Here is a 144,179-nt window from a genome sequence, read left to right on the forward strand (position 1 = left end):
AGTCCTATAGTCGAATTGTAGATGGTATATTGCTCTACACTTTTGCTGCAGAGCTCGACATGTGTTGACATTAGAAATTAAGAGATAATGATGCTCCAAGTTCGGCTGACAGACTGTCTGATGGGGTCTCGCCATGGTACAGTAGACCGAGTGGATCAGAATGCCAGCGTAGCTTGCTCGCCGCCGGTGACCCCCCCCTGCGCGAAGATTCACGCCGCCGCCGTTAGGATTCGCGTTCGCGGCTCGTGGATAACCTCTCGGGGTAAAAGATCTTCGCCACCGTTGAGCTGGATGCCACCTCGGCCCGCCGTAGTCCATTCCCCCTTGCTCACCGATCCTTCGGATAAGGATTTCACCGCCGTTGAGCCATTACCGGCGTCCGCCGCGTGGCTCTGTCTTTACACCGTGCCGTCGTGACTCCTCTAAGCCATCCCATCGTCGACGGGGAGCTCGCCACGCCATTTGCCACGAATTCACCGCACCCAGGTTCTTCTTCACCTCCGGCCGCCAACACGGCTCGGCCAAATTGAGCACCACCGCCTGCGGGCTCTATAAATTGAGCGTACCCCAGCTCCGCCATGCATCCAAGCACCTACTGCACCCACCTGCATCCCGAAACCCCCACCAGTAAACGCGAATTTGGGACTTCCCCCAAACCGGTTCAAGAACACCGTGAAGAGCAACCTCACCGCGGCCAGCCCTTTCTAGGTCCGTCCATCCCTAACTCTCTCTTGTTTGAGCACTCTGGCCACCCTGCGATGCTTACTGAACCTCTAATTCGAACCAAGAGACTACCACTCGCCGGGAACACGATGATCTTGCCACGCTGCTCGCGGTCACCGTGGCCAGTGAGTTTTAGTGTCCAATTGGTGAAATTAAGTTAGGGGAAACATCAATTAAGGTACGAATTCGGTGTTAGTCGACGGAGAGCGCTAGTCATAGCCCCTATCGGCCGGTCTACGCGCTCGCCGGAGCCTCTCCGTGCGCTGCCGTGGTCGGGGACCTTCCCCTGCGAAGAAACAGAAACCCGAGGGTTTTTCTGTGATTTGTCAGTGACTTGCGAAAACAGTAAGCGACCCTGTTCTGGTTTAGTCAAAACGCCGAGGGCCTCTGCGCAAAACCTCCCTCGCGGGCGCGGGCGCGTCCCGTTTTCTCTGAGGCTTGGGCCGTCTGGGCCAGAATCGGCCCAGTTCTGTTTATCCCTTTTCTTTTTCTTTTTCAGGAAAACTTTATAAATGTGTAGAAAAATATAGAAAAATGCTAAAATTGTGAAACTAATTTTCCTAGGTTTGTTATTTTCCATAGTATTTAATAAAAATAAATTGGTGATTTTTAGTGAAAGTAAGAAATTTTAGGGTATTTAAAATGGTTAAAAATGTTGATTATGGATTTTTAGAAAATAATTGATAAGTCCTAAAATGCTCAAAATTTTTATATGAGTGTTATATAATATTTAGAGACCTTGGGTAGAGTTTGAATTGATTTGGACCTTGTTTGATCACCAAACCCCAAAACACCCCCCCTGCTCCATGAACTCCTTTACCGACTCCGGAAACCCTAAGTTCCCGGAACTCCGTGAAGGCAAGTTGTATTCAAGACATAAATAATAAGTTTATGTTGTCTTTGCATCCTCATGAGCATCCCATGGCATCCATTCTTATACTTATGTATGGTTATGAGTAGAACGTGAAGAAGAGGTAGAAGTCCCCGAAGAGCAAGTGCAACCACCTTTGGACACTCAGGCCGGGAATAGTTTCTACTTCGACATTTGTGGATCCGAGCCTGAATCACCTGCAAACGAAGGCAAGCCCCGGTGCATTTGCCACCTCCCTTGATGTTTTTAAAATCTTTCTCACTTGCTTGCTGCATTAAGTTATAGGAGTTGATTGTAAACAATTCCTGCATTACCTTCCTTGATTTTGATTACCCCCCTTGAAATCCTGTTTTTACAAAAGGTTTTACTATGCTTAGTATTGCTTTAGAAAAACAAAAGGATTTGTTTTACAAAAGATGTTTGGCAAAAGTGGTCGGGATGTTTTCAAAAACAAAACTTGATGGTGGATCCATCATGGCCATGATGGGTCCAACATCGGAAAAGATGTACCTCTGTCAGGTACCAAGTTTTTGGGTTAAAAAGATTAAGCTGAGACCGGGCGGGTGACTTGCACGAGAAAGAGAGTCTCGGTGTAGTGTCTCCGTCTGAGTCGATTAAGGACCGTCTCGATGTAGGCCTGCTGACCGAGGACCCTTTAACTGGTCACATGCCTCGTCATGGGTAAGCCTTGCCTCGGGCAGACTAAGGCCGGAATAAGACAACACGAGATGGGCGTGGAGCGGTGGCGAGAGTAGCGTGTACCCTCCGTGGCAAGAGGCTGGACGGTGGTGTATCTGTGCTCTCGGTCTGCGTGAACCTGATCCGGTCTTAAGAACCCCGGTGGCGGGTTGACATATGCAAGGGTTAAGTGCTACATATGTCGTGTGATTGGAGATCCTCAGCTGAGTATAATCGATTCGGATCACCGTACCTCCGCGGTTATGGAGACTTGGCCACTGACTTACACGTAGCATTCCACTAAAGATGATGGGCTCTTGTTAAGAAATTGGCTAGTGCAGGACCAGTGATTGAACTAGGGTAGAAAGAACTCTAGTACATGTAATTTTACTTAACTTGACAAATTAAAACTGGATTTTTAAGGATCCACTTTAGTAAGCATTTCTGCAAAACAGAGTCTTTGAATATTGAAAAGCCTTACCTTGACTCCCACATAACTAGCATACCCTTGAGAGTCTTTTCTTTAGTCGGGTAAGACTTGCTGAGTATTCCATACTCAGGGTTTATCCCTTTGTTGTTTTTAGGTGAGGAAGTAGCAGACTTTTGCTACTTCTGTGCCAAGGTGGTTCCAAAAGAAGAAAATCAAGACTGAAGTGCGGGAGGACTCGGTCCTCCACCTAGGATCTTTTGCTTTTGTCTTCTCGGGAGGAGTTTTTGCCTCCCTGGTTTGTATAATATTACTTCTATGCACTCACTTTTAGGCTGGTCTGTAATAATATAACTCAAGCTTACTTTTAAAACAAATGTAAAGTTTATGTAATTCGCTTCCGCATTTCTTTATCTCCGATGTTCTGTAATGTCTACAAGATGGGTGAGACGTTCCTGGTGAGGTAAGGAAGGATACCGAACTTGTCAAGTAGTTCAGGGGCACCTACAGGGTTGTCTGATGTCCGTTGGACAAGGACAACTGTAGGTGGGCCTAATTACTTGGGAGGTTCCGTCACAGCTGGTATCGGAGCGTAGCCCTTCTTGGCATATATTATGAAGCATCTTCAAAAGGATTTTTAAGAGTCTTACCTAAAAATTCTTTTCTCTTCTTACCTAAGTATTCTGAAGAAGTCTATCTCAAAGACCAGATAGGAAGAGTGCAACATATAGAAGGTTGAATCGACTAAGGTTGATTCTGTAATTATACATGCATCATGCTAAGAATCTTACTAATAACATTTCCCCCCTTAGAAAAGATGCCGCCACGTACCAGGCTAACGGCACGCAAGTCCACGGGACCTATTGGGGTGCCTCGGCATCAATTGGCTCCCCGACATGAAAGTAGCAGCAGTGGAAGCAACGACCCGATCGGAGACCTTGAAGCTCGTGTGAGTCGACTTCAAGCAGCACTTCAACATAGGACTGATGCATGGGTCGCTGATGGTGATAGAATTAACGAACTACGAAGGGACATCCGACATCTGCAGGATCAACTCGCTGATCGAGACTTAGCTCTTGACTGGGCCGTCCAGTCTCGTTTGCTAATGTGTGCTAAGGAAGCAAGGGCTCAGGCCCGAGTTAAAGAACTTAGCTCGACTGTTGATAACCTGTAGGTTTACTGCAACACTTTGCACGAGGAAGTCCATATATTATACTCACAACTACACCCAAGTGAGCCTGCACCACCTGCTGAGGCAGAAGCTGGACCATCTCACGTTGCGGGACGTGTGCTGGGTGGGGAGTTAGACCTTTTTGAGCCTCCTCCTTCCTTGAGGTTGGTAGATGTCTGGACTCCCACACCTGACGATGAAGCCGCCAAGACTGATGGCAAGCAGGAATAAGGGTGTAATAGAAGTAAAGTAGGGTATTGTAGGGTGTACTGTTGTATAATGGGTATTGTATCCTATTAATAGGTTCAACTTTTGTAAAATGGGTAATGTATCCTGCTGTATAATATTGAGTCTGTATCATTACTCTTCATAGTAATGTAAAACGGAAGGTTTCCTTGGGCATATGATGTTTATTCAAATGTTTTTGCCTCAGATGCCGACCAGGACTCGTGCACAGGATGCAGCCGGAACATCCGGGGGTCGGGACGTTACCCCGAATCCGCCTCCCGTTCCACCCACGCTTGCCGAGGCAATTGCTGCCTTGGTGAACGCCACAGCCGACAACACCCGCTTCCTGAGGGAGATGGCGGGTCAGCAACAGCTTCAACAACAAGCAGGAAGAGGATTCCAACAAGGTCCCCGTGAGACCACTTATCTAGATTTCTCTGAGACTCGTCCGCCTCTCTTCATCAAAGCAGAAGACCCGCTCGAGGCCGACGAATGGATACGGGTCATAGAGCAGAAGTTTGGCCTTCTACGCTGTTCGGAAGTACAGAAGCCACTGTTTGCAGCACAGCAACTCCGAGGACCCGCCAGTACTTGGTGGGGGAACTTTGTGGCCATCCAGCCGGACAACCATCAAATTACATGGAACGAGTTCAAAGCAGCATTCCGCGAGCATTACATTCCTGAGGGAGTGCTACACATGAAACAAGAAGAGTTTATGAAACTGAAGCAAGGCGGAGATACCGTCACTCAATACCTCAACAAGTTCAATCACCTGTCACAGTACGCAATTGATCAGGTGAATACAGATTTGAAAAAGAAGAATTGTTTTATGAGAGGACTGAACGACCGGATGCAGCAAAAAATGGCTGCATGTATTGATCTTACTTATGGAAAGGCTGTCAGCACAGCCTTATCTGTGGAGGCCAAATATGCAAATTCTGGAAAGACTAAGGGATTCGGTGGTGAGCGGCCAAATCAGGGCCAGGCGAAGAAACCACGGTTTGTGATTCGACCCTCAAACCAAAATCGCCCTTTTTCTCGTCCACCTTCATTTCCCTTCAAGCAGCCTATTATTATCCGCCCCAACAATGCCCCCACTACCCCAAAACAGCCGGGTGCCTCAGGCACTCGATTCCCTGCACTGCCAAGTTCTTCAACTGGATGTTTTAACTGTGGCAAATCTGGGCATTTTATTAAAGATTGTCCCTATCCAAGGCAAAATCAGGCTAATAATCAGCAAGGATCGGGAAATTCAGCTCCAGGCAAGGGAAGTACTTCGGGCAAGAATACCAAGAAAACGGGGCGAGTATATTATACGCAAGTGGCTACCACACCGGAGGGAGAGCCGGTGATGATGGGTACGTTCCCTGTGGCCAGTCACCCTGCAATAATTCTTTTTGATTCTGGTGCGTCACATACATTTATTAGCAAGAAGTTTGTGGAACAACATCATATTGCATACCATGAATCAAAGGAGGGATTTAAAATTCATTCACCTGGGGGACACATTTATACTAAAGAAGTGGCCTATGGAGTGCCAGTAACAATGGCCGGACGGAACTTTCCTGCTAACATGATTATTCTGAAGGGCCAGGATATAGATGTAATCTTGGGTATGAATTGGTTAACTCAACACAAGGCAATTCTCAACACTGAATTCAGAACCGTCAGGTTGAGTTATAATCAAGAAGAAATTCTCTTGACTCTCCCCAAAACCAATCCAGCCAAAGCTTCTGGTAGAGTCTATGAAGCCATTGTACCGGAGATCAAGAACATTCCGGTAGTGTGTGAGTTTCCAGATGTATTTCCGGAAGATTTGCCTGGACTACCCCCTGAAAGAGATGTAGAATTTGTGATTGAGCTAAAGCCCGGTACGGCTCCGATTTCTCGAAGATCGTACCGTATGCCCCCTAATGAATTGGCAGAATTGAAGATTCAATTACAAGACCTGCTGAATAAGGGATTTATCCGGCCAAGCTCGTCTCCGTGGGGTTGTCCCGCCATCTTTGTGAAGAAGAAGGACCAAACCTTGCGCATGTGCGTGGACTATCGGCCCCTGAATGAGGTCACTATCAAGAATAAGTACCCTCTTCCAAGGATCGACATCTTATTTGATCAACTAACTGGGGCGAGGGTATTTTCTAAAATTGATCTCAGGTCGGGCTATCATCAGATCCGTATTCGGCCCGAGGATATACCGAAGACCGCATTCACTACGCGGTATGGATTGTTTGAATACTTGGTAATGTCTTTCGGGCTCACAAATGCTCCTGCCCATTTCACTTATTTAATGAACTCGGTGTTCATGCCCGAGTTGGACAAATTCGTGGTAGTCTTCATCGACGATATCTTAATATATTCTAAGAATGAAGAAGACCATGCTCAGCATTTACGGATTGTATTGACGCGCCTAAGGGAACACCAGCTATATGCCAAGTTCAGCAAGTGCGCGTTCTGGCTGGAAGAAATTCAATTTTTGGGGCACGTATTATCAGCTAAAGGAATTGCGGTAGATCCTAGCAAGGTCAAAGATATTCTGGAATGGAAACCCCCAACAACTGTTCACCAAGTCCGGAGTTTTCTTGGACTAGCTGGGTACTATCGCAGATTCATACCAGATTTTTCTAAGCTTGTGAAGCCAATCACAAGTTTGTTGAAGAATGACATTAAGTTCAATTGGTCTTCTAAGTGCAATGAAGCCTTTGAGCAACTGAAGACACTATTGACCACTGCTCCGGTATTAGCTCAACCGGACATCACTAAACCTTTTGACGTATATTGTGATGCATCTGGCAGTGGGCTCGGCTGTGTACTGATGCAAGAGGGCCGAGTGATTGCGTATGCTTCAAGGCAGTTGCGCCGACATGAGGAGCACTATCCAACTCATGATCTGGAGTTAGCTGCTGTGGTTCATGCCCTAAAGATTTGGCGTCACTATCTGCTGGGTAATATCTGTCACATATATACAGATCATAAAAGTTTGAAGTACATCTTCACCCAGTCAGAGTTAAATATGAGGCAAAGACGATGGCTTGAGCTCATCAAAGACTATGAACTGGAGATCCATTATCACCCAGGCAAGGCCAATGTGGTGGCAGATGCATTGAGTCGCAAGACTTCCTGCCACTGTCTTATGGCAAAGATCTACGAGAACACTTTGTGTCAGGAAATGGAAAAGCTAAACCTGGGGATCATTCAACAAGGGACTCTAAATCAGTTAAAGCTTGAGTCAATCATTTTGCAAAGAATAATTGATGCTCAAAAGGATAATCTGGGTATGAAGCACATACGAGAAAAGATAAGGGCTGGAACAGCCAAGTGTTTCAAAGAAGACGATCAAGGTGTGTTATGGTTTAAAAACCGCATAGTTGTGCCAAAGAACGAAGAGCTCCGCCAGCAAATTCTGGATGAGGCACATCTTAGTCGTTATTCTATTCATCCCGGAAGTACTAAGATGTATCAAGACTTAAAGCAACATTACTGGTGGACAAAAATGAAGATTGAAATTGCACGCTATGTGGCTAAATGCGACACCTGCAGACGTGTCAAGGCCATACACATGAAAACTGCCGGTCCATTGCAGTCATTATCAATACCAACATGGAAATGGGAAGATATAAGCATGGACTTCATTGTGGGATTGCCCAGGACCGCAAAAGGATATGACTCTATCTGGGTGATTGTTGATCGACTTACAAAGATTGCTCACTTTCTGCCGGTCAAGACAAATTCCCCGGTTACTGTCTACGCCCAATTGTACATTGCCCGTATTCTCAGCTTGCATGGTGTTCCAAAGACCATAGTGTCGGATCGTGGACCTCAATTCGTATCCAAGTTTTGGGAAGAACTTCATAAATCCCTGGGTACTAAACTGCTCCACAGTTCGGCCTATCATCCTCAAACCGGTGGACAAACTGAGAGAGTGAACCAAATACTTGAAGATATGCTACGGGCATGTGTCCTGGATTTCTCACTAAAATGGGATGAATGTTTACCTCTGGCGGAGTTTTCATACAATAACAGTTATCAAGAAAGTATCAAGATGGCACCCTTTGAAGCCTTATATGGACGACGGTGTCGGACTCCGCTAAATTGGTCTGAACCTGGAGAAAGATACTTCTTTAGACCTGATATGGTGAAAGAGGTTGAAGAAAAGGTTCAGAGAATTATCCATAATATGAAGAAAGCTCAAGCACGTCAAAAGAGTTACGCAGACAAACGGCGAATGCCCTTATATTTTCTTGAAGGAGACTATGTCTACTTGAAGGTCTCACCAATGAAGGGTGTATCGCGTTTCGGAGTTAAAGGAAAACTTGCACCACGATATATTGGTCCTTTTCTTATTCTGGAAAGATATGGGCCAGTGGCGTATCGACTTCAGCTCCCCGAAACATTGTCTGCTGTGCATAATGTGTTCCACGTGTCACAATTGAAGAAGTGTCTTCGGGTTCCTGATCGAACCGTTGAAGTGACTGATGTTGTCCTGGAACCAGACTTAACATACTCGGAACATCCTCTTCGAGTTCTGGATCAAAAGGACAGGGTCACCCGAAGAAAGACTCTCAAATTCTACAAGATACAGTGGAACCAGCATTCGGAAGATGAGGCTACATGGGAAACCCAAGACTTTTTAGATAAGAATTTCCCAGGCTTTCTAGCCTCATGTAAATTGTAAAGCCTGTATAGCTGTTGTAATAAAGAAGTAACCCCCACATCACCCCTGTCTTGTACCAAAAATAAGGAAATAAAAATGTGATGCGTTTCCTTTACCATTACTTACCCTAGGATTTTTAATCTCGGGACGAGATTCTTTTATGGGGGGAAGGATGTAACACCCCTGGTGTTACTATAACTAAAATTTGAGCATGGCATCATGAGCACTGGCATTGCATATGTTTGACACACCTAGAGTGCATTCACTAGGCAAAAATTTCAAACAAGTTGTATTGTTTTAAGTGTTTTGCAACTAGAACCCTAGTTAAGGAACTTAACCCTAAATGGGGATTATAGGGGTAAAACTTTACCCAAGTTAAGAAAACCTAAATACTTTAGGGTAAAAGTCATAAAATGACCCTAAGAATAAACTTGAATCACTTTTGTACCCCTGGGATACCAGAAACCCTAATTGAAACCCTGGGGAAACCCTAAAACCAAACCCTAAGGGCTTATATGCAAAATTAGTCCACTTTTGGACTAAAGTGCAAAAACCAAGCCAAATAAGTATCTTAAGTCCTTTGGTTCACAAATATGTGAATTTATAAGCCAAACCCTAAGTTTTGGACCTAAATGCAAGATGGACCTCATTTGAGTTTATTCTAAGTCTGAAAAATTAGTGAATGGGCTCAACTTTGGGACTTTGTAACTTACAAAGTATAGGGTTTTTGCCCTAGGTCACCACATCAAAGTTGAAGACCAATTATAGGAGAACAACTTTGCTAAAGAGTGCAAGCATAGTTGTTATGAGAAATTTAGAGAAAAACCCCATCAAAGTTCGACTGTCAGGTTGTTTTGAACTGAAATTCTGTTTAGCAGTGAACTGACATCAACTTCTAGCTCAGATTCAAGCATGATCCAGTGCTCAAATATGTTCAAGTCCTATAGTCGAATTGTAGATGGTATATTGCTCTACACTTTTGCTGCAGAGCTCGACATGTGTTGACATTAGAAATTAAGAGATAATGATGCTCCAAGTTCGGCTGACAGACTGTCTGATGGGGTCTCGCCATGGTACAGTAGACCGAGTGGATCAGAATGCCAGCGTAGCTTGCTCGCCGCCGGTGACCCCCCCCCCCCTGCGCGAAGATTCACGCCGCCGCCGTTAGGATTCGCGTTCGCGGCTCGTGGATAACCTCTCGGGGTAAAAGATCTTCGCCACCGTTGAGCTGGATGCCACCTCGGCCCGCCGTAGTCCATTCCCCCTTGCTCACCGATCCTTCGGATAAGGATTTCACCGCCGTTGAGCCATTACCGGCGTCCGCCGCGTGGCTCTGTCTTTACACCGTGCCGTCGTGACTCCTCTAAGCCATCCCATCGTCGACGGGGAGCTCGCCACGCCATTTGCCACGAATTCACCGCACCCAGGTTCTTCTTCACCTCCGGCCGCCAACACGGCTCGGCCAAATTGAGCACCACCGCCTGCGGGCTCTATAAATTGAGCGTACCCCCAGCTCCGCCATGCATCCAAGCACCTACTGCACCCACCTGCATCCCGAAACCCCCACCAGTAAACGCGAATTTGGGACTTCCCCCAAACCGGTTCAAGAACACCGTGAAGAGCAACCTCACCGCGGCCAGCCCTTTCTAGGTCCGTCCATCCCTAACTCTCTCTTGTTTGAGCACTCTGGCCACCCTGCGATGCTTACTGAACCTCTAATTCGAACCAAGAGACTACCACTCGCCGGGAACACGATGATCTTGCCACGCTGCTCGCGGTCACCGTGGCCAGTGAGTTTTAGTGTCCAATTGGTGAAATTAAGTTAGGGGAAACATCAATTAAGGTACGAATTCGGTGTTAGTCGACGGAGAGCGCTAGTCATAGCCCCTATCGGCCGGTCTACGCGCTCGCCGGAGCCTCTCCGTGCGCTGCCGTGGTCGGGGACCTTCCCCTGCGAAGAAACAGAAACCCGAGGGTTTTTCTGTGATTTGTCAGTGACTTGCGAAAACAGTAAGCGACCCTGTTCTGGTTTAGTCAAAACGCCGAGGGCCTCTGCGCAAAACCTCCCTCGCGGGCGCGGGCGCGTCCCGTTTTCTCTGAGGCTTGGGCCGTCTGGGCCAGAATCGGCCCAGTTCTGTTTATCCCTTTTCTTTTTCTTTTTCAGGAAAACTTTATAAATGTGTAGAAAAATATAGAAAAATGCTAAAATTGTGAAACTAATTTTCCTAGGTTTGTTATTTTCCATAGTATTTAATAAAAATAAATTGGTGATTTTTAGTGAAAGTAAGAAATTTTAGGGTATTTAAAATGGTTAAAAATGTTGATTATGGATTTTTAGAAAATAATTGATAAGTCCTAAAATGCTCAAAATTTTTATATGAGTGTTATATACTATTTAGAGACCTTGGGTAGAGTTTGAATTGATTTGGACCTTGTTTGATCACCAAACCCCAAACCACCCCCCCCTGCTCCATGAACTCCTTTACCGACTCCGGAAACCCTAAGTTCCCGGAACTCCGTGAAGGCAAGTTGTATTCAAGACATAAATAATAAGTTTATGTTGTCTTTGCATCCTCATGAGCATCCCATGGCATCCATTCTTATACTTATGTATGGTTATGAGTAGAACGTGAAGAAGAGGTAGAAGTCCCCGAAGAGCAAGTGCAACCACCTTTGGACACTCAGGCCGGGAATAGTTTCTACTTCGACATTTGTGGATCCGAGCCTGAATCACCTGCAAACGAAGGCAAGCCCCGGTGCATTTGCCACCTCCCTTGATGTTTTTAAAATCTTTCTCACTTGCTTGCTGCATTAAGTTATAGGAGTTGATTGTAAACAATTCCTGCATTACCTTCCTTGATTTTGATTACCCCCCTTGAAATCCTGTTTTTACAAAAGGTTTTACTATGCTTAGTATTGCTTTAGAAAAACAAAAGGATTTGTTTTACAAAAGATGTTTGGCAAAAGTGGTCGGGATGTTTTCAAAAACAAAACTTGATGGTGGATCCATCATGGCCATGATGGGTCCAACATCGGAAAAGATGTACCTCTGTCAGGTACCAAGTTTTTGGGTTAAAAAGATTAAGCTAAGACCGGGCGGGTGACTTGCACGAGAAAGAGAGTCTCGGTGTAGTGTCTCCGTCTGAGTCGATTAAGGACCGTCTCGATGTAGGCCTGCTGACCGAGGACCCTTTAACTGGTCACATGCCTCGTCATGGGTAAGCCTTGCCTCGGGCAGACTAAGGCCGGAATAAGACAACACGAGATGGGCGTGGAGCGGTGGCGAGAGTAGCGTGTACCCTCCGTGGCAAGAGGCTGGACGGTGGTGTATCTGTGCTCTCGGTCTGCGTGAACCTGATCCGGTCTTAAGAACCCCGGTGGCGGGTTGACATATGCAAGGGTTAAGTGCTACATATGTCGTGTGATTGGAGATCCTCAGCTGAGTATAATCGATTCGGATCGCCGTACCTCCGCGGTTATGGAGACTTGGCCACTGACTTACACGTAGCATTCCACTAAAGATGATGGGCTCTTGTTAAGAAATTGGCTAGTGCAGGACCAGTGATTGAACTAGGGTAGAAAGAACTCTAGTACAGGTAATTTTACTTAACTTGACAAATTAAAACTGGATTTTTAAGGATCCACTTTAGTAAGCATTTCTGCAAAACAGAGTCTTTGAATATTGAAAAGCCTTACCTTGACTCCCACATAACCAGCATACCCTTGAGAGTCTTTTCTTTAGTCGGGTAAGACTTGCTGAGTATTCCATACTCAGGGTTTATCCCTTTGTTGTTTTTAGGTGAGGAAGTAGCAGACTTTTGCTACTTCTGTGCCAAGGTGGTTCCAAAAGAAGAAAATCAAGACTGAAGTGCGGGAGGACTCGGTCCTCCACCTAGGATCTTTTGCTTTTGTCTTCTCGGGAGGAGTTTTTGCCTCCCTGGTTTGTATAATATTACTTCTATGCACTCACTTTTAGGCTGGTCTGTAATAATATAACTCAAGCTTACTTTTAAAATAAATGTAAAGTTTATGTAATTCGCTTCCGCATTTCTTTATCTCCGATGTTCTGTAATGTCTACAAGATGGGTGAGACGTTCCTGGTGAGGTAAGGAAGGATACCGAACTTGTCAAGTAGTTCAGGGGCACCTACAGGGTTGTCTGATGTCCGTTGGACAAGGACAACTGTAGGTGGGCCTAATTACTTGGGAGGTTCCGTCACAAGCCCAAGCCGAAATTGTCAGATTAAACAGTGAACTCTCCCTGAAATCAGAAAATTTCAAGCAAGAAAAGAAGAATCTAGATACGAAGCTTAAATTCGATGTCGAAAAGAGTTCAAATTTGCAAAAATCATTGAAGGAACTTCAGGATAAATGTCTAGACTTCGGCACCCGATGCGTGCAACGGGTGAAGCAGGTCTTCAACTCAGTTGGAGCCAGCTCTAAGAAATTTGAACCTTTAGTTGAAGACCTACCAGGCACCTTCGAACATATTGAGGGCGAAGTTGATGCACTTGACAAAGTTATAGCTGGGTATGGTGACTTCTGTGCTCTTCTAGCTTCTCGGGGCACATCTGTTGCTTTCATGAAAACTGGTTGCACGCATGGGAAAATCGTCAATAGGCCTAACTTCAGCTTGTCACCAGCAGATTTAACCGACATCCCCAGCCTGGCCCGAAGCATAGGAAATAGATTCATAACGCAAATCTGGACGAAGGGTGGGCGAAGCTTAGCTGGTGACGAAGCTCGAAGTCACCTCAAACTGGTAATAAGCTCATACCTGGTGCTTACCTTCTCCTTGAAACTTGAGTTTACCTTATAACGCTTTGTTATGTACAGAATGACGAAGCTGAAGAGCAATGATCCGAAGCTTGGGTGATAATGATGAAGTAATGAAGCTGAAGACACTGTTGTGAAAAAGCATAGAGAGATTTTTGAATTAACCTTGTAAAAAGTACTGTAATTTAGGAATCAAATACTACTCTGTAAATTTGTCCATACCTTGTAATATATTTTTACCTTTCCATCTGTGTATGAATTGCTTGGATGTGGACGAAACTTGTACTTTTTTGAGCCGAAGGCGAAAAACACCTTCCCTTCTTTTCATACACAACGAAGCATAAATCTGCTTCTTTTTGCTCTCGCCGAAGTCTTGTCATTAGAGCCTGAAAGGGAAATAGGGTCAACCCTTTTCCTAAATGATTTTGGTGGTTGAATTGCCCAACACAAATAATTGGACTAACTAGTTTGCTCTAGTTTATAAGTTCTACAGGTGCCAAAGGTTCAACACAAACCAATAAAAAGTCCAAAATAGGGTTTAAAAGAAAGGAGCAAAAGACAACCGAAGGCTGCCCTGGTCTGGCGCACCGGACTGTCCGGTGAGCCACCGGACAGTGTCCGGTGCACCAGGGAGAACCACTCTGAACTGCTCAACTTTGGGTTTCTGGAAATGTCACTCCGCTATAATTCACCGGACTGTCTGGTGTAGCACCGGACTGTCCAGTGTGCCATGCGGAGTAACGGCTACAGCGCCAACGGTCATCTGCAAAAGTGAACAGTGAACGCTACAGCGCGCGGACATCGCGCGCATAGTCAGAGCAGGCGCAGAAGGCGCACCGGACAGTGCACAGTGACTGTCCGGTGCACCACCGGGCTGTCCGGTGGCCCCACTTGTCAGAGCTCGAACGGTCGAACCCTAACGGTTGGGTGACGTGGCTGGCGCACCGGACTGTCCGGTGCGCCCATCGACAGCAGCCCCTCCCAAAGGCCACTTTGGTGGTTGGGGCTATAAATACCCCCCAACCACCACACTTCAAGGCATCCAAGTTTTCAGCCAACACATTCAATACAAGAGCTAGTGCATTCAATACAAGACACAATTAGATTGAATCAAAGCCTCTCCAAGTCCCAATTCCAATCAAAGCAATTAGTGACTAGAAAAGAGAGTTTTGACCGTGTTCTTTGAGCTCTTGCGCTTGGATCGCTTTTCTTCTTCCCCATTTCTTGTTCTCAACATCTTTGTAATCAAAGCAAGAGACACCAATTGTGTGGTGGTCCTTGTGGGGACTAAGTGTCCCAATTGATTGAGGAGAAAAGCTCACTCGGTCTAAGTGACCGTTTGAGAGAGGGAAAGGGTTGAAAGAGACCCGGTCTTTGTGACCACCTCAACTGGGAGTAGGTTTGCAAGAACCGAACCTCAGTAAAACAAATCACCGTGTCACACTCTTCATTTGCTTGTGATTTGTTTTACCCTCTCTTTTGGACTCGACTTTATTTCTAACGCTAACCCTGGCTTGTAGTTGTGCTTAAAGTTTATAAATTTCAGATTTGCCTATTCACCCCCTCTAGGCGACTTTCAATTGGTATCAGAGTCCGGTACTTCATTATAGCCTAACCGCTCGAAGTGATGTCGGGAGATCACGCCAAGAAGGAGATGGTGACCGGCGAGAAGGCCGCCACAAGCCACGGGAAGGCTCCATCGGAGGAGTCCGATAACAAGGTGAAGGGATCCCCTTCACACAACAAGCCACAACGGAGCGGTGAGAAGAAAAAGAAGATAAAGAAAGTGGTCTACTACGAGACCGACTCTTTGTCGCCATCCACCTCCGGCTCCAACACGCCGTCCTTTACTTCTAAGCGCCATGAGTGCAAGAAGTTTAGTAAGATCCCCCTATGCTACCCTCGCATTTCTAAACGTACTCCATTACTTTCCGTCCCATTAGGCAAACCATCGGTTTTTGACAGTGAAGATTATTGTATGTGGAGTGATAAAATGAGGCATCATCTAACCTCACTCCACACTAGTATTTGGGATGTTGTTGAGTTTGGAGCACAAGTACCATCCATAGGGGATGAAGGATATGATTCGGACGAAGTTGCCCAAATCCAGCACTTCAACTCCCAAGCCACAACTATACTCCTCGCCTCTCTAAGTCGAGAGGAGTATAATAAGGTGCAAGGGTTGAAGAGTGCCAAAGAGATTTGGGACGTGCTCAAGACCGCGCATGAAGGAGATGAGGTGACCAAAATCACCAAGCGGGAAACGATCGAGGGGGAGCTCGGTCGATTTATGCTCAACCAAGGAGAGGAGCCATAAGCTATGTACAACTGGCTCAAGACCTTGGTGAACCAAGTGCGCAACCTCGGGAGCACAAAATGGGATGACCATGAAATGGTCAAGGTTATTCTAAGATCACTTGTTTTTCTTAATCCTACACAAGTACAATTAATTCGTGGTGATCCTAGATATAAGCTAATGTCTTCCGAGGAAGTTATAGGAAAGTTTGTAAGCTTTGAATTGATGATCAAAGGCTCCAAACAAATCATCGAGCGAGGCGCCACCTCCACACCCGAGGTGCAACCCGTCGCATTCAAAGCGACGGAGGAGAAGAAAGAAGAGTCTACATCAAGTAGGCTCCCCATCGACGCCTCCAAGCTCGACAACGAGGAGATGGTGCTCATCATTTAGAGCTTCCGCCAAATCCTCAAGCAAAGGAGGGGGAAGGATTACAAGCCCCGCTCCAAGAAAGTTTGCTACAAGTGTGGTAAGCTCGGTCATTTCATTGCAAAATGTCCATTATCAAGTGATAGTGACAGGGGCGACGACAAGAAGGGAAAGAGGAAGGAAAAGAAGAGATACTACAAGAAGAAGGGTGGCGATGCCCACATGTGTCGGGAATGAGACTCAGATGAGAGCTCCACTGACTCCTCATCCGACGAGTACACCACCAACATCGCCGTCAACAAGGGTCTCGTCTTCCCCAATGTCGGCCACAAGTGCCTCATGGCAAAGGACGGCAAAAAGAAGAAGGTAAAATCTAGAGATTCTACTAAATATGCAACATCTAGTGATGAGGCTAGCTCTAGTGATGATGAGGATGATTTGCTCACACTTTTTGCCAACCTAAACATGCAACAAAAGGAAAAATTAAATAAATTAATTAGTGCTATTCATGAGAAGGATGAACTCTTGGATAGCCAAGAGGACTTCCTTATTAAGGAAAACAAGAAGCATGTTAAGGTTAAAAATGCTTATGCTCAGGAAGTAGAAAAATCTGAAAATGTAACTAGTGAGCTAAACACTTGCCATGATACTATTTCCAACCTTAGATTTGAGAATGCTAAATTGATTGATAAGGTTGATAAATTAAATGTTAGTGATGATTCTCTTGTCAACCTTAAAAATGATAATGCTAGTTTAATTGCTAAGATTGACAAGTTGAATTAATCACTTTCTAGCCTTAAGATTGAGAATGACAAATTAATGTCTAAGGCTAAAGATTTAAATGTTTGCAATGCTTCTATTTCCAATCTTAGAAATGAGAATGCCATGTTACATGCTAAGATTGATAAATTAAATGTTTGCAAACCCTCTACATCTAGCGTTGATCATGTTACTATTTGTACTAGATGTAGAGACATTAATGTTGATGCTATCCATGATCACCTAGCTTTAATTAAACAACAAAATGATCACATAGCTCAACTTAGTGCTAAAATTAATGAGCATGAGATATAAAATGAAAAATTTAAATTTGCTAGAAGCATGCTCTATAATGGGAGACGCCCTGGCATTAAGGATGACATTGGCTTCCAACAGGGAGACAATGTCAAGCTTAATGCCCCTAAGAAATTGTCTAATTTTGTTAAGGGCAAAGCTCCCATGGTTTAGGATAACGAGGGCTATATTTTATATCCTGCTGGTTATCCCGAACATAAGATTAGGAGAATTCATTCTAGGAAGTCTCACTCTGGCTCTCATCATGCTTTTATGTATAAGAGTGAGGCATCTAGTTCTAGGCAATCCACTCATGTTAAATTGCCTAAAAAGAAAACTATTGCTGCATCAAATGAGCCTATTATTTCATTTAAGACTTTTGATGCTTCATATGTTTTAGCTAACAAATCAGGCAAAGTAGTTGCCAAATATGTTGGGGGCAAATACAAGGGCTCAAAAACTTTCCGGGGGCTCAAGTTGGATAATTGATAGCGGGTGCACAAACCACATGACAGGGGAGAAAAGGATGTTCTCCTCCTATGAGAAAAACCATGACCCCCAAAGAGCTATCACATTCGGGGATGGAAATCAAGGTTTGGTCAAAGGACTTGGTAAAATTGCTATATCATCTGACCATTATATTTCCAATGTTTTTCTTGTAGATTCCTTTGATTATAACTTGCTTTCAGTTTCTAAATTATGCAAAATGGGCTACAATTGTCTTTTTACGGATATAGGTGTTACTATCTTTAGAAGAAGTGATGATTCAATAGCATTTAAGGGAGTACTCGAGGGTCAGCTATACTTATTTGATTTTAATAGAGCTGAACTCGATACTTGCTTAATTGCTAAGACTAATATGGGTTGGCTCTAGCACCGCCGACTAGCCCACGTTGGGATGAAGAATCTTCACAAGCTTCTAAAGGGAGAGCACATTTTGGGACTAACAAATGTTCATTTTGAGAAAGACACGGTTTGTAGCGCATGTCAAGCAGGGAAGCAAGTTGGTGTTCATCATCCACACAAGAACATCATGACGACTAACAGGCCACTTGAGCTACTCCACATGGATCTATTCGGCCCGATAGCTTACATAAGCATCGGCGGGAGTAAGTACTGTCTAGTTATTGTGAATGATTATTCTCGCTTCACTTGGGTATTCTTTTTGCAGGAAAAATCTCAAACCCAAGAGACCTTAAAGGGATTCTTGAGACGGGCTCAAAATGAGTTTGGCTTAGGGATCAAAAAGATTAGAAGCGACAATGGGACAGAGTTCAAGAACTCTCAAATTGAAGGCTTTCTTGAGGACGAGGGCACCAAGCATGAGTTCTCTTCTCCCTACACGCCATAATAAAATGGTGTAGTGGAGAGGAAGAATAGAACTCTACTTGATATGGCAAAGACTATGCTTGATGAGTACAAGACTTCGGACCGGTTTTGGGCGGAAGCAATCAACACCGCTTGCTACGCCATCAACCGTCTCTACCTTCACCGAATCCTCAAGAAGACATCATATGAACTCCTCACTAGTAAAAAGCCCAATGTTTCATATTTTAGAGTCTTTGGTAGCAAATGTTTTATTCTTGTTAAAAGAGGTAGAAAATCTAAATTTGCTCCTAAGGCTGTAGAAGGCTTTTTACTAGGATATGATTCAAACACAAGGGCATATAGAGTCTTTAACAAGTCCACTAGACTAGTTGAAGTTTCTTGTGACATTGTGTTTGATGAGACTAATGGCTCCCAAGTGGAGCAAGTTGATCTTGATGAGCTAGATGATGAAGAGGCTCCATGCGTCGCGCTAAGGAACATGTTCATTGGGGATGTGTGTCCTAAGGAATCCGAAGAGCCTTCACAAGAACAAGATCAACCTTCATCTTCCATGCAAGCATCTCCACCAACCCAAGATGAGGATCAAGCTCAAAATGATGAGAATGAGGATCAAGAAGATGAGCCACCTCAAGAGGAGGGCAATGATCAAGGGGGAGATAACAATGATCAAGACAAGGAAGATGAACAAGATCCAAGACCGCCAGACCCAAGAGTTCACCAAGCAATACAACGAGATCACCCCGTGAACTCCATCCTCGGTGATATTCATAAGGGGGTAACCACTCGATCTCGTGTCGCTCATTTTTGTGAACATTACTCCTTTGTGTCTTCTATTGAGCCATACAGGGTGGAAGACGCATTAAGGGATTCAGATTGGGTGTTGGCAATGCAAGAGGAACTCAACAACTTCACGAGGAATGAGGTATGGCAACTTGTTCCACGTCCTAATCAAAATGTTGTAGGAACCAAGTGGGTCTTCCGCAACAAGCAAGATGAGCATGGTGTGGTGACAAGGAACAAAGCCTGACTTGTAGCCAAGGGATATTCACAAGTCAAAGGTTTGGATTTCGGTGAAACCTATGCACCTCTAGCTAGGCTTGAGTCAATTCGTATATTACTTGCCTATGCTACTTACCATGGCTTTAAGCTCTATCAAATGGATGTGAAAAGTGCCTTCCTCAATGGACCAATCAAGGAGGAGGTCTATGTTGAGCAACCTCCCGGCTTTGAAGATAGTGAGTACCCTAACCATGTGTATAAACTCTCTAAGGCGCTTTATGGGCTCAAGCAAGCCCCAAGAGCATGGTATGAATGCCTAAGAGATTTCCTTATCACTAATGGCTTCAAAGTCGGCAAAGCCGATCCTACACTCTTTACTAAAACCATTGCAAATGATCTGTTTGTATGCCAAATTTATGTTGATGATATCATATTTGGGTCTACTAACAAATCTACATGTGAAGAGTTTAGTAGCATCATGGTTCAAAAATTCGAGATGTCAATGATGGGGGAGTTGAAGTATTTTCTAGGATTTCAAGTCAAGCAACTCCAAGAGGGCACCTTCATTAGCCAAACGAAGTACATTCAAGACATACTCACCAAGTTTGGAATGAAGGATGCCAAGCCCATCAAGACACCCATGGGAACCAATGGGCATCTCGACCTCGACACGGGAGGTAAATCCGTAGATCAAAAGGTATACCAGTCGATGATAGGATCTTTACTCTATTTATGTGCATCTCGACCGGATATTATGCTTTCCATATGCATGTGTGCAAGATTCCAAGCCGATCCTAAGGAAGTTCACCTTAGGGCCATGAAACGAATCTTGAGATATTTAGTTCATACACCTAAGTTTGGTCTTTGGTACCCCAAGGGATCCACTTTTGATTTAATAGGTTATTCAGATGCTGATTGGGCAGGGTGTAAAATTGATAGAAAGAGCATATCAGGGACTTGTCAGTTCTTGGGAAGATCCTTGGTGTCTTGGGCTTCAAAGAAACAAAATTCAGTAGCTCTTTCTACCGCCGAAGCCGAGTACATTGTCGTAGGCCATTGTTGCGCACAATTGCTTTGGATGAGGCAAACCCTTAGGGACTATGGCTACAAATTAACCAAAGTCCCTCTCCTATGTGATAATGAGAGTGCAATCCGCATGGCAGATAATCCCGTTGAGCACAACCGCACTAAGCACATAGCCATTCGGTATCACTTTCTGAGGGATCACCATCAAAGGGGGATATCGAGATTGCTTATGTTAGCACCAAAGAACAATTAGCCGATATCTTTAGCAAACCACTAGATGAGAAAACTTTTACCAAACTTAGGCATGAGCTAAACATTCTTGATTCTAGAAACTTTTATTGATACTTTGCACACATAGCTCATCTATATACCTTTGATCATATCTCTTTCATTGCTATGACTAATGTGTTTTTCGAGTGTATTTCATGCTAAGTCGTAGATTGAAAGGGAAATGGAGTCTTCGGCGAAGACAAGGCTTCCACTCCATTCTACCGGTATTATTTACCCTTCGCCGTTACTCCGCATCACTCTCCACATTGGTATAATCCTTCACTCATATATTATTTGCCAAAGGGGGAGAGAATTTAAAAAGGGCTCTAAAGACTCTGTTTTTGGCGATTAATGCCAAAGGGGGAGAGAGTATTAGCCCAGAGCAAAAGGACCGCACCACCACGCCAATTTCAATTTTTTTCAAAACAAGTCTAAGTTTTAAATGTTGTTCTCAATTGGTATCTTTAGTCCTCTAAGAAATTCTATATCTTAAGGAGGAGTTTTTCAAAACTGGTATCTAAAATATTTTGATCTTCTTTCAATTTGAAAAACCCTCTTGAACACTAAGAGGAAGAATTTCATTTAGGGGGAGTTTTGTTAAGTCAAAGGAAAAGCATTTGAAACAGGGGGAGAAAATTTCAAATCTTGAAAATGCTTCTCGAAATCTTATTCATATACCTTTGGCTATTTGCAAAAAGACTTTGAAAAGAATTTCCAAAAACATTTGCAAAAACAAAACAAGTGGTGCAAGTATGGTCCAAAATGTTAAAATGAAGAAAGTAATCCATGCATATCTTATGAAAATGTAAATTGGTTTAATTCCAAGCTACCTTTGCACTTACCTTATGCAAACTAGTTCAATTCTACACTTATATATTTGCTTTGGTTTGTGTTGGCATCAATCACCAAAAAGGGGGAGATTGAAAAAGAAATAGGGTCAACCCTTTTCCTAAATGATTTTGGTGGTTGAATTGCCCAACACAAATAATTGGACTAACTAGTTTGCTCTAGTTTATAAGTTCTACAGGTGCCAAAGGTTCAACACAAACCAATAAAAAGTCCAAAATAGGGTTTAAAAGAAAGGAGCAAAAGACAACCAAAGGATGCCCTGGTCTGGCGCACCGGACTGTCCGGTGAGCCACCGAACAGTGTCCGGTGCACCAGGGAGAACAACTCTGAACTGCTCAGCTTCGGGTTTCTCGAAATGCCACTCTGCTATAATTCACTGGACTGTCCGGTGTGCCATGCGAAGTAACGGCTACAACACCAATGGTCGTCTGCAAAAGTGAACAGTGAACGCTACAGTGCGCGGACAGCGCGCGCAGAGTCAGAGCAGGCACAGAAGGCGCACCGGACAGTGCACAGTGACTGTCCGGTGCACCACCGGACTGTCCGGTGGCCCCACTTGTCGAAGCTCGAACGGTCGAACCCTAACGGTTGGGTGACGTGGCTGGCACACCGGACAGTGTCCGGTGGTGCACCGGACTATCCGGTGCGCCCATCGACAGCAGCCCCTCCCAACGGCCACTTTGGTGGTTGGGGCTATAAATACCCCCCAACCACCACACTTCAAGGCATCCAAGTTTTCAGCCAACTCATTCAATACAAGATCTAGTGCATTCAATACAAGACACAATTAGATTGAATCAAAGCCTCTCCAAGTCCCAATTCCAATCAAAGCAATTATTGACTAGAAAAGAGAGTTTTGACCATGTTCTTTGAGCTCTTGCACTTGGATCGCTTTTCTTCTTCCCCATTTCTTGTTCTCAACATCTTTGTAATCAAAGCAAGAGACACCAATTGTGTGGTAGTCCTTGTGGGGACTAAGTGTCCCAATTGATTGAGGAGAAAAGCTCACTCGGTCTAAGTGACCGTTTGAGAGAGGGAAATGGTTAAAAGAGACCCGGTCTTTGTGACCACCTCAACGGGGAGTAGGTTTGCAAGAACCGAACCTCGGTAAAACAAATCACCGTGTCACACTCTTCATTTGCTTGTGATTTGTTTTCGCCCTCTCTTTCGGACTCGACTTTATTTCTAACGCTAACCCCGACTTGTAGTTGTGCTTAAAGTTTATAAATTTCAGATTTGCCTATTCACCCCCCTCTAGGCGACTTTCAGAGCCAAAGCAACTGTTTGTACTTCTATGACATGATAATGATGATCCTACGAATGTCTAAATGAATGTATATGAATGCAATGAGAGATGTGATGTATTGTGCAAATGAATGTCCATACACACGCTTACGAAGCCACATCCAGACTCTTCATTCCCTTAGGAACGACTGAAATCTCTTTGTCGTTTATTTTTCGGCTTCACCGCTTATTTTTTGGTGTAAGTTCTGCATCCCCTTAGGAACGTCTTTTAAACTTCTTCGCCTTCTATTTCAGCGGTATAAGTTTTGCATCCCCTTAGGAACGTCTTTTGAACTTCTTCGCCTTATATTTCGGTGGTATTTGGCTCTGCATTCCCTTAGGAACGACTTTTGAGCAGAAAACTTATGTTGCGCACCCTTAGGGATGACTTTTGAGCTTCTCCCTGGTTTTTTTCTGCACTCGATGGTGCGTGCTCAGATGTTACATTTTACATTCTTTTGGGGGATTTTGCTCTCGTAGAACTGAATAAGAAAAGAAAAATTACAAGCTATGGCCCCATTAAAAACCTTTCCCCCCTTTGGAAAGGAAAAGGGTGCCCTAGGAAAAAATGAAAAAAGATTACATCATATTACACATAATATCTGTGACACCCCAGTGTCACCTAGGGTTTCTATCAAATGCCAAACCAACAACCATTATTTTATGTGAGCCAAAGTAAGCATGAGCATCAAAATAACTTAAGTAATAAAGAATTCACCAAGTACATGCTTAAAAAGTATCATGATCAAACAATTGAGACTTTTAAAAGATAAGAATGTGCAACCCTAATTAAAAACCCTAAGTGAGCCCTATGAGCAAAATTCAAGAAAATAAGAAAAAGGGTATGAGAAGTTTAAAATTATGAATTGGGCCAATTATAAAAATTGAAGTATATTTAATGGGCAACAAGAAATGTTGAGAAAACTTAGCCAAAATAACTCAAATAAAACCCCAAATCAAGCTTCTCATGTGGGGACTTAATGGGATTTCTAAATTTCAGAATTCTGAAATTCAGACCTTGAGCCAAAGATCAGGGATGTTCACCTTGATCCCTAACTCGAATCCTAATGGCCTCATTGACAAAATTGTGTCTAACTAACCCCTCTGTCGTGTGCCAGAAGATAGCATTGGGACGCGAGCCCTAGACACGACAAAACCTTGGATTTGCCTCGGGTTTGGGCAGGGAGACAGACCAGATTTCCTGGCTCCATATCTCTGCAACCAGTAGGCAAAATCCTATGACCCCCACACAAGAATGGTAGCTTGTAGGGAGGAGAAGAGGTTTTGTGCACTGACCAAGGCGAGAGCAGGCTCGGACGAGCGACCACACGCGCTAGAACTTGGGCAGAACGCTCGGGCACACGTGTTCGACCTTGGTCGGCACGCCAGAGCTCGCCCAACCCGCGCGCGCGCTCACCCCGGCGTTCGGTCAAGTCCGCCGCGCGCCCACGCCCTCGGCCGTGCCCGCCCGCGCCTATAAAGCCTCACCGGGCGCACCTCTCTTCGCCCCGCACTCACCCTCGCCGGCCAGCCACCTTTCCTTAGCTTCGGCGAGCTCAATTCCGCCCGCCATTGCCGCCAGAGCTTCGGCCACCGTGGCCAGCCCACTCCAGCCACCCCCAAGCCAAGCCAGTGCTTCGGCTAGCTCCGCCAGTAGCCCGTGAAGCTCGCCAAGCCCTCGGACACGACCAGACTTCACCGGAGGCCCGAGATCGACCTCACCGGACTTCGGTCTTCCGCCGCCTCGCGTGGACCGAGCTATCCAGTGAGTCCCCGCCCAATTCCTTGTGCTCATGTCTTCTCTGGCATCCCGTGGACCTCCTTGACCTATTTGATTGAACTATCTCGCCGTGACCAGGCCGGTCTCCTCGCCGCCGACGAGCATCCCCACCTGCGCGCGTGGACCGACCAACTCCGGCCATCTCCGACGGCGTTCCGCACACCGTTGTGATCCCCGAGACCTCCCCTTCGTCCTCGACCACTTCATCGGAGCAATCTCGCCGCCGGTAAGCCCCTCCGCCCTTTCTTCCGCCGCGGTTACTGTTTGAGGTAGAAGGACCTCGGGTTAGGATTTGTAGAACCCGAGGGGTTTTCTGTAATGTCAATGACTCATGTGAATAGTAGCCTAAGGACTGATTCGCGAAGAAAACTTAGAAAACCCGCCAGGGACCCCAGTGCAAAGTGGATTTCCATTTAAACCAATTCTGTTATTCTTTTAAAATGACCAGAGAACTTAGAAAATCCATAGCTTGATGAAATCTTAATAAAAAGTTGTCAAACCAATTTTGCTAGCTCCTGTATATTATAATCTATCATTTAAAAATACTAGACCCTAAACTTTCTGTTCAAAATTTTAGAGTTTAAAATTAAAAACAGAAACCCACTAAACCTTGTTTAATTAAGGAAAATTAGTTTTTCTTCTGTGCTGAACTTAAGAAAATTTGTTGGTGTTTAAACCTCATTTAGACTTTGTTTAAAAATAATGGGAACCCCAGCATTGAAAAATATGATATAGTTTCTCATTTAAAGCTATTTTGCCCAAAACTTAGAGAAAATCAGAAAGGCATTGGAAATTATTGAACAGTTATTAAGATTATTTTTCCTAATTTACTTATGTAACAGAGAACCTAGGAAAAATACAGAGACCATTAATTTGGACCAGTTTTAAATTAAAATGATTTATTTAGCCTTATTTAGACTGAAAATCAATTATTAGAGAGGCAAAACTATAACCAAAATGCTTAATAAAAATCCAGTGGACTTACAACCACCAGAACCCCACTACAAAAATACAGAGCACCTCAGCCCAACTTTTTAAGTAAGGAAAATAAATACAAAGTGATAATAAGGCATTTTCCAACTAAATCATGAACAACCCCAAATAATGTGATAATGGGCAACCAAAAATTAGCTAAGTCCATGATGAGATAAACTACCAGAGAAAAATGCAAACCCATGAAAAGGGAGCAAACTCATACCATTTGCTAGTGATTTAAGAGAAAGGCCACTTAATTCAAATAATGCATACCACCACTTCCCTTAAGCAAAAAGAGGCCAAACTTCAGAATGATTGCTCTTGCACAAAATAATAACCAAGAAAAATAAGAACTCTGTTGTTTGATGTTTTTCAAATATAGTGGTAGTAGAAAGCACCCATTTGGCTAGAAACTTGAGAAAACCATAGGAAAATAATTAAAAGGTATTAATGACTAGAAATTTGTATCAAGTCATGTTATAACACCTAAAAGCCAGCAAAAATGAGTTTTAGAGAATTACCCACTGTTAAATAATAGTTGTAGTTCAAAGCACCCCTTCTGCCCTAAAATTTAATAATTTTATCCAGAGACCACTATTCACTTTCTGATCCCCAAATTTTGAGACAGAGAAACACACACCAGTAACCAGCCACTATAATTTTTGCAGAATTTTTGGAATTTTATAAAGGCAACTTGTAGTTCAAACCTACTCCAAACCTTAAGAGAATAAAAGAAAAGAGAAGAAGAAATAAACCTCACCCCAATAAGTCTAACTTGAGAACTTAATCAACTCTCACCAAGACTTAAAAGAATTCAGTGGAACCCCAAAAATTTATTCTACTTACCTTAGCTAAGTCTAACCCAATTTACCAAGTATACCACTAAGGGTCTTACATAAGTAAAGTTAACTTGTTTAAACTCAAAAGATCATACACCTTTAAAGTTGTAATTTCTAAAAGCACATATCATATCATGCATATATCTTACACATTGCATTCATTAGATTGTAATCTTGCCGACGGAGAGTACGTGCTCATCCCCGAGCAAGGACCTGTCCAAGAGGAGGACCAGGAGCAGGCTTCAGAGGCTACTATTGAGGATCTCCCCGCAGCCCCAGCAATTGAAGGCAAGCCCCGGTTTTATGCATAACCTGTTAATTATGCTATTTTACTACACTTAATGCTTGTAGGATTGCAATGTGCACTTAAGTGTAGGAGTTGCTTGAAACCTCTAGTTGCATGAACTTAGGATTCCTTTTTGAGATGAATACTAGTATGCTAGGTCGAGTAGCTGCTTGCTAATCAGGATCTCGGTAGAAGTCGAGTGATTTTTCTAGCACTCGCGCGAGGTCAGGAATTGATTGTATTCATCTTGATAACGGGATCTATGTTGGTCTATGGATTTGGATCCAGGGAGGATGCCTTGTCCATGAGACGGGAAAAATGAATTAAGGATTAATGTGTGGATACCTGAGTCAAGCTTTTGAACGTACTAAGCACATGCCGGGAAAAATGGTAACCGGTAAACCTAGTACCTGAGTGAAGCCGGGCGCGAACTTTATCCCTCATGCGACCTGAGACTGGGTCTCCCATGCTAGCTATGGTGGGTACAAGTGCGGTCACTGCACGGCGGCAGCCGGGGTCAGTGGAGCATTGTATGCCAAGGCGGTGAGACCTGGACGCGAACGGGGAATCGATGGGGACGGTTGTCATGTGTGGGGTCGGAGTACCCTGACGTGCCGTGTGTTTAGGTTTACCTTGCAAGGTTAAAACTCGATTCGAATCGTCTGCTTCTCGCAGCTAATGAGACTGCTTGATTCCTTGTACTGCATCGAGTAAGAAGTGAAATGTGGTTATATGAGATAACTTGTTGATTGAACTAATTGATTGTTACTATGAATGCTTAGAAGGAGCAAATCTAGCTAAGTTAATGATGGTAGAATTTGAAAAGCTAAAAATTGATTTTAGAAACAGCTAGTGCTTTTGGCAAACCAAACCCCTCAGCCAAACAACTGCATAGTCTAGAGGTAGAGGAGTAGACTCCTCACACCGGTTAAGTCTAGCTGAGTATTAGTATACTCAGCCTTGCTTGTGGCACCATTTTTGCAGGTCCCATTTAGGAAATGGTTGATGGTGTGACTTGGCCTACCACCCTGCCACCGGGTTGGACGGTCGAGTGGGATGTTGCTCCGGCAGGAGAGGAGCATGAGGAGTAGTGGGCTAGGCCTTGCCCATTTCCTCATTACCGACGACATCGATTATCCGCTGCACTTTATTTTGTGAACTTTATTTGCTACTCAAAAACTCCGATTTATGTAATAATTCCGCACTTAATTTGAGGTTTCCTGTTTTATTGTATTTCTTCTGTGACTCGCCTTCGAGTGAGATTGTGGAATTTGATCCTGGTTAAGTGGCTCTATCAGACTAGATCTGAAGGACTGACGGGTTATTCCGATTTAAGTGTGTTACAGCCCCTGAGGCGTGACTTAGGCACTTAAGCTGGAATAATTCGGGTGGTTCTGCCACAGCTGGTATCGGAGCAAATTCCACCACAGAGAAGGACAATAAACCATGAATACCAATTTTTAAAATCTAAAACTTGCCTAGAAACTACTACAGATCGTCAGGACTAGACCGCTAGACCTAGGACGAAAGGCCTTAGGCATAGAGGGAGAAATAGGTGGCTAACTAATTAGGCCCTGTGGGCCAATACTTATATTTTAAGGATGCCCTAAAAAGGCACCCTATCTTTCTCTTGAGAGGCAACGTTTCTTCCAGCATGCATGCATTATAAAACACCAAGAAAAATTAAAATTTGAGCTAACCCCCTTTCTTTAAAACCATCCGGGCTCTCTTTTTCTTTTTCCTTCCACCATAATCTTTACCTTTGATTCCCTTCCGCAGATGAATTCACCCACCCCCGCCAGTGGAGGAGACTCTCGTTTCAGTTCTGACTTCCTTTCTCGTGGTGGCTTTCCTTCCATCTTGTGGGAAGTGCTTAACTCCGCCGGTTACCCTACGCCCCCTTTGTACATGGTGCAGTTGTATGAGGAGCATCGGGTACCTCGTTGTCGGGTCTGGCTGGCTTTGGAGGCTCATCCCCTTCAGCCGGGTTGGCGTTTTCTTGACTCTGAGACGATTGGACTCAGGACGGACGACACCGTTGAGGCAGCAGCCATGAAGACTCTGACGACTTTTTGTGGCTACCATCCCCTGGAGATGGTGATGCACCCTTTGGGACTCTTCCCTGCTGAGAAGAAGGATGATCCCATGTGGTGTAACCGCGTGAGCCATGTGAAGGATGTGTGGGCAATGTATCCTGACTTGGTTGGGAGGGTCACTGTTCAGTGCATGAGTGCGCTGTACCGCCTTTAGGCCCTTCAGAGCGATGCTATGACACTTCTTGCTAACACCACTCAGACTGCCAAGCTCACTCTCGACAGTCGGGAAGATTTTGTAGTCGACCTATCCACAGAGTTGGTGGAGAAGGATCTGCAGGTGGAGAGGCTGAGCCAGCGTATCACCACCCTGGAGCAGCAAGTGGAGATCCCGAGACAACACTATCGATGTCTTGGAGAACCAGCTTCACGATGTGCAGAGGGAACTCGAGGAAGCAAATGACCACTTGGACATGCACCACCTGGAGATGGAGGCCAATGAAGCAGGAAGCGAGGGAGAAGAGGCTCCCGAGGAGCTAGGACCAGCCCCTGGTGCCAATGGGACTACCTCCGCGATGCCTCCTTCACCCGTATCCAGTGTCGCTTCCACCGCTCAGGGTTAAGCAGTCGCTTTGACATTTTTAGGCGGATAGAAACCTATGCGAGCTTAGTAATATCACATTTTGGACTAGGCTTATGGGTACTTTCCCCTGATTGATGTAACCCTGTAACTTTTGAAATCTGTGGGATATTTGTCACCATGTTACCTTCATTTCGAACCCAATATTATGATTATGGCATTTTCCTTCCATATGAGATGATATCTTGCCGTTCGAAACTGTGAGTTGGGATAACAATGGCGACAATCTCTGTTTTCAGATGGCAGCTAGGCAGCGTCGCGGGCAGAACGAGCAAGCTCCCCCGCCACCTCCTCCAGCTCCCACAGTGCAGGAGCTGATGGCCCAGCAGAATGAGATTCTGCGACAGCTCTTGCAGCGCCAGCCCCACCAACATCAGCATGGTGGAGGCCAGCATCAGCGACCTCCGGCTATGGCAACTTACCAGGAGTTTCTGAGCACGCAGCCGCCTTTGTTCACCAAGGCAGAGGATCCGTTGGACGCCGACGTGTGGCTTCGCGTCGTCGAGTCCAAGTTTCCCCTCCTCACAGGAGACTGCCCTGATGAGGCCAAGGCTCGTTTCGCCGCACAGCAGCTTCGCGGCCCTGCTCGGACTTGGTGGGACCACTTCCGTGCTATGCTCCCCGATGATCGTGCAGTATCTTGGGAGGAATTCAAGACTGCCTTCAGAGGACAACACATCCCAGCTGGCATTCTTGATCGGAAGTTGAATGAATTTCTGGCCCTTAATCAAGGAACCCGCACGGTACTGCAGTATGCACAAGCCTTCAACGACTTATGCCAGTATGCAGGGTATCATGCTGATTCTGATGAAAAGAAGAGGGATCGCTTCCGCAGGGGTCTCAATACCAAGCTGCGGGAACGACTCAACACTGTCCGGGCTGATAGCTTCAATGAGTTGGTCAACATGGCCATCTCCCAGGAGGATTGCATTGTTGCTCACCGGGCAGAGAAGAAGAGAAAGGCACCAATGGCAGCACCATCCGCTCAGGCTCAGAGGTTCCGGATTGTTTCTCACAATCAGAGCAGGGGTTTTCAGCAGCAGGCAGGCAGATGGGTGATCAGGCCACCTCAGCAACAGCGGCAGCCGGCACCCAACCGCTATCCAGCTCCCGCCCCAAGGAACAATCAGCCTCCGCAGCAGCAGCAGTTCCGCCAGGGCAATGGGAACAAGTGTTTCACTTGTGGCAATGTGGGCCACTATGCCAAGAATTGTCCCAGGAACCAGCAGAGGCAGATGCCAGCACCAAATCAAGACAAGGGAAGAAAGCAGAAGGTGCAAGTCAGGCAAGGGAAGCTCAACTTCACTGCTCTAGAGGAGGTACCAGAAGGAGCTCCTATCATGACCGGTACCTTTTCAGTTTATAATCAACCTGCTTTAATTCTGTTTGATTCTGGTGCATCTCATAGTTTCATTAGCCAAAAGTTCAGTGCTAAATGCAAACTGCCATTCTCTCACTCAAAAGGGTCATTCATGATAGTCACACCTGGGGGTAAAATTGCAACTAATCAATTAAACCAAAGTGTGCCTATTCAGCTGGGAAGCCACATTATCAAAACCACTCTTCTTGTGTTGGGATTGGAAAATGTGGACATTATTCTAGGGGCAAATTGGATGACCTTGCACCAAGTTGTGCTCGATGTAGCCAGTCGTACCGTGGAAGTTAATTCTCCGTTCTGCGGGAATTTCACTTTAATTCTGCCTAGTCAGGGTTCTTCTCAGTCATGTGCTTTCTCTATGACGGAGTTACCCCTGAAGAAGATCCCAGTGGTCTGTGAGTATGCAGACGTCTTTCCTGATGAATTGCCAGGAATGCCACCGGACCGGGATATTGAATTCGCCATCGAGTTGCAACCGGGAACGGCCCCAATTTCCAAGAGGCCCTACCGAATGCCACCCGCTGAGTTGGCAGAGTTGAAGAAGCAGTTGCAAGAGTTGCTGGATAAGGGTTTTATTCGCCCAAGCACTTCGCCTTGGGGATGTCCAGCACTGTTTGTGAAGAAGAAGGATGAAAGCTTGAGGCTGTGTATAGATTACCGCCCTCTTAATGCGGTAACTATCAAGAACAAGTATCCTTTGCCTCGTATTGATGTTCTCTTTGACCAGTTGGTCGGGGCCAAGGTGTTTTCCAAGATAGACCTTCGCTCTGGCTACCATCAGATCAAAATACGAGCAAGTGATATTCCGAAGACGACATTCTCAACCAGATATGGGCTATATGAATTCTTGGTGATGTCATTCGGGCTGACAAATGCACCAGCATATTTCATGTATCTGATGAATTCTGTTTTTATGCCGGAATTGGACAAGTTCGTGGTGGTTTTCATCGATGATATTCTGGTGTACTCCAAGAACGAAGAAGAACATGCTGGACATTTGCATGTAGTGCTTCAACGTCTGCGAGAGCACCACCTTTATGCCAAGTTATCCAAGTGTGATTTTTGGCTAAAGGAAATCAAATTCTTGGGTCACACTATCTCTCAGGCTGGAATAGCTGTTGATCCTGATAAAGTGCAAGAGGTGATGAACTGGAGGCCACCAACAACTGTTCGCCAGATTCAGAGTTTTCTGGGATTAGCTGGTTATTACCGAAGATTTATTCCGGACTTCTCTCGAATTGCGAAGCCTATCACTGAGTTGCTGAAGAAAGAAGTCAAGTTTGTGTGGAGTCAGAAGTGCGAAGATGCCTTCCATGCATTAAGGCAGCATCTGACCACAGCACCAGTATTGGCGCAACCCGACAGCAACAAGCCTTTTGATGTGTATTGCGATGCCTCGGGCACCGGGCTAGGTTGTGTCTTGATGCAAGACAACCGAGTCATTGCTTATGCCTCAAGAGCACTCAGGCCTCATGAGCAAAACTATCCCACTCATGACCTTGAGTTAGCAACAGTGGTTCATGCATTGAAGATGTGGAGGCACTATCTAATGGGAACCCACTGCAACATCTTCACTGATCATAAGAGCCTTAAGTACATTTTTACTCAGGCTGATCTCAACATGAGGCAGAGAAGATGGCTAGAGCTGATCAAGGATTATGACCTGGAGGTACACTATCACCCAGGAAAAGCTAATGTGGTAGCAGATGCCTTGAGTCGGAAGTTGCAATGCAACTGTATTCTGATGGATTCTCGCATTAACACCTTGTGTGATGAGTTGAGCAAGATGCAAATTGAAGTGATTCCTTCTGGTTCTTTGTCTCACATTTCTGTTGAGCCAGCTTTGCAAGACCAGATTATCATGGCCCAGCTCAGAGACAAGGGAGTGCAGATTATCAAGAAGAATCTCCATCAGAAGGTTGAGAAGTATAATTGTTTCCGCCAGGATGAGAAAGGTGTGTTATGGTTCAAAAGCAGATTGGTAATTCCTAAAGACCAGGAGCTCAAGAGGAAAATTTTGGATGAGGCTCATCTCTCCAAATTCTCTATGCATCTGGGAAGCACCAAGATGTACCATGATTTGAAGCTTTTGTACTGGTGGACCAGAATGAAGAGGGAGATAGCCCAGTATGTATAAGAGTGTGACACCTGTCAGAGGATAAAGGCAAGCCACTTGAAGTCAGCTGGAGCTTTGCAACCACTATCCGTACCTTCGTGGAAGTGGGATGACATCAGCATGGATTTCATTGTGGGTCTGCCCAACACCTCTCGTCATCATGATTCAATTTGGGTTATTATGGACCGATTGACGAAAGTGGCACATTTTCTTCCTGTGCACACCACTGATAAGGCTCAGAAATATGCAGAATTGTATATTGACCGGATCGTGTGTTTGCACGGATTACCTCTGACCGAGGAGCCCAATTTGTTGCCAGATTTTGGGAACAATTGCAGGAGTCTTTGGGAACCAAGCTAATCCGGAGTTCAGCTTACCACCCACAGACTGATGGTCAGACGGAAAGGGTAAACCAAATCCTGGAGGATATGCTGAGAGCTTGTGCGATCGATTGTGGCAAGAACTGGGATAAGCACCTCTCCTTGGCAGAGTTTGCTTATAACAATAGTTATCAATCTAGCCTAAAGATGGCACCTTTTGAAGCTCTCTATGGAAGAAGGTGCAGGACACCACTCAATTGGTCTCAACCTGGTGAAAGAGAAGTTTTTGGACCTGATTTAGTGACGGAAGCCGAAAGGAAGGTCACGCTAATCAGGAAGAATCTAGAAGCTGCTCAAGCCAGGCAGAAGAGCTATCATGATAAAAGAAGGAAACCTCTCCAGTTCGAGGTGGGAAGTTTTGTATACCTCAAGGTATCACCCACCAAGGGAGTGCAGAGGTTTGGGATCAAAGGCAAGCTAGCCCCTCGTTACATTGGACCTTATGAGATCGTAGAAGCATGTGGACCCGTGGCATACAAGCTGAAGTTACCTTCAAAGATGTCTGCCATTCACAGTGTTTTCCATGTATCTCAGCTGAAGAAGTGTGTTCGATTGCCGACCGAGATCATAGCAGAGCCAGAATTGGATATAGAGCCAGATCTATCGTACCAAGAGTACCCCTCCAAGATTCTGGATTGCAAAGAAAGATCAACTCGGGCTAAATCGATCAAGATGTTCAAGGTCCAGTGGAGTAATCACTCAGAGGAGGAAGCTACTTGGGAAACCGAGGAATTCCTGAGATCCAACTTCCCCGATTGCCTACCTAAGGAAGCTGGTACGTAATCACCCCCAACCCCTCCTCCTGCCCTTCGAATCTAATTTTCAAAAATATGATCTTAATTCAGAATGAAGAAACTATAAAGTAAAACTTAAAAGGACTTCCTTCTGAAATTGCAAAGAGAATGACATTCGAAGAGCAGTTTTACCCTAATAATAACAATAATCACCCTTTTCCTATCAGTCTCACCCTTCGCTTCACCGTGGGAGGACTCTGGCCCGAATCTCGGGACGAGATTCCTTTAAGGGGGGGAAGGCTGTGACACCCCAGTGTCACCTAGGGTTTCTCTCAAATGCCAAACCAAGAACCATTATTTTATGTGAGCCAAAGTAAGCATGAGCATCAAAATAACTTAAGTAATAAAGAATTCACCAAGTACATGCTTAAAAAGTATCATGATCAAACAATTGAGACTTTTAAAAGATAAGAATGTGCAACCCTAATTAAAAACCCTAAGTGAGCCCTATGAGCAAAATTCAAGAAAATAAGAAAAAGGGTATGAGAAGTTTAAAATTATGAATTGGGCCAATTATAAAAATTGAAGTATATTTAATGGGCAACAAGAAATGTTGAGAAAACTTAGCCAAAATAACTCAAATAAAACCCCAAATCAAGCTTCTCATGTGGGGACTTAATAAGATTTCTGAATTTCAGAATTCTGAAATTCAGACCTTGAGCCAAAGATCAGGGATGTTCACCTTGATCCCTAACTCGAATCCTAATGGCCCCATTGACAAAATTGTGTCTAACTAACCCCTCTGTCGTGTGCCAGAAGATGGCATTGGGACGCGAGCCCTAGACACGACAAAACCTTGGATTTGCCTCGGGTTTGGGCAGGGAGACATACCAGATTTCCTGGCTCCATATCTCTGCAACCAGTAGGCAAAATCCTATGACCCCCACACAAGAATGGTAGCTTGTAGGGAGGAGAACAGGTTTTGTGCACTGACCAAGGCGAGAGCAGGCTCGGACGAGCGACCACACGCGCCAGAACTTGGGCAGAACGCTCGGGCACACGTGTTCGACCCTGGTCGGCACGCCAGAGCTCGCCCAACCCGCACGCGCGCTCACCCCGGCGTCCGGTCAAGTCCGCCACGCGCCCACGCCCTCGGCCGTGCCCGCCCGCGCCTATAAAGCCTCCCCGGGCGCACCTCTCTTCGCCCCGCACTCACCCTCGCCGGCCAGCCACCTTTCCTTAGCTCCGGCGAGCTCAATTCCGCCCGCCATTGCCGCCAGAGCTTCGGCCACCGTGGCCAGCCCACTCCAGCCACCCCCAAGCCAAGCCAGTGCTTCGGCTAGCTCCGCCAGTAGCCCGTGAAGCTCGCCAAGCCCTCGGACACGACCAGACTTCACCGGAGGCCCGAGATCGACCTCACCGGACTTCGGTCTTCCGCCGCCGCGCGTGGACCGAGCTATCCAGTGAGTCCCCGCCCAATTCCTTGCGCTCATGTCTTCTCTGGCATCCCGTGGACCTCCCTGACCTATTTGATTGAACTATCTCGCCGTGACCAGGCCGGTCTCCTCGCCGCCGACGAGCATCCCCGCCTGCGCGCGTGGACCGACCAACTCCGGCTATCTCCGACGGCGTTCCGCACACCGTTGTGATCCCCGAGACCTCCCCTTCGTCCTCGGCCACTTCACCGGAGCAATCTCGCCGCCGATAAGCCCCTCCGCCCTTTCTTCCGCCGCGGTTACTGTTTGAGGTAGAAGAAGGACCTCGGGTTAGGATTTGTAGAACCCGAGGGGTTTTCTGTAACGTCAGTGACTCATGTGAATAGTAGCCTAAGGACTGATTCGCGAAGAAAACTTAGAAAACCCGCCAGGGACCCCAGTGCAAAGTGGATTTCTATTTAAACCAATTCTGTTATTCTTTTAAAATGACCAGAGAACTTAGAAAATCCATAACTTGATGAAATCTTAATAAAAAGTTGTCAAACCAATTTTGCTAGCTCCTGTATATTATAATCTATCATTTAAAAATACTAGACCCTAAACTTTCTGTTCAAAATTTTAGAGTTTAAAATTAAAAACAGAAACCCACTAAACCTTGTTTAATTGAAAATTAGTTTTTCTTCTGTGCTGAACTTAAAAAAATTTGTAGGTGTTTAAACCTCATTTAGACACTGTTTAAAAATAATGGGAACCCCAACATTGAAAAATATGATATAGTTTCTCATTTAAAGCTATTTTGCCCAAAACTTAGAGAAAATCAGAAAGGCATTGGAAATTATTGAACAGTGATTAAGATTATTTTTCCTAATTTACTTATGTAACAGAGAACCTAAAAAAATATAGAGACCATTAATTTGGAGCAGTTTTAAATTAAAATGATTTATTTAGCCTTATTTAGACTGAAAATCAATTATTAAAGAGACAAAACTATAACCAAAATGCTTAATAAAAATCCAGTGGACTTACAACCACCAGAACCCCACTACAAAAATACAGAGCACCTCAGCCCAACTTTTTAAGTAAGGAAAATAAATACAAAGTGATAATAAGGCATTTTCCAACTAAATCATGAACAACCCCAAATAATGTGATAATGGGCAACCAAAAATTAGCTAAGTCCATGATGAGATAAACTACCAGAGAAAAATGCAAACCCATGAAAAGGGAGCAAACTCATACCATTTGCTAGTGATTTAAGAGAAAAGCCACTTAATTCAAATAATGCATACCACCACTTCCCTTAAGCAAAAAGAGGCCAAACTTCAGAACGATTGCTCTTGCACAAAATAATAACCAAGAAAAATAAGAACTCTGTTGTTTGATGTTTTTCAAATATAGTGGTAGTAGAAAACACCCATTTGGCTAGAAACTTGAGAAAACCATAGGAAAATAATTAAAAGGTATTAATGACTAGAAATTTGTATCAAGTCATGTTATAACACCTAAAAGCCAGCAAAAATGAGTTTTAGAGAATTACCCACTGTTAAATAATAGTTGTAGTTCAAAGCACCCCTTCTGCCCTAAAATTTAATAATTTTATCCAGAGAAAACTATTCACTTTCTGATCCCCAAATTTTGAGACAGAGAAACACACACCAGTAACCAGCCACTATAATTTTTGCAGAATTTTTGGAATTTTATAAAGGCAACTTGTAGTTCAAACCTACTCCAAACCTTAAGAGAATAAAAGAAAAGAGAAGAAGAAATAAACCTCACCCCAATAAGTCTAACTTGAGAACTTAATCAACTATCACCAAGACTTAAAAGAATTCAGTGGAACCCCAAAAATTTAATCTACTTACCTTAGCTAAGTCTAACCCAATTTACCAAGTATACCACTAAGGGTCTTACATAAGTAAAGTTAACTTGTTTAAACTCAAAAGATCATACACCTTTAAAGTTGTAATTTCTAAAAGCACATATCATATCATGCATATATCTTACGCATTGCATTCATTAGATTGTAATCTTGCTGACGGAGAGTACGTGCTCATCCCCGAGCAAGGACCTGTCCAAGAGGAGGACCAGGAGCAGGCTTCAGAGGCTGCTATTGAGGATCTCCCCGCAGCCCCAGCAATTGAAGGCAAGCCCCGGTTTTATGCATAACCTGTTAATTATGCTATTTTACTACACTTAATGCTTGTAGGATTGCAATGTGCACTTAAGTGTAGGAGTTGCTTGAAACCTCTAGTTGCATGAACTTAGGATTCCTTTTTGAGATGAATACTAGTATGCTAGGTCGAGTAGCTGCTTGCTAATCAGGATCTCAGTAGAAGTCGAGTGATTTTTCTAGCACTCGCGCGAGGTCAGGAATTGATTGTATTCATCTTGATAACGGGATCTATGTTGGTCTATGGATTTGGATCCAGGGAGGATGCCTTGTCCATGAGACGGGAAAAATGAATTAAGGATTAATGTGTGGATACCTGAGTCAAGCTTTTGAACGTACTAAGCACATGCCGGGAAAAATGGTAACCGGTAAACCTAGTACCTGAGTGAAGCCGGGCGCGGACTTTATCCCTCATGCGACCTGAGACTGGGTCTCCCATGCTAGCTATGGTGGGTACAAGTGTGGTCACTGCACGGCGGCAGCCGGGGTCAGTGGAGCATTGTATGCCAAGGCGGTGAGGCCTGGACGCGAACGGGGAATCGATGGGGACGGTTGTCATGTGTGGGGTCGGAGTACCCTGACGTGCCGTGTGTTTAGGTTTACCTTGCAAGGTTAAAACTCGATTCGAATCGTCTGCTTCTCGCAGCTAATGAGACTGCTTGATTCCTTGTACTGCATCGAGTAAGAAGTGAAATGTTGTTATATGAGATAACTTGTTGATTGAACTAATTGATTGTTACCATGAATGCTTAGAAGGAGCAAATCTAGCTAAGTTAATGATGGTAGAATTTAAAAAGCTAAAAATTGATTTTAGAAACAGCTAGTGCTTTTGGCAAACCAAACCCCTCAGCCAAACAGCTGCATAGTCTAGAGGTAGAGGAGTAGACTCCTCACACCGGTTAAGTCTAGCTGAGTATTAGTATACTCAGCCTTGCTTGTGGCACCATTTTTGCAGGTCCCATTCAAGAAATGGTTGATGGTGTGACTTGGCCTACCACCCTGCCACCGGGTTGGACGGTCGAGTGGGATGTTGCTCCGGCAGGAGAGGAGCATGAGGAGTAGTGGGCTAGGCCTTGCCCATTTCCTCATTACCGACGACATCGATTATCCGCTGCACTTTATTTTGTGAACTTTATTTGCTACTCAAAAACTCCGATTTATGTAATAATTCCGCACTTAATTTGAGGTTTCCTGTTTTATTGTATTTCTTCTATGACTCGCCTTCGAGTGAGATTGTGGAATTTGATCCTGGTTAAGTGGCTCTATCAGACTAGATCTGAAGGACTGACGGGTTATTCCGATTTAAGTGTGTTACAGCCCCTGAGGCGTGAATTAGGCACTTAAGCTAGAATAATTCGGGTGGTTCTGCCACAATATCGTTGAAGCTCATCCGCATTCCAAGATCTAGGAATGTTGTTGCCGTCCATATCCTTCAACCTGTAAGAACCGGACCTTTACGAAGATACCACCAGAAAAGGTCCTTCCCACTTCAGCTGTAGTTTGCCTACTGTGTCCGGATTAGCCACTCTCCGAAGCACCAAATGCCCTGGCTTGATATTTTTCAACCGGACTTTTCTGTCGCGCCATTTTATTGTTTTGGCTTGATATTTATTGATATTTTCCACAGCCTGAAGTCTGGTCCCTTCTATAGTATCTTTTGCCACGTGATAATCAGCTTCGTCTCCTACCGAAGCTGCTGTTCTTATTGACCCCGCTTTAGCTTCTTCTGGGTTATACCTTTTCACCAAATAATAACTTAAATGGCGTAAAACCTGTTGATCTTGATATGGTTGTATTGTGGCTCCACACCACTTTAATCAACTCATTTGGCCACTTTCCTCTGGGCTGATTGAAGATTAGCTTCATTATTCCCGTCATTATAATGCCATTTGCTCTTTTGACAAGTCCATTTGACTCTGGATGTCTGACTGATGCAAAATGAATCTTCGTGCCAATTTGATCACATAATTCTTTGAAAGCTTCGACATCAAACTGTGTTCCATTGTCCATAGTTATAGCCTTCGGCACGCCGAAGCGACAAACAATGTTTTGCCCGAAGAATTTCTGGACTGTGACAGAAGTTATTGTGGCCAAAGGCTTCGCTTCAGTCCACTTAGAAAAATATTCTACAACCACCACAACATATCTTAAATTGCCTTGTGCTGGTGGAAGTGGGCCTAGCAAATCGAGGCCCCATCTTTGCAATGGCCAGGTGGGCTGTATTAACTGAGTGAGTGATGAAGGTTGTTTCTGGTCTCTTGCACATTTTTGACAATTTTCACATTTTTGGACTAACTCTACTGCATCTGAAGCTGCCTTCGGCCAGTAAAATCCTTGTCGAAACACCTTTCCCAGCAAGGGCCTAGCCCTAATGTGAGATCCACAGAGACCTGCGTGTATCTCCTTCATTAATTCAATACCTTCAGCTCTTGATAGACACTTGAGAAGTGGAGAACATACTCCATGTTTATATAATTCCCCTTCTATTATCACATATGGTCTTGTCCTTGCCTCCATTCTCTTATTATAAGCTTTGTCATCAGAAAGACAATTACCTTGGAGAAAAGATATAATTTCAGTCCTCCAATCTTCACTATGTACCAGAGAAATAGTAAGCACTGCTCTCTCCATGAGTTCAACCGAAGGTGCCTTTATTGTTTCGAAAAATACTTCCGAAGGTAGAGGGAGCCCCTGGGCAGCCGATTTGGCTAGTGAATCTGCATGCTCATTTTAACCTCTTGGAATATTCTTGATAGAAAAACCTTCGAAAGAAGCCTCCAACCTTCGAACTGTATCCAGATAACTTTCAAGCTTCGGATCCCTTGCCTTGCTACTTTTGTCCACATGGCCAGAAATAACTTGAGAATCAGTTTTCAGGATGGCCCTTCTTATTCCCATTGCCCTTAACTTCCGAAGCCCCAACAGAAGTGCTTCGTACTCAACAATATTATTTGTGCAACTGAAATCAAGTTTGGCTGCATAACATGTTTTGACTTTTGAAGGTGCCACTAGGACCACAGCCTCCTGCACCGAAGGTTCCCCAAGAACCATCGCAGAACACTATCCAAGCTTCAGTATCTTTATTTACTTCTTCTTCGTGCGCCCCTGGCGTCCAATCAGCGATGAAGTCTGTTAACACTTGGGACTGAATTGAGGATCTATGCACATAATCAATGGTGAATTCATTAAGTTCTGCAGCTCATTTCCCAATCCTTCCAGTAGCTTCTCTATTCCTCATAATGTCCTTCAATGGCTGTGACGAAGGAATATATATGTGATATGCTTGAAAATAATGCCGAAGCTTTCTGGAGGCCATTAACACAGCATATAGAACCTTTTCCAATTCTGTGTAATTTTTCTTTGACGGACTCAAAACTTCGGAGATGAAGTACACTGGAGCTTGCTTTTTGACTTGGTCATCTAGCTTCTCCTGTACAAGTGCCGCACTCACTGCAGAATGTGAAGTTGCAACATATAAGAGCAATGGAGCCCCTAGCAAAGGTGGAGTTAATGTTGTTAAATCCATCAAATATTGCTTCAACTCTTCGAAGGCCTTTTGCTGAGCCGGACCCCATTGAAAGACTTCGGCTGACTTTAGTATTTCAAAGAATAACATATTTCTTTCTGCTGATCTGGATATAAATCTGTTCAATGATGCTAATCTACCTGCCAGCCGTTGAGCTCCTTTCTTTGTGCTTGGCGGTTCCATACGAAGGATAACTTCAATCTTGCTTGGGTTAGCTTCAATTCCCTTCGTTGATACTAGACAGCCAAGGAACTTGCCCTTCTTTACCCCCAAAACACATTTTTCTGGATTTAACTTCAAACCAGCTTGCCTGAAGTTGGCAGATGTCTCTTGCAAATTAGCAATGTGATTTTCTTGATTCGTGCTTTTAACTATGATGTCATCAACATAAGTCAGCACATTCCTGCCTATTTGAGAATGAAGGACTCTGGCTGTCATTCTGCTGAAGCTTCCTCCAGCATTTTTAAGCCCCTCAGGCATCTGAAGATAGCAATATGTGCCACTGGGGGTTATGAAGCTAGTCTTCGGCTCATCTTCCTTCTTCATCCAGATTTGGTGGTGAAAGGGAAATGTGCCCTTGGGCCATTTCTAGTATATTTTGGTGATTAAGTGCTCAACACATATTGAGTGAGTAATTATGTGCCAAATGATGAATGAAGTGCAAATCAACAAGAAGGTATGATTCTAGACTTAGTACATTGGTTTTTGTGTACTAATATATTTGTCTAAGTGCTAGAATCAGAGAAAAGAGAAAAAGGAAAAGACTTGGCTGGAGCAGCCAAGACTCAGCGCAGTCTGGCACACCGGACTGTCCGGTGGTGCACCGGACAGTGTCCGGTGCGCCAGGCTGGTTTCTGGCGAACTGGCCACTCTCGGGAATTCGTCGGCGGCGTACGACTATAATTCACCGGACTGTCCGGTGGTGCACCGGACTGTCCGGTGAGCCAACGGCCGCCAGCGCAACGGTCGGCCGCCAAATCCGCGGGCGACGCATGGCTCACTCCAACGGTCGGCAGGAGGCACCGGACTGTCTGATGTGCACCAGACAGTGCCCGGTGCGCCAACGGCTACAACTCTGCAATGGTCGGCTGTGCCATTTTAGGAAGGCGATCTGCACCGGACCATGAACAGTACCTGTCCGGTGGTGCACCGGACTATCCGGTGCGCCACCCGACAGAAGGCAAGAATTGCCTTCCCAGATTGCCTCCAACGACTCCTAGCTGCCTTGGGGCTATAAAAGAGGCCCCTAGGCGCATGGAGGAGACACACAAGCATTCCTTGATCATTTCTAAGCACCAAGACTCCATTCTCGCGCATTCGATTCTTTGAGATAGTGAGTTGAGCCCCATTTGAGTAGAGAACTCCTCGAGTTGTGTTGTGAGCTCAAGTTGTGGCTTTGTGTGTGTGATTGTGCTCTTGTTTTGAGTCTTGTGTGTGTTGCTCTCCCCTCCCTTACTTCTATGCTTCTTTGTGATCATCAATTGTAAGGGCGAGAGGCTCCAAGTTGTGATGATTCCTCGCAAACGGGAGAAAGTATAAGAAAGGAAAACACCATGGTATTCAAGCTGATCATTGGATCACTTGAAAGGGGTTGAGTGCAACCCTCGTCCATTGGGACGCCACAACATGGAGTAGGCAAGTGTTATACTTGGCCGAACCACGGGATAAATCACTGTGTCTTTTGTGTTGTTTTTATCTGTGATCATTGTGTTTCACAAAAGCTCGGCCCTTAGCCACTTGGTCCAATTGCACTAACTTTTAACCAAGTTTTGTGGCTACAAGTATTTGATTTTTACAGGATCACCTATTCACCCCCCTCTAGGTGCTCTCAATTGGTATCGGAGTCGTTCTCTTCACGCAAGGGACTAATCGCCCAAAGAGATGGATCCTAAGGGAAAGGGGATGGTGGTCAACGACAAGACAAAGGAGTCCATCGTCAACGAGCCAAGAGATGATAAGCCCTCGGACTCTGGCTCGAGTCATAAGAAAAGAGACGGGAAGAAGAAGAGGCGCATCAAGAAGATCGTCTACTATGACAACGACGAGTCTTCTTCTTCCCCAAGAGACGACGACGACGAGAAAAAGAAACCGGTTAACTCAAAATTTTCATTTGATTATTCTCGTATTCTGTTTAACTCCAATGCTCACTTACTTTCAATTCCACTTGGGAAACCTCCGCACTTTGATGGAGAAGACTACTCATTTTGGAGTCACAAAATGCGTAGTCACCTGTTCTCTCTCCATCCAAGTATTTAGGAGATTGTTGAAAACGGAATGCTTTTTGATAGTACTGACAACTCCGTTTTCATTAATGAGCAAATCCATAAAAATGCACAAGCTACCACTGTTTTGTTAGCATCCTTGTGCAGGGACGAGTACAACAAGGTGAGCGGCTTGGATAATGCCAAGCAAATTTGGGATAACCTCAAGATTTCTCATGAGGGGAACGTCGCCACCATGATCGCCAAGATGGAGTTGGTGGAAGGCGAACTGGGAAGGTTCACAATGATCAGGGGAGAGAAGCCAACGCAAACATACAACAGGCTCAAGACCCTGGTCAACAAGATCAGGAGCTATGGAAGCACGAGATGGACAGACCACGACGTCGTCCGACTTATGCTCAGGTCCTTCACTGTTCTTGATCCTCATCTTGTGAACTCAATTCGTGAGAATCCTAGGTACACAAAGATGATGCCCGAGGAAATACTCGGAAAGTTTGTAAGCGGGCGTATGATGATCAAGGAAGCAAGATACGTTGATGAGGCATTGAATGGCCCAATGCCCATCTACGAGCCTCAAACCGTTGCTCTCAAAGCAACAAGCAGCAGGGAGGCGCTACCTAGCAAGGTGGCACAAGTTGAGGCGGCCGGGCTAAACGAGGATGAGATGGCCCTAATCATAAAGCGCTTCAAGACCGCATTGAAAGGACGCAAGGAGTACTCAAACAAGAACAAGGCAAAGGGAAAGCGCTCCTGCTTCAAGTGCGGTAAGACTGGTCATTTTATAGCAAATTGTCCCGATAACTCTAGTGACCAGGAACAAGGAAAGGGCGGGAAGAAAGAGAAGCAAAAGAGCTATAGGAAGGCAAAGGGCGAGGCACACATCGGAAAGGAATGGGACTCAGACTGCTCATCTTCTGATTCCGACGACGAAGGACTCGCTGCCTCAGCCTTCAACAAGTCTTTTCTCTTCCCCAACGAACGCCACACCTGCCTCATGGCAAAGGAGAAAAAGGTAAGCGTTTGTGAAACTCCTAAGTATACTACTTCAAGCGATGATGAATCTAGTGATGATGAAGTAGACTATACTGAATTATTTAAGGGTTTAGATAGATCAAAAGTAGATAAAATTAATGAATTGATTGATGCCTTAAATGAGAAAGATAGACTACTAGAGAGGCAAGAAGACATTCTGTATGAGGAACATGACAAGTTTGTTAGTGTTCAAAAGTCTCTTGCCTTAGAATTAAAGAGAAATGAATTACTATCTTCTGAGTTATCTACTTGCAATGAAACTATGGCTAGCTTGAAGAGTATTAATGATGATTTGAATGCCAAGCTAGAAGTAGTTAACAAATCTAGTTCTTGTGTAAAGAAGGTTGTAATTTACAATAAATGCAAGGATTTTAATGTTGATGCTTGTGATGAACATTTAATTTCCATTTCTAAATTAAATGATGAAGTAGCAAGTCTTAATGCTCAACTTAAGACTTGCAAAAGTGACTTTGATAAATTAAAATTTGCTAGGGATGCCTACACTATTGGTAGACACCCCTCAATTAAGGATGGGCTTGGCTTTCGGAAGGAAGCCAAGAACTTAACAAGCCAATGGGCTCCCATTCTCAATAAGGGGAAAGGGGAGGCCCCTATGGCTAGTAGCATTCAAAAGAATCATGCGTTCATTTATGATAGAACAATTTCTAGGAATGCTCATTATAATAGGAGTTATGCTGCTTATGATTCACATGCTATGATTGCTTCAAGTCCTACTTTTGTGCATGGTAGAAGTAGGCCTAGGAAGGGAAATGTTATTCATCATGTGCCTAATAAAATGCATAATGAATCTGCTACTGTTTTTATGCCTGCAACACTGATTTTGTACTTTCATGTAAAAATAAGAAAGTGGTTGCTAGGAAGTTGGGGGCCAAATGCAAGGGAGACAAGACTTGCATTTGGGTCCCAAAGGATATTGTAACTAACCTTGTAGGACCCAACAAGAGTTGGCTACCTAAGACCCAAGCCTAATTTGCCTTGCAGGTTTATGCATCCGGGGGCTCAAGCTGGATTATCGACAGCGGATGCACAAACCACATGACGGGGGAGAAGATGTTCACCTCCTACGTCAAGAGCAAAGATTCCCAAGATTCGATCATCTTTGGAGATGGGAACCAAGGCAAGGTTAAAGGTCTAGGAAAGATAGCTATTTCATCCGAGCATTCCATATCTAATGTGTTCTTAGTTGAATCACTAGGATACAACTTATTGTCTGTTAGTCAACTATGTAATATGGGATATAATTGTATGTTTACCAATATAGATGTGTCTGTCTTTAGAAGGAGTGATGGTTCACTAGCTTTTAAGGGTGTACTAGATGACAAACTCTATTTAGTTGATTTTTCGAAGGAGGAGGCCGATCAAGATGCATGCTTAATTGCTAAGACCAGCATGGGCTGGTTGTGGCATCGGCGTTTAGCACATGTTGGAATGAAGAACCTTCAAAAAATTCTAAAGGGAGAACACATGTTAGGTCTAACCAATGTATCTTTCAAAAAAGATAGACCTTGTGCAGCTTGTCAAGCAGGTAAACAGGTGGGAAGTACTCATCACAGCAAGAATGTGATGACCACGTCAAGACCTCTAGATCTACTTCATATGGACCTCTTCGGACCCGTCGCCTACCTTAGCATCGGGGGAAATAAGTATGGTCTTGTTATTGTTGATGATTTTTCCCGCTTCACTTGGGTATTCTTTTTGCAGGATAAAACAGAAACCCAAGGGACCCTAAAGCACTTTCTAAGGAGAGCTCAAAATGAATTTGAGCTCAAGGTGAAAAAGATAAGGAGCAACAACGGGTCCGAGTTCAAGAATCTTCAAGTGGAGGAGTACCTTGAGGAGGAAGGAATCAAGCACGAGTTCTCCGCTCCCTACACACCACAACAAAACGGTGTGGTAGAGAGGAAGAACAGGACGCTTATAGACATGGCAAGGACGATGCTTGGAGAATTCAAGACGCCTGAGCGATTTTGGTTGGAAGCTGTGAACACAGCTTGCCACGCCATAAACCGGGTCTACCTTCATCGCCTCCTCAAGAAGACCTCGTATGAACTTCTAACCGGCGTATAGAGTCATCAACAAATCATCGGGTTTTGTTGAAGTCTCTAGCGACGTTGTATTTGATGAGACTAATGGCTCTCCAAGAGAGCAAGTTGATCTTGATGATGTAGATGAAGATGATGTTCCAACGAACGCAATTCACACCATGGCGATTGGAGATGTGCGACCACAGGAACACCAAGTGCAGGATCAACCTTCTTTCTCAACAATGGTGCACCAACACCCACCAACTCAAGATGATGAACATGTTCTTCAAGAGGCAGCGTGTGATCAAGGGGGAGCACACGAAGATCAAGTTATGGAGGAAGAAGCACCACAGGCCCCTCCAACTCAAGTTCGAGCGCCGATTCAAAAGAATCATCCCATCGACCAGATTCTGGGTGACATAAGCAAGGGAGTAACCACTCGCTCAAGACTAGCTAACTTTTGTGAGCATTACTCTTTTGTCTCTTCTATTGAGCCTTTCAGGGTGGAAGAGGCCTTGCTAGATCCGGACTGGGTGTTGGCCATGCAAGAAGAGCTCAACAACTTCAAGCGAAATGAAGTTTCGACACTGGTGCCTCGTCCCAAGCAAAACATTGTGGGAACCAAGTGGGTGTTTCACAACAAGCAAGACGAGCACGGGGTGGTGACATGAAACAAGGCTCGACTTGTGGCAAAAGGTTATGCCAAAGTTGCATGTTTGGATTTCGAGGAGACTTTTGCTCCTGTGGCTAGGCTAGAGTCTATTCGCATTCTATTAGCCTATGCCGCTCACCACACTTTCAGGTTGTTCCAAATGGATGTGAAGAGCGCTTTCCTCAATAGGCCAATCAAGGAGGAAGTGTACGTGGAGCAACCCCCTGGCTTTGAGGATGAACGGTACCCCGACCACTTGTGTAAGCTCTCTAAGGCGCTCTATGGACTTAAGCAAGCCCCAAGAGCATGGTATGAATGCCTTAGAGATTTTCTAATTGCTAATGCTTTCAAGGTTGGGAAAGTCAATCCAACTCTTTTCACTAAGACTTGTGATGGTGACCTATTTGTGTGCCAAATTTATGTCGATGACATAATATTTGGTTCTACTAACCAAAAGTCTTGTGAAGAGTTTAGCAGGGTGATGACATAGAAATTCGAGATGTCTATGATGGGCGAGTTGAACTACTTCCTTGGGTTCTAAGTGAAGCAACTCAAGGACGGTACCTTCATCTCTCAAACGAAGTACACGCAAGACTTGCTCAAGCGGTTTGGGATGAACGACGCCAAGACCGCAAAGACTCCAATGGGAACCGACGGACATGTCGACCTCAACAAAGGAGGTAAGTCCGTTGATCAAAAGGCATACCGGTCTATGATAGGGTCTTTACTTTATTTATGTGCTAGTAGACTGGATATTATGCTTAGTGTATGCATGTGTGCTAGATTTCAATCCGACCCAAGGGAGTGTCACCTTGTGGCCGTTAAGCGAATTCTTAGATATTTAGTTGCTACGCCTTGCTTCGGAATCTGGTATCCAAAGGGCTCTACATTTGACTTGATTGGATACTCAGACTCCGATTATGCTGGATGCAAGGTTGATAGGAAGAGTACATCAGGGACATGCCAATTCCTAGGAAGGTCCCTGATGTCTTGGAGTTCTAAGAAACAAACTTCCGTTGCCCTATCCACCACTAAGGCCGAGTATGTTGCCGCAGGACAGTGTTGCGCGTAACTACTTTGGATGAGGCAAACCCTCCGGGACTTTGGCTACAATCTGAGCAAAGTCCCACTCCTATGTGACAATGAGAGTGCAATCCGCATGGCGGATAATCCTGTTGAACACAGCCGCACTAAGCACATAGACATCCGGCATCACTTTTTGAGAGACCACCAGCAAAAGGGAGATACCGAAGTGTTTTACGTTAGCACCGAGAACCAGCTAGCTGATATCTTTTCCAAGCCTTTAGATGAGAAGACCTTTTGCAGGCTGCGTAGTGAGCTAAATGTCTTAGATTCGCGTAACTTGGATTGATCTATAGCATACATGTGTTTTATGCCTTTGATCATGTTACCTTATGCATTTATATGATTTATTGCTTATTTATGGTGCTCAAGTTGTGCAAGAAATCTCCGGACCTCACAAGTCCATGTGTGAGTGATGCACATATTTAGGGGGAGATGTGCTACAACTTGACCCCTTGAGACTAACCATGTGTTTGAGTTTACTTGATTTAGTCTCAAGAGTGAATTGAAAGGGAAAGGTGAACTTGGACCATGCAAGACTTCCACTGCACTCTGATGTGAGGGTAATTCACTCCAAGTTCATATCTATGCTCTTATTGTCGTTTTGCTCTTAATTGACAATTTTGGTGAGGCAATGGGGTTAAAGGGCCAATAATGATCCTGTTTTGGTGCTTAATGCCAAAGGGGGAGAAATTAAGGCCAAAGCAAATGGATCAGCTACCACTTGAGAACTTTGAAAATAGTAGAGTTAGAGTTAGAACTTTTGATTTGTCAAAATACTCTTAATGTGCAAAATTTGGTCTCTTGTGGGGAGAATATTTGATTATGGGAAAAAGGGGGAGTTTTTGGCTCTTGATCAATTTTATCTTGGAATACCTCTCTTTATGCCTAAACAAGTATGTTTAACTTAGAGATAGGAAAATGAGTTTGATTTCAAAAACAAACCAAGTGGTGGCAAAGAATGATCCAAATATGCCAAATTTGAATCAAAACAATCTTTGTTCTCAAGTATATTGATGTTGCACTTCTACTGGTTGCTTTTTGATGTGTTGGCATAAATCACCAAAAAGGGGGAGATTGAAAGGGAAATGTGCCCTTGGGCCATTTCTAGTATATTTTGGTGATTAAGTGCTCAACACATATTGAGTGAGTAATTATGTGCCTAATGATGAATGAAGTGCAAATCAACAAGAAGGTATGATTCTAGACTTAGTACATTGGTTTTTGTGTACTAATATATTTGTCTAAGTGATAGAATCAGAGAAAAGAGAAAAAGGAAAAGACTTGGCTCGAGCAGCCAAGACTCAGCGCAGTCTGGCACACCGGACTGTCCGGTGGTGCACCGGATAGTGTTCGGTGCGCCAGGCTGGTTTCTGGCGAACTGGCCACTCTCGGGAATTCGTCGGCGACGTACGGCTATTATTCATCGGACTGTCCGGTGGTGCACCGGACTGTCCGGTGAGCCAACGGCCGCCAGCGCAACGGTCGGCCGCCAAATCCGCGGGCGACGCGTGGCTCGCTCCAACGGTCGGCAGGAGGCACCGGACTGTCCGGTGTGCACTAGACAGTGTCCGGTGCGCCAACGGCTACAACTCTGCAATGGTCGGCTGTGCCATTTTAGGAAGGCGATCTACACCGGACCATGAATAGTACCTGTCCGGTGGTACACCGGACTGTCCGGTGCGCCACTCGACAGAAGGCAAGAACTGCCTTCCCAGATTGCCTCCAACGGCTCCTAGCTGCCTTGGGGCTATAAAAGAGGCCCCTAGGCGCATGGAGGAGACACACAAGCATTCCTTGATCATTTCTAAGCACCAAGACTCCATTCTCGCGCATTCGATTCTTTGAGATAGTGACTTGAGCCCCATTTGAGTAGAGAACTCCTCGAGTTGTGTTGTGAGCTCAAGTTGTGGCTTTGTGTGCGTGATTGTGCTCTTGTTTTGAGTCTTGTGTGTGTTGCTCTCCCCTCCCTTACTTCTGTGCTTCTTTGTGATCATCAATTGTAAGGGCGAGAGGCTCCAAGTTGTGGAGATTCCTCGCAAACGGGAGAAAGTATAAGAAAGGAAAACACCGTGGTATTCAAGCTGATCATTGGATCACTTGAAAGGGGTTGAGTGCAACCCTCGTCCATTGGGACGCCACAACGTGGAGTAGGCAAGTGTTATACTTGGCCAAATCACGGGATAAATCACCGTGTCTTTTGTGTTGTTTTTCTCTGTGATCATTGTGTTTCACAAAAGCTCGGTCCTTAGCCACTTGGTCCTATTGCACTAACTCTTAACAAAGTTTTGTGGCTACAAGTATTTGATTTTTACAGGATCACCTATTCACCCCAATCTAGGTGCTCTCATGTGGTAGCCTGAGTAACAATCTAGTAGACTCATGAGCTCTGACGAAGCTGCTGCATCAACTAGAGAATCTATTCTTGGCAATGAGAACTCATCCTTTGGACAAGCCTTGTTAAGATCTGTAAAATCAATGCACATTCTCCATTTACCATTGACCTTCTTCACCATAACAGTATAAGCTAGCCACTCTGGGTATTTGACCTCTCTGATAACTCCAGCGCTAAGAAGCCTCTTCACTTCATTCTGAGCACCTTCAGCTTTGTCATCAGACATTTTCCGAAGCCTTTGTTTTCTTGGCCTAAAAGATGGATCCACATTGAGTGAATGCTCAATGACATCTCTGTTGACACTGCAAAGATCATTGGCTGACCAAGCAAAGACATCTTTGTTGTTGAATAGAAATCTTAGCAAATTCTTTTCCTGCTCTTCAGATAACTGAGACACAGCATTACCTTTTGTTCTGCTATATCTTCACATAGAAGCATAGGCTTCGGTTGATCTGCCGAAGCAGCCTTCTCTCTTTTGTATCGATACTGCTCACAGGCTTCGGCTCCATCTATGTTATGGATTGCCTTTGAATCTGTCCAGTTTCCTTCGGCCTTCCTGGCAGCTTCTTGACTGCCATGAACAGCAATGGGCCCTTGTTCCGAAGGTATCTTCATGCATAGATATGCTGGATGAAGTATTGCTTCGAAAGCATTAAGTGTCCCACGACCAATGATTGCATTGTAGGGGTACTCCATGTCAACAATGTCAAACACAACCTATTCAGTCCTTGTATTATGAACAAAGCCGAAGGTTACTGGCATTGTGATTTTGCCAAGTGCTACAATTTGCCTTCCTCCGAAGCCACATAAAGGATGTGTAGCATCATGAATCTTATCCTCTGGTTCTTGCATCTGTCTGAAGGCATTAGCAAATATGATATCCGTTGCACTGCATGTATCAACCAGAACATTATGGACAAGAAATCCCTTAATGACACAAGATATGACCATAGCATCATTATGAGGGTAATCTTTGAGCTGAAGGTCCTCCTGGGAGAAGGTGATTGGGATGTGGGATCATTTTGACTTGATGAAGGGTCCCTGCACCCCAACATGTTGCACCCTTCTCTGTGCTTCCTTCTTCTGCTTTTTGTTAGCCGGCTCTGAACCTGAGTCGCCTGTTATTGGAAACACCAGCTTCGTAGCCGAAGATGCTTCGGCCTGGTTGCTGAACAAAGCCATCAGCTCAAAAGTGGGAGTGAGTTCACCGGAGGTGGGCGCCAATATTGGAGACTTGTTCTCAAATGCTATGAATTAAGAACAAGGCAACACAAAATGTTAAAGGTTAAAGCCCTTCGTCCTTCGAAGCATTATTTCCCTTAGGATATAATGATCTTTAGACGAAGGTCATGAAGGACATACCTTCATTATCGCAGTATACGTTAATGAAAGAAGAAGCATGTGAAATATAAAATACAACATGAATATGTAACATTATTAACTCATCTTTTATTATATTATCATGAATAAACATAAATAATACAGAATTACATTTGTACCTTTGGCTTGACAGAAGGAGACAATACAAGCGTGATGCACGAGCGAGTACAAATCAGTGTGAACAGTACAGGGGTACTGTTCACCTATTTATAGGCACAGGGCGCAGCTTATGTAAGTTTATATTTATACCCTTTACAATTGATTACAATCATGACACAAACTATCATGGGTCAGTCTGTCTTTTCATCTTTAAGTCGGTGCAACCCTTCATTCCCTGGAAGGCAACTTCGGCGTTATTTCTGTTCTGATCTTCCGAAGGTGTTTCTTCTTACAGGAACTTCGGCTACGAAGCAGACCCCCAACAAGTTTCTACGCCTTGCTTCGGGATCTAGTATCCAAAGGGATCTACCTTTGACTTAATCGTATACTCAGATTCTGACTATGTCGGGTGCAAGGTTGATAGGAAGAGCACATCAGGGACTTGTCAGTTTCTGGGAAGGTTCCTGGTATCTTGGAGCTCTAAGAAACAAACATTCGTTGCCCTATCTACCGCTGAGGCCGAGTATTGTAACACCCCAGGAGTTACCCAAGGTCCTAATTCAATACATGCACCTATGGCCTATTATCACATGTGTTTAAGTGGGGAGAAGGGGCACCAAAACTTTAGAAACCATGGATTAATTAAGTAGTGATCATGATAGAAGGAATACCCTAGCTTTTCATGTATCTTCACCTTGGAAAAAGATGCTCAAACCCTAGACCCCCCTCTTGACCCATTAGACCCCCAAGCATTGGATTAGTGGGAAACTATACAAATGACCAATTCATGACTTAAACATTTTACCAAAGTTGAAGTACATTTATATATCTACAAGAAATATTAATGGTGTTATTCCAAAAAGGTCCCACAAAACCCCCAAATTCAGCCCCCAAGTGGAGAGCACTATAGAGCAACCCAAATTTTCTCTAAGTAAAAAATCAGCCCTCTTCTAAAGATTAGAGATGTTCACTTAGTTGATGGTGCCAAATCCACAAGGTATAATTGACAAAAAGGAGCCAAATTAACCAAGGCACACCCCTAAAAAATTTGAAACCAAACCAGAACTGTTTGACACATGTCAGCGTTTTGGATCCGGGGGGTCCCTGGACCGACCAGTAAATTTGTCGCTGCGTGCCCCTGCCCAGATGGGTTGGCGCAAGATGGAACACAAGGGGGAATGCGGCTTGTATTACCTAGCACCAGGGGTGTGCTCGTAGTAGGGGTTACAAGCGTCGCGCGCGCGCGCGCGCGAGAGAGAGAGAGAGAGAGAGCCTGTTCGTTAGCTCGTTCCCCCACGCGACCCCCCCCCCCCCCGCAGGAAGGCCCTGTACCTCCCTTTTATACATGCAAGGAGAAGGTCCAGATGTACAATGGGGGTGTAGCTATATGCTAATGTGTCTGGCAGAGGAGTGCCTGAGCCCTGTGTACATGCCAACGTGGCTGTCGGAGAAGTGCTTGAGCCCTGTGTACGCGATAACGTGACCGTCGAAGAAGTGCCTGAGCCCTGTAGAAGCACAACTGTCGATGCTGCTGGGATCCTGCTGACGTCTCCTTGCTTCCATAGGGGGTGAGAACCACTGACGTCATGGTCGCACTCGGGGAACCATCATTACCTGTTACCGGGGCGAGCCAGATGGGACGCCGGTCTTGTTCCTGTAACACCTCAGGTGTTACCATGGCTAGAGCACATCTTGGTACTAAGGACTGTGATCACATGTGGTAGAAACTCAAGGAGAACATAAGAACCTTGGAGACCCTGTGTTAATCAAGATTTGTTAATGACCTAAGAGCATCACTCAAGCTTTTGTGCACTCACTACCTTGGACCAGAGGAGAGTAAACCCTAGACCCCTCTTGTTGGGGACTTGTTCTCAAATGCTATGAATTAAGAACAAGGCAACATAAAATGTTAAATATCAATGCCCTTCGTCCGCCGAAACATTATCTCCACAAGGATTTAATGAACTTAGGACAAAGGTCACGAACATAATATTACGAAGGTTTTACCTTCGTAATTAAACATATAAAGATAATACAAAGTGAAGTTAGAACATGAAACATTAAAGGTAAATATATTAAAAACAAATAACCTCATTCGCATATTTTATTATGTGAATTTAAGATACTCGAATACAACGTTTAAGTACATTTATACCTTTGCCTTGACAAATAATTCCCGAGTGATACGTTAGCAATTACAGGAATGTGTGAACGGTAAAGGAATACTGTTCACTATTTATAGGCACAGGACACAGCTCATGAGGAATTACAATTATGCCCCTCATAAAAGTTTACAACAATGACTCAGACCTTTGAAGGCTAAAAGGTCATTTTATCTTTAAGTCGGTTCGACCCTTCGTCTTCGGATATGCTGTAGTTCCGAAGCTTCGTGAACGGTGTCTTCGGCATCATGTTCAAGCAGCTTCAGTTGAAGCTGTTTCTTTTCGCAGGACCTTCGGCGACGAAGCATGGTCCCAACAGTAGCCCCTTCGCGGTGCTAGATCGTTTTTCGTAACGAGCTTGATCCGTGAAAAAAGTCTCTTAGGCTTCAGGAAGCCGAAGGTCCGAAAAACACCTTCCCTGAGCTCGTTGTCGAGAAACGATACAGCTTTCGAGCGTGTAGCGGTCCCACCATGCAGGTTCACTGTTCTGATTTTTGCGGCCCACCATTCAGCGGGTGCGAGCAACTGTTTGCCTGGTGTAAAAATCCTGACGATTCACCTTCTTACCTGCAGCACTATATAAACAGACGGGTAGGTGTGAAGTTACCACAGCATTCATTGCTATTGCACTGTTTTGCTACCAAAATTTTTAACCATTATCAAAGCTTGATTTTCGCATTCAAACGAAGCTCCAATTTGGTGTTTGCTTCGTCAGAAGAATAGCTTCGGAAGAGAAGATTATTATTTTCCAAGAAATTTTTCAAGAAATTCAAAATTAAATGGCCAGAGTGCGCTCTACTGCTAGAGTTGAGCGCGAGGGAGACGAAGCCGAAGGTGCGGAAACTGTTCCTATCTCTGAAGCAATGAAGCGATCTGGATTGATGACATCAGAAGACACCCCTGCTGCTGAAGCAGAACAAGCAGATATTGAGGAGGCTGGTACTGACGATGATTACAATATCACAGTACCGAGCAAGCCTAGTCATCTGGACTTCGGGAAGTCGACTATCTCGAAGGCTGATTTCCCAAAGATGGTGAAGTCGGGCTACTTCAGCGAAGATGAGAAAAAGATGATTCGCTTTGGTGGAGAAGAGATTACCCCGAAGCCACAAAAAGATGAAATAGTGATTTTTAAGAGTTTCCTCAAAGCTGGTTTGAGATTTCCTTTGAATAGGATGATTGCCGATGTGCTGAAAAAATTTGGGATCTATTTTCACCAACTAACTCCTAACGCTATTGTTAGGCTTAGTGTTTATATTTGGGCTCTCCAAAGCCAAGCAGTGGAGCCATTTGCCAAAGGTTTCTGCCGAGTACACGAGCTACACTACCAAACTAAGGCCAGAAAGGATGGGCTACATGAAAATTTTGGTTGTTACAACTTTGCATATCGGAAAACTACAAAATTTTCTGAGATCAGCTATCGAAGCAAGTGGCCGACAGGCTGGAAATCGGAATGGTTCTACATCAAAGTTGATGACGACAAGGAGAAGCTTGTACAGAGTCCGCTTGAACTAATCTTCGGAGAAACCCGACCTCAGTGCAATATGACACCAGAAGGTCCAACCCAAACGGCGTTGGCTGAATTCAGAATTATTGCAGAGCACATTGGCACTAGGGATTTGGTGCATGAATTTCTGGCTTTCAAAGTATTTCCAACTATGAAGGAATGGGCTATGCCGAAGCTTAAAGGAGAGAAGAAAGAGGGGGAGCTTGTCCGACTACCCTATCATTATAAATTCAAGAAATATTTTAAGGCACCCTGCCAAGAATGGCTCGATACAATCGAAATAATGAGTACTGAAATTCTTGGAAATTATTCTAAAAAAGAGGATCAATTGATGACAGCAGCCTTCGGCACCCGGCCGAAACGAAGGCTAAACAGAGTACTTGATGCTATAGGCTTTGAATATCCTGACTATGGGCGACTGGGCGGAGATGCTGGCGGCCCGAAGAGAAAAAGAATTGCCAGTGCCGTTGACGAAGAGAGCACCAAAGTGACAAAAAAGAAAAAGGAGATTTCTGAAAAGCTGAGTCCTGAAAAGTTGAACCCTGAGCCGAAGGTGGTCGCTGCAAGAAAAAGGAAAACTGCATCTCCAGAACCAAAAACATCGGTTCGAGAAGAAGACACTCCTGCAACGCCTTCTGCTGCCGAAGTAGAAGAGATTATGAAGGTAATGACTGAACCCTTGCCTGTCGAGCTAAGTCTGCTGGCGCCGGAACTGACGAAGTTTTTTCAGAAGGACAAAGCAGCTTCGGCAGAAGAAAGTCCTGCACTGCCGAAAAAACGAAGAATTATTCAAATAGCAGATGTGATTCATCAGACGCCGCCACCGGTGACAGTGTCAAAAATTGCTTTTGCAGAGACCGCTGAAGCCGAAGGCGCCGTAGCCGAAGCTTCCAGAGTGGAAACCACCGAAGCTGAAACCGGCGACGCCGAAGCTGCTGGGGCCGAAGCTGGGACCACGGAAGGTTCGAATCTGGAAACCACCCTTGAAGTTATTGACAATATTCTCCTGAAAATGGCTGAGGAAGAAGCTGCTGTGGCTGCGGTAACCACGACAACTGAAAAGGGAAAGGAGCAGATCGATGACACTTTAGAAGAAAAAAGTTTTAACTTTCAAGATTTGCTTGGACAAGAGCTAACAGGCGCCGAAAAAGAAGAGTTGAAAAAATATGCCATATCTTGCGGGTATAAGCCAGGGGCTACGCTATTTGGTGGGGTCAACGAAGGGAAGCTAAGATGCCTTCGGAACCGCACTGAGGCCAAAGTTGTTAGAACCCTCTCCAAAAGCGTTGGCCTACCGAAACTAGAAGCTGACCTCTGCAGATATCAACGACACCATATCGCCGGAAGCCTGCTCTATGCTAATTTTAAGGTAACAAATTTTATTATTATTATTTTATTTATTTTTTAGGTCATTTACTGACGAAGATTGTTTTGGCAGAGTATACTATTGAGTAAGGTTCTAAAAATGCAACAAGATCTCGAAGAAGAGAAGAACAAAACTATCATCAAAGATTTGGAAGAAAAAGTTGAAAATTACGAAGCTATTCTGAAAAAGAAGGACTTCACCATCCAGGACCTTGAAATCATGACTAAAGAACACGAAGGTGCATTAGAAAAGAAAGACTTTGTTATTCAGTCTATGGAAGGCTCCTTGGCTGAGGTCCAAGCCGAGAATAACAGTTTAAAGAATGAATTGCTCAAACAACTAGAAAAATCTGAGCAGGAGAAGAAACACCTTGAAGCAAGTCTTAAAACTGAGATGGAAAAGAATTCAAATTTGCAAAAATCCTTGAAGGAGCTTCAAGAGAAATGCCTAAGCTTCGGCAGCCGATGCGTGCAGCGGCTGAAGGATGTGTTTCATTCTATTGGAGCCAGTTCTGAAAAATTTACACCTTCAGCTGAAAACTTGCCCAGCACATTAGAATATATTGAAGGTGAGGTTGATGCTCTTGATGAAGTTATTGGTGGCCATGCTGACTTCTGCGCCCTGGTAGCTTCTCGGGGCACAGCTACCGCTTTTCTGAAGGCTGGCTGCACGCATAGAAAAATTGTTAATAGGCCCAACTTCAGCTTATCATCATCAGATCTGATAGATATTCCAAGCCTAGCACGAAGTATCGGGAATAGATTTATGACCCAGATTTGGGTAAATGGCGGGAGGAAAATGGCGAGTGACGAAGCTCGAAGTCATCTTAAGCCGGTAAGAAGCTTATATTTGTTACTTTTACCTTCTCCTTAAAATTTGCACCTTTCTTATTCTGTTCTTTAATATTCGTAGGATGACGAAGCTGAAGTATAACAAAGCTGAAGTATGACAAAGCTGAAGTATGACGAAGCTGAAGCTTGACAGTTGCTACAATATTCTTTCCTGCAAAAATTCTGGTGAGACTTTTGTAATATTATTATGGAAAAACTCATGTAAATTTGTACATACCTTGTAATATATTTTGTTTCCGCTATCTGTGTACAATCTGCTTTGTTGTGGACGAAACTTCTTTTTTGAGTCGAAGGCGAAAAACACCTTCCCTTCTTTTCGTACATAACGAAGCATAAAAAATTTTCCTTTTTTGAAGTCTTTCCTCATTGCCAAAGCGCCTATCTTTTTTGTGTGATATGATGATGATTCTATATATGTCTAAATGAATGTTTATGAATACAAATGATATGATGAAATGTATTGTGGAGATGAATATTGGGAATGATTCAAATCTTTTCACTTTTTAGCTTCATCGTTTACTTTTCAGTGTATCAGCGTTGACTTTTCGCTGTAAGCCTCCCTTAGGAGCTTCTTCGCCTTTTACTTTCAGCGGAATCAGCGTTGACTTTTCGCTGTAAGCCTCCCTTAAGAGCTTCTTCGCCTTTTACTTTCAGCGGAATCAGCGTTGACTTTTCGCTATAAGCCTCCCTTAGGAGCTTCTTCGCCTTTTACTTTCAGCAGAATCAGCGTTGACTTTTCGCTGTAAGCTCTGCATTCCCTTAGGAACAACTTTTGAGCTTCTCCCTGTTTTCTTTTCTTTTCCCTTGGCATTTACATTTACATTTTTTGGGGGATATCACTTTTAGAGAATTGAAATAAAGAAAGAAAAATTACATGTTGTGGCCCATTAAAAACCTTTCTCCCTCTTTGGAAAGGAAAAGGGTGCCACAAAAAAGAATAGAAAAAATTACATCAAATTAAACATAATATCGCCGAAGCTCATCCGCATTCCATGACCTAGGGATGTCGTTGCCGTCTATATCCTTCAATCTATAGGAACCGGGTCTTGACGAAGATACTACCAAAAAAGGTCCTTCCCACTTCAGCTGTAATTTGCCCACTGTCTCAGGGTTAGCTACTCTTCGAAGCACCAGATGTCCTGGTTCAATGTTCTTCAGCTTAACCTTTCTGTCACGCCATTTTATTGTTTCAGCTTGATATTTATTGATGTTTTCCACAGCCTGAAGTCTGATCCCTTCTATAGCATCTTTTTCCACAGAGCAATCAGCTTCGTCTTCACCTTCTGTCGAAGTTATCGTTCTTATTGATCCTGCTTTGGCCTCTTCCGGGGTTATTGCTTCATCCCCAAACAATAGTTTGAAAGGCGTAAAGCCTGTTGAACTTGACATGGTTGTGTTATGGCTCCACACCACTTTGATTAACTCGTCTAGCCACTTTCCCCTGGGCTGATTGAAGATTGACTTCATTATTCCTGTCATTATGATCCCGTTAGCTCGTTCGACAAGTCCGTTTGGCTCCGGATGTCGAACTGATGCAAAATGGACCTTCGTGCCAATTTGATCACAAAATTCTCTGAAAGCTTCAGAATCAAACTGTGTCCCATTATCCACAGTAATGGCCTTCGGCACTCCGAAGCGACAAACAATATTTTGCCAGAAAAACTTTTGAATAGTAACCGAAGTTATTGTGGCTAGCGGCTTTGCCTCAATCCACTTGGAAAAATATTCCACTGCCACTACAACATATCTTAAGTTTCCCTGTGCTGGTGGTAATGGACCTAGTAAATCAAGGCCCCACCTTTGCAACGGCCAAGTGGGTTGTATTAATTGAGTTAAAGACGAAGGTTGTTTTTGATCTCTTGCGCATTTCTGACAACCTTCGCACTTTTGGACTAAATCCGCTGCATCCGAAGCTGCCTTTGGCCAATAAAATCCTTGACGAAAAACTTTCCCAAGCAAATGCCTAGATCCAATGTGAGATCCACATAGGCCTGCGTGTATTTCCTTCATTAATTCTATACCTTCAGATCTGGATAAACACTTGAGCAACGGGGAGCAGACCCCACGCTTGTACAGCTCCCCTTCTATTATGATATATGGTCGAGCTCTTGCTTCTATTCTTTTGTTGTAAGCTTCGTCATCTGAAAGAAAATTACCCTGAAGGAAAGAGATGATTTCAGTTCTCCAATCTTCACTATAGACAGGGGATATATTGAGGACCGCTCTTTCAAGAAGCTCGACCGAAGGTGCTTTTATTGTTTCGAAAAATACTTTCGAAGGTAAAGGCAGCCCCTGTGGTGCTGACTTGGCCAATAGATCAGCATATTCATTTTCTCCACGAGGAATATTTTTAACAGAGAATCCTTCAAAGGAAGCCTCGATCCTTCGGACTGTATCTAGATATTTTTCAAGCTTCGGATCTCTTGCTTTATAGCTCTTGTCAACATGACCAGAAATAACTTGGGAATCAGTTTTAAGAATGGCCCTTCTGATCCCCATTGCCTTTAACTTCCGAAGACCCAAGAGCAGAGCTTCGTATTCAGCAATATTGTTTGTACAACTGAAATCAAGTCTTGCCGCATAACAAGTTTTAACTTTGGAAGGTGAAACCAACACAGCAGCTGCTCCTGCTCCGAAGGTTCCCCAAGACCCATCGCAAAACACTGTCCATGCTTCGGCATCTTTATTCGTTTCTTCCTCCTGAGCCCCTGGCGTCTAGTCAGCAATAAAGTCTGCCAATGCTTGGGACTGAATCGAAGATCTGTGGACATAATCAATACAAAATTCATTGAGCTCTGCAGCCCATTTTCCAATCCTTCCAGTAGCTTCTCGGTTTCTCATAATATCCTTCAAAGGTTGTGAAGAAGGAACAATTATGTTGTAAGCTTGAAAATAATGCCGAAGCTTCCTGGAGGCCATCAAAACAGCATACAGTACTTTCTCCAATTCTGTATAATTTTTCTTTGATAAACTAAGAACTTCAGATACAAAATATATTGGGGCCTGCTTCTTGACTTGGCCTTCAAGCTTCTCCTGGACAAGTGCTGCACTTACCGCTGAGTGCGAAGCTGCCACATATAATAACAAAGGAGCCCCTGACGTTGGTGGAGTTAGTGTTGTTAGATCTATCAAATATTGCTTCAGTTCTTCGAAGGCTCTCTGCTGGACTGGTCCCCATTGAAAAACTTCGGCTGACTTCAGCACTTCGAAAAATGGTAAATTTCTCTCTGCTGATCTAGATATGAATCTGTTGAGGGATGCCAGCCTCCCTGTCAATCTTTGAGCCCCCTTTTTTGTACTTGGTGGTTCCATTCGAAGTATAGCTTCGATTTTGCTTGGATTAGCCTCAATTCCCTTTGTTGAAACTAGGCAACCAAGAAATTTCCCCTTCTTCACTCCGAAGACACATTTTTCTGGATTCAGCTTTAAACCAGCCTGTCTAAAATTAGCGAAGGTCTCCTGCAGATCAGCAATGTGATTATCTTGCTTCGTGCTTTTTACAATGATATCATCAACATAAGTTAGCACATTCCTGCCTATCTAAGAATGGAGGACCTTCGTTGTCATTCTGCTGAAACTTCCTCCGGCATTCTTAAGCCCCTCAGGCATCCGAAGGTAACAATATGTTCCACTAGGGGTTATGAAGCTGGTTTTCGGTTCATCCTCCTTCTTCATCCAGATTTGGTGATAGCCTGAATAGCAATCCAGCAGACTCATAAGCTCTGATGAAGCTGCTGCATCGACTAAGGAATCTATCCTTGGCAATGGAAACTCGTCCTTTGGACAGGCCTTGTTGAGATCAGTAAAATTGATACACATTCTCCATTTACCATTGGCCTTCTTTACCATAACAGTGTTAGCCAACCATTCTGGATATTTTACTTCTCTGATAACTCCGGCACTGAGGAGTCTTTTCACTTCGTTCCGAGCACCTTCGGCCTTGTCATCAGACATCTTCCGAAGCCTTTGCTTTCTTGGTCTGAAGGATGGATCAACATTGAGCGAGTGCTCAATAACATCCCTGTTAACTCCGCAAAGATCATTAGCTGACCAAGCAAAAACATCTTTGTTGTTGAACAAAAACCTTATCAAGGTTTTCTCCTGTTCTTCGGACAATTGAGATCCCAATAGCACCTTCTGCTCTGCTATGTCCTCACATAAGAGCATGGGCTTCGGCTGATCAGCCGAAGCAGCTTTTTCCCTTCTGAACTTGTATTGCTCACAAGCTTCAGCTCCATCTATATTATGGATTGCTTTTGAGTCTGTCCAATTTCCTTCGGCCCTTCTGGCAGCTTCCTGACTTCCATGAATAGCAATGGGCCCTTGGTCCGAAGGTATCTTCATGCAAAGATAAGCTGGATGAAGAATTGCTTCGAAGGCATTGAGAGTGCCTCGACCAATGATTGCATTCTAAGGGTATTCCATGTCAACAATATCAAACACAACTTGTTCAGTCCTTGTATTGTTGATAAATCCGAAGGTCACTGGCATTGTGATTTTGCCGAGTGCTACAATCTGCCTTCCTCCGAAGCCACAAAGGGGATGCGTGGCATCATGAATTTTGTCTTCGGGCTCTTGCATTTGTCTGAAGGCCTTAGCAAATATAATATCAGCTGCGCTGCCTGTATCAACCAAAACATTATGGACCAGGAATCCTTTGATCACACAAGAGATAACCATAGCATCGTTGTGTGGGTAATCCTTGAGTTGAAGATCCTCTTGAGAGAAGGTAATTGGAATGTGAGACCATCTTGACTTGATGAAGGGTCCCTGCACCCCGACATGTTGTACCCTTCTCTGTGCCTCCTTCTTCTATTTCTTGTTGGCTGGCTCTGAGCATGAACCGCCTGTTATCGGGAGTACCAGCTTTGGAGCCGAAGCAGCTCCAGCTTGAATGTTGAACGAAGCCATCAGCTCAAAAAAGTGGAAGTGAGTTCACCGGAGGTGGGCGCCAATGTTGGGGACTTGTTCTCAAATGCTATGAATTAAGAACAAGGCAACATAAAATGTTAAATATCAATGCCCTTCGTCCGCCGAAACATTATCTCCACAAGGATTTAATGAACTTCGGACAAAGGTCACGAACATAATATTACGAAGGTTTTACCTTCGTAATTAAACATATAAAGATAATACAAAGTGAAGTTAGAACATGAAACATTAAAGGTAAATATATTAAAAACAAATAACCTCATTCGCATATTTTATTATGTGAATTTAAGATACTCGAATACAACGTTTAAGTACATTTATACCTTTGCCTTGACAAATAATTCCCGAGTGATACGTTAGCAATTACAGGAATGTGTGAACAGTAAAGAAATATTGTTCACTATTTATAGGCACAGGACACAGCTCATGAGGAATTACAATTATGCCCCTCATAAAAGTTTACAACAATGACTCAGACCTTTGAAGGCTAAAAGGTCATTTTATCTTTAAGTCGGTTTGACCCTTCGTCTTCGGATATGCTGTAGTTCCGAAGCTTCGTGAACGGTGTCTTCGGCATCATGTTCAAGCAGCTTCAGTTGAAGCTGTTTCTTTTCGCAGGACCTTCGGCGACGAAGCATGGTCCCAACACCTCTTGAACCCTATCTCCCAAAGCCATGGTTGAGAGGGGGGAGAGAATAAGCAAATGTGCAAACCATGAGTTAATCTTTAACCAAACTTTAAGTAACTTTATAACCAGCAATTGTGGGAAGGAAATATTGCAAAAAGACCCCTGGAGAAACCCCAAATCCATTCCCTAAGTAGAGAGAGAGCTAGAGCTCTCTAATTCTCTCTAAGTCAAAAACTACACCTACACTAAAGATCAACCATGTTCACCTTGAAGATGGCACCAAAACCACTTATGTTCTATACCAAAAATGTGGCATACCACCTGGGGCACCCACTGGAAAAAGTTGAGCCCGAGACCCTGACGTTTGACATGCCTTGGCATGGCTTTTGTCACGAGGTGGGCAGAGTGACATACCTGATTTGGCGACCAGAGATCTCCCTACCTAGGCCATATCTGCCATGGCGACTCACGGATGAGAGACAACCCTAGGTGCCAGGAAAAGACTCGCGCCGGATTTTTTGCCAAGATTCGCACGTTTGTGACTTGGGCGAGTTGTGGAACACGGGCAGAAGAAAAGCTACACGTGTTCGACGCGCTTTGTGCACGCCAGAGCACGCTCGCGCGCGCCCCGCGTCACGCCAAAGGCCAGCCGACGCCATGGCCCGCGCCCGCGCCTATAAAGCCCACTTAGGCGTCGACCACACTTCTCCGCGCACGCTCAAACCTCACCGGAGCTCAACTCACCGTCGTTTGCCCGTGCACGGCGTGTCCGCGGCCACCCGAGCCCCTGCCGCCGTAGACCGGCCAGCCCAACCTTTCCCAACCCCGTCCAACCCTCGGAGACGAGTGAGCACACCTCGGTGAAGCTCCCCGAGCGAGGAATCGAAGTCTGCTTCGCCGAAGAGGCCAGTCCACGGTCGCCGGAGTTCACAACCCCACCGGAGTGCGTGGACCGGGTAATTCACTGAACCATTTTCCGATTCCTTGTGCACACAGTCTCTACGTCACCCCGTGGAGCTCACCGTGCCATTGGATTGAACCAGATCGCCGTGATTTGGCCGGCACACCCGCCGCCGACGAGGACACCCGTCTGCGCACGTGGACCAAGCGATTCCGGCCATCCCCGCCGTCGAGCCATACATCGCTGTGACCGCCAGAGCCTCCCCGAGCCAACCCCGCCCCTCGCCGGACCTATCTCGCCGCCGGTAAGCCACGCCACCCTTTTCTTTCTTGCGGGTACTGTTTAAACCTAGGGAAGGACCACGGGGGAGAAGGAAAGAAGTCTGGGGGGTTTTGTGAAATGTCAGAGACTCAAATGAATAGTAACGCGGGGGTATAACTGAGGGAGTTAGTTTGGAAATAACCCAGGGTCCTCGGTGTAAACTGCTTTTCCAGAAAACCTTTATTAAATCTGATTTTAAATTTGAACAGAAACTTTAATAATTCATAACTTCTGTTTAGTTCATCCAAATTTGGTCAAACCAATTTTGTCAGACTTTAAATAATATAAACTGCTTAGAAAAATATAAAACCCTTAAGTACTACAGAAAGCTATAAGGTTTTGATTTAATTATTGTTTTGGCCAAAAGCTAAATAATAGGGCTAAAAATAGTTGCACTATTTAACTAAGGTTTGAAAAATTTGGAGAAGTTTATATCCACCTACTGACCTGTTTAAAAATGCTAAACTTCTCTGTCCAACCCATTAAGTTAGTTTTTGTCATTTAATTTACAAAATGCTTAAGGTTAAGAAAAATAGAAAAAGTGATTTAAATAATGAACCAGAGGGCACCCCTATTTTTGTTAGAGTACTTAATCAATGTAGTTTACTAGAAAAATCTATTATACCCTGGTTTAGTATGAAATAAGTAGGATCCCTTTTATTTTAAGAAAACAAGGAAAACCTAGAAAAACCCTACAAAAATAACCCCAAGGTGAAAACACCCCAACCCTTGGGATAATTAATGTTTTGTTATTAAGAACTTAGGAAAAATATGAAATCTGCTGTTTGACATTTTTCAAATAATAATGTAGTAGAAAGTGCGTTTTTGGCATTTAACTTTAGAAAATCATAACTAAATGACCACCCCTTAGCTTTCTGTGATTTTTGGCACAGAAGCCTATTAATTTTGTTAGATGCCAACAAAAATAACCCTTAGGCAGAACTCACCTCTAATTAAGAGATGTAGTGCAAAGTGGCCCATTTTACACAAACTTTTGCTATTTTTGTCTAAGGCATAGCCTTTTATTTTAAACCTCAACTTCCTAGAACAGGCTATAATGACCAATGGAAACCCACTGTAATTTTTATAAAATTTTTGAAAATAGTAAACCACTGTCGTAGTTCAAACCTACACTAGAAAACATAAATAGAAAATAAAGAAAGGGAAATATGAATAATAGAAAATTAGTGTCATCCTAAAACTCTTTATAACTTGTCCACTGAAATATATAGAGGCAATACCAGTTCCCTATGCCTATCCCTAACAAAAACCTAAACCTAGAAGTAATAAGCACAAACCACTAAAAGCCCCGTATGACCAAGAAACCCTAAGTTACTCATTAAACTTAGTTTTTCTTCTTTTAGCATAATGTTATTAAATCCTGCATAATCATGACATACATGTTCATTACATTTCGATAGACTGTAACCTCGCTGACAGAGAGTACGTCCTCGTGCCGGAGCAAGGAGCTGCTCAGGAGGTAGCCCCGGATCCAGCACCCGAGTCTGCACTAGAGGATCTGCCTGCCACAGCTTTGGAAGGCAAGCCCCGGTTTATGCATAACCCGTTATTTATGCTAGTTTACTATACTTAATGATTGTAGGATTGAATGTGCACTTAGGTGTAGGAGTTGTTTGAAACCCTAGTTGCATGATCCCAGGAATCATATTGAGATGGATACTAGTATGCTAGGTCGAGTAGCTGCTTTATTTAATTAGGATCTCGGTAGAAGACGAGTGATTTTTCTAGCACTCGCGCGAGATTAGGAATTGGTTGTACCCACTTTCAGATCATCATGATACTAGTCTGTGGACAACAATCCATGGGGATTGGTTGTCTACGAGATGGAAAATTGGAATAAGAATTAACGTGTGGATACCTGTGTCAAGCGTTTGAACGTACTAAACACATACCGAGAAATATGGTAAATCGGTAAGCCTAGTACCTGAGTGAACCTGCCCGCAGACATATCCCCTCACGCGACCTGAGACATGGTCTCCCATTCCGGTTATGGTGGGTACAAGTGCGGTCACTGCACGACGGCAGTCGGGGTCAGTGAGGCATTGTACGCCAAGGCGGTGAGCCCTGATCTGTTGCCAGGGGATCGATGGGGACGGTTGATGTGTGTGGGGACGGAGTGCCCCTGCATGTCGTGTGTTTAGGTTTACCTTGCAAGGATAAAAACTCGATTCGAATCGTCTGCTTCTCGCAGCTAATGAGACTGCTTGATCCATTGTACTGCATTGAGTAACAAGTGGAAATATGATGAGTTGATATAAGATGTTGATTGCTAATAATGTTTGCTACCATGTATGAGTAGATAGTACACTTTTAGCCTTAAGAGAGTCACACTTAAATTGACAAAGTTAAAACTTGACTTAGAAACTCAGCTAGTGCTTTTGGCAACCAAACCCCACAGCCAAACAGCTGCATGTCTAGAGGTAGAGGAGTAGACTCCTCACACCGGGTAAGTCTAGCTGAGTATTAGTATACTCAGCCTTGCTTGTGGCATAATTTTACAGGTTCTCTGGAGGACATGGTTGCTGGAGTGACTTGGCCGTCCATCTTGCCACCGGGTTGGACTGTCGAGTGGGACCCCACCTCGGCTGAGGAGGAGCATGAGGAGTGATGGGACAGGCTTCCCCATCTCTCTGTTTATTTACCATTAGTTTTATTCCGCTGCACTTCGAACAATGATGGTTACTTTTGCAAAAACTCCGATGATGATGTAATAATTTAATACTCTTACATGCATGGTTTTATGCTTTATTGTATTTGCTTTGTGACTCACCATCGAGTGAGATTGTGGTACTTGATCCTGTCAGTGGCCGTGTCGGACTAGATCCGAGGGATTGACGGGTTATTCCCATTTAAGTGTGGTCTAGCCTCTAAGGCAGGGCTTAGGCACTTAAGTTGGAATAATTCGGGCAGTTCCGCCATAGCTGGTATCGGAGCTTGTACCACCACAGAGGAATCAATAAAATATAAATACCATCCTTTTCCAAAGTAAAACTTGATAGAAACAATGTTGGATAGATAGTAGGATGAGCAGGATAGACCTAGGACGTGAAGCCTTGGGATGATAGAAGGGTAGCTAGGTGGCTAAGTGATTAGGCCCTACAGGCCACTTTAAAGGATGGGAGTTCTTCCCCATTCCCTTTACATTAATGTGAGGTCGTTTAGGACGAGCATGCATGCATTCTTAATTAAGCAAATGGATAATTGAGTAAAGAACTAAAAACAAAATGATGACCAACTAAGTGTCCTAATACCATTTTTTATAGTTGGAGAGAAGCTGAGTTTTATTTTGCTTGTTCTTTTTATAATTCTTTTTCTTTTACTTACGCTTAACCGTACACAGATGACTTCCCACGGATCCTCAGACGACGGGAATGCACTATCCCACACTGACGGGCTTGCACGAGAGGGCTTTCCCCGCATTTTGTGGGAGGTACTTCAGGGGGCCGGATACACGACACCTCCTCAGTACGCAGTGCAGCAGTTCGAGAAGCACCGAGTGCCCCGCTGTAGGGTGAGGATGACCCTGGAGCCTCATCCCCTACAACTAGGCTGGCGTTCACTAGACTCTGAGTCCTTTGGATACCGGGCTGAGGACACAATAGAGGCGATTGCTCTGCACGGGTTGACCACTTTCTGCGGATTCCATCCCTTGGAGCTGGCTACCCACCCCATTGGCTTGTTCCCCACTGAAAGGGAGGACGACCCAATGTGGAAGGATCGGGTGGAGCATGCCAAGGACATCTGGGCCATCTACCCAGGTCAGACTGCGCACTTGACTGTACGGTGCATGAATGCTCTGTACCATCTGCAAGTGATGCGCGGTGAGGCGATGTCCCATCTGATGGCATTGTTGGAGGCAACAAAGATCACCCTGTACAATAGAGAGGAGCTCGTGGTTGATTTGTCCACTGAGATGGTGGAAAAGGACTTGCAGGTGGAGCAGCTATCCAATGAGATCCAAGAGCTGGAGGAATTAGTAGGGACCAGGGAGAACACAATTGAGGTTCTCGAGGATCAGCTCCTTAACACTCAGCAGCAGCTGGCTGAGGCTAATGAGCACCTGGATATGCATCACCAGGAGATCCAGGATATGGAGGCCAACGAGGACGTAGACATCGAGGGAGGAGAGGAGCCTGCCTCCAGCGTAGACACTGCTGGCTCCGGGAGACCACCTTCCCCCGAGTCGAGTGTTGCCTCGTTCGCTCACTAGGTGTCATGGATAGAGTTAGAAGTCAGTGATGGTAGGACTCCTCGCAACTAGCTTAGCTTTTGCACCCATAGGGTACTAGGCTAGGTAGAGTTGAGTCTTTTTGGGACCATTGATGTAACCGTGATAAACTCTTTTGGAAGTTTGGTTGATGGATGATGTCAGTTTTAAATTTGGAAGGAAAATTTATGCTTTTTGGTTTATGTCGGAATCTATCAATTTGCTTTTGACTCTTTCGCCGCGATTAAACCTTGAACTTGGAGATATGGTGTTAAGTATATATGTGATTTTTCAGATGGCCGGGAGACAGCGTCGTGGCCAGAATGAGCGTGTTCCTCCACCGCCGCCACCGCCTCCCACTCTGCAGGAGCTAATGGCTCAGCAGAATGAGATCTTGAGGCAGCTAGCTCAGCGTTAGCCACCACCTCAGCACTATGGTGGTGGGGACCATCAGCATCACCCCGCGGCAGCTACCTACCAGGAATTCCTCAGTACCTAGCCTCCATTGTTCACAAGGGCAGAGGACCCACTTGATGCAGATGTGTGGTTGAGAGTAGTGGAATCCAAATTCCCGCTACTCCATGGAGCTTGTTCAGAGGTCACTAAAGTCAGGTTCGCCACCCAGCAGCTTCGTGGACCCGCAAGGACTTGGTGGGACCATTTCCTTGCCATGCAGCCAGAGGATCGAGAGGTGGAATGGAGAGAGTTCAAGGCAGCTTTTAGGGGACACCACATACCAGCCGGGATTATGGACCGAAAGCTCAACGAGTTTCTGGCACTCACTCAGGGCAACAGGACCGTGTTGCAGTATGCTCAGGCTTTTAATGACTTGTGCCAGTATGCTGGATATCATGCAGATACGGATGAGAAGAAGAGAGACAGGTTCAGGAGGGGGCTCAGCACTAAGCTCCGTGACCGTCTCAACACCGTCAGGGCCAACAGCTACAATGAGTTGGTCAACATGGCTATCTCCCAGGAGGACTGCATTACAGCTCGACAGGCAGAAAAGAAGAGGAAGACCCCTATGGCAGGACCCTCAGTTCAGCCACAGCGCTTCAAGATTATGTCTGACACTCAGAGCAGAGGACCTCAGCAGCAACAAGGGAGATGGGTGATCCGACCACAGCAGCAGCAGCAGCAGCAGGCACCCAACCGCACCCAGATTCCAGCTCAGAGGAACAATCAGCAGCAGCAGCAGTATCGCCAGGGGAATGACAACAGGTGTTTCACTTGCGGCAACACCGGACACTATGCCAAGAATTGCCCCCAGAACCAGCAGAGGCAGGGGTAGAATGTTAATCAGAACCAAGGCAAGAGGCAGAAGGTGCAAGTGAGGCAAGGCAGGCTAAACTTCACCACCATGACTGATATTCCAGAGGGAGCACCCGTCATGACTGGTATCTTTACAGTTTTGAATTATCCTGCTATTATTCTTTTTGATTCTGGTGCTTCGCATAGTTTTATCAGTGCCAAATTTAGTGCCAAGTGCCAATTACCTTTTCATCACACCAATGGGGGTATCACAATTTCAACACCAGGAGGCAGGGTTGCCACTTACCAAATTAACAAGAATGTGCCTATAAAGTTTGGTAGTCTGATAATTAAAACCAACCTCCTCATTTTGGGTTTGGATAGTGTGGATATCATATTGGGAACTGACTGGTTGACCAAACATCAGGCTGTGATTGATATTGCAGCTAGGGTCATTGAGGTGCACTCACCAACTTATGGTGAAACCACACTATATTTGCCTGACCAAGGTTGTACCCGTTCTTGTGCCTTTGTTATGATAGAATCCCCAGTGGAAAAGATCCTAGTGGTCTGTGACTACCCAGATGTTTTCCCAGATGAATTGCCAGGGATGCCACCTGACCGAGACATTGAGTTCGCAATCGAATTGCAACCCGGGACCGCTCCTATCTCCAAGAGACCCTATAGGATGCCTCCCGCGGAATTGGCAGAACTGAAAAACAATTGCAAGAGTTGTTGGACAAGGGGTTCATTCGCCCAAGTACTTCACCATGGGGATGTCCTGCCTTATTCGTGAAGAAAAAGGATGAGAGTTTGAGAATGTGTGTTGACTACCGCCCTCTCAATGCGGTGACTATCAAGAACAAATATCCACTGCCCCGCATTGATGTCTTGTTTGATCAATTGGTGGGAGCCAAGGTGTTCTCCAAAATAGACCTTCGCTCAGGTTACCATCAGATCAAGATCCGTGCCAGTGATATTCCCAAGACGGCCTTCTCCACTAGATATGGGCTTTATGAGTTTTTGGTGATGTCTTTTGGGCTGACCAATGCCCCGGCTTATTTTATGTACTTGATGAACTCGGTGTTCATGCCAGAGTTAGACAAATTCGTGGTCATTTTCACTGATGATATTCTAGTTTATTCCAAGAATGAGGCCGAGCACACCAAGCATTTGCATACTGTACTTCAAAGACTGCGTGACCATCGGTTGTATGCCAAGTTGTCTAAATGTGAATTCTGGCTGAAGGAGATTAAATTCTTGGGTCACACAATTTCTCAGGATGGGATATCAGTTGATCCTGAGAAGGTACAAGAGGTAATGGATTGGAAACCCCCGACTACAGTGAGGCAGATTCGGAGTTTTCTGGGATTGGCAGGGTATTATCGACGATTTATTCCGGATTTCTCCAGGATTGCCAAACCAACGACTGAACTGTTAAAGAAGGGAGTCAAGTATGATTGGAGCCAAAAGTGCGAAGACGCCTTTCATACTTTGAGGCAGCATTTGACAACAGCCCAAGTGCTGGCTCAACCTGATAACACCAAGCCATTTGAAGTTTATTGTGATGCTTCTGGTACTGGATTGGGATGTGTCTTGATGCAAGATAACAGAGTGATTGCTTATGCTTCCCGAGCACTCAGACCCCATGAGCAGAACTACCCTACACATGATCTGGAATTAGCAGCTGTGGTTCATGCTCTCAAGATATGGAGACACTACCTGATGGGAGCTCACTGTAACATTTACACGGATCACAAGAGCCTCAAATACATTTTCACTCAGGCAGATCTGAATATGAGGCAGAGGAGATGGTTGGAATTAATCAAGGATTATGATTTGGAGGTGCATTACCATCCTGGCAAAGCCAATGTCGTGGCAGATGCCTTGAGCAGAAAGGCTCAGTGCAATTGTATGAGCATGGATGCGAGAGTTACCACCCTTTGCGATGAATTGTGCAAGCTGAACCTGGAAGTTGTTGCATCAGGTGACTTAAGTTATATCTCGGTAGAGCCCACATTGCAAGAGCAAATAGTCAGGGCACAGATTGAGGATAAGGGTGTTCAGGTTATCAAGGAAATGATCAAGCAGAAGGCAGAGAAGTACAAGTGCTTCCGTCAGGACAGCAAGGGAATTTTATGGTTTGGAGATCGATTGGTTGTTCCCAAGGACCCTGAGCTCAGAAAGAAGATATTGGATGAATCTCACCTTTCCAAATTCTCCATGCACCCTGGTAGCAACAAGATGTACCATGATCTCAGATCTTTATATTGGTGGACCAGAATGAAGAGGGAAATTGCCAAGTATATATCCGAGTGTGACACCTGCCAGAGAATCAAAGCCAGTCATTTGAAGGCAGCAGGCCCCTTGCAACCACTTCCCATACCATCTTGGAAATGGGAGGACATTTGCATGGACTTTATCGTGGGATTGCCCAATACCTCCAAGCACCATGATTCTATTTGGGTTATTGTGGACAGGCTGACCAAGACTGCTCATTTCTTGCCAGTGCATACCACCCACAAGACAGAGAAGTATGCGGAAATTTATGTTGATCAAATAGTGCGATTGCATGGTATTCCAAAGACCATTGTATCTGACAGAGGAGCATTGTTTGTGGCACGCTTTTGGGAGCAGCTCCAAGAATCACTTGGGACCCATGTCATAAGAAGCTTAGCATACCATCCCCAAACAGATGGCCAGACAGAAAGGGTAAACCAGATTTTGGAAGATATGTTAAGGGCGTGTGCACTACACTACGGAAAGGATTGGGACAAGTGTCTTTCTTTGGCAGAGTTTTCTTACAATAACAGCTATCAGTCCAGTCTAAAGATGGCACCTTTTGAAGCTTTGTATGGGAGAAGATGCAGAACCCCGCTGAATTGGTCTCAAGCAGGAGAAAGGGAAATATTTGGGCCAGATTTGGTACTTGAGGCAGAGGAAAAAGTTGGGGTTATTACAAAGAACCTAGAAGCTGCTCAGGCCAGGCAAAAGAGCTATCATGACAAGAGGCGGAAGCCTCTGCAGTTTGAGGTGGGAGATCATGTTTATCTTAAGGTATCACCCACCAAGGGTGTCCAGAGATTCGGAATCAAGGGCAAGTTAGCTCCTCGCTACATTGGACCCTATGAGATAAAAGCAAGTTGTGGACCTGTGGCCTATCAATTGGAATTGCCACCTCACATGTCAGCAGTTCACAATGTGTTCCATGTATCTCAGCCGCGGAAATGTGTTCGCCTACCCACTAAAGTGCTACCGGAACCGGACATTGAGATAGAACCAGACTTGTCCTATCAAGAGTACCCCGTCAAAGTATTAGATCAGAAGGAGAGATCAACACGGGCAAGGTCAATCAGAATGTATAAAGTTCAGTGGAGTCACCATTCAGCAGAAGAAGCTACATGGGAGACTGAGGATTTTCTACGCTCTCGCTTCCCCGACTTTCTGCCCAAAGGAGTCGGTATGTAGCCCAAAACCCCACCCCCACCTGCCCTTTGAATACAATTATAAGAAAAACTTAGATAACAAGGATAGTCTAAGTTGTGAGTTTAACTTAAAAAGGACTTCCTTCTGAAGTTGCAAAGAGAATGACATTCGAAGAGCAGTTAACAAGAGAAACTTGAGTATAAGAAAGAGTAGCACCATCGTGCCTTAGTAGCACCCCTCTAGAGGACTCTGCCTAAAAATCTCGGGACAAGATTCCTTTAAGGGGGGAGGGCTGTAACACCTCAGGTGTTACCATGGCTAGAGCACATCTTGGTACTAAGGACTGTGATCACATGTGGTAGAAACTCAAGGAGAACATAAGAACCTTGGAGACCCTGTGTTAATCAAGATTTGTTAATGACCTAAGAGCATCACTCAAGCTTTTGTGCACTCACTACCTTGGACCAGAGGAGAGTAAACCCTAGACCCCTCTTGAACCCTATCTCCCAAAGCCATGGTTGAGAGGGGGGAGAGAATAAGCAAATGTGCAAACCATGAGTTAATCTTTAACCAAACTTTAAGTAACTTTATAACCAGCAATTGTGGGAAGGAAATATTGCAAAAAGACCCCTGGAGAAACCCCAATTCCATTCCCTAAGTAGAGAGAGAGCTAGAGCTCTCTAATTCTCTCTAAGTCAAAAACTACACCTACACTAAAGATCAACCGTGTTCACCTTGAAGATGGCACCAAAACCACTTATGTTCTATACCAAAATGTGGCATACCACCTGGGGCACCCACTAGAAAAAGTTGAGCCCGAGACCCTAACGTTAGACATGCCTTGGCATGGCTTTTGTCGCGAGGTGGGCAGAGTGACATACCTGATTTGGCGACCAGAGATCTCCCTACCTAGGCCATATCTGCCATGGCGACTCACGAATGAGAGACAACCCTAGGTGCCAGGAAAAGACTCGCGCCGGATTTTTGCCAAGATTCGCACGTTTGCGACTTGGGCGAGCTGTGGAACACGGGCAGAAGAAAAGCTACACGTGTTCGACGCGCTCGGTGCACGCCAGAGCACGCTCGCGCGCACCCCGCGTCGCGCCAAAGGCCAGCCGACGCCATGGCCCGCGCCCGCGCCTATAAAGCCCACTCAGGCGTCGACCACACTTCTCCGCGCACGCTCAAATCTCACCGGAGCTCAACTCACCGTCGTTTGCCCGTGCACGGCGTGTCCGCGGCCACCCGAGCCCCTGCCGCCGTAGACCGGCCAGCCCAACCTTTCCCAACCCCGTCCAACCCTCGGAGATGAGTGAGACTACCTCGGTGAAGCTCCCCGAGCGAGGAATCGAAGTCTGCTTCGCCGGAGAGGCCAGTCCACGGTCGCCGGAGTTCACAACCCCGCCGGAGTGCGTGGACTGGGTAATCCACTGAACCATTTTCCGATTCCTTGTGCACACAGTCTCTACGTCACCCCGTGGAGCTCACCGTGCCATTGGATTGAACCAGATCACCGTGATTTGGCCGGCACACCCGCCGCCGACGAGGACACCCGCCTGCGCACGTGGACCAAGCGATTTCGGCCATCCCCGCCGTCGAGCCGTACATTGTTTTGACCGCCAGAGCCTCCCCGAGCCAACCCCGCCCCTCGCCGGACCTATCTCGCCGCCGGTAAGCCGCGCCACCCTTTTCTTTCTTGCGGGTACTGTTTAAACCTAGGGAAGGACCACGGGGGAGAAGGAAAGAAGTCAGGGGGGTTTTGTGAAATGTCAGAGACTCAAATGAATAGTAACGCGGGGGTATAACTGAGGGAGTTAGTTTGGAAATAACTCAGGGTCCTTGGTGTAAACTGCTTTTCCAGAAAACCTTTATTAAATCTGATTTTAAATTTAAACAGAAACTTTAATAATTCATAACTTTTGTTTAGTTCATCCAAATTTGGTCAAACCAATTTTGTCAGACTTTAAATAATATAAACTGCTTAGGAAAAATATAAAACCCTTAAGTACTACAGAAAACTATAAGGTTCTGATTTAATTATTGTTTTGGCCAAAAGCTAAATAATAGGGCTAAAAATAGTTGCACTATTTAACTAAGGTTTGAAAAATTTGGAGAAGTTTATATCCACCTACTGACCTGTTTAAAAATGCTAAACTTCTCTGTCCAACCCATTAAGTTAGTTTTTGCCATTTAATTTACAAAATGCTTAAGGTTAAGAAAATAAGAAAAAGTGATTTAAATAATGAACCAGAAAGCACCTCTATTTTTGTTAGAGTACTTAATCAATGTAGTTTACTAGAAAAATCTATTATACCCTGGTTTAGTATGAAATAAGTAGGATCCCTTTTATTTTAAGAAAACAAGGAAAACTTAGAAAAACCCTACAAAAATAACCCCAAGGTGAAAACACCCCAACCCTTGGGATAATTAATGTTTTGTTATTAAGAACTTAGGAAAAATATGAAATCTGCTGTTTGACATTTTTCAAATAATAATGTAGTAGAAAGTGCCTTTTTGGCATTTAACTTTAGAAAATCATAACTAAATGACCACCCCTTAGCTTTCTGTGATTTTTGGCACAGAAGCCTATTAATTTTGTTAGATGCCAACAAAAATAACCCTTAGGGCAGAACTCACCTCTAATTAAGAGATGTAGTGCAAAGTGGCCCATTTTACACAAACTTTTGCTATTTTTGTCTAAGGCATAGCCTTTTATTTTAAACCTCAACTTCCTAAAACAGGCTATAATGACCAATGGCAACCCACTGTAATTTTTATAAAATGTTTGGAAAATAGTAAACCATTGTCGTAGTTCAAACCTACACTAGAAACCATAAATAGAAAATAAAGAAAGGGAAATATGAATAATAGAAAATTAGTGTCATCCTAAAACTCTTTATAACTTGTCCACTGAAATATATAGAGGCAATACCAGTTCCCTATGCCTATCCCTAACAAAAACCTAAACCTAGAAGTAATAAGCACAACCACTAAAAGCCCCGTATGACCAAGAAACCCTAAGTTACTCATTAAACTTAGTTTTTCTTCTTTTAGCATAATGTTATTAAATCCTGCATAATCATGACATACATGTTCATTACTGTCGGGGACCATAATTAGGGGTACCCTCAAGACTCCTAATTCTCAGCTGGTAACCCCCATCAGCATAAAGCTGCTAAGGCCTGATGGGTGCGATTAAGTCAGGGATCAGTCCGTTCGAGCGACTCGATCACGCCTCGCCCGAGCCTAGCCTCGGACAAGGGAAGCTGACCCCAGAGGATTTCCGTCTCGCACGAGGCCCCCCTTCTGACGGCGAACATATCTCCGGCTCGCCCGAGGCCCTGCCTTCGCTAAGAAGCAACCCTGACTAAATCGCCGCACCGACCGACCAAGTCGCAGGAGCATTTAATGCAAAGGTAGCCTGACACCTTTATCCTGACGCGCGCCCTCCGGCAGAGCCGAAGTGACCGCCGTCACTTCGCCGCTCCACTGACCGGCCTGACAGAAGGACAGCGCCGCCTGCGCCACTCCGACTGCAGTGTCACCTGACAGAGTGAGACTGACAGGCAGTCAGGCCCTGCCAAAGGCACCATAGGAAACTCCGCTCCGCCCGACCCAGGGCTCGGACTCGGGCTAAGCCCCGGAAGACGGCGAACTCCGCTCCGCCCGACCCAGGGCTCGGACTCGGGCTAAGCCCCGGAAGATGGCGAACTCCGCTCCGCCCGACCCAGGGCTCGGACTCGGGCTAAGTCCCGGAAGACGGCGAACTCCGCTCCGCCCGACCCAGGGCTCGGACTCGGGCTCAGCCCCAGAAGACGACGAACTCCGCTCCGCCCGACCCCAGGGCTCGGACTCGGGCTTAGCCCCAGAAGACGACGAACTCCGCTTCGCCCGACCCCAGGGCTCGGACTCCGCCCTGGCCTCTGCCGACGACCTCCGCCTCGCCCGACCCAGGGGCACGGACTCGGCCTCGGCAATGGAAGACAGACTCGACCTCGGCTTCGGAGGAGCCTCCACATCGCCCAACCTAGGGCACAGGCTCGCCACGTCAACAGGAGGCGCCATCATCACCCTACCCCGAGCTGACTCGGGCCGCAGGGAACAAGACCAGTGTCCCATCTGGCTAGCTCCGCCAGATAGGCAATGATGGCGCCCCGCATGCTCTGTGACGACGGAGGCTCTCAACCCCCTTACGGAAGCAAGAGGACGTCAGCAAGGACCCAACCGCTCCGACAGCTGTCCCTCCGCCAGGCTCCATCGCTCCTCCGATGGCCACGACATCACACCAGCTGGGTGCCAAAATCTCTCCGGCTGCCACATCGGCATGTACTTAGGGCGCTAGCACTCCCTCGCTAGACACGTAGCACTCGGCTACACCCCCCATTGTACACCTGGATCCTCTCCTTACGCCTATAAAAGGAAGGACCAGGGCCCTCTTAGAAGGGGTTGGCCGCGCGGGGACGAGGACGAGACAAGCGCTCCCTTGAGGCCGCTCGCTTCCCTCTCCCGCATGGACGCTTGTAACCCCCTACTGCAAACGCACCCGACCTGGGCGCGGGACGAACACGAAGGCCGCGGGATTCCCACCTCACTCACGCCGGTCTCCGGCCGCCTCGCTCCTTCCCCCCTTCGCGCTCGCCCTCGCGCTCGACCCATCTGGGCTGGGGCACGCGGCGACACTCACTCGTCGGCCCAAGGGACCCCCCGGTCTCGGAACGCCGACAGTTGGCGCGCCAGGTAGGGGCCTGCTGCGTGTTGACGAACAGCTTCCCGTCAAGCTCCAGATGGGCAGTCTCCAGCAACCTCTCCAACCCGGGACGGTGCTCCGCTTCGGGAGTCTTGAGTTCATGTCCTTCGACGGCAGCTACGACATGATACTCCTTCCACCGCCGTGCGACAACGACAATGGCGGCCGACAGTCCGCCCGCCGGCGGCGAAATCGACGATGTCTTCCCCACGTGGCGGAAGAACAACATTCGAGCTCGCCCCGTCCTCTCCCCCGCCAACGGAGGAGGAGGCGGGGCAACCAAGGCCAAGCGGGAGGCCGCGCCTCGTCGGCTGTCGAGCGAGTCGACAGCCCCAGCGTCCCAACGAGGGGCGCTCCGGGTATCGACTCTGCGCCTGAGACGAAGACGAGCGCCGACTCCCCGCGACACGCCAATTCCGAGCAAGTGGACGACGCCAGCGCGCTTGCGAAAAGCTTGCAGGACGTCGCCCTCGCACCTGAGACGACGGTGCAGTCAGTCCTCGACGTGACTTCATCGCCGCTCGTCGACCAAAAGGTACCGACTGATTCCCATCCTACGTCATTTGGATTCAGCCTCAACCCGCCTAGCGACCTCGCTTTGGCGGACGCTCTCGTAGAGGCGAGTCCAAACCCTCTGGTTTCGCATGCGGTCGCCTTGGGACCGGTTGACGAACGTCTCGACCTACGGGCGCTCTGGGTCCGAGGAAGACGACGACCCCAGCATCTGTTGGGATTTCTCTGGACTTGGCAACCCCAGTGCCATGCGGGACTTCATGACCGCATGTGACTTCTGCCTCTCCGACTGTTCCGACGGTAGCCGCAGCCTCGACGACGAGGACTGCGGCCCAAGCCGCGAATGTTTCCACGTCGATCTAGGGGGTCCCTCCGAAGGCAATCATCTCGGCATGCCGGAGGACAGTGATCTCCCTAGGCCGGTGCCCCGCGCTGACATCCCACGGGAGCTAGCGGTGGTCCCCGTTCCGGCGGGGGGTCACGACCCACAGCTCGAGCAAGTCCGCGGGGCGCAGGCCAGGTTCGACGAGGGAGCAGGAGCGCTTGAGCCGATCCGCCGGGTCGTCGGGCAGGCATGGGCGGGCCAACCCCCGGCCGGAGAAATACGTCACTTGCCCCAGGGTTTCCAGCACCGCGTCGCCGATGACGTCAGGGTCAGGCCGCCACCCGCATCTAGTGGCGTCGGCCAGAACCTGGCTGCAGCAGCGATGCTCCTCCGCGCGATGCCGGAGCCATCCACCACCGAGGGTCGGCGAATCCAGGGGGAGCTCAAGAATCTCCTGGAAGGCGCCGCGGTCCGACGGGCCGAGAGCTCTGCCTCCCGAAGGCAAGGATACCCCTCAGAACCTCATGCCGTGACTTCCCGATTCATGCGGGAAGCCTTGGTCTACACCGGGTGCACACGCAACACCGCGCCTGCGGCCCCGGGCCGCCTCGGCAACGAGCACCATCATCGCGACCGTCGGGCCCACCTCGACGAGAGGGTGCGCCGAGGCTATCACCCCAGGCGTGGGGGACGCTATGACAGCGGGGAGGATCGGAGTCCCTCGCCCGAACCGCCCGGTCCGCAGGCCTTCAGCCGGGCCATCCGACGGGCACCATTCCCGACCCGGTTCCGACCCCCGACTACTATCACAAAGTACTCGGGGGAGACGAGACCGGAACTGTGGCTCGCGCACTACCGCCTGGCCTGCCAGCTGGGTGGAACGGACGACGACAACCTCATCATCCGCAACCTCCCCCTGTTCCTCTCCGACACCGCTCGTGCCTGGTTGGAGCACCTGCCTCCGGGGCAGATCTCCAACTGGGATGACCTGGTCCAAGCCTTCGCCGGCAATTTCCAGGGCACGTACGTGCGCCCCGGGAATTCCTGGGACCTCCGAAGCTGCCGGCAGCATCCGGGAGAGTCTCTCTGGGACTACATCCGGCGGTTCTCGAAGCAGCGCACCGAGCTGCCCAACATCACCGACTCGGATGCCATCGGCGCGTTCCTTGCCGGCACCACCTGCCGCGACCTGGTGAGCAAGTTGGGTCACAAGACCCCCACCAGGGCGAGCGAGCTGATGGACATCACCACCAAGTTCGCCTCTGGCCAGGAGGCGGTCGAGGCCATCTTCCGAAAGGACAAGCGGCCCCAGGGCCGCCCATCGGAAGACGCTCCCGAGGCGTCTACTCAGCGCGGCGCCAAGAAGAAAGGCAAGAAGAAGTCGCAAGCGAAACACGACGCCGCCGACACAGACCTTGTCGCCGCCGCCGAGTACAAGAACCCTCGGAAGCCCCCCGGAGGTGCCAACCTCTTCGACAAGATGCTCAAGGAGCCGTACCCCTATCACCAGGGGCCCGTCAAGCTTACCCTTGAGGAGTGCGTCATGCTTCGGCGCCACTTCCACAGGGCCGGGCCACCCGCGGAGGGTGGCAGGGCCCGCGACGACGACAAGAAGGAAGATCACCAAGCAGGAGAGTTCCCCGAGGTCCGCAATTGCTTCATGATCTACGGTGGGCATGCGGCGAATGCCTCGGCTCGGCATCGCAAGCAAGAGCGCCGAGAGGTCTGCTCGGTGAAGGTGGCGGCGCCAGTCTACCTAGACTGGTCCGACAAGCCCATCACCTTCGACCAAGCTAACCACCCCGACCACGTGCCGAGCCCGGGGAAATACCCGCTCGTCATCGACCCCGTCGTCGGCGACGTCAGGCTCACCAAGGTCCTTATGGACGGGGGCAGCAGCCTCAACATCATCTACGCCGAGACCCTTAGGCTCCTGCGCGTCGATCTGTCCTCCGTCCGAGCAGGCGCTGCGCCCTTCCACGGGATCATTCCCGGGAAGCGCGTCCAGCCCCTCGGACGACTCGACCTTTCCGTCTGCTTCGGAACGCCCTCCAACTTCCGAAGGGAGACTCTGACGTTCGAGGTGGTCGGGTTCCGAGGAACCTACCACGCGGTACTGGGGAGGCCATGCTACGCGAAGTTTATGGCCGTCCCCAACTACACCTACCTGAAGCTCAAGATGCCGGGCCCCAACGGGGTCATCACCGTTGGCCCCACGTACAAACACGCGTTCGAATGAGACGTGGAGTGCGTGGAGTACGCCGAGGCCCTCGCCGAGTCCGAGGCCCTCATCGCCGACCTGGAAAACCTCTCCAAAGAGGTGCCAGACGTGAAACGTCATGCCAGCAACTTCGAGTCAGTGGAGACGGTTAAGGCCGTCCCCCTCGACCCCAGTGGCGACGCCTCCAAGCAGATCCGGATCGGTTCCGGGCTCGACCCCAAATAGGAAGCAGTGCTCGTCGACTTTCTCCGCGCGAACGCCGACGTCTCCGCGTGGAGTCCCTCGGACATGCCCGGCATACCGAGGGATGTCGCCGAGCACTCGCTAGATATTCGGGCCGGAGCCCGACCCGTCAAGCAGCCTCTGCGCCGATTCGACGAGGAGAAGCGCAGAGTGATAGGCGAGGAGATCCACAAGCTAACGGCAACCGGGTTCATCAAAGAGGTATTCCATCCCGAATGGCTTGCCAACCCTGTGCTTGTGAGAAAGAAAGGGGGAATTGGCGGATGTGTGTAGACTACACTGGTCTCAATAAAGCATGTCCGAAGGTTCCCTACCCTCTGCCTCGCATCGATCAAATCGTGGATTCCACTGCTGTGTGCGAAACCCTGTCTTTCCTCGATGCCTACTCAGGGTATCATCAAATCAGGATGAAAGAGTCCGACCAGCTCGCGACTTCTTTCATCACGCCCTTCGGCATGTACTGCTATGTTACCATGTCGTTCGGCTTGAGGAATGCGGGCGCGACGTACCAGCGGTGCATGAACCATGTGTTCGGCGAACACATTGGCCGCACGGTCGAGGCCTACGTCGATGACATCGTAGTCAAGACGAGGAAAGCTTCTGACCTCCTTTCCGACCTTGAAGTGACATTCCGATGTCTCAAGGCGAAAGGCGTCAAGCTCAATCCCGAGAAGTGTGTCTTTGGGGTGCCCCGGGGCATGCTCTTGGGGTTCATCGTCTCCGAGCGGGGCATCGAAGCCAACCCGGAGAAGATCGCAGCCATCACCAGCATGGGGCCCATCAAGGACTTAAAAGGCGTATAGAGGGTCATGGGATGTCTCGCGGCTCTGAGCCGCTTCATCTCACGCCTCGACGAAAGAGGTCTGCCTCTGTACCGCCTCTTAAGGAAGGCCGAGTGCTTCACTTGGACCCCTGAGGCCGAGGAAGCTCTCGGGAACCTGAAGGCGCTCCTCACAAAGGCGCCTATCTTGGTGCCCCCAGCTGCTGGAGAAGCCCTCTTGGTATACGTCGCCGTGACCACTCAGGTGGTTAGCGCCGCGATTGTGGTTGAGAGGCAGGAAGAGGGGCATGCATTGCCCGTTCAGAGGCCAGTTTACTTCGTTAGCGAGGTACTGTCCGAAACCAAGATCCGCTACCCACAAGTTCAGAAGCTGCTGTATGCAGTGATCCTGACGCGGCGGAAGTTGCGACACTACTTCGAGTCTCATCCGGTAACTGTGGTGTCATCCTTCCCCCTGGGGGAGATCATCCAGTGCCGAGAGGCCTCGGGCAGGATTGCAAAGTGGGCGGTGGAAATCCTGGGCGAGACAATCTCGTTCGCCCCTCGGAAGGCCATCAAGTCCCAGGTCTTGGCGGACTTCGTAGCCGAATGGGTCGACACCCAGCTACCGACGGCTCCGATCCAACCGGAGCTCTGGACCATGTTTTTCGACGGGTCGCTGATGAAGATGGGAGCCGGCGCGGGCCTACTCTTCATCTCGCCCCTCGGGAAACACCTACGCTATGTGCTATGCCTCCATTTCCCGGCGTCCAACAATGTGGCTGAGTACGAGGCTCTGGTCAACGGGTTGCGGATCGCCATCGAGCTAGGGGTCAGGCGCCTCGACGCCCGCGGTGACTCATAGCTCGTCATCGACCAAGTCATGAAGAACTCCCACTGCCGCGACCCGAAGATGGAGGCCTACTGCGATGAGGTTCGGCGCCTGGAAGACAAGTTCTACGGGCTCGAGCTTAACCACATCGCTCGGCGCTACAACGAGACTGCGGACGAGCTGGCAAAAATAGCCTCGGGGCGAACAACGGTTCCCCCGGACGTCTTCTCCCGGGATCTGCATCAACCCTCCGTCAAGATCGACGACACGCCCGAGCGTGAGGCGCCCTCGGTCCAGCCCGAGGTACCCTCGGCACGGCCCGAGGCACCCTCAGCTCGGCCCGAGGCGCCCTCGGTTCGGCCCGAGGTACCCTCGGCCTCTGAGGGTGAGGCACTGCGCATCGAGGAGGAGCGGAGTGGGGCCACCCCTGATCGAAATTGGCAGACCCTGTACCTGCAATATCTCCGCCAAGGAGAGCTACCCCTCGACCGAGCCGAGGCTCGGCGGGTAGCGCGACGCGCCAAGTCGTTCGTTTTGCTGGGCGATGAGAAGGAGCTCTACCACCGCAGCCCCTCAGGCATCCTCCAGCGATGCATCTCCGTCGCCGAAGGTCAGGAACTCCTGCGAGAGATACACTCGGGGGCTTGCGACCATCACGCAGCGCCTCGAGCCCTTGTCGGGAATGCTTTCCGGCAAGGCTTCTACTGGCCAACGGCGGTGGCTGACGCCACTAGAATTGTCCGCACCTGCGAAGGGTGTCAATTCTATGCGAAGCAGACCCACCTGCCCGCTCAGGCTCTGCAGACGATACCCATCACCTGGCCCTTTGCTGTGTGGGGTCTGGACCTCGTCGGCCCCTTGCAGAAGGCGCCCGGGGGCTACACGCACCTGCTGGTCGCCATCGACAAATTCTCCAAGTGGATCGAGGTCCGACCTCTGAACAGCATCAGGTCCGAGCAGGCGGTGGCGTTCTTCACCAACATCATCCATCGCTTCAGGGTCCTGAACTCCATCATCACCGACAACGGCACCCAGTTCACCGGCAGAAAATTCTTGGACTTCTGCGAGGATCACCACATCCGGGTGGACTGGGCCGCCGTGGCTCATCCCATGTCGAATGGGCAAGTAGAGCGTGCCAACGGCATGATTCTACAAGGGCTCAAGCCTCGGATTTACAATGCCTCAAAAAGTTCGGCAAGCGATGGATGAAGGAACTCCCCTCGGTGGTCTGGAGCCTGAGGACAACGCCAAGCCGAGCCACGGGTTTCACGCCGTTCTTCCTAGTCTACGGGGTCGAGGCCGTCTTGCCCACTGACCTGGAATACGGCTACCCGAGGACGAGGGCCTACAGCGATCAAAGCAACCAAGCTAGCCGAGAAGACTCGCTGGACCAGCTGGAAGAGCCTCGGGACAAGGCCTTACTACACTCGGCGCGGTACCAGCAGTCCCTGCGACGCTACCACGCCCGAGGGGTTCGGCCCCGAGACCTCCAGGTGGGCGACCTGGTGCTTCGGCTGCGACAAGACGCCCGAGGGAGGCACAAGCTCACGCCCCCCTGGGAGGGGCCATTCGTCATCGCCAAAGTTCTGAAGCCTGGAACGTACAAGCTGGCCAACAGTCAAGGCGAGGTCTACGGCAACGCTTGGAACATCCAACAGCTACGTCGCTTCTACCCTTAAGATGTTTTCAAGTTGTTCATATACCTCGCACCCACGCAAAGTTTAGTCATCAAGGAAGGGTCGGCCTCGCCTCGGCAAAGCCCGACCCTCCCTCGGGAGCTAAAAGGGGGGGAACCCCCTCTGCGTTGAAATTTTCCTCGAAAAAAGATCTCTTCTGCCAGAATATCTTTCGCGCTTTCTGACTACTTCGAAAAGTGGATCCTGAAAACGACGGAGTACACGTAAGCAGCCAAGGCTGACCGAGCCGAGGGACTCCTACGCCTCCGGGATACGGATATCTCACTCATCACCTTCTGCGATAAGTAACTCGCGTTCGGATAAAGTGATTCCGCGGACCGAACAAGTCTTCACGTTCGGAAGCTCTTCTGCCGAAGCGATCCTTCGAGCCTTCTCGACTGAGTCGGTGACAGGGCCTCATGGACGGGTGAAAGTGCGCGTAAGCGGCAAGGCCGACCGAGCCGAGGGACTCCCACGCCTCCGGGATACGGATACCTCACTCATCACCTTCCGCGAGAAGCAACTCTCGCTCGCACAAACATCCCTGTTACCGACAGAAAAGTCCAGATACTCAAAACAAGAGGAAAGGAGACGCAGCTTTACAACACAGCAAGGGTGTGTATTCTTGCCTCGGCGGCCGCAGAAGGCACACGCTACAAGACACTCTGATCCTGCAGGCTCGGGTCTTGACGCTGGAAGGGGGCAGTAGCACCCTCGGCATCGACGACACCTTCAGCGAGGTCCGACCTAGCCTCGGACGGCGACGCGGTCCGAGGATCTCCACTCTGGAGGACGACGTCATCGCCACGCCCGGGCAATCGCTGCCAGGGACTTCTCCGGGAATCCGGCCCGAGCAGGCGGCTCGGCCGGTTACCCCTGGGGCCTCGGCCAACCATCTTCCAAGGGCGCCAGCCCGACCCGAGGCCTCGGCTGGTCAACTCTGGCGTCGGTCCCGCTAACGGACAACCCGGCTAGGCTCCGGCCAACCAGGTTTCATTTTCGAGCCAACTCCGCCTCTGTTCATGCTGATATCGCTACCCCTGGCCTCGGCTCGTCGAAGAGCGGCCAAGGGGTCCCTTTAACTAAGCTAGAGGAGCCTCAGACAACAAGGCCGACCGAGCCGAGGGACTCCTACGCCTCCGGGATACGGATACCTCACTCGTCACCTTGACACAGGGCGACTCATGCTTGGTGAAGCGGTTCAGATAATCAACAGGCGAGTCTTAGTGCTCGAAAATGAGGAAAAACACGGCTCCGTGCCAAAATTACATACATGTTCAGGCCTCAACAGCCACGATGAACAAAAACACTGGCATTCAAAATGCCATTACAAACGAAACTCTGGTTCCGTCCCCGCGGGTATGAGCAACCTCGAGCCTGCGGGGCGACGAACGTCGGGAGACCTGCCAGCGACCTCTGCAGCAGCAGCCATGGTCCCGGGTGGACGCGGCCACCGGAGGGCTCTCGTTCGCGTTCCCGCTCAAGAGACGCGAACCAGCTATTAAAGCCAAAGAGCGGGCCGCTCCCAAGCGCACCGGCAGGTCCTCGCTGCCGTCCTCGCCGCGAATGCGAGGGAGGGGGCGGAATGTTGCATCCTAGCTAGGCAGCAACAGTTCGCCTTCCCCGGCATGGCTGGAGGACGTCTCCGCCGCAGGGCTGGAGGGCGATTGCCACCACCAGAAGCTGGAAGAAGAGGTGGCCCGCCGACCAGCGCAGGAGGTAGAGCCCCGGCTCACCTCGCTCCCCGCCCCAGCGAGGATGACGAACACCCTCGACGCTGAGGGCAGGATCGGGATCACAGCCCGGCTTGCCTCTCCCCATCCAGGAGCTGGAGGTCACCGTCTTGGGTGACCACCGGCGGAGGGGAGCAACCAGGCTGTGTGATGAAAATCCTTGAAGCCGAACGATGGCTGAAATGTACCAACTCCCACAGAGTTGCGTTCCTCCAACGATGAGGCGAAAAGACGGCGGGTATCCCCCATCCGGGGGCTTGGAAGGTGGAAAGACACGATGCATAAGGGAGCGCGAAGACATGGTCGCCTTCCGAAGGGGGTCACCCTCCTTTTAAAGGCAACTCTCCCTACTTGCGCCCTCAACCGTCACGGGCTGAGTCTTCTCCAACACGCTCCAAGGCCCTCCCCTGCGGCGCGGGGGCTGGGTCCCGCATGTCATGCAAGCCGGCTCAGAGCAGAAGAAGCCAAACCGCCGCGCGTGGTGCACACGACCGCCCAGCGGTTACAAGTTACCCTCCACCTTTGCCCAGACCAATGGGCGAAAGAGGCGGGCAGCCATGCAGGCGGCATGCAACTGCGCCAAGTGGACACGCTTCTCCGACTCCCGACACGCCCAGCATGGAGGCCCAAGCCCACGCGTCACGCAACCGGCGCGCCGGATGCTTCATGCAAGCAACTGCACCGCCACTTGCGCCACCACCGCGCCTCCTCGATTGCGGAATCAATACCACGACTCGAGGCGACCCAGCGCACGACCCAACAGCGCCAGCCTGGCGTGGCGGTCAATGCAGCCAAAAGTGGGCCGGCAGTAATGACGGTGGCAGGCGGGCGGGAGCAGCGGTCACGTCGTCAGCCAAGCTCACGTCCCATCCGGGGGCAGCAAGAGAACCCCCTCTCACGGCGTGAAGACAACACGCCCGTGATCCGTTCCTCGAACGGCTCGCGCACGCGCGACGGCCGCCCCGCCAACCACTCGCCCCGTCGCATTAACTCCGCGGCGGGACAGGCGGCACCTCTGGCAGGAGAAGCGGGCGACGCTTCGCCTTCGCCGAAATAACCGTGCCAAAAAAGGTACGTCGCGTCGTTCGATTTCGTATCCTTTTCCTTTTTTCCTCTTTCTCTCTCTTGCAACAGGGACCGGGAAAGGGGGATACCCCGAAAAGGATCCTTCCCCGTGAAGGAACCAGGCTCCGAGCCTCCCTACTGATCAGAGGTTCGAAGGCTGGCCCCCCGAAGGGTTCGACAGCCGCCTCAGATCGCGTGGGCCCTACACCCACTACTGGTCAGAGGTTCGAAGGCCGGCCCCCCGAAGGGTTCCACGGCCGCCTCAGGCTACTCGGGCTCCGCGCCCATTACTGATCAGGGGTTCGAAGGCTGGCCCCCGAAGGGTTCACAGCCGCCTCAGACGCCGAGCGAGGGATGACCATGGGTACGTTCGATACATAACCAAGGCTCGGGCTGCGCTCCCGAGGTACCCTAGGACATTTCCGAGACCAGCGGGAGCGATCTTGTAACGGAATCCCATCAGAGGGAGGCATCGAGCCCTCGGACCCCGTCGCCAGGGGACCGGGTCCGGCAGATCACCCGCAGGTACTTTTGGGCGTGCCTCTGGGCCCCTAGCCGACCCCTAACGAACGGGGCACGGACGTCCACTCGGATTACCCGCTTGCAGCTCACCGGAGACACCATGTTCGGCGCCCATCGAGGGCAACATGGCGCTTCCCCCCTCCTCCTTGCGGAAAGGCGACGCAGGGGCGTATGTAAAAAGCCGAGTCTGTCCCTGATCGCCCTCTCGCCCTGTGCAGAGGCTCGGGGGCTGCTCTCGCAAACCCGGCTCCGGCCAAACCGTTGACAGCGTCAACATACCAGCCCGAGAACTTGGGACCCGACCGTACACCCGGGCTACGGCCAGCTCGCATGAGGGAACAACCAGACCAGCCGAAGCATTACGCAAGGCATTAAGACCTCGAAGGAGTGAAACCACTCCTCCGAGGCCTCGGGGGCTACACCTGGCGGGTGCGCTCGCGCACACCCACCGGAACAAAATGCAACCGAGAAAGGCTGGTCCCCCTTGCAAAAAAGTGCGACGAAAGCCTCCAAGCGAGTGCTAACACTCCCTTCGAGGCTCGGGGGCTACTGTCGGGGACCATAATTAGGGGTACCCTCAAGACTCCTAATTCTCAGCTGGTAACCCCCATCAGCATAAAGCTGCTAAGGCCTGATGGGTGCGATTAAGTCAGGGATCAGTCCGTTCGAGCGACTCGATCACACCTCGCCCGAGCCTAGCCTCGGACAAGGGCAGCCGACCCCGGAGGATTTCCGTCTCGCCCGAGGCCCCCCTTCCGACGGCGAACATATCTCCGGCTCGCCCGAGGCCCTGCCTTCGCTAAGAAGCAACCCTGACTAAATCGCCGCACCGACCGACCAAGTCGCAGGAGCATTTAATGCAAAGGTAGCCTGACACCTTTATCCTGACGCGCGCCCTCCGGCAGAGCCGAAGTGACCGCCGTCACTTCGCCGCTCCACTGACCGGCCTGACAGAAGGACAGCACCGCCTGCGCCACTCCGACTGCAGTGTCACCTGACAGAGTGAGACTGACAGGCAGTCAGGCCCTGCCAAAGGCACCATAGGAAACTCCGCTCCGCCCGACCCAGGGCTCGGACTCGGGCTAAGCCCCGGAAGACGGCGAACTCCGCTCCGCCCGACCCAGGGCTCGGACTCGGGCTAAGCCCCGGAAGACGGCAAACTCTGCTCCGCCCGACCCAGGGCTCGGACTCGGGCTAAGTCCCGGAAGACGGCGAACTCCGCTCCGCCCGACCCAGGGCTCGGACTCGGGCTCAGCCCCAGAAGACGACGAACTCCGCTCCGCCCGACCCCAGGGCTCGGACTCGGGCTTAGCCCCAGAAGACGACGAACTCCGCTTCGCCCGACCCCAGGGCTCGGACTCCGCCCTGGCCTCTGCCGATGACCTCCGCCTCGCCCGACCCAAGGGCACGGACTCGGCCTCGGCCATGGAAGACAGACTCGACCTCGGCTTCAGAGGAGCCTCCACATCGCCCAACCTAGGGCAAAGGCTCGCCACGTCAACAGGAGGCGCCATCATCACCCTACCCCGAGCTGACTCGGGCCGTAGGGAACAAGACCGGTGTCCCATCTGGCTAGCTCCGCCAGATAGGCAATGATGGCGCCCCGCATGCTCTGTGACGACGGCGGCTCTCAACCCCCTTACGGAAGCAAGAGGACGTCAGCAAGGACCCAACCGCTCTGACAGCTGTCCCTCCGCCAGGCTCCATCGCTCCTCCGACGGCCACGACATCACACCAGCTGGGTGCCAAAATCTCTCCGGCTGCCACATCGGCATGTACTTAGGGCGCTAGCACTCCCCCGCTAGACACGTAGCACTCGGCTACACCCCCCATTGTACACCTGGATCCTCTCCTTACGCCTATAAAAGGAAGGACCAGGGCCCTCTTAGAGGGGGTTGGCCGCGCGGGGACGAGGACGAGACAGGCGCTCCCTTGAGGCCGCTCGCTTCCCTCTCCCGCGTGGACGCTTGTAACCCCCTACTGCAAGCGCACCCGACCTGGGCGCGGGACGAACACGAAGGCCGCGGGATTCCCACCTCACTCACGCCGGTCTCCGGCCGCCTCGCTCCTTCCCCCCTTCGCGCTCGCCCTCGCGCTCGACCCATCTGGGCTGGGGCACGCGGCGACACTCACTCGTCGGCCCAAGGGACCCCCCGGTCTCGGAACGCCGACAATTACATTTCAATAGACTATAACCTCGCTGCCGGAGAGTACGTCCTCGTGCCGGAGCAAGGAGCTGCTCAGGAGGTAGCCCCGGATCCAGCACCCGAGTCTGCACCAGAGGATCTGCCTGCCACAGCTTTGGAAGGCAAGCCCCGGTTTATGCATAACCCGTTATTTATGCTATTTTACTATACTTAATGATTGTAGGATTGAATGTGCACTTAGGTGTAGGAGTTGTTTGAAACCCTAGTTGCATGATCCCAGGAATCATATTGAGATGGATACTAGTATGCTAGGTCGAGTAGCTGCTTTATTTAATTAGGATCTCGGTAGAAGACAAGTGATTTTTCTAGCACTCGCGCGAGATCAGGAATTGGTTGTACCCACTTTCAGATCATCATGATACTAGTCTGTGGACAACAATCCATGGGGATTGGTTGTCTACGAGATGGAAAATTGGAATAAGGATTAACGTGTGGATACCTGTGTCAAGCGTTTGAACGTACTAAACACATACAGAGAAATATGGTAAATCGGTAAGCCTAGTACCTGAGTGAACCTGCCCGCAGACATATCCCCTCACGCGACCTGAGACGTGGTCTCCCATTCCGGTTATGGTGGGTACAAGTGCAGTCACTGCACGACGGCAGTCGGGGTCAGTGAGGCATTGTACGCCAAGGCGGTGAGCCCTGATCTGTTGCCAGGGGATCGATGGGGGCGGTTGATGTGTGCGGGGACGGAGTGCCCCTGCATGTCGTGTGTTTAGGTTTACCTTGCAAGGATAAAAACTCGATTCGAATCGTCTGCTTCTCGCAGCTAATGAGACTGCTTGATCCATTGTACTGCATTGAGTAACAAGTGGAAATATGATGAGTTGATATAAGATGTTGATTGCTAATAATGTTTGCTACCATGTATGAGTAGATAGTACACTTTTAGCCTTAAGAGAGTCACACTTAAATTGACAAAGTTAAAACTTGACTTAGAAACTCAGCTAGTGCTTTTGGCAACCAAACCCCATAGCCAAACAGCTGCATGTCTAGAGGTAGAGGAGTAGACTCCTCACACCAGGTAAGTCTAGCTGAGTATTAGTATACTCAGCCTTGCTTGTGGCATAATTTTACAGGTTCTCTGGAGGACATGGTTGCTGGAGTGACTTGGTCGTCCATCTTGCCACCGGGTTGGACTGTCGAGTGGGACCCCACCTCGGCTGAGGAGGAGCATGAGGAGTGATGGGACAGGCTTCCCCATCTCTCTGTTTATTTACCGTTAGTTTTATTCCGCTGCACTTCGAACAATGATGGTTACTTTTGCAAAAACTCCGATGATGATGTAATAATTTAATACTCTTACATGCATGGTTTTATGCTTTATTGTATTTGCTCTGTGACTCACCATCGAGTGAGATTGTGGTACTTGATCCTGTCAGTGGCCGTGTCGGACTAGATCCGAGGGATTGACGGGTTATTCCCATTTAAGTGTGGTCTAGCCTCTAAGGCAGGGCTTAGGCACTTAAGTTGGAATAATTCGGGCAGTTCTGCCACAGTTCCCTCGTAGCCTGAGCTAGCTAGGGTAGGGTAATGATGTATCCCCTGTGGCACGGTTGGTCCGAGCCCAAGGTCGGGCAAGGCGGAGACTTCTCCTGAGGCCGAGGCCGGGGTCGGGCGAGGACGCGATTCCTCCCGAGGCCGAGGCTGAGGCCGAGCCCTGGGGTCGGGCGAGGCGGAGACCTCCTTCTGAGGCCGAGGCCTAAGGTCGGGCGAGGCGGAGCTTCCTGTTGCGCCCGAGGCTGAACTCGGCTGTTGTCAGTCTCACCCTGGTGGGTGGCACAACAGTCAGAGCGGGGCGAGCGACGCTGTTTTCCTATCAGGTCGGTCAGTGAAAGGGCGAAGTGACTGCGGTCACTTCGACCTTGCCGACTGAGGCACGCGTGTCAGGATAAGGTGTCAGGCGATCCCCGCATTAAATGTGCATGCGATACGGTCGGTTGGTGAGGCGATTTGGCCAAGGTTGCTTTGCAACGAAGCCTGCCCGAGCTAGGCTTCGGGCAAGTTGAGGGTGCGCCCACCGCCTGGGGAGGCCCTCGGGCGAGGCGAGATTGCGTCCCTTGGTAGACGAGGCCTTGACCTGAACCGCGCCCATCAGTCTTTGCGGTTTGTGCTGAGGGTGGTTACCAGCCATGTTTAGGAGTGTTGGGGGTACCCCTAATTATGGTACCCGACAGTAGCCCCCGAGCCTCGAAGGGAGTGTTGGTACTCACTTGGTGGCTTTGTCGCATTTTTTTTGTGAGGGGACCGACCTTTCTCGGTTATATTTTGTTCTGGTGGGTGCGCGCGAGCGCACCTGCCGGGTGTAGCCCCCGAGGCCTCGGAGGAGTGGTTTGACTCCTCTGAGGTCTTAATGCTTTTCGCGATGCCTCGGCCGGCCTGGTTGTTCCCTCATGCGGCCTGGCTGTAGCCCGGGTGCATGGTCAGGTTCCGAGTTTTTAGGCTGGTGTCGGGGACCATAATTAGGGGTACCCCCAAGACTCCTAATCTCAGCCGGTAACCCCCATCAACACAAAGCTGCAAAGGCCTGATGGGCGCGATTAAGGTCAAGGCTCAGTCCACTCAAGGGACATGATCTCGCCTCGCTCGAGCCCAGCCTCGGGCAAAGGCAGCCGACCCCGGAGGATTCACGTCTCGCCTGAGGGCCCCCTCAAGCAACGGACACACCTTCGGCTCGCCCGAGGCCCAGTCTTCGCAGAGAAGCAACCTTGGCCAGATCGCCACGCCAACCGACCGTATCGCAGGAGCATTTAATGCAAGGATCGCCTGACACCTTATCCTGACGTGCGCTCTTCAGTCGGCAGAGCCGAAGTGACCGCAGTCACTTCGCCGCTCCACTGACCGACCTGACAAGAAAACAGCGCCGCCTGCGTCGCTCCGACTGCTGTGCCACTCGACAGAGTGAGGCTGACAACAGCTAAGTCCAGCCTCGGGCACCATAGGAAGCTCCGCCTCGCCCGACCCCAGGGCTCGGGCTCAACCTCGACGCTGGACGACGGACTCCGCCTCGCCCGACCCCAGGGCTCGGACACAGCCTCGGCCTTCGAAGACGGTCTCCACCTCGCCCGACCCAGGGCTCGGACTCAACCTCGACCTTGGAAGACGGACTCCGCCTCGCCCGACCCCAGGGCTCGGACTCAGCCTCGACCTCGACCTCGGAGGAGCCTCCGCCTCGCCCGACCTAGGGCTCGGACCAACCACGTCAAAGGGGGGCCATCATTACCCTACCCCTAGCTAGCTCAGGCTATGGGGAACAAGACTGGCGTCCCATCTGGCTCGCCCCCGGTAAACAAATAATGATGGCGCCCCGCATGCTCCATGACGACGGCGGCTCTCAGCCCCTTACGGAAGCAAGGAGACGTCAGCAAGGATTCGACAGCCCCGACAGCTATCCTTCCACAGGGCCCAAGCACTCCTCCGACGGCCACAACATCACATGAACAGGATGCCAAAACCTCTCCGACTGCCACGACGGCATGTACTTAGGGCTCTAGCTCCTCTCTGCTAGACACGTTAGCACACTGCTACACCCCCATTGTACACCTGGACCCTCTCCTTACGCCTATAAAAGGAAGATCCAGGGCTCTCGTACGAGAAGGTTGGCCGCGCGGGAGAACGGGTCGACGCATAAGGCACTCGCCCTCTCTCTCTCTCCCACGCGAATGCTTGTAACCCCCTACTTCAAGCGCATCCATCCGCCCTAGGCGCAGGACAACATGAAGGCCGCAGTTTCCCCTTACTGCTCTCCCCCCTTTGTGTCCCGTCTCGCGCCGACCCATCTGAGCTGGGACACGCAGCGACAATTTACTCGTCGGTCTAGGGACCCCCCGGGGTCGAAACGCCGACAGTTGGCGCGCCAGGTAGGGGCCTGCTGCGTGTTGACGAACAACTTCCCGTCAAGCTTCAGATGGGTAGTCTCCAGCAACCTTTCCAACCCGGGACGATGCTCCATTTCGGGAGTCTTGAGTTCATATCCCTCGACGGCAGCTACGACATGATACTCCTTCCTCCACCGCACGACAGCGACAATGGCGGCCGTCAGCCCGCCCGCCGGCGGCGGAATCAACGACGTCTTCCCCACATGGTGGAAGAACAACATCCGGGTTTGTCCCGTCACCTCCCCCACCGACAGAGGAGGAGGCGGGGCAACCATGGCCAAGCAGGAGGCGGCACCTCGTTGGCTGTCGAGCAAGTCGACGACGCCGGCGCCCCAGCGGGGGATACGTCGGGCTTCGACCTTGCGTCTGAGATGAAGACGAGCGTCGTTTCCCCGCTACACGCCAACCCCAAGCAGACGAACGACGCCAGCACGCTCGCGAAGGACTTGCTGGGCGTCGCCCTCGTACCTGAGACAACGGTGCAGTCCGCCCCTGACGCGACTTCGTCACCGCCCGTCGACCAAGAGGTACCGACCGATTCCCATCTCGTGCCTTTTGGATTCAGCTTCGATCCACCAAGCGACCTCGCTTCGGTGGAAGCCTTCATAGAGGCATGTACCAACCCTCCGGGGTACAATATGCGGTCGCCCTGGGACAGACTGACGGCCGTCTCGACCTACAGACCCTCGGGTTCCGAGGAAGATGACGAGCCCGACTTTTGTTAGGATTTCTCCGGGCTCGGTAACCCCAGTGCCATGCGGGACTTCATGACCGCATGCGACTACTGCCTCTCCGATTGTTCCGATGGTAGCCGCAGCTTCGGCGACGAGGACTGCGGCCCGAGTCGTGAATGTTTCCACGTCGATCTAAGGGGTCCCGGCGAAGGCAACCATCTTGGTATGCCGGAGAGCGGCGATCCCCCTAGGCCTGCGCCTCGCGTTGACATCCTTTGGGAGCTAGCTGTGGTCCCAGTCCCCACGGGGGGTCAGGACGCACAGCTCGAGCAAATCCGCGAGATGCAGGCCAGGCTCGACGAGGGAGCAGGAACACTTGAGCAGTTCCGGCGGAACATCGGGCAGGAATGGGCAGACCAAGCTCCGGCCGGAGAAGCGCGTCATCTACCCCAGGGCATCCAGCACCGCATTGCCGACGACGTCAGGGCAAGGCCGCCACCGGCTTCTAGTGGGGTCGGCCAGAACATGGCTGCAGCAGCAATACTACTCCGCGCGATGTCGGAACCATCGACCATCGAAGGGCGGCGTATCCAGGGGGAGCTCAAGAATCTCCTGGAGGATGCCGCGGTCCGACGGGCCGAAAGCTCTGCCTGCCGAAGGCAGGGGTACCCCTCAGAGCATCGCGCCGCGACTTCCCGATTCGTGCGGGAAGCCTCGGTCCACACCGGGCGCACGCGCAACACGGCGCCTGCGGCCCCGGGTCGCCTCGGCAACGAGCACCACCACCGCAACCGTCGAGCCCACCTCGACGAGAGGGTGCGCCGAGGCTACCACCCTGGGCGTGGGGGACGCTACGACAGCGGGGAGGATCGGAGCCCCTCGCCCGAACCACCCGGTCCGCAGGCTTTCAGCCGGGCCATACGACGGGCGTCGTTCCCGACCCGGTTCCGAACCCCGACTACCATCACAAAGTACTCGGGGGAGACGAGGCCGAAACTGTGGCTCGCGGACTACCGACTGGCCTAATAGCTGGGTGGAACGGACGATGACAACCTCATCATCCGCAACCTCCCCCTGTTCCTCTCCGACACCGCTCGAGCCTGGCTGGAGCATCTGCCTCTGGGGCAGATCTCCAACTGGGACGACCTGGTCCAAGCCTTCGCCGGCAACTTCCAGGGCACGTACGTGCGCCCTGGGAACTCCTGGGATCTCTGAAGCTGCCGCTAGCAGCAGGGAGAGTCTCTCCGGGACTACATCCGGCGATTCTCGAAGCAGCGCACCGAGCTGCCCAACGTCACCGACTCGGACGTCATCTGCGCGTTCCTCGCCGGCACCACCTGCCGCGACCTGGTGAGCAAGCTGGGTCGCAAGACCCCCACCAGGGCGAGCGAGCTGATGGACATCGCCACCATGTTCGCCTCTGGCCAGGAGGCGGTTGAGGCCATCTTCCAAAAGGACAAGCAGCCCAGGGCCACCAGCCGGAAGACGTCCCCGAGGCGTCCGCTCAGCGCGGCACCAAGAAGAAGAACAAGAAGTCGCAACTGAAACGCGACGCCACCGACGCGGACCTTGTCGCCACCGCTGAGTACAAGAACCCTCGGAAACCTCCTGTAGGTGCCAATCTCTTCGATAAGATGCTCAAGGAGTCGTGCCCCTATCACCAGGGGCCCGTCAAGCACACCCTTGAGGAGTGCGTCATGCTTCGGCGCCAGTTTCACAAGGCCGGGCCACCTGTAGAAGGTGGCAGGGCCCACAACAACGACAAGAAGGAGGATCACAAGGCAGAGGAGTTCCCCGAGGTCCACGACTGCTTCATGATCTACGGTAGGCAAGTGGCGAACGCCTCGGCTCGGCACCGCAAGCAAGAGCGTCGGGAGGTCTGCTCGGTAAAGGTGACGGCGCCAGTCTACCTAGACTGGTCCGACAAGCCCATCACCTTCGACCAGGGCGACCACCCCGACCGCGTGCCGAGCCCAGGGAAATATCCGCTCGTTGTCGACCCCGTCATCGGCAACGTCAGGCTCACCAAGGTCCTCATGGACGGAGGCAGCAGCCTCAACATCATCTACGCCGAGACCCTCGGGCTCCTGCAGATCGATCTGTCCTCGATCCGGACAGGCGCGACGCCTTTTCACGGGATCATCCCCGGGAAACGCGTCCAACACCTCGGACAACTCGATTTGCCCGTCTGCTTCGGGACTCCCTCCCACTTTCGAAGGGAAACCCTCACGTTCGAGGTGGTCGGGTTCCGAGGAACCTACCACGCAGTACTGGGGAGGCCATGCTACGCCAAGTTCATGGCCGTCCCCAACTACAACTACCTCAAGCTCAAAATGCCGGGCCCCAACGGGGTCATCACCGTCGGCCCCACGTACCGACATGTGTACGAATGCGACGTGGAGTGCGTGGAGTACGCTGAGGCCCTCATCGCCGACCTGGAGAGCCTCTCCAAGGAGGCGCCAGATGCGAAGCGCCACGCCGGCAACTTCGAGCCAGCAGAAATGGTTAAGTCTGTCCCTCTCGACCCCAGCAACGACGCCTCCAAGCAGATCCGGATCGGCTCCGAGCTCGACCCCAAATAGGAAGTTGTGCTCGTCGACTTTCTCCGTGCGAACGCCGAAGTTTTCGCGTGGAGTCCCTCGGACATGCCTGGCATACCTAGTGATGTCGCTGAGCACTCGCTGGATATCTGAGCTGGATCTCGACCCGTGAAGCAGCCTCTGCGCCGATTCGACGAAGAAAAGCGCAAAGCCATAGGCGAGGAGATCCACAAGCTGATGGCCGCATGGTTCATCGAAGAGGTATTCCATCCCGAATGGCTTGCCAACCCTGTGCTTGTGAGAAAGAAAGGAGGGAATTGGCGGATGTGTGTAGACTACACTGGTCTAAACAAAGCATGTCCGAAGGTTCCCTACCCTCTGCCTCGCATCGATCAAATCGTGGATTCCACTGCTGGGTGCGAAACCCTGTCTTTCCTCGATGCCTACTCAGGGTATCACCAAATCAGGATGAAAGAGTCCGACCAGCTCGCGACTTCTTTCATCACGCCCTTTGGCATGTACTGCTACGTTACTATGCCATTTGGTTTGAGGAATGCGGGTGCGACGTACCAAAGGTGCATGAACCACGTGTTCGGAGAGCACATTGGTCGAACGGTCGAGGCTTACGTCGATGACATCATAGTCAAGACGAGGAAAGCCTCTGACCTCCTCTCCGACCTTGAAACGACATTCCGGTGTCTCAAGGCGAAAGGCGTGAAACTCAATCCCGAGAAGTGTGTCTTCGGAGTCCCCCGAGGCATGCTCCTGGGGTTCATCGTCTCCGAGCGGGGCATCAAGGCCAACCCGGAGAAAATCGCGGCCATCACCAGCATGGGCCCCATCAAGGACTTGAAAGGAGTACAGAGGGTTATGGGATGTCTTGCGGCTCTGAGCCATTTCATCTCGCGCCTCGGCGAAAGAGGCCTACCTCTGTACCACCTCTTGAGGAAGACCGAGCGCTTCACTTGGACCCCCGAGGCCGAGGAAGCCCTCGGGAACCTAAAAGCGCTCCTTACCAGCGCGCCCATCTTGGTGCCCCCGCTGCCGGAGAAGCCCTCTTGATCTACGTCGCCGCTACCACTCAGGTGGTCAACGCCGCGATCGTGGTTGAGAGACGAGAAGAGGGGCATGCATTGCCCGTCCAGAGGACAGTCTACTTCATCAGTGAAGTACTGTCCGAGACCAAGATCCGCTACCCACAAATTCAGAAGCTGTTGTACGCGGTGATTCTGACGAGGTGGAAGTTGCGACACTACTTCGAGTCTCATCCGGTGACTGTGGTGTCATCCTTCCCCCTGGGGGAGATCATCCAGTGCCGAGAGGCCTCGGGTAGGATTGCAAAATGGGCGGTGGAGATCATGGGCGAGACAATCTCGTTCGCCCCTCGGAAGGCCATCAAGTCCCAAGTCTTGGTGGACTTTATGGCTGAATGGGTCGACACCCAGCTCGCGGCAGCTCCGATCCAACCGGAACTCTGGACCATGTTTTTCGATGGGTCGCTGATGAAAACAGGAGCGGGCGCAGGCCTGCTCTTCATCTCGCCCCTCGGGAAGCACCTCCGCTACGTGCTGCGCCTCCATTTCTCGGCGTCCAATAACGTGGCTGAGTACGAGGCTCTGGTCAACGGGTTGCACATCGCCATCGAGCAAGGTGTCCGACGCCTCGACGCTCGCGGTGACTCGCAGCTTGTCATCGACCAAGTCATGAAGAACTCCCACTGCCGTGACCCGAAGATGGAAGCCTACTGCGACGAGGTTCGGAGCCTGGAGGACAAGTTCTATGGGCTCGAGGTCAACCACGTCGCCTGGCGGTACAACGAGACTACGGACGAGCTGGCGAAGATAGCTTCAGCGCGAACAACGGTTCCCCCGAACGTCTTCTCCTGGGACCTACATCAACCCTCAGTCAGGACAAACGACACGCCCGAGCCCGAGAAGGCCTCGGCCCAGCCCGAGGCACCCTCGGCCCCGCCCGAGGCACCCTCGGCTACCGAGGGTGAGGCTCTGCGCATCGAGGAAGAGCGGAATGGGGTCACGCCTAATCGAAACTGGCAGACCCCGTACCTGCAATATCTCCACCGAGGAGAGCTACCCCTCGATAGAGCTGAAGCTCGGCGACTGGCGCGGCGCGCCAAGTCATTCGTCTTGCTGGGTGATGGGAAGGAGCTCTACCACCGCAGCCCCTCCGGCATCCTCCAACGATGCATACCCATCGCCGAAGGCCAGGAGCTCTTACAAGAAATACACTCGGGGGCTTGCGGTCATCACGCAGCGCCTCGAGCCCTTGTTGGAAACGCTTTCTGACAAGGTTTCTACTGGCCGACCGCGGTGGCCGACGGCACTAGAATTGTCCGCACCTGCCAAGGGTGTCAATTCTACGCAAGGCAGACACACCTACCCGCTCAGGCTCTGCAAACAATACCCATCACCTGGTCGTTTGCTGTGTGGGGTCTGGACCTCGTCGGTCCCTTGCAGAAGGCACCCGGGGGCTACACGCACCTACTGGTTGCCATCGACAAATTCTCCAAGTGGATCGAGGTCCGACCCCTAAACAGCATCAGGTCCGAACAGGCGGTGGCATTCTTCACCAACATCATCCATCGCTTCGGGGTCCTGAACTCCAGCATCACCGACAACGGCACCCAGTTCACTGGTAGAAAGTTCCTGGACTTCTACGAAGACCACCACATCCGGGTGGACTGGGCCGCTGTGGCACACCCCATGACGAATGGGCAGGTAGAACGTGCCAACAGCATGATTCTGCAAGGACTCAAGCCGAGGATCTACAACGACCTCCACAAGTTCGGCAGGCGATGGATGAAGGAACACCCCTTGGTGGTCTGGAGCCTGAGGATGACGCCAAGTAGAGCCACGGGTTTCACGCCGTTCTTTCTAGTCTATGGAGTCGAGGCCATCTTGCCCACAGACTTAGAATAGGGTTCCCCAAGGACGAGGGCCTACAACGACCGATGCAACCAGACCAACCGAGAAGACTCACTGGACCAGCTGGAAGAGGCTTGGGACGTGACCTTACTACACTCGGTGCGGTATCAGCAGTCCCTGTGACGCTACCACGCCCGAGGGGTTCGGTCCCGAGACCTCTAGGTGGGCGACTTGGTGCTTCGACTATAAAAAAATGCCCGAGGGCGGCACAAGCTCACGCCTCCCTGGGAAGGGTCATTCGTCATCGCCAAGGTTTTGAAGCCCGGGACGTACAAGCTGGCCAACAGTCAAGGCGAGGTCTACAGCAACGCTTGGAACATCCGACAGCTACGTCGCTTCTACCCTTAAGATGTTTTCAAGCCGTTCATATACCTCATTTACATATGAAGTCTAACCATCAAGGAAGGGTCAACCTTGCCTCGGCAAAGCCCGACCCTCCCTCGGGGGCTAGAAGGGGGAACCCCCTCCGCGTCAAAATTTTCCTCGGAAAAAGTCTTTCTGCCAGAATATCTTTCGTGCTTTTCGACTACTTCGGTAGTGGGATCATGAAAACGACGGAGTACACGTAAGCAGGCATGGCCGACCGAGCCGAGTGACTCCTACGCCTCTGGGATACGAATACCTCACTCATCACCTTCTGCGAGAAGTAACTCGCGTTTGGATGAGCGATCCTGCTGACCGAACAAGCCTTAACGCTCAAAATACTTTCTGCCAAAACGGTTTTTCGGGTTTTCTCGACTACGTCGATAATAGAATCCCGCGGACGAGCAAGAGTACACGTAAGCGGCTAGGCCGACCGAGCCGAGGGATTCCTACGCCTCCGGGATACGGAAACCTCACTCATCACCTTCCGTGAGAAGTAACTCTAGCTCGGATAAACGATTCTGCTACCGACGAGCAAGCCCTGATACTCAAAACAAGAGGAAAAGAAACACAACTTTACAACGTGACGACAGTATGTTTGGGCCTCGGCGGCCGCAAAAAACATATGCATACTACAGGCGAACCGATCCTGCAGGCTCAGACGTCGATGGAGGGGGAGCAGCAGCACCCTCGGCGTCAACTCCACCTTCGGCGAAGTCCGACCGAGCCTCGCCGCCAGGGTCTCCTCTAGGAACCCGACCCGAGCAGACGGCTCGGCTGGCCGTCCCGAAGCCTCAGCCAGCTGTCCCCCAAGGACACCAGCCCGGCTCGTGGCCTCGGCAACTCGACTCCGGCGTTGGTCCCGCTAGTGGACGACCCGGCCAGGCCCCGACCGACAAAGCTTCCTTTTTCGAGCCAACTCCACCTCTGTCCACGCTGACACCGCTGCCCTCAGCCCTGGCTCACCATAGAGCGGCCGAGGGTTTCTTCGACTAAGCAAGTGAAGCCTCGGGCGGCAAGGCCGACCGAGCCGAGGGATTCCTACGCCTCCGGGATACGGATACCTCACTCGTCACCTTCCGCACAAAGCAACTCACATTTGGTTAAGCGGTTCGGCTAGCCGACAGGCGAGTTCCAGTGCTCGAAAATGAGGAAAAAACACGGTATTACACCCAAAAATACCTACATGTTCAGGCCCCGATAGCCACAATGAACAAACACCGGCACTCAAGGTGCCATTACAAATGGAACTCCAGTTCCGCCCCCACAGGTACAAACAACCCCCCACATTGGAGGGCCTGCGGGGCGACGAAACCCCAGGCGGTTCGCCGACGCCCGCTCCGGCAGCAGCAACAATGACCTCCGCTCCGGGTGGCCGAACAGCAGCAGCGATGACCTCAGGGCAGACGCTGCTACGACAAGGCCCTCGCCCGCATCCCCACCCGAGGGGCGAGGACAAGCAGAAGGCCGTAGAGTTGGAGGTCAGTCCGCGGGCGGCACGGACTGTGACACCCCAGTGTCACCTAGGGTTTCTCTTAAAAAGCCAAACCAAGAACCATTATTTTATGTGAACCAAAGTAAGCATGAACATCAAAACAATTTAAGTGAGGAAGAATTCACCAAGTATATACTTAAAAGTGTCATGATCAAAACAATTGAGACTTTTGAAAGAAAAGAATGTGCAACCCTAATTCAAAACCCTAAGTAAACCCCATGAACAAAATTCAAGAAGATGTGAAAAGAGGATGAAAAGTTTAAAATTTTGAGTTGAGCCAATTATATAAGTTAAAGTATATTTGATAAGCAACAAGAAAGATTGAGAAGGCTTAGCCAAAATAACTCAAATAAATCCCCAAATCAGCCCTTGATCAATGAACCCTTAGAGAAATTCAGATTTCTGAATTTCTGAATTTCAGACCTCTTCTCAAAGATCATCTGTGTTCTCTGCTTTTCCAAACTCAAAGCCAGAAGATCCAAATATCAAAGTCGTGCCAAATTACCTTGAACACATTCTGGGAAAGTTTGAACTCAAACCAAATCCTTTTGACACGGTTTTGGTGCAGCTCAACCTCGGGACCAGGCATTCTGACACTGGCACCTTGGTGACGCTACAACTCCCTGTCCCTAGCCTAAAACCGCACGTCGTCCATACACAAAAGACAAAGCTTGGTCTGGTGAACAAATCCCTTGCAGTGATCTTGCCCAAATTCGCGAAGATTTGCTCCCAATCGGCGCTTGAACAGGGGCAGAGGCAACGGGAACACGTGTTCGACCGCGGCTGACACCCCCGGTTCACGCCCGTTCGCGCACCGCGCCTTCCCAGTGCACGCCCGCGCGCACTCGCCGGTCCACGACCGCCCGTGCACCGCGCCGCGCCTATAAAGCCTTCCCAGGCGCGCCCCACTTCGCCCCACACTCACCCTCACCGGCCAGCCACTTCCCCTTAGCTCCGGCGAGCTTATTTCCGCCCGCCATTGCCGCCAGAGCTTCGGCCACCGTGGCCAGTCCACCCCAGCCATCTTCCGGGCAAGCCAGTGCTTCGGCTAGCTCCGCTAGTAGCCCGTGAAGCTTGCCAAGCCCTCGGACCCGACCGGACTTCACCGGAGGCCCGAGATCGACCTCACCGGACTTCGGTCTTCCGCCGCCGCGCGTGGACCGAGCTATCCAGTGAGTCTCCGCCCAATTCCTTTCGCTCATGTCTTCTCTGGCATCCCGTGGACCTCCCTGACCTATTTGATTGAACTATCTCGCCGTGACCAGGCCGGTCTCCTCGCCGCCGACGAGCATCCCCGCCTGCGCGCGTGGACCGACCGACTCCGGCCATCTCCGACGGCGTTCCACACACCGTTGTGATCCCCGCGACCTTCCCTTCACCCTCGACCACTTCACCGGAACAGTCTCGCCGCCGATAAGCCCCTCCGCCCTTTTCTTCGCCGTGGCTACTGTTTAAGGTAGAAGAAGGACCTCGGGTTAGGTTCTGTAGAACCCGAGGGGTTTTCTGTAATGTCAGCGACTCATGTGAATAGTAACCTAAGGACTGAATCGCGAAGGAAACTTAGAAAACCGCCAGGGACCCCAGTGCAAAGTGGATTTCCACTTAATCAATTCTGTTATTCTTTTAAAATGACCAGAGAACTTAGAAAATCCGTAACTTGATGAAATCTTAATAAAAAGTTGTCAAACCAATTTTGCTAGCTCTGGAATATTGTAATCTGTCATTTAAAAATAGTGAACCCTATGCTTTCTGTTCTAAATTTTAGAGTTTAAAATTAAAAATAGAAACCCCCTAAACCTTGTTTAATTAAGGAAAATTAGTTTTTCATTTGTGCTAAGCTTAAGAAAATTTGTAGATGTTTATACCTTATTTAGACACTGTTTAAAAATAGTAGGAACACCAGCATTGGAAAATATGATGTAGTTATTCATTTAAAGCAATTTTGTCCAAAACTTAGAGAAAATCAGAAAGGCCTTAGAAATTAATGAACAGTGATTAATAATATTTTTCCTAGTTTACTTATGCAACAGAGAACCTAGGAAAAATACAGAGACCATTAATTTGGACCAGTTTTAAATTAAGATGATTTGTTTAGCCTTATATAGACTGAAAATCAATTATTAGAATTGCAAAACTATAACCAAAGGGGTTAATAAAAATCCAGTGAACTTATAACCACCAGAGCCCCACTACAAAAATACAGAGCACCCCAGCCCAACTCTTAAGTAAGGAAATTAAATGCAAAGTGATAATAAGACATTTTCCAACTAAATCATGAACAACCCCAAATAATGTGATAATGGGCAACCAAAAATTAGCTAAGTCCATGATGAGACAATCCACCAGAGAAAAATGCAAACCCATGAAGAAGAAGTAAACTCATACCTTTTGCTAGTGATTAAAGAGAAAGACCACTTAATTCAAATAATGCAAACCACCCCTTCCCTTAAGCAAAAAGAAGTCAAACTTCAGAATGATTGCTCTTGCACAAAATACCAACTAAGAAAAATAAGAACTCTGTTGTTTGATGTTTTTCAAATATAGTGGTAGTAGAAAGCACCCATTTGGCTAGAAACTTGAGAAAACCATAGGAAAATAATTAAAAGGTATTAATGATTAGAAATTTGTATCAAGTCATGTTATAACACCTAAAAGCCAGAAAAAATGAGTTTTAAAGAATTACCCTCTGTTAAATAATAGTTGTAGTTCAAAGTACCCCTTCTGCCCTAAAATTTGGTAATTTTGACCAGAGAAAACCATTCACTTCCTGACCCCCAAATTTTGAGGCAGAGAATCATACACCAGTAACAAGCCACTGTAATTTTTGCAGAATTTTTGGAATTTTAGAAAAGCAACTTGTAGTTCAAACCTACTCCAAAACATTAAAAGAATAAAAGAAAAGGAAAGAAGAAATAAACCCCACCTCAATAAGTCTAACTTGAGTACTTATCATTTATCCCTAAGACTTAAAAGGAATTCAGTGGAACCCCAAAAAATAAGCCTACCACTTACCTTAGCTAAGTCTAACCCAATTTACCAAGTATACCACCCAAGGGTTTTACATAAGTAAAGTTAACTTGTTTAAACTCAAAAGACCATACACCTTTAAAGTTGTAATTTCTAAAAGCACATATCATATCATGCATATATCTTACGCATTGCATTCATTAGATTGTAATCTTGCCGACGGAGAGTACGTGCTCATCCCCGAGCAAGGACCTGTCCAAGAGGAGGACCAGGAGCAGGCTTCAGAGGCTGCTATCAAGGATCTCCCCGCAGCCCCAGCAATTGAAGGCAAGCCCCGGTTTTATGCATAACCATGTTATTATATGCTACTTTACTACACTTAATGCTTGTAGGATTGCAATGTGCACTTAAGTGTAGGAGTTGCTTGAAACCTCTAGCTGCATGAACTTAGGATTCCTTTTTGAGATGAATACTAGTATGCTAGGTCGAGTAGCTGCTTGCTAATCAGGATCTCGGTAGAAGTCGAGTGATTTTTCTAGCACTCGCGCGAGGTCAGGAATTGATTGTATTCATCTTGATAACGGGATTTATGTTGGTCTATGGACTTGGATCCAGGGAGGATGCCTTGTCCATGAGACAGGAAAAATGAATTAAGGATTAATGTGTGGATACCTGAGTCAAGCTTTTGAACGTACTAAGCACATGCCGGGAAAAATGGTAACCGGTAAACCTAGTACCTGAGTGAAGCCGGGCGCGGACTTTATCCCTCATGCGGCCTGAGACTGGGTCTCCCATGCTAGCTATGGTGGGTACAAGTGCGGTCACTGCACGGCGGCAGCCGGGGTCAGTGGAGCATTGTATGCCAAGGCGGTGAGGCCTGGACGCGAACGGGGAATCGATGGGGACGGTTGTCTTGTGTGGGGTCAGAGTACCCTGACTTGACGTGTGTTTAGGTTTACCTTGCAAGGTTTAAAAACTCGATTCGAATCGTCTGCTTCTCGCAGCTAATGAGACTGCTTGATTCCTTGTACTGCATCGAGTAAGAAGTGAAATGTGGATTATACGAGATAACTTGTTGATTGAACTAATTGATTGTTACCATGTATGCTTAGAAGGAGCAAATCTAGCTAAGTTAATGATGGTAGAATTTGAAAAGCTAAAAATTGATTTTAGAAACAGCTAGTGCTTTGGCAAACCAAACCCCTCAGCCAAACAGCTGCATAGTCTAGAGGTAGAGGAGTAGACTCCTCACACCGGTTAAGTCTAGCTGAGTATTAGTATACTTAGCCTTGCTTGTGGCACCATTTTTGCAGGTACCATGCAAGATTTGGTTGATGGTGTGACTTGGCCTACCACCCTGCCACCGGGTTGGACGGTCGAGTGGGATGTTGCTCCGGCAGGAGAGGAGCATGAGGAGTAGTGGGCTAGGCCTTGCCCATTTCCTCATTACCGACGACATCGATTATCCGCTGCACTTTATTTTGTGAACTTTATTTGCTACTCAAAAACTCCGATTTATGTAATAACTCAGTACTTAATTTGAGGTTTCCTGTTTTATTGTATTTCTTCTATGACTCACCTTCGAGTGAGATTGTGGAATTTGATCCTGGTTAAGTGGCTTCATCAGACTAGATCTGAGGGACTGACGGGTTATTCCGATTTAAGTGTGTTACGGCCCCTGAGGCGTGACTTAGGCACTTAAGCTGGAATAATTCGGGCGGTTCTGCCACAGCTGGTATCGGAGCAAATTCCACCACAGAGAAGGACAATAAACCATGAATACTGATTTTCAAAATCTAAAACTTGCCTAGAAACTACTACGGATCGTCAGGACTAGATCGCTAGACCTAGGACGAAAGGCCTTAGGCGTAGAGGGAGAAATAGGTGGCTAATTAATTAGGCCCTGTGGGCCAATACTTATATTTTTAAGGATGCCCTAAAAAGGCACCCTATTTTCTTGTGAGAGGCAACGTTTCTTACAGCATGCATGCATTACAAAACACCAAGAGGAATTAAAATTTGAGCTAACCCTTTTTCCTTAAAACCATCCGGGCTCTCTTTTTCTTTTTCCTTCCACCATAATCTTTATCTTTGATTCCCTTCCGCAGATGAATTCACCCACCCCCGCCAGTGGAGGAGACTCTCGTTTCAGTTCTGACTTCCTTTCTCGCGATGGCTTTCCTTCCATCTTGTGGGAAGTGCTTAACTCCGCCGGTTACCCTACGCCCCCTTTATACACAGTGCAGTTGTATGAGGAGCATCGGGTACCTCGTTGTCGGGTCTGGCTAACTTTGGAGGCTCATCCCCTTCAGCCGGGTTGGCGTTCTCTTGACTCTGAGACGATTGGACTCAGGACGGACGACACCGTTGAGGCAGCAACCATGAAGACTCTGACGACTTTTTGTGGCTACCATCCCCTGGAGATGGTGATGCACCCCTTGGGACTCTTCCCTGCTGAGAAGAAGGATGATCCCATGTGGTGTAACCGCGTGAGCCATGTGAAGGATGTGTGGGCAATGTATCCTGTCTTGGTTGGGAGGGTCACTGTTCAGTGCATGAGTGCGCTGTACCGCCTTCAGGCCCTTCAGAGCGATGCTATGACACTTCTTGCTAACACCGCTCAGGCTGCCAAGCTCACCCTCGACAGTCGGGAAGATTTTGTGGTCGACCTGTCCACAGAGTTGGTGGAGAAGGATCTGCAGGTGGAGAGGCTGAGCCAGCGTATCGCTACCCTGGAGCAGCAAGTGGAGATCCGAGACAACACTATTGATGTCTTGGAAAACCAGCTTCACGACGTGCAGAGGGAACTCGAGGAAGCAAATGACCACTTGGACATGCACCACCTGGAGATGGAGGCCAATGAAGCAGGAAGCGAGGGAGAAGAGGCTCCCGAGGAGCTAGGACCAGCCCCTGGTGCCAATGGGACTACCTCCGCGATGCCTCCTTCACCCGTATCCAGTGTCGCTTCCACCGCTCAGGGTTAAGCAGACGCTTTGACATTTTTTAGGCGGATAGAAACCTATGCGAGCTTAGTAGTATCACATTTTGGACTAGGCTTATGGGTACCTTCCCCTGATTAATGTAACCCTGTAAACTTTTGATATCTGTGGGATCCTTGTCACCATGTTATCTTCATTTCGAACCTAATATTATGATTATGGCATTTTCCTTCCATATGAGATGATATCTTGTCGTTCGGAAATGTGAGTTGGGATAACAATGGCGACAATCTCTGTTTTCAGATGGCAGCTAGGCAGCGTCGCGGGCAGAATGAGCAAGCTCCCCCGCCACCTCCTCCAGCTCCCACAGTGCAGGAGCTGATGGCCCAGCAGAATGAGATTCAGCGACAGCTTTTGCAGCGCCAGCCCCACCAACAGCATCATGGTGGAGGCCAGCATCAGCGACCTCCGGCTATGGCAACATACCAGGAGTTTCTGAGCACGCAGCCGCCCTTGTTCACCAAGGCAGAGGATCCGTTGGACGCCGACGTGTGGCTTCGCGTCGTCGAGTCCAAGTTTCCCCTCCTCACGGGAGACTGCCCTAATGAGGCCAAGGCTCGCTTCGCCGCACAGCAGCTTCGCGGCCCTGCTCGGACTTGGTGGGACCACTTCCGTGCTATGCTCCCCGCTGATCATGAAGTATCTTGGGAGGAATTCAAGACTGCCTTCAGAGGACACCACATTCCAGCTGGCATTCTTGATCGGAAGTTGAATGAATTCCTGGCCCTCAATCAAGGAACCCGCACGGTACTGCAGTATGCGCAAGCCTTCAACGACTTATGCCAGTATGCAGGGTATCATGCTGATTCTGATGAAAAGAAGAGGGATCGCTTCCGCAGGGGTCTCAATACCAAGCTGCGGGAACGACTCAACACTGTCCGGGCTGATAGCTTCAATGAGTTGGTCAACATGGCCATCTCTCAGGAGGATTGCATTGTTGCTCACCGGGCAGAGAAGAAGAGAAAGGCACCAATGGCAGCACCATCCGCTCAGGCTCAGAGGTTCCGGATTGTTTCTCACAATCAGAGCAGGGGTTTTCAGCAGCAGGCAGGCAGATGGGTGATCAGGCCACCTCAGCAGGAGCAGCAGCCGGCACCCAACCGCTATCCAGCTCCCGCCCCAAGGAACAATCAGCCTCCTCAGCAGCAGCAGTTCCGCCAGGGCAATGGGAACAAGTGTTTCACTTGTGGCAATGTGGGCCACTATGCCAAGAATTGTCCCAGGAACCAGCAGAGGCAGATGCCAGCACCAAATCAAGACAAGGGAAGAAAGCAGAAGGTGCAAGTCAGGCAAGGGAAGCTCAACTTCACTGCTCTAGAGGAAGTGCCAGAAGGAGCTCCTATCATGACTGGTACCTTTTCAGTTTATAATCAACCTGCTTTAATTCTGTTTGATTCTGGTGCATCTCATAGTTTCATTAGCCAAAAGTTCAGTGCTAATTGCAAACTGCCATTCTCTCACTCAAAAGGGTCATTCGTGATAGTCACACCTAGGGGTAAAATTGCAACTAATCAATTAAACCAAAGTGTGCCTATTCAACTGGGAAGCCACATTATCAAAACCTCTCTTCTTGTGTTGGGATTGGAAAATGTGGACATTATTCTAGGAGCAAATTGGATGACCTTGCACCAAGTTGTGCTTGATGTAGCCAGTCGTACCGTGGAAGTTAATTCTCCTTTCTGCGGGAATTTCACTTTGATTCTGCCCAGTCAGGGTTCTTCTCAGTCATGTGCTTTCTCTATGACGAAGATACCCTTGAAGGAGATCCCAGTGGTCTGTGAGTATGCAGATGTCTTTCCTGATGAATTGCCGGGAATGCCACCGGACCGGGATATTGAATTCGCCATCGAGTTGCAACCGGGAACGGCCCCAATTTCCAAGAGGCCCTACCGAATGCCGCCCGCTGAGTTGGCAGAGTTGAAGAAGCAGTTGCAAGAGTTGCTGGATAAGGGATTCATTCGTCCAAGCACTTCGCCTTGGGGATGTCCAGCACTGTTTGTGAAGAAGAAGGATGAAAGCTTGAGGCTGTGTATAGATTACCGCCCTCTTAATGCGGTAACTATCAAGAACAAGTATCCTTTGCCTCGTATTGATGTTCTCTTTGACCAGTTGGTCGGAGCCAAGGTGTTTTCCAAGATAGACCTTCGCTCTGGCTACCATCAGATCAAAATACGAGCAAGTGATATTCCGAAGACGGCATTCTCAACCAGATATGGGCTATATGAATTCTTGGTGATGTCATTCGGGCTGACAAATGCACCAGCATATTTCATGTATCTGATGAATTCTGTTTTTATGCCGGAATTGGACAAGTTCGTGGTGGTTTTCATCGATGATATTCTGGTGTACTCGAAGAACGAAGAAGAACATGCCGGGCATTTGCATGTAGTGCTTCAACGTCTGCGAGAGCACCACCTTTATGCCAAGCTATCCAAGTGTGATTTTTGGCTAAAGGAAATCAAATTCTTGGGTCACACTATCTCTCAGGCTAGGATAGCTATTGATCCTGACAAAGTGCAAGAGGTGATGAACTGGAGGCCACCAACGACTGTTCGCCAGATTCAGAGTTTTCTGGGATTGGCTGGTTATTACCGAAGATTTATTCCGGACTTCTCTCGAATTGCGAAGCCTATTACTGAGTTGCTGAAGAAAGAAGTCAAATTTGTGTGGAGTCAGAAGTGCGAAGATGCCTTCCATGCATTAAGGCAGCATCTGACCACAGCACCAGTATTGGCGCAACCCGACAGCAGCAAGCCTTTTGATGTATATTGTGATGCCTCTGGCACCGGGCTAGGTTGTGTCTTGATGCAAGACAACCGAGTCATTGCTTATGCCTCAAGAGCACTCAGGCCTCATGAGCAGAATTATCCCACTCATGACCTTGAGTTAGCAGAAGTGGTTCATGCATTGAAGATGTGGAGGCACTATCTAATGGGAACCCACTGCAACATCTTCACTGATCATAAGAGCCTTAAGTACATTTTTACTCAGGCTGATCTCAACATGAGGCAGAGAAGATGGCTAGAGCTGATCAAGGATTATGACCTGGAGGTACATTATCACCTAGGGAAGGCTAATGTAGTAGCAGATGCCTTGAGTCGGAAGTTGCAATGCAATTGTATTCTGATGGATTCTCGTGTTAACACCTTGTGTGATGAGTTGAGCAAGATGCAAATTGAAGTGATTCCTTCTGGTTCTTTGTCTCAAATGGCTGTTGAGCCAGCTTTGCAAGACCAGATTATCATGGCCCAGCTCAATGACAAGGGAGTGCAGATTATCAAGAAGAATCTTCATCAGAAGGTTGAGAAGTATAATTGTTTCCGCCAGGATGATAAAGGTGTGTTATGGTTCAAAAGCAGATTGGTAATTCCTAAGGACCAGGATCTCAAGAGGAAAATTTTGGATGAGGCTCATCTCTCCAAATTCTCTATGCATCTGGGAAGCACCAAGATGTACCATGATTTGAAGCCCTTGTACTGGTGGACCAGAATGAAGAGGGAGATAGCCCAGTATGTATCAGAGTGTGACACCTGTCAGAGGATTAAGGCAAGCCACTTGAAGTCCGCTGGAGCTTTGCAACCACTGTCTGTACCTTCGTGGAAGTGGGACGGCATCAGCATGGATTTCATTGTGGGTCTGCCCAACACCTCTCGTCATCATGATTCGATTTGGGTTATTGTGGACCGATTGACGAAAGTAGCACATTTTCTTCCTGTGCACACCACTGATAAGGCTCAGAAGTATGCAGAATTGTATATTGACCGGATCGTGTGTTTGCATGGATTACCTCGGACCATTGTTTCTGACCGAGGAGCCCAATTTGTTGCCAGATTTTGGGAACAATTGCAAGAGTCTTTGGGAACCAAGCTAATCAGGAGTTCAGCTTACCACCCACAGACTGATGGTCAGACGGAAAGGGTAAACCAGATTCTGGAAGATATGCTGAGAGCTTGTGCGATCGATTGTGGCAAGAACTGGGATAAGCACCTCTCCTTGGCAGAGTTTGCTTATAACAATAGTTATCAATCCAGCCTAAAGATGGCACCTTTTGAAGCTCTCTATGGAAGAAGGTGCAGGACACCACTCAATTGGTCTCAACCTGGTGAAAGAGAAGTTTTTGGACCTGATTTAGTGACCGAAGCCGAAAGGAAGGTCAAGCTAATCAGGAAGAATCTAGAAGCTGCTCAGGCCAGGCAGAAGAGCTATCATGATAGAAGAAGGAAACCTCTCCAGTTCGAGGTGGGAAGTTTCGTATACCTCAAGGTATCACCCACCAAGGGAGTGCAGAGGTTTGGGATCAAAGGCAAGCTAGCCCCTCGTTACGTTGGACCTTATGAGATCATCGAAGCATGTGGACCCGTGGCATACAAGCTGAAGTTACCTTCAAAGATGTCTGCCATTCACAGTGTATTCCATGTATCTCAGCTAAAGAAGTGTGTTCGGTTGCCGACTGAGATCATAGCAGAGCCAGAATTGGAGATAGAGCCAGATCTCTCGTACCAAGAGTACCCCTCCAAGATTCTGGATTGCAAGGAAAGATCAACTCGGGCTAAGTCAATCAGGATGTTCAAGGTCCAATGGAGTAATCACTCAGAGGAGGAAGCTACTTGGGAAACCGAGGAATTCTTAAGATCCAACTTCCCCGATTGCCTACCTAAGGAAGCTGGTACGTAATCACCCCCAACCCCTCCTCCTGCCTTTCGGATCTAATTTCCAAAAATATGATCTTAATTCAGAATGAAGTAACTATAAAGTAAAACTTAAAAGGACTTCCTTCTGAAGTTGCAAAGAGAATGACATTCGAAGAGCAGTTTTGCCCTAATAATAACAATCAAAATCCTTTTTCCTATCAGTCTCACCCTTCGCTTCACCCCGGGAGGACTCTGGCCCGAATCTCGGGACGAGATTCCTTTAAGGGGGGAAGGCTGTGACACCCCAGTGTCACCTAGGGTTTCTCTTAAAAAGCCAAACCAAGAACCATTATTTTATGTGAACCAAAGTAAGCATGAACATCAAAACAATTTAAGTGAGGAAGAATTCACCAAGTATATACTTAAAAGTGTCATGATCAAAACAATTGAGACTTTTGAAAGAAAAGAATGTGCAACCCTAATTCAAAACCCTAAGTAAACCCCATGAACAAAATTCAAGAAGATGTGAAAAGAGGATGAAAAGTTTAAAATTTTGAGTTGAGCCAATTATATAAGTTAAAGTATATTTGTTAAGCAACAAGAAAGATTGAGAAGGCTTAGCCAAAATAACTCAAATAAATCCCCAAATCAGCCCTTGATCAATGAACCCTTAGAGAAATTCAGATTTCTGAATTTCTGAATTTCAGACCTCTTCTCAAAGATCATCTGTGTTCTCTGCTTTTCCAAACTCAAAGCCAGAAGATCCAAATATCAATGTCGTGCCAAATTACCTTGAACACATTCTGGGAAAGTTTGAACTCAAACCAAATCCTTTTGACACGGTTTTGGCGCAGCTCAACCTCGGGACCAGGCATTCTGACACTGGCACCTTGGTGACGCTACAACTCCCTGTCCCTAGCCTAAAACCGCACGTCGTCCATACACAAAAGACAAAGCTTGGTCTGGTGAACAAATCCCTTGCAGTGATCTTGCCCAAATTCGCGAAGATTTGCTCCCAATCGGCGCTTGAACAGGGGCAGAGGCAACGGGAACACGTGTTCGACCGCGGCTGACACCCCCGGTTCACGCCCATTCGCGCACCGCGCCTTCCCAGTGCACGCCCGCGCGCACTCGCCGGTCCACGACCGCCCGTGCACCGCGCCGCGCCTATAAAGCCTTCCCAGGCGCGCCCCACTTCGCCCCGCACTCACCCTCACCGGCCAGCCACTTCCCCTTAGCTCCGGCAAACTTATTTCCGCCCGCCATTGCCGCCAGAGCTTCGGCCACCGTGGCCAGTCCACCCCAGCCATCTTCCGGGCAAGCCAGTGCTTCGGCTAGCTCCGCCAGTAGCCCGTGAAGCTTGCCAAGCCCTCGGACCCGACCGGACTTCACCGGAGGCCCGAGATCAACCTCACCGGACTTCGGTCTTCCGCCGCCGCGCGTGGACCGAGCTATCCAGTGAGTCTCCGCCCAATTCCTTTCGCTCATGTCTTCTCTGGCATCCCGTGGACCTCCCTGACCTATTTGATTGAACTATCTCGCCGTGACCAGGCCGGTCTCCTCGCCGCCGACGAGCATCCCCGCCTGCGCGCGTGGACCGACCGACTCCGGCCATCTCCAACGGCGTTCCGCACACCGTTGTGATCCCCGCGACCTTCCCTTCACCCTCGACCACTTCACCGGAACAGTCTCGCCGCCGGTAAGCCCTTCCGCCCTTTTCTTCGCCGCGGCTACTGTTTAAGGTAGAAGAAGGACCTCGGGTTAGGTTCTGTAGAACCCGAGGGGTTTTCTGTAATGTCAGCGACTCATGTGAATAGTAACCTAAGGACTGAATCGCGAAGGAAACTTAGAAAACCGCCAGGGACCCCAGTGCAAAGTGGATTTCCACTTAATCAATTCTGTTATTCTTTTAAAATGACCAGAGAACTTAGAAAATCCATAACATGATGAAATCTTAATAAAAAGTTGTCAAACCAATTTTGCTAGCTCTGGAATATTGTAATCTGTCATTTAAAAATAGTGAACCCTATGCTTTCTGTTCTAAATTTTAGAGTTTAAAATTAAAAACAGAAACCCCCTAAACCTTGTTTAATTAAGGAAAATTAGTTTTTCTTTTGTGCTAAGCTTAAGAAAATTTGTAGATGTTTATACCTTATTTAGACACTGTTTAAAAATAGTCGGAACACCAGCATTGGAAAATATGATGTAGTTATTTATTTAAAGCTATTTTGTCCAAAACTTAGAGAAAATCAGAAAGGCCTTAGAAATTAATGAACAGTGATTAATAATATTTTTCCTAGTTTACTTATGCAACAGAGAACCTAGGAAAAATACAGAGACCATTAATTTGGATCAGTTTTAAATTAAGATGATTTGTTTAGCCTTATATAGACTGAAAATCAATTATTAGAATTGCAAAACTATAACCAAAGGGGTTAATAAAAATCCAGTGAACTTATAACCACCAGAGCCCCACTACAAAAATATAGAGCACCCCAGCCCAACTCTTAAGTAAGGAAATTAAATGCAAAGTGATAATAAGACATTTTCCAACTAAATCATGAACAACCCCAAATAATGTGATAATGGGCAACCAAAAATTAGCTAAGTCCATGATGAGACAATCCACCAGAGAAAAATGCAAACCCATGAAGAAGAAGTAAACTCATACCTTTTGCTAGTGATTAAAGAGAAAGACCACTTAATTCAAATAATGCAAACCACCCCTTCCCTTAAGCAAAAAGAAGCCAAACTTCAGAATGATTGCTCTTGCACAAAATACCAACTAAGAAAAATAAGAACTCTGTTGTTTGATGTTTTTCAAATATAGTGGTAGTAGAAAGCACCCATTTGGCTAGAAACTTGAGAAAACCATAGGAAAATAATTAAAAGGTATTAATGATTAGAAATATGTATCAAGTCATGTTATAACACCTAAAAGCCAGCAAAAATGAGTTTTAAAGAATTACCCACTGTTAAATAATAGTTGTAGTTCAAAGTACCCCTTCTGCCCTAAAATTTGGTAATTTTGACCAGAGAAAACCATTCACTTCCTGACCCCCAAATTTTGAGGCAGAAAATCATACACCAGTAACAAGCCACTGTAAGTTTTGCAGAATTTTTGGAATTTTAGAAAAGCAACTTGTAGTTCAAACCTACTCCAAAACATTAAAAGAATAAAAGAAAAGGAAAGAAGAAATAAACCCCACCTCAATAAGTCTAACTTGAGTACTTATCATTTATCCCTAAGACTTAAAAGGAATTCAGTGGAACCCCAAAAAAATAAGCCTACCACTTACCTTAGCTAAGTCTAACCCAATTTACCAAGTATACCACCCAAGGGTTTTACATAAGTAAAGTTAACTTGTTTAAACTCAAAAGACCATACACCTTTAAAGTTGTAATTTCTAAAAGCACATATCATATCATGCATATATCTTACGCATTGCATTCATTAGATTGTAATCTTGCCGACGGAGAGTACGTGCTCATCCCCGAGCAAGGACCTGTCCAAGAGGAGGACCAGGAGCAGGCTTCAGAGGCTGCTATCAAGGATCTCCCCGCAGCCCCAGCAATTGAAGGCAAGCCCCGGTTTTATGCATAACCATGTTATTATATGCTACTTTACTACACTTAATGCTTGTAGGATTGCAATGTGCACTTAAGTGTAGGAGTTGCTTGAAACCTCTAGCTGCATGAACTTAGGATTCCTTTTTGAGATGAATACTAGTATGCTAGGTCGAGTAGCTGCTTGCTAATCAGGATCTCGATAGAAGTCGAGTGATTTTTCTAGCACTCGCGCGAGGTCAGGAATTGATTGTATTCATCTTGATAACGGGATTTATGTTGGTCTATGGACTTGGATCCAGGGAGGATGCCTTGTCCATGAGACGGGAAAAATGAATTAAGGATTAATGTGTGGATACCTGAGTCAAGCTTTTGAACGTACTAAGCACATGCCGGAAAAAATGGTAACCGGTAAACCTAGTACCTGAGTGAAGCCGGGCGCGGACTTTATCCCTCATGCAGCCTGAGACTGGGTCTCCCATGCTAGCTATGGTGGGTACAAGTGCGGTCACTGCACGACGGCAGCCGGGGTCAGTGGAGCATTGTATGCCAAGGCGGTGAGGCCTGGACGCGAACGGGGAATCGATGGGGACGGTTGTCTTGTGTGGGGTCAGAGTACCCTGACTTGACGTGTGTTTAGGTTTACCTTGCAAGGTTTAAAAACTCGATTCGAATCGTCTGCTTCTCGTAGCTAATGAGACTGCTTGATTCCTTGTACTGCATCGAGTAAGAAGTGAAATGTGGATTATACGAGATAACTTGTTGATTGAACTAATTGATTATTACCATGTATGCTTAGAAGGAGCAAATCTAGCTAAGTTAATGATGGTAGAATTTGAAAAGCTAAAAATTGATTTTAGAAACAGCTAGTGCTTTGGCAAACCAAACCCCTCAGCCAAACAGCTGCATAGTCTAGAGGTAGAGGAGTAGACTCCTCACACCGGTTAAGTCTAGCTAAGTATTAGTATACTCAGCCTTGCTTGTGGCACCATTTTTGCAGGTACCATGCAAGATTTGGTTGATGGTGTGACTTAGCCTACCACCCTGCCACCGGGTTGGACGGTCGAGTGGGATGTTGCTCCGGCAGGAGAGGAGCATGAGGAGTAGTGGGCTAGGCCTTGCCCATTTCCTCATTACCGACGACATCGATTATCCGCTGCACTTTATTTTGTGAACTTTATTTGCTACTCAAAAACTCCGATTTATGTAATAACTCAGTACTTAATTTGAGGTTTCCTGTTTTATTGTATTTCTTCTGTGACTCACCTTCGAGTGAGATTGTGGAATTTGATCCTGGTTAAGTGGCTTCATCAGACTAGATCTGAGGGACTGACGGGTTATTCCGATTTAAGTGTGTTACGGCCCCTGAGGCGTGACTTAGGCACTTAAGCTGGAATAATTCGGGCGGTTCTGCCACACGGACTATCTCGTCGGCGCAGAAACCTCTTCTGGCTGCCTCGGTGGGAGGTGGCACCGGAAGCAGCGCCGAAGCCGTTCAGGCCGGAGAGCCAGACACGCGGCAGCTGCCAGCGCCACGGACGGCGAACGCCCTTCCCTCCGATCACTGAGGAAAGGAGCGGCTCGCTGCCCGCGCAGAGACAGGCCCCAACTCAGCGCACTCCCCTCCCCAGCACTGATGATGAACATCCTTGAAGCTGAGGGAGGGGCAGAGGCCGCAGCCCAGCTTGCTTCTCCCCACCCTCGAACTGGTGGTCACCGTCTTGGGTGACCACCGGCGAGGGGATGCAGCCGGGCTACCTGATGAAAATCCTTGAAGCCGAACGATGGCTGAAAGGTACCAACTTCCGTGAAGTTGCGTTCCTCCAACAACGACAAGACGAAGGCAACGCGAGCGCTTCCCATCCGGGGGCTCGGAAGGTGGAAGGGCGCGATGCATGAGGAGAGTGCGAAGACATGGTTGCCATCCAAGGGGGTCACCCTCCTTTTAAAGATGACTCTCCCCACTTGCGTCCTCAGCCGGTGCGGACTGAGTCTTCTCCAACACGCTCCAAGGTCCTCCCCCTACGACACGGGGGCTGGGTCCCACGCGTCATGCAAGCTGGCCCAGGACATAAGAAGCCAAACCGCCGCGCGTGGAGCCCACAATAGCCCAGCGGTTACAAGCATTCCTCCACTATCGCCCGGACCAGTGGGTGAAAGGGTGGACCGCCATGCAGGCGGCATGCAACCGCACCAAGGGGGCGCACCCTTTCAACTTCGATGCGTCCAGCATGGAGGCCTAGGCCCACGCGTCATGTAACCGGCACGCCGGTTACTACGTGCGAGAAACTGCACCGCCACTCGTGCCAGTACCTCGCCTCACCGACTGCGGAACCGGTGCCGCGACTCGAGGCGACCCTGCGCATGACCCGACAGTGCCAACCGAGCACATCGGTCACGGGTCAGTCAGCCGCGGGAGAAGGCGCGGCGGTCGATACAGCCAGAAATGGGCCGGCAGTAATGGCGGTGGCAGGCGGGCGGAAGCAGCAGTCAAGTCGTCAGCAAGCTCATGCCCCCTCCTGAGACAGCGAGAGAACCCTCTCCCACGGCGTGAAGACGACGCGCCCGTGTTCCATTCCTCGAACGGCTCGCACACGCACAACGGCTGCCCCGCGAACCACTCGTCCCGTCGCATTAACTCTGCGGCAGGACAGGCGGCACCTTTGGCAGGCGACGCTTCACCTCCGCCATAATGACCGCGTCAAAAAAAGGTGTGCCACGTCGTTCGATTTCGTATCCTTTTCCTCTTCCTCTCTCTCTCTTTTGCCACAGGGACCGGGAAAGGGGACACTCTGAAAGGGATCCTTCTCCGCGAAGGAAGCGGGCCCCGAGCCCTCCTACTGATCAGAGGTTCGAAGGCTGGCCCCTCGGAAGGGTTCAACAGCCGCCTCAGAGCACTCAGGCTTCGCGCCTACTACTGATCAGAGGTTCGAAGGCTGGCCCCTCGGATGGGTTCGACAGCCGCCTCAGAGCACTCAGGCTTCGCACCCACTACTGGCCAGAGGTTCAAAGGCTGGCCCCTCGGAGGGGTTCGACAGCCGCCTCAAGCCACTCGGGCTTCGCGCCCACTACTGATCAGGGGTTCGTAGGCTGGCCCCCGAAGGGTTCGACAGCCGCCTCAGAGCACGCAGAGCGAGGGATGACTCTGGGTACGTTCGATACACAACCAAGGCTCGGGCTACGCTCTCGAGGTACCCTAGGACATTTCCGAGACCGACGGGAACGATTTCATAACAGAATCCCACCAGAGGGAGGCATTGAGCCCTCGGACCCCGTCAAAAGGGGACCGGGTCCGGCGAATCACCCGCAGGTACTTTTGGAGCGCGCCTCCGGGCCACTAGCCGACCCCTAACGAATGGGGCACGGGCGTCCACTCGGATTACCCGCTAGCAACTCACTGGAGACACCATGTTCGGCGCCCTCCGAGGGCAACATGGCGCTTTCCCCCTCCTCCTTGAGGAAAGGCGATGCAGGGGCGTATGAAAAAAGCCGAGTCTGTCCTTGACCGTCCTCTCGCTCTGTGCGGAGGCTCGGGGGCTGCTCTCGCAAACCTGGCTCCAGCCAAACCGTTGACAGCGTCAACATACCAGCCCGAGAACTTGGGACTCGACTATGCACCCGGGCTACGGCCAGTTCGCATGAGGGAGCAACCAGACCGGCCGAAGCATCACGAAACGCACTAAGACCTCGAAGGAGTCAAACCACTCCTCCAAGGCCTCGGGGGCTACACCCGGCGGGTGCGCTCGCGCGCACCCACCGGAACGAAACGCAACCGAGAAAGGCCGGTCCCCTTGCAAAAAAGTGCGACAAAAGCCTCCAAGCAAGTATCAACAATCCCTTCGAGGCTCGGGGGCTACTGTTGGGGACCATGATTAGGGGTACCCCCAAGACTCCTAATCTCAGCTGGTAACCCCCATCAGCACAAACCTGCAAAGGCCTGATGGGCGCGATTAAGGTCAAGGCTCAGTCCACTCAAGGGACACGATCTCGCCTCACCCGAGCCCAGCCTCAGGCAAAGGTAGCCGACCCAGGAGGATTCATGTCTCGCCCGAGGGCCCCCTCAAGCAACGGACACACCTTCGGCTCGCCCGAGGCCCAGTCTTCGCAGAGAAGCAACCTTGGCCAGATCGCCACGCCAACCGACCGTATCGCAGGAGCATTTAATGCAAGGATCGCCTGACACCTTATCCTGACACGCGCTCTTCAGTCGACAGAGCCGAAGTGACCGTAGTCACTTCACCGCTCCACTGACCGACCTGACAAGAAAACAGCGCCGCCTACGTCGCTCCAACTGCTGTGCCACTCCACAAAGTGAGGCTGACAGCAGCTAAGTCCAGCCTCGGGCGCCATAGGAAGCTCCACCTCGCCCGACCCTAGGGCTCGGGCTCAACCTCGACGCTGGACGACGGACTCCGCCTCACCCGACCCCAGGGCTCGGACACAGCCTCGGCCTCGGAAGATGGTCTCCGCCTCGCCCGACCCAGGGCTCGGACTCAACCTCGACCTCCGAAGACGGACTCCGTCTCGCCCGACCCCAGGGCTCGGACTCAGCCTCGACCTCGGGAGACAGACTCGACCTCGACCTCGGAGGAGCCTCCGCCTCGCCCGACCTAGGGCTCGAACTAACCACGTCACAGGGGGGCCATCGTTACCCTACCCCTAGCTAGCTCAGGCTACGGGGAACAAGACCGGCGTCCCATCTGGCTCGCCCCGGTAAACAAATAATGATGTTGCCCCGCGTCCTCCATGACGACGACGGCTCTCAGCCCCTTACGCAAGCAAGGAGACGTCAGTAAGGATTCGACAGCCCCGACAGCTGTCTTCCACAGGGCCCAAGCGCTCCTCCGACGGCCACGACATCACATGAACAGGATGCCAAAACCTCTCCGACTGCCACGACGGCATGTACTTAGGGCTCTAGCTCCTCTCTGCTAGACACGTTAGCACACTGCTACACCCCCATTGTACACTTGGACCCTCTCCTTACGCCTATAAAAGGAAGGTCCAGGGCTCTCGTACGAGAAGGTTGGCCGCGCGGGAGAACGGGCCGACGCATAAGGCACTCGCCCTCTCTCTCTCTCCCACGCGAACGCTTGTAACCCCCTACTGCAAGCGCATCCATCCGCCCTGGGCGCAGGACAACACGAAGGCCGCGGTTTCCCCTTACTGTTCTCCCCCCTTTGTGTCCCGTCTCGCGCCGACCCATCTGGGCTGGGACACGCAGCGACAATTTACTCGTCGGTCCAGGGACCCCCCGGGGTCGAAACGCCGACAGCTGGTATGTTGACGCTGTCAACAGTTTGGCCGTAGCCGGGTTGCGAGAGCAGCCCCCGAGCCTCTGCACGGAGCGAGAGGACGATCAAGGACTGTCTCGACTTTTATTATACGCCCCTTCGTCACCTTTCCGCAAGGAGGAAGGGGGGGAAAGCGCCATGTTGCCCTCGAAGGGCACCGAACATGGTGTTTCCAGTGAGTTGCTAACGGGTGATTCGAGTGGACGCCCATGCCCCATTCGATAAGGGTCGGCTAGTGGCCCAGAGGCGCGCTCCAAAAAAACCTGCAGGTGATTTGCCGGACCGGACCCATTCGATAGGGTCCAAGGGCTCGATGCCTCCCTCTGATGGGATTCCGTTACAAAATCGCTCCTGCTGGTCTCGGAAATGTCCTAGGATACCTCGGGAGCGTAGCCCGAGCCTCGGCCATGTAACGGACGTACCCAGAGTCATCCCTCACTTTGCGTGATCTGGGGCGGCTATCGAACCCTTCTGAGGGGCCATCCTTCGAACCCCTGATCAGTAATGGGCTTGGAGCCCGAGTGCTCTGGGGCGGCTGTCGAACCCTTCCAAGGGGCTAGCCTTCGAACCCCTGATCAGTAGGAGGGCTCGGGGCCCGCTTCCTTCGCTGAGAAGGATCCCTTTCGAATTATCCCCTTTCCCGGTCCCTGTTGCAAGAGAGAGAAAGGGGAAGAGGAAAAGGATATGAATTTAAATAGTGTGGCGCACCTTTTTTGACACGGTCATTATGGCGGAGGTGAAACGACGACCGCTTCGCCTGCCAAAGGTGTCGCTTGCCCTGCCGAGGAGTTAATGCAACGGGACGGGCGGTTCGCGGGGCGGCCGTCGCGCGCGCGCGAGTCGTTCAAGGAACAGAACACGGGCGCGTCGTCTTCATGTCGTGGGAGAGTGCTCTCCTGCCGCTTCAGGAGAGGACGCGATCCTGCAGGTGATTTGACCGCTGCTTCCGCTCGTCTGCTGCCGCCATTACTGCCGGTCCACTTTTGGCCATATCAACCGCCGCGCCTCCTCCCGCGGCTGACTGACCCGTGATCGTTGCACTCAATTGGCACTGTTGGGTCATGCGTAGGGCTGCCTCGAGTCGCGGTACTGGTTCCGTAGTCGAGGAGACGCGGCATTGGCGCAAGTGATGGTGCGGTTTCTTGCACGCAGTAACCGGCGCGCCGGTTACATGACGTGTGGGCCTGGGCCTCCATGCCGGATGCGACGAAGCCGAAGGGGCGCGCCACCATGGTGCGGTTGCACGCCAACGGCATGGCGGTCCGCCCTTTCGTCCGCTGGTTTCGGCGAGGATGGAGGAGTGCTTATAACCGCGGGGCAGTTACATGCTTCGCGTGTGGTGGTTTGGCTTCTTCCGTTTCGGGTCAGCTTGCATGACGTGTGGGACCTAGCCCCCGTGTCGTAGGGGGAGGACCCTGAAGCATGTCGGTGAAGACCTTGCCCGTGATGCTTGAGGATGTGAGTGGGGAGAGCCGCCTTTAAAAAGGGATCGATCCCCGGGCAGTAGCCATGCCTTCGCACTCCCCTCATGCATCGTGGCCTTCCACCTTGCGAGCCCCCGGATGGGGAGCACCCGCGTCGCCTTCGTCTTGCTGTTGTTGGAGGAGCACGACCCCGCGGGGGTTGGCGCTCTTCAGTCATCGCTCAGCTTCAAGGATTTTCATCATGCAACCCGACTGCAGTCCCTCACCAATGGTCATCCGTAGGGATGATCATCAGCCTTGTGGTGAGGAGAAGCAAGCCGGGCTGTGACCTCTGCCCCGCCCTCAGCTTCAAGGATCTTCATCATCCGGACTGAGGAGGAGGGCGGGGCGAGTTGGGGCCTACCTCCGTGTGAGCCGGCGACCCGCTTCTTCCTCCGGCATTCGGGGGAGAGGGGCATCCTCCAGCTGTGCGGAGGAGGCGTCCTCCAGCCATGCGGGGGAAGGCGAACTGCTGCTGCCTGGACAGGGTGCAGCTGTCCGTCCTCCACCCGGGCGACGGTCGTGCCGTGTGCAGGTGGCTGCTGTCATCGGCCTCGCGGAGGGGGCAAACTTTGACAACACGGGCCCGGTCGGCCGCGAGCGTCGTCAGATGCAGCGTGCCTGGCATGCTGGCTCAGCTGGCTCTGGCGCCGCCTCCGATGCTGCCTCCTGCCGCTTGGTCCGGGCGTGACTGTTTGTCTACCGCACGGGCGACTGTCACGCCGCGCGCAGGTCGGGCATGCCTGCGGCCCTTCCCGCGCCGCCGACTGCACCGGGGGATCATCCAAGACGTCGTACGCCGCGAGGGCGGTGTTCGTGTTCTTGGATTGTCTTGTCCTCACTCGAGCACAACGCCTCCGCACGGAGGCCGGCGCCGGCCCGTCTGCGAGGACTTGAGTGGGGATTTGCCGGTGCAGGCTTTGGCGGCCGCCATTCATCGGCGTGGCGTCGGCGCGTAGGTGGCCGCTGTCGTCGGTGCTGAGGTGGTGGCAGCCAGAGGAGGTTGTCTTCGCCGACGAGACCGTCGGCGCTACCTGTGGTCGGACCACCGGCTCTTTGGCTTCGATGGCTTGTCCTCGCCTCTCATGTGGGGACGTGGGCTATGGCCCTTTCACAGCAGCGTTTGCCCTGAGGTCATCGCTGCTGCTGTTTAGCTGCCCGAAGCGGAGGTCGTTGTCGCTGCTGGTGCAGTGGTCGCCGGCGAGCCACCTAGAGTTTGTTGTCCCGCAGACCCTCTGGTGTGGAGGTTGTTCATACCCGCGGGAGTGGAACCGAAGTCATGTTTGTAATGGTACCCCGAGTATGGGTGTTTGTTCATTGTGGCTGTTGAGGCCTGAACATCTGGGCATTTGAGTGTAATGTCGTGTTTCTTCCATATTTCGAGCACTAGGACTCGCCTGTCGGCTAGCTGAACCGCTTAACCGAGCGTGAGTTGCCTTGCGGGGAAGGTGACGAGTGAGGTATCCGTATCCCGGAGGCGTAGGAGTCCCTCGACTCGGTCGGCCTTGCCGTTCAAGGCCTCTCTTGCTCGGTTTTAGAACCTTCAGCCGCTCTGCGATGAGCTGGAGCCGGAGGCAACGGTGTCGGCGTGGACAGAGGCGAAGTCGACTCGAAAAGAGGCTTCGTTGGCTCAGGAGTAGGTGGCTTCCCAGGCCGAGGAGGTGCAGCAGCGGCGGCTGGAGCTTGGCCAGGTCATCCGTGAGCGGGACCAACCCCCGTGTCACGCTGCCGAGGCCGTGAGCCGGGCTGAAGTCCTCGGGGGACAGCTGGCTGAGGCTACGGAGCGGCCAGCCGAGGTGTCCGCTCGGGCCGGGACCCTGGCGGAGACCCTGGCTGTGAGGGCCCAAGCGCAGTGCTGGCGTCCTCCTTCGAGGTGGAGATCCTTCCGCCCGTGTCGCCGTCTGAGGCCAGGCTAGATTCCGCCGAAGGTGGAAACGAGGCCGAGGGTGCTGCTGCTCCTTCTGCCGATGTCTGAACCTGCAGGAACAGTTTGTCTGTAGTATGCGTATGTCTTTTGCGGCCACTGAGGCCTAAACATCCTATTGTCGTGTTATAAAGTTGTGTTTCCTTTCCTCCCATTTCGAGTATCCGAACTTGTTCGTCGATAGCACAATCGCTTATCCGAGCGAGAGTTACTTTTCGCGGAAGGTGACGAGTGAGGTATCATTATCCCGGAGGCGTAGGAGTCCCTCGGCTCGATCGGCCTTGCCGCTTACGTGCACTCTCACTTGTTTGCAGGATTTCGTTATCGATATAGTTGGAAAGCACGAAAGTTGTTTTGGTAGAAAACCTTTCTTGGTAGAAAACTTTCCTGAGGAAAATTTTTACGCGGAGGGGGTTCGCCCCTTCTAGCCCTCGAGGGAGGGTCGGGCTTTGCCGAGGCAAGGCTGATCCTTCCTTGACGGTTATACTTTATTTGTGTATGTAAAGAAAACGAGGTACTTGAACGACTTGAAACATTTTAAGGGTAAAAGCAACATAGCTGTTGGATGTTCCAAGCGTTGCTGTAGACCTCGCCTTGATCGTTGGCTAGCTTGTATGTTCCGGGCTTCAAAATCTTGGCGATGATGAATGGCCCTTCCCAGGGAGGAGTGAGCTTGTGGCGTCCTCGGGCGTCTTGCCGCAGCCGAAGTACCAAGTCTCCCACCTGGAAGCCTCGGGGCCGAACCATTCGGGCGTGGTAGCGTCGCAGAGACTGCTGATACCGTGCCGAGTGTAGTAAGGCCATGTCCTGAGCCTCTTCGAGTTGGTCCAGTGAATCCTCTCGGCTAGTCTGGTTGCTTCGGTCGTCGTACGCCTTTGTCCTCGGGGAACCGTATTCTAAGTCCGTGGGTAGGACAGCCTCGGCCCCATAGACTAGAAAGAACGGCGAGAAACCCGTGGCTCAGCTTGGCGTCGTCCTCAGACTCCAGACCACCGAGGGTAGCTCTTTCATCCATCGCTTGCCAAACTTGTTGAGGTCGTTGTAGATCCTCGGTTTAAGTCCCTGCAAAATCATACTGTTGGCACGCTCCACCTACCCATTCGTCATGGGGTGAGCTACGGTGGCCCAGTCCACACGGATGTGGTGGTCCTCGCAGAAGTCCAGGAACTTCTTCCCAGTGAACTGCGTGCCATTGTCGGTGATGATGGAGTTCGGGACTCCAAAGCGATGGATGATGTTTGTGAAGAACGCCACCGCCTGCTCGGACCTGATGCTGGTTAGGGGTCGGACCTCGATCCACTTGGAGAATTTGTCGATGGCGACCAGCAGGTGCGAGAAGCCCCCGGGTGCCTTCTGCAAGGGACCGACGAGGTCTAGACCCCACACGGCAAACGGCCAGGTGATGGGTATTGTCTGCAAGGCCTGAGCGGGTAGGTGCGTCTGTCTTGCATAGAATTGACACCCTTGGCAGGAGCGTACAATCCTAGTGGCGTCGGCCACCGCGGTCGGCCAGTAGAAACCTTGTCAGAAGGCGTGACCGCAAGCCCCCGAGTGTATCTCTTGCAACAGCTCCTGTCCTTCGGCGACGGATATGCATCGTTGGAGAATGCCTGAGGGGCTGTGGTGGTAGAGCTTCTTTTCATCACCCAGTAAGACGAACGACTTGGCGCGTCGCGCCAGTCACCGAGCTTCAGCCTTGTCGAGGGGTACCTCTCCTAGAAGGAGATATTCCAGGTACGGGGCCTGCCAGTTCGGGTTAGGCGTGACCCCATTCCGCTCTCCCTCGATGCGCAGGGCCTCACCCTCGGCGGCCGAGGATACCTCGGGCTAGGCCGAGGCCTCCTCGGGCTCGGGCGTGTCGTCGATCTTGACGGAGGATTGATGTATGTCTCTGGAGAAGACGTCTGGGGGAACCGTTGTCCGCCCCGACGCTATTTTAGCCAGCTCATCCTGTTGGGGCGAAGGCAAAGACGCCACCCTTCGCTCGTCGCCTTTCGCCGCAGTCGCTGGTCTGACAAAGACAAAACGGGCAGGGACACCCTTCGCTTCATTCAGCACCAGACGAAGGCCTGCGGTGACGTCTCCCCGCAGCACGGCCTCGTCCTGCTCTGAGGCCCACGTGTGATCTGGCCCATTGTAACGGGCCCCGCGTGGCCGCCTTTGTGTAACGGGCCTAGTTTGTAAAGGCATTCTTGTAATTATAGCTTGTAACCCTGCTTTATGGGAATATTCTGGGGACAAACTAGGTGTCTGAGGGCACATGCGTCCTTAGCACAAGGCGCTGGGCACTCAGATACCTATAAATACCCCCGCACAGTGCCCGTGAGTGGCTAGATTAACAGAGCTATTGCCCCCGAGCACGTAACCCTGTTGTCACCACTGTTCACCCTTGTTGGCCTCCTTGCTGCTGAGAGCAAGTTCCAACATTTGGCGCCCACCGTGGGGCACGAACCGGCACTCAGATACCTATAAATACCCCCGCACAGTGCCCGTGAGTGGCTAGATTAACAGAGCTATTGCCCCCGAGCACGTAACCCTGTTGTCACCACTGTTCACCCTTGTTGGCCTCCTTGCTGCTGAGAGCAAGTTCCAACATTTGGCGCCCACCGTTCGTGCTACGACAAGACCACCCGCGATGGCACCCAAGAGAGCTAACCCGAAGGCTGACGAGGCTGCGAAGGCAGCACTGCTGGCCGCAAGAAAGGGCAAGGCCCTCGCCCTCACCCAATCCACCCACCAAGAGCCCACTGAAGACAATATTCCCCGCACCTGCGAAGACGACACCTTCCGCACCTGCGGGCCCGAAGGACAATCGCAGCCGCCCCCAGGCTTCGCCCCACTGGAGGGCGTGGATCTCACCGAGGACGGCGAGGTCCTCGGCGTCTCAACAGAAGAACAGTTACAGCTGCGCGCCCTGCGCCTCAAGAACCGCAATCTCTAGAGGCAGAAAGAGATACTGGAAGCCAAGTGCCAGCGTGTGTCCGCACTAGCCAAGGTGCGGCAAATGATACGCGACGAGGAGCAGAAGGCCCAAGACCTCGAGCGCGAGATCGCGCTGATGCAGCGCGAAGGCCACCTCGGTCTACAACAAGAGCCACCCCTCCAGCAGCGTGCACAACCGGAAGACACGCGCGAAGGCCACCTCGGCCTGCAGCATGGCCCACCCCTGCAACACCGGGCACAGCCGGAGAAGCCACGTTTCCCCCAGCATGACTACGCCTTCCAGCACAGCGCGCCATTCCAAGGGGTCAACTACCTCGACGAGCGAAGTCCCCTGGCGCCACACCTGCAAGTGACGCCTTGGCCAGCTAACTTCCGAGCAGGGGCATATCCCAAGTACAACGGCAGCACCGATCCAGCGCAATACATAATGAGTTATCAAGTCGCTGTTGCATCCGCCGGAGGGGACGACGCCACAATGGCGAAGTCTTTCATCATCGCCCTAGAGGGCCCAGCACTCACCTGGTTCACCAGATTGCCTCCGCTGTCCATTGATTCGTGGAGAAGTCTCAGGGACAAGTTCCTTCTCAACTTCCAAGGGTACCGTCCAGACACCGACGCTTTGGCCGAGCTCTCGCTCTGCAAACAGCTGGAAAAGGAGACTCTGCGGGAGTATTACCGCAAATTCTTAACACTCAAGTCACAGCTGCCCTCCGTCGATGATCAGATCGCTATCCACTACGCCATCAGTGGCCTTCGGGCCGGCGTCCTCTACAGCCACTGTATCAGAGATCCACCCAAGAACCTTCAGGAGCTATATCAGCTCTTTGAAAAATATGCCAAATCCGAAGAGCTCCACCAGCGCAAAGTTGAGTCCCAGCGGAAGCCCAAAGATGCCCCGCAGTCCAGCCGCACATGGACGAGGACTCCGCAACCAGACTCCGGTCGAGATGGCCGCAGTCAACAGCAAGTGCACAACATCGCCAACCAGCAGCCTGCTGCTGACCCCCTCGTCGCCAGGAATATCCCCCGCAAGGCCGCGGAAACGGAACTCGTGGCAGGGGCCGAGGGCGCGCGTAGCAGCCGCGCCGGTTCTACTGCCTTTTCCACGGCGAAGACTGCGCCCACCAAACCAAAGACTGCCCCGAAACGAAGGCCACCAGAGACAGAATGGCGCGGGCGCAGCCAGCCGACAATCCCAGAATTGTCGCGCATAATTACCAGCCACCCCCTCCACCATATATCCACGCTCCCGCTCCGCATCCACCGCACCACGCTTACCAACACCATCAGGAAGTACAAATCGTACCTCCTCCACCCCCACCACCACACCAGCAACACCAAAACATCCCCCATGCCCCAAAGCAGGAAGACTTCGCCGATCAACCATATCGCGGAGTCATTCACATGATAACAGGGGGGTCCAGCACTGACTTCGACACCAAGCGGCAGAAGCGGGACCACTACCGCAGCATCAACCATGTCGCGGTCACCGGCCCAGTCGTGCAGACGAAGTGGTCCCACATACCGCTAACCTTCGATGCACGAGACGTCGACCTGCGCAGCGCCCCCCACATCGACGCTATGGTCATCAATTGCAGCGTGGCAGGCTGGGACCTACACAAAGTCCTAGTCGACAACGGCAGTCAGGCGGACATCATCTTCCTCCACGCCTTCGACCGCATGGGTATAAGCCACAGCCTGCTCAAGCCTTCGGACAATCCGTTGTATGGCTTCGGCGGCAAAGGCACCTTTCCCGTTGGCAAAATAGAGCTTCCCCTCTCCTTCGGTGTAGCACCCAATGCCCGAAGTGAGCAAGTAACCTTCGACATTGTCGACATGGTATATCCGTACAACGCCATCATGGGCCGGGGCTCCATCAATAAGTTCGAAGCTGCCATCCACGGACTGTACCTATGTATGAAGATACCAGGTCCGCTAGGCGCTATCACGATCTACGGCAACCAGCAGACGGCGCGCAACATAGAGCGGGACTTCGTGCCTGGTCAGAGGAACGTACACTGTCTCTCGACCCAGCGCGAGGTCCCTGCGCCCGCCAGCCCAACCGACAAGCAGCACGAGAAGGCACAGTTGCAGAGCCAAGACGGAACCAAGACGGTTCCCCTTGATCAGGCCACGCCCAAGCAGACAGTCACTATCAGCGAAGACCTTACGTCACATGAAGAAGAGAAGCTTCTCTGCTGCCTGGCCAAGAATAAAGATGTCTTCGCCTGGTCCGCCCTAGACCTGGTCGGAGTCAGCCGATCCATAATTGAGCACGGCTTGGGAATTGACCCTTCGGTGCGACCAAAAAAGCAAAGGCTCCGCAAAATGTCCGACGAAAAGACAGAGGCCGCCAAGGCGGAAGTGCACCGCCTCCTAGAAGCTAAATTCATCGAGCCAGTGGCTTACCCCACGTGGCTCTCCAATGTCGTAATGGTGCAGAAAAAAAGCGGGAAATGGCGAATGTGCATAGACTTCACCAGTCTCAATAAGGCCTGCCCGAAGGACAATTTCCCGTTGCCGCGGATCGACAAAATAGTCGATAGCTCAGCCGGATGCGAGGTCATGTCACTCCTCGACTGCTTCTCCGGCTATCACCAGATATACATGAAGGAGGAAGACAAGGCTAGCACCAGCTTTATAACACCCTTCGGCACTTATTGCTTCATCAGGATGCCGGAGGGACTCAAGAATGCGGGGTCCACCTTCTCCAGACTCACCAAAACAGTACTCGAAGGGCAGGTCGGTAGAAACATATTTACATATGTGGACGACATCGTCGTCGCCAGCAAGAATAAGGAGGACCACCTCGCCGACCTCGCCGAGACATTCGCGAACATGCGAGATGCACGACTCCGCCTGAACCCGGAAAAGTGCGTCTTCGGTGTTCGCCAGGGCAAGATATTGGGTTACCTGATGTCACACCGCGGCATCGAGGCCAACCCAACCAAGATCTAGGCCATCATCGACATGTCGCCTCCGCAGTCCGTCAGGGACGTCCAGCGTCTGACAGGCAGATTGGCCGCTCTCAACAGATTCATCTCCAGATCCGCCGAGCGAAGTCTCCCCTTCCTCAAAACACTTCGCGGTGCGAAAGACTTCGCTTGCGGGCCGGAGCAAGCAGCGGCCTTCGCCTCATTAAAACAGTACTTATCGGAGCTGGCCATCCTCACAAGCCCCGACTCCTCGCTCCCCCTATTGCTCTATGTCGCGGCTTCGCCGCACGCGGTCAGCGCGGCACTAGTGCAGGAGCAGACTGTTGAAGGCATAGTCAGACAGTGCCCTATTTACTATGTCTCCGAAGTCCTGACACCGTCCAAATGCAACATGACAGAGCTGGAGAAGATCGCCTACGCAGTTGTTATGTCCTCGCGCAAACTGCGCCATTACTTTGAAGCATTCAAGGTCCGAGTCACCTCTGACAGGGGGCTCGGCGAACTATTCAGAAACCCAGAGGCATCGGTGAGGATTGCCAAGTGGGCAGCCGAACTCTCCGGCTACCACATCAGCTTCGAGCCCAGGACAGCCATCAAGTCGCAAGTCCTGGCAGACTTCGTCGTCGACTGGACTGGGCTAGTAGCACAGCCGAACCCGTCCACAGAAAAGGTCTGGACCATCCATTGCGACGGCCCATGGTGCCATGCGGGGGCAGGCGCCGCTGCAATCGTCACCTCACCAACCGGAGTCAAACACAGATATGCAGCACGCCTCAGCTTCGCTCTGGAATCCGACAGATGCACAAACAACATCGCAGAGTATGAAGCGGTTATCCTCGGCCTCCGCAAGCTAAGGGCCCTCGGAGTCACCACATGTATCATCAAGACAGACTCCAAGATAGTTGCCGGCCAGATCGAGAAAGACTATGCAGCAAAGGACCCCGCGCTCATGCAATACCTCGCGGCTATCCGAAGTCTCGAGAGACAGTTCAAGGGATTCACCTTGTAGCATGTGGATAGGGCCAAGAACGAGGAGGCCGATGCATTAGCCAAGGCCGCCGCCAGGGGCGAGCCCCTACCCTCCGACGTGTTCTTTCACACCATCGGCACGCCAGCCGTCCGGTGCCCCGAAGGGCTCCAAATAACTAATGATAGCGAGGGCCACCGTATAGTCAACCTAATCATGACCGAAGACTGGCGAGCACCAATAACCCTGTTCCTATAGGGATACTATCATCCAACTGACGTCAGTGAGGCAAAGCGCCTCAGACATCGAAGCCGGGACTTCGCACTGATTGAGGGCCAATTATACAAGAAAGGGGTCAGTCAGCCAATGCTTAAATGTGTCACCGAAACCGAAGGCATGCAGATCCTACGCGAAGTCCACAGTGGCACGTGCGGCTCGCACGCAGGGCCAAGGGCCCTGGCTGCCAAGGTGATCCGACAAGGGTTTTACTGGCCCGCAATGATCTGCGCCGCAAATCGGGTCACAAGGTCCTGCGAAGCCTGCCAGAAGTTCTCTCCTCGGTCAGGCAACCCCTCGCAATATACAAAGCTGATTGCCCATACATGGCCTCTCCAGCGCTGGGGCCTGGACATTGTCGGGCCCCTGCCCACCGCTCAGGGGAACCTTAAGTTCGCCTTCGTAGCCGTCGAATACTTCACCAAATGGATTGAAGCGAGGGCTGTTTCCACAATCACATCAAAGACTGCCCAAAAATTCTTCTGGCAGAACATCGTTTGCCGCTTCGGAGTACCGTCCGAGCTAACAGTTGACAACGGCAAGCAGTTCGACAACCAAGATTTCAAGGATTTTTGTTTCTCCATCGGCACCAAGCTTGCCTTCGCTTCAGTCTATCATCCTCAGTCCAACGGGGTCGTGGAGCGTGCCAATGGGAAAATCTTCACAGCTGTCAAAAAGATGCTCCTCGATGAGAAAAAAGGCAGATGGACCGATTTATTACCGGAGGCAGTCTGGGCGCTAAACACAACTGAGTGCAGGGCGACCGGGTTCACTCCTTTCCGCCTTCTATACGGATCGGAGGCAATGACCCCGCAAGAAATAAAGCATGGGTCCCCGCGTACAGTTCTGTCAGCCGTCCCCGACGTGGACGAGCCAACTTCAAAAGATCTCATTGACGGAGACCGGGTCTTCGCCCTACAGGCCCTAAACAAATACCAAGCCCAGACCAAAGCATGGCGCGACCACGCAGTCATCCCGAGGGAGTTCAGCGAGGGGGACCTCGTACTCGTCCGAACAGCTCGGACGGAGTCCAAGGGCAAGTTGGAGCCCAAGTGGGAGGGCCCCTTCATAGTCAAGTCAAAAGCTTCCCCCAGCGCTTACAGGCTCACAACGCCAAATGGCGAGGACCTGGAGCACTCCTGGAACATCGACAACCTTCGCAAATTTTTTGTTTGACCCATTTAGGGCTGATTTCGCCCTTGTAATTCGCCGCAAACAATCTTGTACCGGCCCGCACTCTTTTCCTCCCGGGGGGTGAGGTTTTTAACGAGGCGGAGCCATGTAATATATGTGAGAAAAATCCCCCGCAAAAACATGTGTCGAAAAAAGACCGCGACAACGGTCTTCGGCATTCGACCGATTCGAGGTCACCGCGAGGCTAAGCGCTAGCCACCCTCGCGTGCGACGAATCCGCGCAGAAGTCGCCTAAGGGTGCAGCCGGACTAAGCACAACAAGTGCGAAAAAATCCGATGTCTATCGCGAAGACTATCCGCGCAGAAGTCGCCTAAGGGTGCAGCCGGACTAAGCACAACAAGTGCGAAAAAATCCGATATCTACCGCGAAGACTATCCGCGCAGAAGTCGCCTAAGGGTGCAGCCGGACTAAGCACAACAAGTGCGAAAAAATCCGATGTCTACCGCGAAGACTATCCGCGCAGAAGTCGCCTAAGGGTGCAGCCGGACTAAGCACAACAAGTGCGAAAAAATCCGATGTCTACCGCGAAGACTATCCGCGCAGAAGTCGCCTAAGGGTGCAGCCGGACTAAGCACAACAAGTGCGAAAAAATCCGATGTCTATCGCGAAGACTATCCGCGCAGAAGTCGCCTAAGGGTGCAGCCGGACTAAGCACAACAAGTGCGAAAAACCCGAAGTCTATCGCGAAGACTATCCGCGCAGAAGTCGCCTAAGGGTGCAGCCGGACTAAGCACAACAAGTGCGAAAAACCCGAAGTCTATCACGAAGACTATCCGCGCAGAAGTCGCCTAAGGGTGCAGCCGGACTAGCACAACAAAAGCAGAAACGATAGCATCAAACCATCCATGCTAAGAACGACTATAATCACAACAACACAGCATAACCAACCATACCAGACAAAGGCACACAACGTCCTCGCAGGCACAGGCACGCGAGGGCACACAACTTCATCGTACAAACCTCTAAACATATACAAGCGAGGGCACCACACTCTACATCGGCTCAACCTTAGGAATAATTCCCATCTCTCTATAATTAAATAACATTATCCTAAGCTCCTCACCCGCAAAAAGACTTTGCAGTTCCCCTTCCCCTGTACTCGCAGCGGCCGGCAAAGACAACAGTTCCTGCCGACCAGCCCTACTCACACGAAGCCGAGCCCCCTCCTCCGCGCTAACCCTACGTTTTGCAACCGCCCTTCGTCGGTGGTGCCCGGTGCTAGGGCCTGGGACGTCTGGCGCGTCCGCGGCGTGTGGCGAAGCCTCCGCCGCAACCACGTCCAAGGCCGCAAAATAATCCAAGTCCTCCTCCGACGACTCCTCAGTCCACTCAACCGAGCTCCCGGAGTCGGTAAAATCAAAAAACTCAGATACAAACCCACCATATTCATTCCCACCTTCCGCGGTCGAAGCCGCCAAAAACTCAGTAGCAGCGGTTGCGTGCGCAGGCCCAAAATCTTGAACCTGCGCAGCAGCCAAAATTCAGCACAGCATCCAAAAATTCCCCAACCCTAAACAACCACTACGCCACCTGCGAGGGCCCTGACGCTGCGGGAGCCTCCGCCGTTGGTTCCGCCGTTGCCTCCGCCATTGTTTCCGCCGCCACCGCCGCGGGATCTTCAGCACTCGGCACAGCAGCTGCGGGGGCATCAGGGGCGCCTTCGGCCACCTTCGGGGGCAGGTCTTCGCCGGCCGCAGCGGATGAGGAGGCAGCCGTCGCGATCGCTGCGGTCTCCGGGGTCGGCTCCGGGTCTGGCAGCGCGCTGTTCAGAGCCCCGAAGTCGTCCACCCGCTCGCCGCGCTCCGCCTAGGACAAGACACACAAATTCAGCAAACACACGCACAGCCCGCATACAGCAAACGCCAAACAAACAACAACGTTACCTGAGCCCTCGCAGTCTCGGCCCGCTCCCTGACCACCTGACAACCATGCAGACCCCACATCCGGTCGTAGAGGGCCCCGGCAGATTCCTTCACAACGGGGTCTTCGACCTTATAGACATCTCGCTCAAAATCTTCATCTGCCTGGTCGAAGACCTCGAAGTGCCGGCACCCTTCGCGGGAGAGTGCGTTCATCGCCCCCTCGCAGGTGACCAGGGAGGCGTACGACATCAACCCCCCCCACAACAGTGGGGAGTTCCTGCAGCTCCTCCTGCACCCATTGCAGACAACGAAGCCCGGGCTCTCGGTCCGGCACCTCGAAGTCGCCGGTCCGCGCGCCCAGCTCGCGATATGTATCCATAAGCTGAGCGCGCGTCCGTTCAGCCTCCGCACGCATCGCGGCCTCGGCCCACTTCGCGTGGCTCTCCAGGGCGGTAATCCGCTCTTGCAGATGTTCGGCGAGCTCCTTGGCAAGGTTGCCCTCCGCCCGCGCCAGTTTGGCCTCCGCCTGCGCAGCCTGCTCTTTAGCGATGGCCTCGTTTGCCTCCCTCCTCTCCGCCGCCAGTTGGCGCCGGAGGTCGGCCTTCTCCCTCTCCAGGGCGGCCACCCTGTCCATCAGCTTACGGCACTTGCTGTCGGAGGCCGATTTCTCACGGACAGCGTCAGCATGTTGTGTCCGAAGTCTCTCGACTTCGGCGGACACGGCTGCCGTGAGGGCCCCCGATGCAGTACGGCTGGCGAAGTCAGCCACCTGCAGAGCACACGTAAGGCCATTGACGTAAAAAAAAGGCAGGGAGAGAGTATAGCTCAGCGGACCTGACTCAGCGCCTCCGTCGCCTGACTCAACGCCTCCGTCACTCCCTTCAGCTGGCGGGTCGCGACGCCCGCCTCGTCCCTGACCAACGCGAGGGCCGACACCTCGCCTTCTGCGCCAAGCGCCTCGCCCCTCGCCTTCGACACTATGACGGCCGTCGCGATCGCCGCGCCAGGCGCAGCTATAGCAAGCTGGCCCTCGTCCAGTCCTGCAACGCGTCAACAAATTTAAAAAAATAATAATAATAATAATAATAACAACAATAATAGGCCAGCGACTTACCACCAAGATAGTCGTCCACAGTAATATCGGTGCCGAAGTCGGCAACACGTTTGCCCGACAACGGCAACGCTTGGGCCGCCTTCGAAGCCTCCGCCACTCCGCTGGCCGGCGGCACCACCCTCGTTGACTTGGAGCCTCCGGCGCCCGCCGTCGCCTCCGGCGCCTTGCTAGGTGCAGCGGCGCCCGCCTTCGCCGCCAGCGGCGGCTTGCCTCCGCCGGGGCCGCAGCCTTCGCAGCCCCCCGCTGCCGCTTCGGCCTAGCTTCATGCAGCCTGACCGCCGCCTGGCGTTTTTGCGCCGCCCCTTGGCGATCCTTGTCCATCACTGCCCACACAACAGCACCGATATTTCGCTCGTAAGGAAAAACTCTCCACCGATGAACCATACGAGATGTAAAACAGTCCTCCTCAGCCGCGCAGGGGATAGGAACATTTCTAGGCCAGCAGCCCCCGGTAACCCTCAGCATCCGAGCCGAAGACTCCCGGAGCTCGGGCGAAGACATCCTTTCCCCCGGGGCCGCACACGTCCTCATCAACTCTCTAGCAAAACTGTCAGACACCCCAAGTCCTCCCATCGCAGTACCTAATTTTCTCTTTTTCGAGGAAGGGGCGGCCGCCGGCGCAGGGTCGTCTCTAGCCTCCACCGCCGGTTTCTTCCCACGGCGGTCCGCTTCGTCTTGACCGGGATAGCCATCGTACGGCAATTGATTTAATTCGAAGACCCTGTTCAAACGGTCATTTGACCCGCGGATATCAAAGCTGCGCTGGCCTTCCGTCCTCGGCACGTAACGTCCCACGAGCCGCACCGCCAAGTCCTTCGCATCACGCACAAAGGCGGCCGGGTCGCGGTTTCGCAAATTCAGTGCGAAGGCAGGACTTCGCACCACCCTTCCTCCGTGTAAAGGCATCTGGCGAGGGCACACTTCGCCCAACGCCCAGTCGTGCGCCAAGGGCCAGACCCCGTACGCCACGAACTCTTCAACTAAATCACGCCCACTGCTCTGACCGGCGGCGCACCGAAGGGCCCCTTCGTCTGCATCCTCTTCTGCCACTTCAAAGGGCGGATACGCAGAGTAATAATGAGAGCACATCTCAGACACGGGGAGTCCCTCATGGTCTTCGACAGCACCCTCAGCAACGTAAAACCAAAATTCATTCCAATTGCCCCACTTGTTGCGGGCGCACGGAACCAACTCCACTACTGGCATTGTGGTCTTGCCGGTCTTCGGCGTGAATGTGCATGACCCGAACTGGGCAACTCCGTCCCCAACCATCCTCTTCTGCCAATGCAAACAATAATTCTTCGCAAAAACTTCAACCGACGGCTGTCCGCCGTACGAAGTCGTCGCCCAGACATACTTCGCCAGCGCCACCATGGCATTCGGTGTCAGCTGATGTATTTGAACGTTGAATCTACGCAGGACTTCGCCAACAAACCGGTGCGCAGGCAAGCAGAGACCGGCGGCGAAGAACGCCTCGAAAACGACCAACTCACCCTCCGGCTCGGGGACTTCCTCCGTCCCCGGAGCACGAGCAACTCCGCCGCCAAAGTAGCCCAACCGCTGCATATCTTCGACGCGGGCTGACGTCATCCGTGACACACCAAAATCAACAGAGTCGCCGGCGCGCAACTCCTCCACCATCAAGCTACTCAACGTCTCCTCAGACGAGGCGGCCGCCGGCGGCGTGGTGTCGGCGGAAGAAGAAGAGGACGGCATTGCTACGTACCGTCGGCGGCGGCGGGCGGTCTACTTCACTCGAGCCAGATCTCCGGCGATCAAGAGCACGGCGGGCAGACGAGCAGCAAGACGGCGGGCGGCTAGGGTTTTCGCGGAGCGCGGAAGGCAAAGTTCAAAAAGCACCGGGCCCCGCCCCCTTTTATAGGCAGGGCGCGGCTCTTCGGGAAACCCGCAATCCGACAGGGCGCGGCGCTTCGGGAAACCCGCAATCCAACAGTACGCCGTCCATCAACGATCACATCGAAAACCCCCGCGGAACCACTTCGAGCGAGGGCAGCGTCTCCGCCATCTAGCGACGTCTTCGGCACCAGGTGACTTTGTCGAACTGGTCCCTCGGAGGGCAAATGTTGGGGCGAAGGCAAAGACGCCACCCTTCGCTCGTCGCCTTTCGCCGCAGTCGCTGGTCTGACAAAGACAAAACGGGCAGGGACACCCTTCGCTTCATTCAGCACCAGACGAAGGCCTGCGGTGACGTCTCCCCGCAGCACGGCCTCGTCCTGCTCTGAGGCCCACGTGTGATCTGGCCCATTGTAACGGGCCCCGCGTGGCCGCCTTTGTGTAACGGGCCTAGTTTGTAAAGGCATTCTTGTAATTACAGCTTGTAACCCTGCTTTATGGGAATATTCTGGGGACAAACTAGGTGTCTGAGGGCACATGCGTCCTTAGCACAAGGCGCTGGGCACTCAGATACCTATAAATACCCCCGCACAGTGCCCGTGAGTGGCTAGATTAACAGAGCTATTGCCCCCGAGCACGTAACCCTGTTGTCACCACTGTTCACCCTTGTTGGCCTCCTTGCTGCTGAGAGCAAGTTCCAACACATCCGCAGTCTCGTTGTACCGTCGAGCGATATGGTTGAGTTCCAGCCCGTAGAACTTGTCTTCTAGGCGCCGAACTTCGTCGCCGTAGGCCTCCATCTTCCGGTCGCGGCAGTGGGAGTCCTTCATGACTTGGTCAATGACAAGCTGTGAGTTGCCACGAGCGTCGAGGCACCGAACCCCTAGCTCGATGGCGATGCAAAACCCATTAACCAGAGCCTCGTACTCTGCCACATTATTTGACGCCAGAAAATGGAGGCGCAGCACGTAGAGCACATGTTTCCCAAGGGGTAAGATGACGAGCAGTCCAACACCTACTCCTGTTTTTATCAGCGACCCATCGAAGTACATGGTCCAAAGTTCGGGCTGGATTGGAGCTGTCGGCAATTGGGTGTCGACCCATTCCGCCAGGAAATCCGCCAAGACTTGGGATTTTATGGCCTTCCGAGGGATGAATGAGAGTGTTTCGCCCATGAGCTCCACTGCCCACTTTGCTATCCTACCCGAGGCCTCTCGGCACTGGATGACCTCCCCCAGGGGGAAGGATGACACCACAGTCACCGGATGAGACTCGAAGTAGTGTCGCAGCTTTCGCCGCGTCAGAATTACTGCGTACAGTAGCTTCTGGATTTGCGGGTAGCGGATCTTGGTCTTGGATAGTACCTCACTGATGAAGTAAACCGGCCTCTAGATGAGCAGTGCATGCCCTTCTTCTCGTCTCTCGACTACGATCGCGGCGCTGACCACCTGAGTGGTTGCGGCTACGTAGATCAAGAGGGCTTCTCCCGCAGTGGGGGGCACCAAGATGGGCGCATTGGTAAGGAGTGCCTTAAGGTTTCCGAGGGCTTCTTCAGCCTCGGGGGTCCAAGTGAAGCGCTCGGCCTTCCTTAAGAGGTAGTACAAGGGTAGCCCTCTCTCGCCAAGGCGCGAGATGAAGCGGCTCAGAGCCGCAAGGCATCCCATGACCCTCTGTACTCCTTTCAAATCTTTGATCGGTCCCATGTTGGTGATGGCCACGATTTTCTCCAGGTTGGCCTCGATGACCCGCTCGGAGACGATGAACCCCAAGAGCATGCCTCGGGGTACTCCGAAGACACACTTCTCGGGATTGAGTTTCACGTCTTTCGCTCTCAGACACTTGAATGTCGTTTCAAGGTCAGAGAGGAGGTCAGAGGCTTTCCTTGTCTTAACAACGATGTCATCGACATAAGCCTCGACCGTTCGGCCGATGTGCTCTCCGAACACGTGGTTCATGCACCTTTGGTATGTCGCACCTGCATTCCTCAAGCCAAATGGCATAGTAATATAGCAATACATGCCAAAAGGTGTGATGAAAGAATTCGCGAGCTGGTCGGACTCTTTCATCTTGATTTGGTGATAACCTGAATAGGCGTCGAGGAATGACAGGGTTTCGCACCCAGCAGTGGAGTCCACAATTTGATCGATGTGAGGCAGAGGGTAGGGAACCTTCGGACATGCTTTATTCAACCCGGTGTAGTCGACGCACATCCTCCATTTCCCACCTTTCTTTTTCACAAGCACAGGGTTAGCTAACCATTCAGGATGGAATACCTCTTTGATGAACCCTGCAGCCATCAGCTTGTGGACCTCCTCGCCTATGGCCCTGCGCTTCTCTTCGTCAAAGCGACGCAGGTGCTGCTTCAAGGGTCGGGCTCCAGCTCGGATATCCAGCGAGTGCTCGGCGACATCCCTCGGTATGCCCGGCATGTCCGAGGGACTCCACGCAAAAATTTTGGCATTTGTGCAGAGAAAGTCGACAAGCACTGCTTCCTATTTGGGGTCGAGCTCAGAGCCGATTCGGACCTTCTTGTCGGCGTCGTTGCGGGGGTCGAGAGGGACGCACTTAACCGCCTCAGCTGGTTCGAAGTTGCCGGCGTGGTGCTTCGTATCAGGCACTTCCTTGGAGAGGCACTCTAGGTCGGCGATGAGGGCCTTGGACTCAGCGAGGGCCTCAGCGTACTCCACGCATTCCATGTTGCATTTGTACGCGTGGTGGTACGTGGATCCGACAGTGATGACCCCGTTGGGGCCTGGCATCTTGAGCTTGAGGTATGTGTAGTTGGGGACGACCATGAACTTGGCGTAGCACGGTCTCCCCAGCACCGCGTGGTAGGTTCCTCGAAACTCGACCACCTCGAACGTGAGGGTTTCCTTTTGGAAGTTGGAGGGAGTTCCAAAGCAGACGGGCAAGTCGAGTTGTCTAAGGGGCAGGACGCGCTTCCCGGGGATGATCCTGTGAAAGGGCACCGCACCGGCCCGGATTGTGGACAGATCGATCCCCAAGAGCCCGAGGGTCTCGGCGTAGATGATGTTGAGGTTGCTGCCTCCGTCCATGAGGACCTTGGTGAGCCTGGCGTTGCCGATGACGGGGTCGACAACGAGCGGGTACCTTCCTGGGCTCGGCACGCAGTCGGGGTGGTCGCCTTGGTCGAAGGTGATGGGCTTGTCAGACCAGTCGAGGTAGACTGCCGCCGCCACCTTCACCGAGCAGACCTCCCGGCGCTCCTGCTTGCGGTGCCGAGCCGAGGCGTTCGCCACTTGCCCACCGTAGATCATGAAGCAGCCATGGACCTCGGGGAACTCCTCTGCCTTGTCGCCCTCCTTCTTGTTGTTGTCTTGGCCTTTGCCATCTCCCGCCAGGGACCTGGCTTTATGGAAGTAGTGCCGAAGCATGATGCATTCCTCAAGGGTGTGCTTGATGGGACCCTGGTGATAGGGGCACGACACCTTGAGCATCTTGTCGAACAGGTTGGCCCCTCCGGGAGGCTTTCGAGGGTTCCTGTGCTCGGCAGCAGCGACAAGATCTGCGTCGGCGGCGTCGCGCTTCGCTTGCGACTTCATCTTGGCCTTCTTCTTCGTGCCACGCTAGGCGGACGCCTCGGGGACGTCTTCCTGCTGCCGTCCCTGAGGCTATTTGTCCTTCCGGAAGATGGCTTCGACCGCCTCCTGACCAGAGGTGAACTTGGTGGTGATGTCCATCAATTCACTCGCCTTGGTGGGAGTCTTGCGCCCCAGTTTGCTCACTAGGTCGCGGCAAGTGGTGCCGGCGAGGAATGCCCCGATGACATCCGAGTCGGTGATGTTGGGCAGCTCGGTGCGCTATTTCGAAAATCATCGGATGTATTCCCGCATGGATTCCCCTGGCTGCTGGCGGCATCTTCGGAGATCCCAGGAGTTCCCAGGGCGTACGTATGTGCCCTGGAAGTTTCCAGCGAAGGCCTTGACCAGGTCGTCTCAGTTGGAGATCTGCGCAGGAGGCAGATGCTCCAGCCAGGCCCGGGCGGCGTCAGGGGGAGGTTGCGGATGATGAGGTTGTCGTCGTCCGTTCCTCCCAGCTGGCATGCCAGCCGGTAGTCCGCAAGCCACAACTCTGGCCTTGTTTCCCCCGAGTACTTGGTGATGGTAGTCGGGGCTCGGAACTGGGTCGGGAACGGTGCCCGTCGTATGGCCCGGCTGAAGACCCTCGGCCCTGGCGGTTCAAGCGAGGGGCTCCAATCCTCCTCACTGTCGTAGCGTCCTCCACGCCTGGGGTGGTAGCCTCGGTGCACCTTCTCTTCGAGGCGGGCTCGATGGTCGCGGCGGCGGTGCTCGTTGCCGAGGCGATCTGGGGCTGCAGGCGTCCTGTCCCGCGTGCGCCCGGTGTGGACCGAGGCCTCCCGCATGAGTCGAGAAGTCGTTGCGCGATGCTCTGGGGGCACCCTTGCCTTCGGGAGGCAGAACTTTCGACCCGTCGGACCGCGGCATCCTCCAGGAGATTCTTGAGTTCTCCCTGGATACACCGCCCCTCGGTGGTGGACAGCTTCGGCATTGCTCGGAGTAGCATTGCTGCTGCAGCTATATTCTGGCCGACCCCGCTGGAGGCCGGGGGCAGCCTTGCCCTGGCATCGTCAATGATACGGCACGGGACGTCCCGGGCCCGATGATGCGCTTCTCCGGTGAGTGCTCGGCCTGCCCACTCCTGCTCGATGTTTTGCCGGAGCTGCACAAGTTGCCCTGCTTCCTCGTCGAGTTTTGCCTGCATCTCGCGGATTTGCTCGAGCTGTGTGTCCTGACCCCCCGCAGGGACTAGGACCACAGCTAGCTCCCGCGGGATGTCAACGCGAGAAGCAGGCCTAGGGGGGTCGTCATCCTCCAGCATACCGAGGTGGTTGCCTTCATCGCGATCCCCTAGATCGACGTGGAAACATTCGCGACTTGGGCCACAACCCTCGTCGTCAAGGTTGTGGCCATCATCAGAGCAACCGGAGAGGCAGTAGTCACATGCGGTCATGAAGTCTCACATGGCACTGGGATCACGGAGCCCGGAGAAATCCCAACCAGAGTCAGGGTCGTCTTCTTCCTCTGAACCCGGGGGCCCGTAGGTTGAGATGGCCGTCAGTCGGTCCCAAGATGACCTCATATGGTACCCCAGAAGGTTAGGATATGCCTTTACGAAAGCGCTCACCGAAGCGGGGTTGCTTGGTGGATCGAAGCTGAATCTAAAAGGCACAGGGTAGAAAACGGACGGTACCTCTTGATTGATGGATGGTGGTGAAGTCGCGTCGGGGTGGATTGCACCGTCATCTCAGGTACGAGGCTAACGCCCAGCAAGTCCTTCGCGAGAGTGCTGGCGTCATCAGTCCGCTTGGGGTTGGCACGTCGCGGGGAAACGACATCCGTCGTTGTCTCAGGTGTGAGGACAACACCCGACATGTCCCGCGCTGGGGTGCTGGCGTCGTTGACTCGCTCCGGACCGACAGCCGACGAGGTGCCACTTCCTGCCTGGCCACGGTTGCCCCGTCACCTCCTCCTGCGGCGAGGAGGGTGGCGGGACAAACCCGGATGCTGCTCTTCCGCCACGGGGGGAAGACGTCATCGAGTTCGCCGCCGCCGAGCAAGCTGACGACCGTCGTTGTTGCTGTCGCGCTGCGGGGGGAGTACCATGTCGTAGCTTCCGTCGAGGGACATGAA

The sequence above is a fragment of the Zea mays genome, chromosome 1 (genome assembly GCF_902167145.1).
Source record: "Zea mays cultivar B73 chromosome 1, Zm-B73-REFERENCE-NAM-5.0, whole genome shotgun sequence".
NCBI classification, from domain to species: domain Eukaryota; kingdom Viridiplantae; phylum Streptophyta; class Magnoliopsida; order Poales; family Poaceae; genus Zea; species Zea mays.